The 144,179-nt window shown below is 44.8% G+C and overlaps 1 protein-coding gene across 1 annotated transcript; it reads right to left on the bottom strand.

The window, feature by feature from the left end:
- Nucleotides 1-22,568: 22,568 nt before the first annotated feature.
- On the bottom strand, nt 22,569-142,346 carry DRAXIN (dorsal inhibitory axon guidance protein). Its single transcript, XM_069241248.1, has 7 exons — nt 142,287-142,346; nt 70,097-70,579; nt 46,206-46,393; nt 32,196-32,304; nt 31,916-32,005; nt 30,716-30,805; nt 22,569-23,104 (listed from the first exon to the last, which is right to left on the bottom strand). The coding sequence occupies exons 2-7, from the start codon at nt 70,563-70,565 to the stop codon at nt 22,992-22,994; spliced, it is 1,059 nt and encodes a 352-aa protein (XP_069097349.1). The 5' UTR covers nt 70,566-70,579; nt 142,287-142,346; the 3' UTR covers nt 22,569-22,991.
- Between the last annotated feature and the right edge of the window lie 1,833 nt (nt 142,347-144,179).

Here is a 144,179-nt window from a genome sequence, read left to right as displayed (position 1 = left end):
ACTTACTGGTTGCATCAAAGACAGAAAGTGGCTGCACAGCCGATACCATTGCTCTGTTGAACCATTTGGGAAGGAATGGACATAAGGTGTCTCCTTCCAAATTGCAGTTCTGTCAGAAGAAAGTGAAATACTTGGGTCACCAGATAGAGAAAGGGTCACGGAGAATAATGAAGGAAAGAATAACAAGTGTACTTCAAATGAGTCCACCTAAGACAAGGAGGGAGGTGAGGAAGTTTTTGGGAATGGTGGGCTACTGTCGCCAGTGGATTCCCAACTTCTCGACTCTAGCAAAGCCTTTACTGAAACTGACCCAGAAGGATGCCTTGGATCAAATTGAACTGAAAGGAGATGAGATGGATGCTTTTGTTGAATTGAAAGAATGCATGTGTAGGGCTCCAGCTTTAGGTATGCCTGACTACACAAAGCCTTTCACATTGTTTTGCCACGAACGTGATGCATGTTCTTTGTCTGTCTTGACTCAAGCCCATGGTGGCGTAAACAGACCAGTAGCGTATTTTTCAGCTACTTTGGATCCGGTCGCAGCAGCACTCCCAGGGTGTTTGCGGGCCGTAGCAGCAGTTGGTATCAGCCTCACTCAGAGTGAAGGAATAGTGATGGGACACCCAGTAACAGTCATGGTCCCTCACTCAGTTGAGATACTTTTGACCCGCTCCCGAACGCAGCACATGACTGGAGCAAGACTCACAAGGTATGAAACGATAATTTTGGGCTCACCGAATGTGCAGCTGAAAAGGTGCACTACGTTGAATCCAGCAACCTTGCTCCCTGGAGAAAATGCCGAAATTGAGAACGCTGAAGCCGTCGAGCATGACTGCCTTCAGGTGACTGAATTTTGCACAAAACCTCGACCGGACATCAAGGATACTAAGCTTGATGAAAATGACCAAATTCTTTTTGTTGATGGTTCATGTCTAAGAGATGGGATGGGGATTTTGAAAGCAGGATATGCTGTATGTACTGTAACAGGTGTCTTGGAAGCGGGATGGCTTCAAGGAGTCTATTCTGCACAAGTAGCAGAACTTGTAGCCCTTACCAGAGCATGTCAACTGTCTGCATTGATGAAAGTCACCATTTACACTGATAGTCAGTACGGGTTTGGGATTGTGCATGATTTTGGACAACTATGGTCACAGAGAGGGTTCCTGACTTCTTCAGGATCCCCAGTGAAAAACGGGGAGAGAATAAGGGAATTGTTACATGCCATTCAAATGCCAGCTGAAATTGCAGTGGTAAAGTGCAGTGCTCATACAAAAGGACAGGACTATGTTTCTCTGGGAAATGCATATGCGGATCAAGTCGCGAGATTTTGTGCCTTGAACTGTATATTACTCAGAGATGAATGGAATTCGATAAATGAGCCAGAACTCGAACCAGCTGAAGCATTTGCCTTAAAGGTCGTAGATACAATAGATGAACTAAAAGCACTGCAGAATAACGTCAGGGAGGATGAGAGAGATTCCTGGATTAAATCACAATGTATAAAGAGACCAGACGAGTTATGGGTTTCAAATGAGGGAAAATTTGTTTTGCCAAACAGTCTCTTATCACAGCTTGCGCGGTTCTATCATGGGCAAGCTCACCTAGGGAGAGATGCCATGATAAGATTGTTCAAAACTGATTGGTTTAATCCCAGATTTCGTCAAGCTGCAGAAGCAGTTTGCCATCGATGTGTCACTTGCCTGCAGATGAACCCAGGAAAGGGAACAGTTGTGAACGCGAGCCACATTGACAGGGCCAGTGGCCCATTTAGTCGAATGCAAATGGACTTCATTGAGATGCCTGTGCATGGAGGCTTGAAGTATGTGTTGGTGATTGTGTGCATTTTTAGTCACTGGATTGAGGCATACCCCACACGTAGAAATGACAGCCTTACAGTTGCAAAGCTATTGTTGAGGGAGTTGATACCACGTTTCGGATTCCCGATCTCTTTAGAATCAGATAGGGGAAGTCACTTCAATAACGAGGTGATAAAGTTACTCTGCGAAGCGCTGAACATTGAGCAAAAACTGCATTGTAGCTATCGCCCTGAAGCATCAGGACTGGTGGAGCAGATGAATGGTACACTGAAATCAAGAATGGCGAAAATATGTGCATCGACAAATCTGAAATGGCCTGACGCATTGCCCTTGGTGCTAATGTCAATGAGAAACACCCCTGATAGAAAGACTGGATTGTCTCCGCACGAAATTCTCATGGGCAGGGCTATGAGACTTCCTGCAGTTCCCGCAAACGCGCTTTTGAATATTACAGATGATATGGTATTAGACTACTGCAAAGGTCTGGCTGACGTGGTTCGCTCTTTCTCTCACCAGGTGGAAGCGACCACCTTGCCACCGATCCAAGGTCCAGGACACGCACTGAAAGCAGGTGACTGGGTCGTGGTAAAGAAGCACGTGAGGAAGTCGTGTTTGGAACCCCGTTGGAAAGGCCCTTTCCAAGTGATCCTGACGACAACTACCGCTGTGAAGTGTGCGGGAGTTCCCAACTGGATTCACGCCAGTCACACAAAGAAGGTGTTGTGTCCCACAGATGAGGAAGTTGAAGCTCTGAAACTGCCAGTGCCTGATAAAACAGTGCTGAGTGCTGAGACAGAGCAAAACCGAACTGAAAGCGAACAGGCAGGAACGGAAGAGAGGGAGATATTCTCTGAGGACGAAGAGACCAACTCACTTGGGGAAGACCAAGGAGAAAGTTCAGACAGCGACGAAGCGGCTGAAGGTGACAAAGAGCCTGAAGCAGCTGAGGGTAGCAAAGAGCCTGAAGCAGCTGAAGGTGACGAAGAACCTGAAACAGCTGAAAGTGATAAAGAGCCTGAAGAAAGTAACCGTGACGAAGGGCTCGAAAGAGGTGAAAAAGCAGGAGAGCCTGATCAGAGGAGGGCTTTCCCAGAAGCAGACGATACAGCAAAAGGAAAAGAGAACGTGATTGATTCCCCAGAAGGAGGGAACAAGGCAGAACAAAACGAAAAGGTTCAAGCTTCCACAGAAAAGATCGCAGGTCCATCAAATGGACATGGTGCAAAGAGAAGACTAAGCATATCACCAATAAAACAAAGGACTGAAGAAAGTTTGAACGACGGAGGAAGGCCAAAAGTGAAAGAGAAAAGAAAAGAAGTAACTGTCGGGGCACCATCCCCGAGTGAAGAAAAAGACTTGACAAAAGAGGAAAGTACCAGCGAAGCAGAATCGAAAAGAGAAGCAAAATTGAAAAGGAAAAGGATACCAAACAGGAGATATTCCGGTCCAGAATGGGCATATGCAGTCAATGACGATTGGACTGACGAGTTTGTATCTCTAAGCATCGAGAACGAAGAAGAGGAAGAGATACCAATAGAAAAGAAAAGTTTCATGGACAGTGTTGATTGAAAGGGTGATAAATGACATTGCCTGCTACAATCTAAAGTGATAAAACCAGCTGAGGTATTGCTAAACCGGATGAGACATTTGCTAAACCGATAAAGACTGAGTTATTGCCGAATTGAGACAAATGCTGCTAACCGATCAGTGACTGGCCTTTTGAAGAAGACGGTGTGAACATTGCGCTCGTTCAGCCTTGTAACTGAATTGCTAAGTAGTTTCTTTATAGGTGCTTCTAGCTCTCTGATTCTATACAGATCATGACGCAAAACAGTAGAAAGAAATATTGTAAATATGTGTGTATAGGCCTGGTAATTGCATGTGTACTAATAATAATGGCAATTGTGCTTGGAATACATGGTAAGACTGAGAATGAGAGAATTGATGCTTCTACTCTTGCTCCTGTTACTGTCACTGAACTAACCGCATTGAAAAGATTAGAAATAGATGAGAGACTCTTGCACGATAAGAAAGAGCTTTCGTATAACGTTTTCTATCGCTTGCTAACAGAATATGTTGAGACTATGGACGCGAAGGATTGTTACGTGTGTACACAGATACCGACATCAGTAAAGGAAGGGGTGACTTATCACCACATGCCACTTACATACGGGATTACGTGTAGTATAGTAATGTCTAGGTTTTATGGTCAAACTAACATACAGTATTTTTACTCAAATTATGATGTTACCTTTGCATATGTTCCTATAATAGCGCAGCTAAGCCAGATTGCTAAAGATTGGGATGCTAAAATAATGAGGGAATTTTTCGAGCCAATGCAACCTTTTGAAACGGCTCACGCTCATAGGGAAAACCTTACCTGCTCGCTCTCTGCAGTAGAAATAAGCTTTTTAGATCGCACAGATGATAGAAGGGCACAAATGAATGCAAAATTAGAAAAAGAGCTACATAAGAGGACTTCAGTAGATAATTATGATTTTGCCGCAATAAAGACACAGGGGAGAATAGCTTTAGATGCTTGGCATGTAGGGAAATTTTGGATATATAGAGGTGAATCTTATTATGACAACATTTTTGTAGGAGCAAGTGAGTGTAAACATACGTTTATCTTTAAGGCCAAATGGACATTCATGATGAACGGACTTGACCCTGTCATTCCAGGTGTATATTACATTTGTGGGTATAATGCCTATTATCGTCTTCCAAAGGGATGGTGGGGGAGATGTTATTTGGGTATAGTGTTCCCAAAGGTTTATCAACTGGATGACCTATCGATGATTCAAAAGACATCTGGATCCCATCGTATCCAGAAAAGAGAGACCGCAGCTGCTGTGGTAGGAGATATATTTGGAGCCATGATTCCTTCGTTGGGAGTCGTGCTGAATTCCATCAAAATAAGAAAGTTGTCTACTATAGTGGATAACATGTTGACGAAGTTTTCAGGTGCTATAATCCTGATAGATGCTGAACTTGCAGCGGAAAGAGCTATGACTCTTCAAAACAGGCTTGCTTTAGACATTCTTTTAGCAAAGGATGGCGGTGTTTGCAAAATGCTTGGTGCGCGCCACTGTTGTACTTATATTCCAGACAATAGTGTGAAAATTAAAACTATGCTTGCTAATCTAACAAAAGAAAGTGCAGATTTGAAGGAATTGAAAGAACCAGGAGTGTGGGAGAAGGTTGGAAAAGGACTTGCTTCAGTGGGACATTGGATTGGGGGAATTTGGAATGGAATATTGCTAAAAATAATAGAGGGAATATTAATAGTTATAATTTGCATATTTGGAATTTGGGGAATAAAAAGGGGAATAATAATGATTATGGAAAGAATTAAGAGAAGAAAAGAAGAGAAAATTATGAAAAGAATGGCAGAAGAATACAAAGCGCAAACTAGGGGAATTAAAAGGAAAAGGGAACTGACAGAATTTTAATGGAATAAAATTTGTGGGCATGATTTGGTGTGATGACAAGTAGTCATCAGAGGAGGGATTGATGAAGCTGAAATGACGGTTTTACATTTATTAGCGCGTAAACGTAGTGTGAAATAATCATGTGTGACTTTAACCGAACTAATAAAGATTGTACGGGGCCAAAATGTACACTCAGAGTAGTTTGCCAACATTTATAAGCGTGCTTTATATAACGTGGTGTACTAGAATTGCACTAATCCGACATAATCATAAACGTGTGCTACGATTTGCTTGTTTGAAATGCTTTAGCTTAGCATAACTTTAGCGGAGGCTTTGGCCTAGTTGCCTGGTCTCACGGTTTAGATGCTCGTATTTTTCCACTGTGCTAATAAACGTGTATTTTTGCTTGAAGCTGTACTTTTCCACTGAGATAGTTCACATGCTTATCTTAAGGTTTCGTGCCAGCCTGGCATTTTTCTCTTTACTCCAAGGTCGATCTGCAGGTGCGGACAATGGAGGCTCTGAAAGTGAGCTAATTGGTATAAAATGTTGCAACTTGCGTACCCATCTCCAAGGATAATGTATGCTTAAGTAAAAGCTTGAGAACTGTCGTTTTTGATTGGACAATTTGAATCTAACCTATGAACCCTCCAATGGAAGACCCTACTGGATTTGAACTGTTGTCTATAAAAACCAGGTGCACGAGAAGAAATGAGGCCATTATTGGACATCCCGCCATTTTGTAGACTTCGTAGCTATTATGGCCCACTTTGCTGCGACGCCATTTTGAGAGACTTTGATGCTTTCTCTAGTCGAGAGAACGAGACTTTAAATGATTCTGGCCCTAGAGACTTTAACTTTGAACTGTCCCTTTGCATGAAGTAGTAGTTTCACCCTGCCGCCGTGAGGCAATTGCCCCGTCCACCCCTGCCCCTTTGCCCCGTCCCATGCTGATCGAAACGGTACCCATGCTGACCGAAGAACGGTACCTGTGAGACGAAGACTTCCTTGTATGCTGATCGCAATTGGTAAATATGAAAGTAAATTGTAAAATTGCATTGTGTTTCCTTTAGGTAACCAACTGCTGATTTTTTATAAGAGCCCTAGTTAGGAGTTTTTCTAAATTAATGTTGCTAAATTGTTTTTGCATGAAGTCCCACATGCCGATGCTAATTTGAGGTTAGACGAGGATTCCATATGTCGCACGATGCAATTGGAGATCTTGTTATGCTGACTAAATGTATGCAATTAGTTCGTTACAGATTATCGTATTAGTGATTTGCATTGCTATTATCGAATGCCTTGTTATTCAAATGCTACATAGATTGCACTTGTTTCGCCGCTATGGACAGCTATTAATGTTCATTTACGTTTATCATCTGGTGTTGAGACACATCTATATCGTGCTAGCTTTGTTAATATATGGAAATAAATTCACTAACTTTGAATAAACTGGTGTGGTTATTCCTGACTGAAAGGTCAGGGTTCGCCGAAATGTATTCTGGATTAATTGTCAAGTGTTATGTTGATCAAGGCATTGCTTATGTTCGATATTGATTATTGATTTTAATGAAATTGATTGATTAAGAGTACGGAGAGTCCCACTTAGTCAAAAGATTCATCGGCCTAAAGAGCGTCCGAATACAGGTAAATTATTACTACGGACCGCTCTATCACCCATCTGCTCAGAGCTAATCTCCAGAGACTCCCCTCCCCTCCTCAAGCCTGCCCGCATGCCTGGTATGCCAAGGTGTATCTGCAGGGAGTCCCTGAGCCCTCGGAGAGGGAGATGAACCCATTTACGCTAGCAGCCAAAGTGACAGAGAGAAAAGGCTGCCTTTGCCGATACTGTGTGCAAGCAAGCACAGCACCTGCAAGGGAATCCCCAAGACTCCCCGTTATCAGGGGCCCGAGATACTTCTGGTGTTCTGGATTTCATAAAATCCTCTTTTGCTTCTGCCATGTTTACACAGCAGAGCGTTGCAGACTCTCGAGGATTTGGCAGGGCTCCGAGGTCTCTGCCAAGAACTGATTCTACCAAGTCGCCCTGCACAGCAGTCAGGCTTAAATCACAAAAGCTTTCCAAGAGTATGTTTGGAAACTCCTGAATGGCAGAGGTGTCCTTTTGTTACGTGGAATCCTTTTGTAAATTCCAATAGTGAGCACTGGCGGCTGCTGTGAAGGAAAGCTGGTGGGACAGCACCGGGGGCAGAGCTGGGGGTGGGGGGGCAGAGCTTGGTGGAGTGGAATAAGAAAAAAATAGTACTTGCCTGCCTGAAACCGCCTCGGTGCTCTTCTTCTCCTCTGCTCCTTTCGACTCCCAGCAGCCTATGCACCAATGCACAGGATCCCAGACACCCCATGGCCAATCCAGATGCTGCTCTCATGCCGATAATACTATTATCCAACCATGGATGTCATTAAAGGGTCGCAGTTGCGACCCGCGGCTTGGCCCTTGCGACCCCTGGCAACCCTTGCGCCCCCTGGCCCTAGAGGTAGCAAAATCAGTGCCTGGAACAAAGGGGTAACTCTTTCTAATGGAAGTGGGTTGGCGATCCATTTTCCAGTTTTTCTGTAATTATTTACTGCACAAATAGTGAATTATATCATTCAATTTGTGTAATACAAAATGGAGTCCAATCTGCTGGAATATGACCCTATCTGGCGGCTAAGGTAATAAAAAATGTTTTCAAATGTATGTGGTATGCGTGCTTGTGGGTGAGAGTGTGTTTATATGAGAGAGAGAGAGAGAGAGAGAGAGAGAGAGCATATGAATGTGTGTGTATGTGTAAGCGTGTGAGTCCCAGTAAAGGTAAAATGACATGTGATGTCACTTCCGATACCCCTGGCACTTTGGTGAACTGACGCTCATGTATCCAACATAAGAGCAGTGCCAGGACTGATGTGAGCGGCCTGGTTTGGTGCTCACTAAGGGGCTGGGAGCCTGTGCTTGATCTCCACCCGGCTGTGAAACATAGCTCGGGTTGGAGAGATGTAAGTAAGTAAGTACGCATGTCGGTTTGGCCATCATAAGACAGCAGTCCAAACCGACATGCACACTTACGGTGGCACCACTCCTTCCTGCGGCAGCTGCTGTCCATCAGGATGACCCCGCACTAGACTCAGCTCAGTTAGGAAAAATAAAAATGATAATAACATTGTTTTATTATAATTTTATTTTTCATTTTTTGCACTGCTGAGAGAGAAGTGGGGCAATGCTCTTCCGCCTTAACGTTGGAGCCACCACTGAAAGTGTGACAATCTATGATCATGCAAATTCTGAGTATAGATTTACTAATTTTCCTATGTAACAGGCCCCATAGGATGAAGAGGTTGACATTTTGTAAAATTACAAGGCCATTACCTCTCAATGGGTGTTTTTTTGGGTGTCTGGTGCGGGCATAGTGAGAGGAAAGCATGATCTAAATAAACATTTCAGGTATTTTGAGGGAAGTACTTCTATGATTACAGAAAGGCTGGTGACATGAAATACAACACAGACAACCCTGGTGTAGCACAATTTAGACTCCGCCCTTCATTTATTACAATTATACAATTATATACTCACATATAACATTATACTCACTGTGTGCCTTAAACATATAAACGTGTGTGAAGCATTTAAACATATTAATGAAACATAAACAGTGTAGAGGTTAAAGGTTAATATACTAAAACCTGAATGATTGGTTAAACATGAAATCATGTAACTTTTATTCATGGTTTGCATTTGTTCTGAAAGTTACATTTGTCTTTGCTTAATCATGTAGGTCGAATTCGAAAACTGCTAACTGAACTTAGCCTCAATGTAGGCCTCAACTGAAATGCATCCAAGTAGTAAATTGATTGGTTCTTGGTAGTGTGGGAAAAGAGAAAGATGTTTCTGAATTTTCTGCTGTTTTAACTGGTGTTCAAACTCCTAGATGGATGAGATTCTCTCTAGATTTTGAGGGGTACGGACCTCTCTACTTTCTCTATTCTTGCAAGTCTGAAGCTTTTCCTAGACTTCTTCAGAATTCTATATTATGTTGACATCATCTATTCCCCTAAACAGAACCCTTATTTAGACAATCCTGTAGTCGACCTAAGCTTAGCTGAGCATAGGGGAGGTTCTTTATGCAACACCTATTTGCGTTATCTTGTTCCTTTATTGTTGTGGCTCTAACTATTCTGTATCTCATCTTATTGTGACTGAACCTACTGAAATAGTTCAGCTTACCAGCTGTATTGTTGTATCTTTTGAACTTACCTTTGGTATGCCTATATTCTGGTTTGACTAATAACTTGAAATAAACCCCTCTTTATATTTGGCAAGTCTTGGTCCATATTGTGGAGTTGGATTGGCCTCATAAGTCAGAAATGTACTGTTGATGTTTGCTTCCTCTCAGTGCTTCACGTCAACAAAGAAACGTCCATACAACCAATAGGGAAAAGTCTATGATGACTTTATTAAAAGATTCAGGTTAAGTACCAGTGTGCTCTAACCCCCATACCAGATTGGGAGACCACAGACACAAATACCACCTGCAGGATGCACGCAGTGCAATGCAGCTACAGCCATGGTGGGGTGCTTACACTGTGTAAGTGTATGATGGCTCTCACTCTAGATAACTATCAGCCAAGGGCATATAAACCCTGGTTGGGGATTACACAAGGCTGTTGTGAGCCAACGAGACCTCTCCAAAGGGTTTCCTGGTGGTGCTGAATGTTAGTATGTATGTATATATATGTATATGCATATATATATATATATATATATATATATATATATATATATATATACGTGTATGCATGTGTGTTTGTATGTATCTGTGTGTATATACATACACATGTGTATGTTATTCTATGCTTAACATTTTCATAGGTCATTGCATAGCTCCTAGATAAGTTGTTATATTAGATACTTATGAATCCCTGCTCTCGTTTTAATATCACACTGATCAGATGTTTTATTATCATAAGCATTTCTCTATTAAAAAATGGAGGAAAGATAAATAAATGCTAGAAAAGTACACTTATTAATTAACTTAAATTATTACAAATCTTGAAAGTCTGTGTTTATACAGCACTACTTTTCTTCTCATATTTTTATACCTATTATTATTTTCCTTGAACAAATATTCCCTTACTATGTATTTACATATCTGTTTATTTATTACTCTAGTCCTACTGTACTAAAGAAAAATTAAATGAAAATAAATACAATAACATCTATAAAAAAATCAAATTATAAATAAGTAAATATAATAATAATTAATAAATACATTAAATACAACTAAAAATAATTATTAAAACATATATATATATATATACAAATTTACAATTAAAAATAAATATAAATAATATAAATTTACTCTCTTGTAAGCTTTACTTTGTCTACCCATCACCATATGTCATGTGTCTATCCTCCATCTCCACTCTGACTCATCCCAAACCCATTCTAATACTTTAATCTCCAAAATAACCCTGCCTAAGCTCTTCCCTCCTCTTCCACATGTAGCTCACCCAAACCTCAGTTTACTACCATAATCTCCCAAAACACCCTACTAAATTCTCCCTCATATTTCTCACCTTTGACTCATCCAAAACCTCTCCTGCTACTATGATATCCCTAACCCTTTCCACAGACTCTTCCCTCCTCCATCTCTCCTCTACTCATCCCAAGCCTGATCCTATTACTATAAACTTCCAATTAACACTTCTGGATTCTTCCCTCCTCTATCCCTCTATTACTCTGGTTAATCCAAGTAAAAAACTCACATATCATCTGCTCAAATTAACTTATTAATTAATTAATCTTACATTTGCCATCAAGTCGAGTTGCAAACAAGTAGAAGTTCTTGACATTTGGATCAAACATCATGAAAAACACCTGTTTGTCTTGCTATATACTAAGTCAACTGCCTGGAACACTCTATTACATCATGATAGTTTTCATCCTTGCTGCTAAAAGGAGAGTATTTTATTTAGCCAGTTTCTTTGTTTACGTCGAAATTGTATCGACATGCAAGATTTTTGGGAGAATGCCGAGATCCTCCACATTTATGAAACGGCTTCTCCAATAGGTTAGTGAGTGACTCCTTTAAACATGCAAAATATTATAACAGAGACAGTATGTTTCATAATAAAAATAAATAAAAAAGAGGACAGACGTGTTTGTAGTACACCATTCCAACTTAGACCAGAAGGTAAGACAAACAATTAACTCACAATCGTATATTTTGAACACTAACTTTGAAGGAGCAATACTTGCTAAACTGATGTTGGCTTTCAGAAGAAATCGTAACCTCAGAAATGTTCTGTTGAAAGCATGTTTTTCTAAACAACGTAAGTCCAGTCAAACATCCATTAGAGGGCAGAATCCCATAATTGAGAACCACAAATGTGGTACGTCATGCTTGTGAGGCTGCCATTGTTCCTTAACAAATTGCGATTGGGCAGAAGATCATCCAGCTGACAACCATGATGAACTGCAGGTCTACTAATGTGATTTGTTTCATTATGTGTCCCTGTGGTTTGGGCCACATAAGCAAGACTAGTAGAGAGTTCAGTGTACAGTACAGTGATGACAAGTCGGCTATCCAGAACTATAGAAATACAGACACATTAGTAGAATATTGGATACAAGCAAGCCATACAGAGCAACATTTAATATGGGCTATCCTTGAAATAATTATACCAGCCAAGGGACAAGGCATCAATGAAAAATGCAAAATGAGAGAATTGTATTGGATTTATACATTAGAGACCCATAAAAATGGCCTCAATGAGATGATCCCATGGGAGCATGCATAACGTCCCACACGTTAGAACTCTAGTTCAGAGAGTCTGGCTGAGAGTCCTCTTTGGAATACCCCTGTTTAGGAGGATTTGGTTCCTTTGCTTTCCTTTATTTCTTCTTGTTTTCAGCTTGTCTCGTGATTTGTGGTTAGCATTTTTTACTAAGCCCCTTTTTTGTTTTTGTTTGGCCTTTTGGATATCAGTTTATACTATTTGACTTTGCAGGAAGCCTTCTCAGCAGTGTATGAATTGGACCGCAATTTGTTGTGTTCCCCATTACAGTGGGTTGTTTTGTTGTTCCCTTCATTTTAGTATATTCCTTGTTTTGTGTTTGATGAGATCAGTAGTATAGGTTTGTTATTAAGTTGGGTACCTTTAAATATGGTGCTCACATTTGCACTGGTGCAAAATGGGCTGCCTATTTTAAGGATTGTGTTTGGTTCTCACATTTTTACGTCTTGGTATCTATATTGGCCTTTAACCACACCCAACCCACGCCCATCACTTTCACTTGTTCATGGGCTTGCCTTAAAAAATCTTTTATCATTGGTAAATACTTTACATCTGTCCCTCCTTGGTGCGGTTTTGTTACCGCCTTGGCCATCGACCCTGTTACATGGATAATTGCACGTTTGCTAATACGTTTGACTGCAAGCAAATTTCTTTTTCCTTTTGTGTGTCTCCTTTGTGCTCACCCGTATGGCGGCTGTGGCGCTTTGAATCGGCTCACTTATGTCAACTGTTTTACTTTTCATTTGCAATTTATGTTGTAAAAGAGAAGTAATTTTATGGCAAGACCGGAGGCTCTTATTATGCTTCTCGATCTTGCTTTATTTTAAATAGCAGCAGTCAAGAAAACTACATTTGCCATGAGGCTAAAGGAACAGGCAGCCAATGGGAAAAGAAAACGTATCGGCATGGCCACCAATAATAACACCGAACATACTATAAACACTATACTTGACTGTGACCAGCCCTCTTTCTTGCTGCTCGCAGTCAAGATAAGTGTTCTAAATTCTTTCATTCTAACTGTATGTGTGCGTTTATCTCTATATTTATTAATTGCATTTATTATCTATTGTATGCCGCTTTGCTGGCGCACTGCTGTGTTTCTTCGTCGTTATTCACTTTAACGCTCCCCCTCCCGCATACTTCCCCCCCCTCTCGCCGGCCTTCTGAGGAACGCGCGAACGTTTCAACAGCCGTTTTCTCAGCAAGACGCTTCACCTCGGCTCCGTCTCACCTCAGACGGCCGCGCTTGAAGAAAATACAGCTTCCTCACTCCCCAACCGCGTCACTCCAGCGCCTGCTCTTCTCCTTCGACTCCAAAACTTTTGACCTGCCTCTTCACACCGGTAACGCCCCCGTGGGCGTGTTCTCCCAGTTTCTGTCTCCAATAACTATTCTTTAACCCTTTTCCTCCCAAATTACATCCAATATGACTGATAATTCCAATAATGACGATGATGTATTTAATCAAGACCTTGATAATTTTATTAACGATTCAGTGGCTAAAGCCATTAATAATTCAATGGGGAAAATTACAAAAAACCTTCAATCCTCTATACAGGATATGGTTTCCAAATCCTTACTGGCCCATTCTGCGGGGGAATGCAGAAAACGAAAAATTAAGGATTTGCCTGCCCATAAAGCCCCCATCACAGTCACCCCCGATGGCGCTAGCTTGACTGGTGAAACTTCTTCACCCCAGATTGAGGACAAGTCTCCTCCAAGGCCTCCTTCTAAGGAGGGGAAACCCAAACTAAAATGTTCCGAAAAGACTAAACATGTTTTAGCTGCGCCTCAAAAAATTATTATATCTCATATCTCCGACACAGATGATGACATGGGTGACTTAGACGATCCAGATGACGACACAGATATCTGGGGCTCCCAGTCTCAATCCTCCCCTCCCCCCAAGAAAACAAAATTTGATTTGACCACTAATCCTTTTACAGCCAAACAAATCATGGACCCAGACGGCAATCCCATGTTTAACCCTTCTTTCCTCCACCACCCCAACTCTACCGAATGGTTACCCTCCTCTCACGTTGCCGACTATATTTCCTCTAGACTATGACTTCCTCTAGACAAGCCCACTAGGTCCAAACTAAGATCTGAATATCCCAGACCTTCCCTTTCCTCTAATATTACCTCTACCCCATCTATTGACCAATCCCTTCTTACCTTCTTTTCTAAATTTGGCAAAGACCCCCGTAAAGGCGTCGATAAAGCCTGGTGCAACTGCCAGGAAAAACTTTTATATCTGGTGGGTCCTTTGGCCAGAATCTTCGATATGGTGGACTCAGCCAAAACAGAGAATATAGACATTGATCCTGCGGAACTGTCTTTGTGGATCCAAAGAGCCTTTTGCCTCCTTGGCAATGCCAATTCGGCCATCATTCACGAGAGACGGAAAGGTCTCCTGCTTAAATTAGACCCTAAATTGGCCAATCTAGCTTTCATCGACCCCGGCATAAAGGCAGATGGTCTCCTCTTCGGGAATTCATTCATAAAAGACTTAGGGATGTTTGTCTCCACCTTCGCCTCTATAGACAAGGCACAACAATCAATTAAAAAAGTGTTCCACCAATGGGTATTTGGCAAGGCCGGTACAGGCAGGAGCCGCTTTACCGGCCGTTCCTTCCGATCACAAGGATCTAGAGGCTCCTACAATTCCTACAACTCCAATTATGACTCACAACCCTACAAACCTCAGTTCTATCCCCAACGCGGCAGAGGCTCCCGTGGTCGTGGACAATGCGGCTCCAGGTTCCGTTACCAACAAGGTAAGCCCCAATTATGGCCTTCCTCCTGTAGGCGGCCGTCTTCGCCATTTCATAGAAAAATGGAAAAGCATTACTTCGGATCCATGGATACTCAACACAGTTCAAGGTTACACCATAGAACTTTATTCAGTCCCACATCAACGATCCCTTCCTCCCCCCCTCTTCTTCTCCTCGGAAATGGCGTCCCTAATCTCATCAGAAATCCAGTCACTTCTTCTCAAACAAGCCATTCAGATTTCCCCTCCAGATCCTTCCGGTTTTCTCAGTACCCTCTTTCTAGTCCAAAAGAAAAACAAAAAACCAAGACCAGTCATCAACTTAAGAAATTTCAATCGCTTTGTCATATACAGACATTTCAAAATGGAAACCATTATTCACTTAAGAGATATTCTTCTCCCTCACGATTACATGGTTCGTCTGGACCTTCAAGACGCATACTTATCCGTACCCATACATGTATCTCACAGAAAATTCCTCCAATTCCAATGGCAAGGACAAACATACCATTTCTCCTCCCTTACGTTGGCCTTTCTTCAGCACCCTGGTGCTTCACAAAAATAATGAAACCAGTTACGACTCACCTCAGGTCTCTGGGAGTCAGATTGCTCAATTACCTAGACGATATCCTGCTAATGCACCAGGACTGTTGCTCCCTTCAATACCACCTCCAAATTACCTGTTCTCTCTTATCCCAATTGGGTTTTCTTGTCAACAAAGAAAAATCTGTGTCTATTCCGTCAAAAAGGATAGAATTTCTGGGTTTCATAATCGATTCCTCGACAGCTATCCTGCAACTTCTGCAACAAAAGGTAAGATCCACGAAATCAGAGATCCTGAAACTGCTCCGGAGTTCTCAAATCTCTCTCAGATCCCTAGCCAGAGTTGTGGGTCTCCTCGCCTCCTCAATCCAAGCCATCTTGCCCGGCCCTCTTCATTATCGGGCCCTCCAAAGATTAAAAATCCGACACCTCAGAAGAGGACTTTCCTACTCAGAGACCATCAATCTCGACCAAGAGTCCTGTCTAGAGCTTCAGTGGTGGATAGACCATTTAGATGCCTGGAACGGCAAGACTATCTTTCCGTCAGCCCCAGATCTTGTGTTAGAATCAGATGCAAGTCTGACGGGCTGGGGCGCCCAATGTGGCGCAATCTCGACTGGAGGTTTCTGGTCTTCAGAGGAGTCCAAGTTGCATATCAACTATTTAGATATGCTTGCGGGCTCCTTTGCAATCAAGAGCCTCGCAAAAAACAGAGTCCACTGTACCATCCTCCTCCGTATGGACAATGTGTCAGCTGTCCGCTACATAAACCACTTAGGGGGCACCAGATCAAAACCCCTAGCAGATCTGGCAAAAAGCCTTTGGGAATATTGCCTTCACAATGAAATTTCCCTGTTGGCAGAGTATCTTCCCGGTTCCCTCAACGATGTCGCGGATTGGCACTCTCGCTACCTCAGAGATTCCAGCGATTGTAAACTTCACCCCTCAGTCTTCCAAACTCTCCTTCACAAATGGAGTCCCTTCAGAATAGACCTATTTGCGTCTTGCCTAAATACACAACTCCCTCTGTTTTTCAGTTGGCGCCCGGATCCTTCGGCCCTGGCTTCCGACGCTTTCCTTCAGGACTGGTCATCCACACTCAATTACGCCTTTCCTCCATTCCTAATGATTACCAGAGTTCTCGCCCAAGTCAGGTGCCAAAAAGCTTCTTTAATTCGGACAGCTCCATTTTGGCAAACTCAAGTGTGGTTTCCCCCTCTCCTCGAACTAACTATCGACTTTCCAGTTCTCCTTCCAATTTTTCCTTCCCTTCTCCGGAATCCTATCTGCTCTCCTCATCCTCTCATCCTCAACAGTACTCTCACCCTATCGGCCTGGAAGGTTTCAGGTATCCCCAACCTCCCGTCCCGATTTCAACAGAAGCTTCAGACCTCATTAATAACGCCTGGGCTCCCGGCACTAGAAAGGCATACAACTCCGCTTGGTCTCTTTGGTCAAGCTGGTGTATGGGAACGGATATCGATCCCATTTCAACCGATTTAAATTATATTATAAATTTCCTTGCTGCGCATGCCGGTGCAGGTAAGTCTTACAGGACAATTAACCTTTATAGGTCAGCTATTTCTCTACAACATACCCACATCAACGGAAAACCGATCGGGGAACACCCCTTGATATGCCGCCTTCTTAAGGGAGTTACGTTTTTTTTCCCACCGTTACCCAAATATTCCTAACTATGGGATGTCAATGTTGTCTTAAACTTATTTATTTCCTGGCAGGACAATGCAGACCTTTCTCTAAAAATGCTTTCAGCCAAACTAACAATGTTACTATGTTTAGTCTCTCTTAAACGTTTATCAGATGTCAAAGCACTAGATATTTCATCTCGCCAATTTTCCCCTACAGGTGTTTCGTTTACTATTAACAAACATACCAAAACAAATATACGTTCAGTGTTTCACCCTTATTTCCCCAATCAACCCAAATTATGTGTAGGACAATGTCTCAAAGTCTACGAAAACCGCACAGCCAACCTCAGAACGTCCTCATCCCAACTCCTCATTTCTTTCCGCAAACCCCATAAACCTGTATCATCCGCTACTCTAGCCAGATGGGTACGCTGGATCATGACCTTAGCAGGCATAGACACATCAGTGTTTGGCGCTCACTCTTCCAGGGGTGCCATGGCTTCCAAAGCATTTTGGGTAGGTTCCAGACTCGAGGACATTCTGAGATCGGCTGACTGGTCTAATGATTATGTTTTCAGAACTTTTTATTGTAAACCAATTCATACAGCAACCTCAATAATAATCAACATGCTTTAAAAAAGCATAATAAGAGCCTCCGGTCTTGCCATAAAATGTAGATTTTCCTAGTAACTTATGACGGAAAGTCTTAATTTTATTAAAGACATGGAGGCGAGTATTATCCCACCTCAGATTCTCTAATCTTTGTAGATTCTTCTTCCCTCCCACAGCAACAACAAACCAACCTCAGAACCCTTCCTGATCGCCAGATGATGCCTCCAACATCGTCAAGTTGGATCACCCATCTGCCTAAGGTTCATCACAAGCTGCACTCATCTACCTGGGCTTTCCCGCTCCTCCAGTCATGGACGAACTTTTGCCAAGAACTTTGTTCTCTAATTTTGGCGGTTGCCAAAGTCGTTTCTATTATTCCGCTATTTTCTCACACAGACTAGCCTCCTCGCATCAAGAAAGAGGGCTGGTCGCAGTCAAGTATAGTGTTTATAGTATGTTCGGTGTTATTATGGTGGCCATGCTGATACATTTTCTTTTCCCATTGGCTGCTTGTTCCTTTAGCCTCATGGGAAATGTAGTTTTCTTGACTGCTGCTATTTAAAATAAAGCAAGATTGAGAAGCATAATACTCGCCTCTTTGTCTTTAATAAAATTAAGACTTTCCGTCATAAGTTACTAAGAAAATCTACATTTCATTGAAAAACAAGATTTGTTTATGTCTAGTGTGGCACACGCAATACCTATCATCATAGCTGAAGTGGTGACTTATGGACATATCTCATGTTTGGGGTACTGTTCCTGGGCAAAAGTAGCACAGTTCTCAACATTTAGAAACAACAATACACTTGTGATCAGTAATTGTTCACTGTGCTAGTATGCCCCCCAAATTAAGCTGTCAAAAGATTTTAATTGAGTTAATTTCATGTCACATGGGTGTTTGTAAAGTACATGTTCACAACAAGGGTTGTCTCAGTGATATATCCAAATAACCGATGCATATTGTTACCCAAAGTAGTGTTACTCATTTTATCGACCTTATGAGGATGAAAGGCTGAGCAGTCCTATCAGGATTCGAACTATTGACCAAGGTTTCAAATGGAGCCTTGATGTGATCGATTAGCAGACTAGTTGTGTTTAATGTTCACCTGACCAGTGTTGTATATTTTAACAATCTTTCTGTATTTAAAAATTGAATTGGATTATACTCAGACAACTAAATCTTAGAGCCAGATGGATAGGGCAGAGGAATACAAGTCAGGCCTTGCTGAGCAACGAAGTGGAGAATCTAGTTCAGACGTTCAGGATATCTACATTGAATTTGTTTCAGTCTAATTTGCGAATTGTTCATTTCAGCTTTGATTTTTTTGCACTTGAAGAGAGTTTACTGTTTGATGGGTAAATGTGACTGGGTCGATGAGCATTAACATTAGGTATTTTGGGAGCACAGCCATTATTGGGACAGAGCAAGGTCCCCTGCCTGCCACTGGGGAGTGTGCATCACTACCTCGAGTCCCCGAGAGCGAACTGTATGATATTTTTTAACTCCACCTCTGCACACAAAACAATCATGCATGTGTGCTAGACGTTCCCATGGTATGAAATTAGACCCTGAGTGGTGCTCTTCTTTTATGAGGAAACATCATGTGCATCTTAGCTGCAGAAGACTGACAGTGGTGGCATCAAAGTGATTATAATCAGGGTCGGCTTTAGGGCGGTGCAACCGGTGCAGCCGCACCAGGTGCTGTCTTGGATGGGGGTGCTGACCTCAGGGGGGCGCTGTGTTTAGTAATAAACTTACGAAACTTGGGATTTAAAAGCACCTGCTGAAAAGTTCCTTGTGTTTCCAGCCTTCAAGAAGCAATTAAAATGTCAGGAAAACTCTTGTGATTAATGTTCTTGCTGGAGAGAGAGATCAGTGTTTTGTCTAGCGGCAGTTTTGACTTGATATAAAGTAGATGGAGGTGGTAAAGAACAGAACTAAAATGTATATCAATAGCTGAGTTGATGAGTAAGGCCAGCCTTTACAAGCGCTTTAAAACAAATAAAATGTATGTGAGAGCGGCTATGGAGAGATAAGGGGCACTTTTGCCAGGTATTAGTGAGGGAATCCGAGGAGGTGGCCATGGGGTGCCAAAAATGATTGCTGCACAGGGTACCACCAGTGCTAAAGCTGGCCCTGATTATAGTTGCAGGGCAGTCATTAAGTCGAGCGCACAAGTGTTGTGAAGTGTTGTGATCTATCTGTGGGCTTTTAACCACGCCCACTACACGTCCATCACTATCACTCGTTCATAGGCTTGCCTTTCAAAAAACCTTTGTTATCATTGGTGAATGCTTTTCGTTTGGCCCTCCTTGGGAGAGTTTTGTTACCGCCTTGGTCATCGACCCTTTTACATGGATAATTGCATGTTTGCCGATACCTTTTACTGCACGCAAACTTCTTTTTCCTTTTGTGTCTCTCCTTCGAGCTCATGCTCATGGCCGCCATGGCGTTTTGAATCGGCTTGCTTATGTCAACTAATGTTTTACTTTTAATTTTCAATGTACGTGGCAAGAAATTCCAGGTAGGAATTTACAAAGCTAATAGCTCTAACTCGAGCAAACGCGAGACCCATTGCATTGCAAATGCTCGTTCTTTTAGTCCTTTATGTATCTCCGCGGGATGCCTAGGAAAAAGTCACATGATCGGCGCCGATGTGTTTATAGGTGGAATCCCTTTCAGTTGGTATTCAATTCAGCTTTTCAACTGTGAGGGTGGCAGCGACGGTTTTAACCACCGAAGCGAGACATTTCCGATGTGCTATCAGGTAATTGTAATGCGGCCTGGTCCACATTAGGTTGGGTTCCATCCAGGAACGGGCGTCTTTCGTACATGAAGTATTGCTTTCCCCTTGGATACCTATGTTTGCTTTTCATATGGGCTTGTCTTGTTGAGAACAGGATAAGTGGTATTCACTAGATTGGTTTGGCCAGAACAGCCCTGCCCTATATATGTATTTTTCATGTGCATTTCATCGTTCAGCTTTTACATTATATTCCGCCCTAAATGAGCCCATATGCTATATAGGCGTCCTTTGTGATCCTAATGCGATTAGTCAAAAGGTGTTCTTTCTCTTTGTTGTCGACGATTTTCATCCCTTTGGTAGTTTGCCAGGATTTGTCACGTATATATTCACTCAGTACAGTTCAGGGTTTGAGATATCTCCTTTTCGTTTTTGACTATTTTTATCGGTTGTAAAATTAATTTCATTGGTACCCTTTTGACACGTTCTGAGAGTGGGTAAGTTTGAACTAAATTGGTTTATTGGTAGGTTTCTCAATTCTGTCTTTTGTGGATTTTCTTTATTCTAGTAGTTCCCAATCAACCTCAAGCCCACCTGTGATTAGGGCTTTTGGGCAACACGTGTCTATTTTAATCCGCCAGCTGATCTTGTCTGATGGTTGTTCTGCCTTTTGGGATTTACGGATTCACTTCTTTGAGTGCATTAAGGATAAGAGGTATGTTTGTCATTTGCCCTTTGTCTATTGTTATGTTCTAGTGTTATTTTCGCCCTTGTGGCTTTGTCTCCATCGGGGAATGTACTTTCTTTTGTTTTTGTTATTTGTAGATGTATGACATCGGAATTATTAGTGGATTTGGTCCTTTAGAGTATCCGCAAGACTGGTTATGCCTAGATGCCAGGTAAGTATCATAGTGTATGCCTACATGGTGAAGCATATAAACACAACCGTTCATTATCTTTACACAATTTGGTGTGCACGTGCATGGTCACTTCCTTTGGTGGTTCGAGGTTGGCTTGTGGTCCAGGCAGACACAAGTGGAACAAGTCATAAACTTTAGTTACCAAGTACACTTATGAGTCTGCATTTCTTTGTTATTTTAGATGTGTTCCTGTTTGGAGCCCTCTGTGTATTTTTGGTTAAATTCCCTTTATTCTTTTTGTTAGGCCTAATACAGATTGAGTTCCTCCCCTGAGATTTTCATTAAATTTGGTTGCACTCCAAAGAAGGTGGCCCGTAGTCCTGCGGCTTCACCGAAACGTGCGTCACCGCTGTATTTGTGGCCTCAAACATTACAGAAAATCGCAATTTAACATGTAACATCTTGATGCTTATCAATCTATGTTCTAAAACTTTTCACGTATTAATATTTGAACTTGTAAAACAACAAACATTGGAAACTCTACATCTTTATTTATGTTTTGGAGAAACCACATAATGTGTGTTGTAATGTAAATTACATGTTCATGCCAACAATAGTATTAGTACACGCTTATTGTGACTTTTTGGAACCTTTATATATATATTTTTTTAATGCATGATTCTGTTTAGTATGCATGATATGTGTGGATGCAGCATGCCTGTGATAGGATTTAGTGTTGAGTGATTTCAGGTAGGGCGGTGAGAGATAGACTTCAATTATTATAGTTTTTTTATTCATCTGCGTATGAGTAGAATAAAACAAGGTTCTTTGTGCAAAGTGATATATGATTTGATTTTGCCTAGATTATGAAAGATTAATACATCTTTTTGTGCCATTTTGTAGTTTATTGTTTACTGTATCCTTGAGGCTCCAACAGAGGATAAAATATGTGAATGTAGAGGTATTACCATATAGATAATTGAGTGTGCAGGATTTTGTCTGTCTGCCTGATGGGTTTCCCCTGGTCTGCCACTCCCATGTACTTTCAGGAGACCTCTGTTTTTTCTTGGTCAGACTTATAAAGTGGCCACGGGGGACACTAAGTTGGGGTGAGAAAGACAAAAAGGGGAATACTATAGAATCTACGATGGCTCCTCTATAGTCTGGTACCAGTTTTTCGTCCCTAAATACTCTGTGACTGGTGACAGAAAGCAATGAACCCAGCTCCAGAATGTTTTGGAATCAGTGCGTGCACAGTATTAGCTATTGCAGCTTTCACCACTGGAGTAACCTATATACATTGCAATGTGGCCACTCAAAGTAGACCTCCTGAAATACAACCACAAACAAGTTCTACATCCCTTTATTAGCATTCAATTGCTTGATGTACACCTAACATCCTCTTGCCTGGTCCCTTTTTACTAATATTGTACATATTTTTTTTACATTGAAACAAATTTCACATTTCGAGGAAATTCAACACCCATCCATAAAAATAGATTCTACATTTTCCAGAGAGTAAGCCAAAGACTGTAGGATAAAGGTGGTCGTCCTCATGTTCTGCGTTGCTGGACAATATTTCTCTGTTCTGTGTCCTCCTGTGGTGATGGGGGGGCCTTGTCCAGGTTACACTGGAGGATGCCACAGAATCTTTTGGCTACCACTGGTTCCCTCCCAGCCTATTAACCTGATAAACTTGGGGTACTGCTTTTCTGTGGACAAAGGGCACAAAGGCAGCTGGAAAAGAAGTCTCTAAAAATGCCCAGCGTTCTAGACACTAATAAACGATCCCCGGTCACTGTCGATAGAATCTGGCTCAACACATCGCCCTTTTCTCCGCGTCACTCTTCGGTTCCGGTGAAATTTGGCATAACAGCGAAGCCCTAAGAACAAAAGAAACATTAGGTAGAATAAGAGGGACACGCCCTTAGGAATTGGTACCAATCCCTCTAAATACAACTATTTATATTTCAAGACTTTTGTTTGAGTAATGTTAAAGGTTTCCATCATAAGCACCGTCAGCATTGCTCTTAAGTGGTAATCACCATTCAGGCCCTCTAGCTCACCATACTTTGCTTCCTGATCCCCCAAGCACTGCCTGTGCCATTTAGGATTAGAGCTACCAAAAGATGTATTCTAGTTGTGGAGGGGATGAGTTTGAATTCAGGAGACTTAAGGGAACATTTTCGAGTTTAGTAGTGCAGAGCAGTGCAGCAAGGAGCCCTGTGTCACAGGGAAAGGGCAGGAATGAGCTGTATTAATCCATCATGGCACAATCCTATCTGCGCTGGTGCCACTTTGGCAGACCAGCGCCGACACAGGTGCCCTTGCGCAACGGTGCAAGGGTGCCTGTGTTGTGAACAGGATTGTTTTTGTGCAGGAAGGCAGTCCTTGGTGGCTTTTTCATCTTTCTATGCAGAAAGCAGCACACATAGAAAGAGGAAAAACAAGGAGAAATAAACATATTTCGCCTTGTTTTCATTGGAACTAGGCCAAATTTTAATTACCAGTTTAGGACTCGCCTGTAATTGAACAACTCCAATTCACTTGTTCATTTAGACAATGTTTTAGATGGTGCACTCCACCCTGTAAGGGACATGTAGAATTCAAGAGAGCTATACAGATGCCACAAGACAGGCACTGAAAAGTTCTACTACTCATGGCTTTTAATGGGCTTTTCAGCCCACATTACTTAGGATTATGTTGCTTGTGGTTCTGCATTGGTAATGAAAAATGTAGTACCACAAGTACAAAAAAGCAAGTTGATGCAACTTAAAAAGCCAAAAGTGTCCATATATCTGACATAGACAAGTTTAGGTTTAAGGGAATTCAGTCATCACTAAGGAATGTGTGTCTATGCAACCTTCATAAACTGGAAGGACGAGCACACATAATAATAACTGAGAAAAGTTATTTAGGCTTATATGTCTTCTATGGCTAGATCCGCCTACTACTTCCAACTTCACAACAAATTCACTCTTAAATTGGCTTGAATTGAAACTTCAGGCTTCTCGTGACAATTGTTTAGTATGTGGATATCATACACAGTTATCAGTACATTGACACTTACTGTGAAACGACCTTTTGGTGATCTATAATTTCAGAACTTTGGGCCGGATTCATATAGAACGTAGTAAATATAAACTTGCAGAAATGCACCATGCACACGTGCGGATTTACTACTTTCTGGGAGTCACAAACATTCACAATAATCTATACAGATTACTGGGAAGGCTTTGTGAGATTCCCATTGGTATCTTATTCTCTCTGTGTGAAGATCTCCATGGATGAGAACTTCACACAGACGAATTGGACTCCTGTGCAACTACAATCTTATTCTCAGCTGAGGAAATATTCTTGCCAGTGGAGAAACCGCTTCCTCTTCACTCTTACAAAATCTGGGGGGCGAACGATTCTCTCCACCAGCCTGGAAAAGGGTTTGCTTCCTGGATGGAGTAAAAATCTTACGATTTCCATCAAGGAACAGGCAATGAGAGGAGTTTGTGAATGTCAACAAATGTAAAAGTTTGTGGCCATTCACAAATCCCGAGATGAACCATGCCCGGAAACGCACGTTTTCACCCCAGTTAAGTGAGATTTATGAGGGCAAAGAACTCTTCACTTGCATGTGCAGGTAAATTGTTTTTCACCTTCCAGCAATCCTGCGGGCGTAAAACAGCTCAACTAATTTGTAAACTTGCATTTACAACCAAATCTACCTATGTGGATCGGGTCCATAGGATGGTTTTGAATGTTCTGGACTCACACTGACACATATGTAGACAAGCTTGGCTTGTGATAAATTAAAATTTATGTAAATGAGTCCTTCGGAAAATACCTCAAACTCTCCTGTTCTCACCAACAACCTGCAATCTGGAGCCCATACCCCACACTCTCAAGGCTCCTTATTGTCTTGGGGTGGTTTCGTGCTGTATTAAAATAGATTACAGTATGCTGTGCAACGTTAGAGTGCACTCTGGAGCTCTAAGGTCAAAGGTTCAAGGTATGTCTTAGATAGACATCAAAAGTCAAATGTAGCCTTCTATATCATGGTAAGCAGGGGCACACTAAACGCATGTCAGATGTATGTGTTTGTGCAGTGAATGTACTTCATTGAATGTATCACATGCACATATGTATGTATGCAAATCTTGTGTACTATGTGTAGCCGTCTTTAAAAATCTTCTATTATAATTGAATTTCCTGCTGAGTTTTTAAAGTAATGTATTTTGCTTTTACACAATAACAGCCAAAAGTAAAACAAAATATTACATAGAAAAGTAGCACTGCAACCAAAAACATCCACACCTTGGATCTTGCAACCCTCAAAGCACAGCCCTATATCCAGCACCCTATGTTTACTGTACCCCATAACCACTAAGAGGTGCTTGCACTTTCTCAACAAGCACTGGCAATGTCTTAAGGTCTGGCTTATAAACGGCAAGTGCCTCTTCGGTCACTGATGACTTTAAGCACTTACTAAGCCATCATACATGCAGAATGTCACTCATCTCTGCACTCATACATCTATTTATCCACTGGTGACTCATTCTAGCATTCACCCACTTACTCATTTACAGTAAAATAGATGCGCAAACTGAACAAGCATATGCAAAATAAACTAAAAGAATAAAAGTAAAGCCAATGGCCTTTTTGGACTGTGTGGAAAGCTGCAGAACCCTCTAAAAAAGGAACTGAAGATGGAAAGAAATTAAAAGGACAAAATGGAAAACTAAATGACTAGCCCATCATCCCATGCGTTAGAGGGCACATATTTTCAGGCGAATGTGCAAATTTAATCTGGTAAATTACAGGGCTATAGAGCCAATGACAGAAATAGGCTAATCCACTGACTCGTAGTAGATTGTTCTGGGGAAAAGCAGATCATGAATAACGTTCACAGTGCAAATCTTCAACCCCAATGCTTGTCAAAATTACCTACAACAAAATCCTTGCCTACTACAGTAACCTGTGAGTCCAGGTAAAAAAATACTTTCTTACATGTTTAAAACAGTGCATTAATAATCTACCCTTAAAGTCCTGTTGCCTTTAACAAATGCAGGTCACAATAGGTAGGTCAGGCTGCTTCATTTGTTGTAATGTTTCATGATAAACAGGCCAAGGCTGTGACATCTGACATAACTTTTGTCATCGAACCAATCAAGCCCACTGCATTTACCACTAACTCGTCAACATAAACAACTGAGTCCTCCTGCGTTGTAGATACAATGGCAACCACCAGGCATACATCCATAAAAACACACATATATACAAAATTACAGTTAACCAAACAATATCTAAGCCCTCTGAATAGAATATGACAATAATTATCACAATGCAGATCTTCAACTCCAAGTGTTTGTCAGAGGAAATAAACAACACCAAAATCCTTGCCCATTACAGAAATATGTGAGATTCCATGTAACAACATATTTTTCGAGATGATTTAACACAGTGTAATAACAATCCACCCTGAAAGGCCAATAACGTTAACAAACGCTTTTCACTGTAAATAAGTCAGACCTACTGCCTCTTCCCTAACATTTCAATTTAAACTGATCAGATCTATGACATTTAACATATTTTTGCCAGTGAATGAATCAGGCATAGACGTTGTATCACTGGTCTGTCATCGTAACCAGTTTAAGCAATACTAAATCCTACATATGCTTTACCTCAAGACAACCCACAGGTATGCACTCAAAATACATGTACACAAAATTACAGTTGGCAAAACAATATTCAACCACTCAAAGGAGGAATAACAACGATCATCAAAGTGCAAATCTTCTACCCACACAGTTTGTGAGAGAAGGAAACAATAAGGGGAAAACAAGACCAAAACCCTTGCCTACTACAGTAATCAGTAAAAACCCAAGTAATACAACACATGTCTACAGGCTTTACCACAGTATGATAACACCCCACCCTTAAAAGCCTATTGGCTTCAACTTATGATTCCACAAAAATTAAGTCAGGCCACTGCATTTGTCATAAATGTTTATATCAAAAATAGGACTCCAGTTTTGATCATAGGCTTGTCACCAAAACAATATAGAACCCTTCTTAATATAGCACAACAAGGATTCTCAAAGTACACGTCTTACACAATGAGGGTTTGTCACATGGTTTTACCAACATGGAAACCCATGCCTACTATGGTAATTTGAGCCACTCCGAGCGTTAACACAGTGTAAAGACCAGCCTCACATGCCTATTGTCTTTTACATATGTTTTACACAATAACTAAATCAGACCTATTGCATTTATGGTGATGTTTCATAATAAAAAGATCAGGTTTATTACCTTGATCATTGGATTGTCACCATAACCAACTCAGCTCTCCTGTGTTGAAAATATGCTTTCCCACAGTGCGACACATGCACTACTCTTTTTCAGCAGAAGCACAGACGTTCAGCCCAATCACAATCTGTACTCTAAGAAGTCAACATTTGGGTGGAGCCAAACTCTCTATTTCAGTAATGCTTTTTAAGGCTGTTTGTTGATCCCATAAAGTCTTGCAACAGCTAAGCTGTCAACACAGACCTAATAAAAGTATGACAGTTCTGCAGAGATGCTGGCTGTGCCTACTCCAAGGATGATGACAGTGTTATTGAGAAGTGCAGCTGTTGCCACACTAAAGTATAAAAGCTTCTACTCAGGTAAGCTAGTAAAGTGGAGCCAAGGGGGAAGCAGTCCAGCTGAGGTGCAAAAGCCTCCTTTCCCTTATGTAAGCCTGTGAACACTGCGCCCGTCACTTTGAGGGGGTGGTGAGGCACGTGGGGTACTGGCTGTTCTGTAGGAAAGGGGTGTTGGTTCTTGCTTTAGGCCCTACCTAGCTATGTAGGGCTAGCATGCGTTGCAAACAGCAACATGTAAGTGGGACCCTACTAGACCACACACCCTTTGGTTAGTTTTTACTTTGCACCATTTTTCATTACAGTCATCTACAAACTGGGATAAGGGGATATGCAGTAATTTTCAAACAATAAGACACTTTTTGTCACTTATGGCTACAAAGATTGGAACCCAGGTCTGCAGTTTCCAAGTTTAAAATGAGTGCATTAAAAAAAATAAAGATTAAAAGCTGCTTCTCATATTGCGAGTTAGGATGCAGGGATTTCAGTGAATCAAATGCTGTCCATACTTGAGTTCCATTGTCCAATAGAGAAATGTGCCTTCCAGCACTCATCAAAAGTCTGTACTTTCATTGCTTCAACCCTCTTACTTTAACTGGTCATATTTCATTGCCACTACATCAAATGCCCTCATTGAGACACACTATAGCTTGGACTAAATTATCTGATCTTCGAGCATTAAGCTAAGTGTAACTTTGTAACATGGTTAAAAAAAGTTAATTTATTATTTAATTACATTTGGGTAGGTTTGTTTCACTAATTTAGTACGGAGGTTGGTTCAAAGTCGGCAATGGGGTCAGGCTAAGGTTAATTTTAATTTAGAATTACATGTCATTTAATATAGGGTAAATATACATTTAGTTTAATTGAAATTAATGTAATTTAATTTAGAGTAACATTAGGGTTAGCATTAAGGTTGCATAAGATTGCTCATGTTTTAACTCAATTAAATTTACTTTGATTTACTTTCTTTTCTACCTACTGTTAGTTGATTTGTTTCTTTGATATAGGGTTGGGGCTTCCACTGGGGTTAGACCAAGGCTAATTAACCTCTTTTTAAATTAAATTAATGTATTGATAGGTTGGAGTTATGTTTAGTAGTTAGATTAGGGATCTGTGTTGAAGTGATTTTAGGTGGAAGTGATGGATCGACTGAAATGACATTACCATATTGGGAACAGCGGGCTGAACTAATCGTCGGGTAAAATGATGGTGAAGTAGTGATGGTTTGGGGAAATAATGGTTAGTTAAGGCAAAGACGGAGAACTAGCATTTTGTTTTTTTAAATTAAAAATTACATAAATGCACAACACATTTCCCAATAAGAGGTCTGAATGTCAGGTCCATCATGATAAAAGCAGCAGCAGGAAAGCACGAGTTGAAAAATGGAGGGCTCTTGGCACATTCTTTCCATCTCCTTAAAAATATAAAATTACAAAGGGTTCTCTTGTACTTGTGTTTTACTCTCCCACTCCATATCCTCACAAACAAACATAATAGCTCCAGGCTGCACAGAAGACCCCGGCTGTCCTCCTCCCCATCAGAGAAAAGACATTTGGCAATTGTGGGCCTGTGATTCTTCAAGTAGCTGATCGCAAACTAATAGAAAACTTCTCTCATAGCAGAACGAGAGAAAGGGTTGGTTCTGAAATCTGAAGAGTTGCTCTGCTGCAGCTCAATGACTTTAAACTGCTCTGTTTTCCAGTGGCCTGTGGTGCGTGGTAGGGCGAGTATGAGAAGGGAACATTGAAAAGGAGCATTTAAAAGATTCCACTCGACATGTGCCTGTGTCTCGAGTGCTTCTGATCCCAGCCTGAGGACAGTCATTGTGGGCGGTGGCGTTTCCCTGGACTGTGATTGAAGCATGGACTGAACCTTTACTGTGTCGGCTCTAGAGGAACCACAAGCAGCTTAAATCCAGTGAAAACCTGTGTTTTCCGCTAACCACCGAAAAATCTGATTTTCACCAGGTGGAGTCTTTACTGGTGTCTGTTCAAACCAAAAACCAGACAGCCTAATTATTGTTACTGTCACCTCTTTCCCTTTAAAGAACCTGCACTACAATCCCCAAAAACTCTTTGGTTGTTTAATATGAAAACCTAAATGTCATGATGCACTAGAAGGATTATTACGACCTAAAATATTATCTCTTAGACTGAGTTATTGGAAGAAACCTTTAGTATCTCATTCTCGCTCTTGCCTCCACTTATTAGGGTGCCCTTTTAGATCTTTATTGCATTTCTGCTCCTAACTACCTTCTGAGCACCTTTCCTGTCACCCCCCCCCCCCCCAACACATCCAACCTACAGGAAGCCCCTGACTCCAGCCCTTCCCTCGGCCCAACCAGTAAGTTCAAAGAGGAGCACCCGGCATCTTATGCACTTTCAGTCAGTCCTATCTTTAATGGTTGTTTTGTTTAACTGAAAGGCTCTTCATTTCTCTAGCCGGCCATGACCCACTGAAGTCTTTTGGAAATAATACACATAACTGGTGTTGAAATGAGGCCTGGTTGAAATTTTAATTATGCTGGAGCAATCGGAGTAATTTGGGACAAAAATTCTACTACCACAGAAGCATAGGACAACAAACTAAGAGAGTGCAAGCAGCTGTTGCCTTCTACTGTTTGTGGTCTGTTGCATTTAATACTATTTTCTTAGCAGAAACTGTAACTTCAGGTCCATTTTAGACGAGAGGGTGCACTTTGCACTAAAATACTAGCACTAAATGCTGGATGACGCTCCTCGCGTATTTCCGCGTAATTCTGCATCATTTTCTGTTAATTATTTGAAATGTTGGTTGAAATGTGTGGAAATGACCTTAAAACTGAAGGCTGCTTGTTGTGGGGGGTTCACTCACCTTCGACGCACATACAATCATCATAGCACTTGTTGTTCAGCCCACGGTTGTGTGGTTTGCAGATGTGTTCCCGCAAGTCACAGCAAAACCCTTTGAAGACAACAAAGAACATTGCACTAGTATTCAAGGAAGAACAGACACAGGACTTTAGAGAAGTAATACACCAAGGTCTTCAGGCCAGATGATCAATAGGTACTGCAGTAGGAGGAAACGCAATTTGAGACATTGTCAATCAAAAAAAGATGATGTATGTTGCAGTCACTGCAGACTTTTATTGGCCTGACAAAATTAGTACAGTAAGGGGATACCACATTAGCTTTCAAGCCCACGTGAGCCCCCTCTTTAGAAGGAACAGGCAATCGGAGCAGTGATTATCTCCAGGCATGAGTGTAATATACATTGACAAAGGCTTTTCGAAGAACGTGTGAGTGCCACTAAGCCTGAGGCCTTGCAAACCAAGGTGAGTCTTCCACTGAAAAACCCAGGAACACAAGCTCACTGAGCATCCAAGTGTTGAAATGGTCTTCGCACGAGTAACGAATGGAGAGTACTTTTCCAGTAAAATAATCTGACTCACCAGATTACTTGAAATGTGTAACTGGTCAATGCATATTTATTTGAAATTGTTTTGCCTGGTTTCTTTTTGTTGGACGGCATGTTAGATTTCTGTATTTACTAATAAATGCTGATATGCAGATTTTGATATAACCATTTCAACACACACACATGCATACACACACAAGTAATCTAATTTATATCAGAAAGCACTGCTACTGATGGCCAAACTCAAACAACCAGAAAACAGACTTTAGTCTCTAAATGAATCCTCAAAAACAAGGGCACCAGTTATCCAAAGTCCATGAGCAGTGCAAGGCTCTACCAGTTCTTCACAAAGTGCAATACAAATCTACAATACCATATCATAACCATACCATACCATAACATGTTTTGTGGGACTCAATCATAGAATTGCCTTGAACGGCTTCAGAAACGTACAGTGGGATACTGAGAAGTGCACAGTATACCTTTAGGGCTGGGCAATGTCTGTGATGAGCTGCGGTGGGGCCCAAATACGCAGAAGATTAGCAGCAGAATTTTATAAGGGAGCCCAGTATAGTGCTCCTGATTTTTTTTGGTACTAAAACGTCAACAACACAAATAAGCTTTTGAAAAACATTTCCTAAAAATGTATCTGCTTACCTGGTAGGCAGTCAAGGTGATGGTCACATGGCTCATCCTCAGTCACTGATGTTGCGTTCCCGCCTTCAAGGTTTTTCAAGTTGTTTTTTTCTAGGGGAAATAGGTCACAGTAAAGTTACAGTTTTGTCAATGGATGGCTGACGGATAAACAGATGGCATAGAGAAAAATGACGCAGAAGCTGAGATGGAAAGGATGTTCCATGTCACATAGGCAATAAGGTGTAGTAGCCCGCTTGCCAAGTTACCAGTAATGGCGAATTTAGGGATCTTTCAAAATTACCTTTCCTCTTTGCTGAGGGCCAAACATCAGGCTTCATGTCTTCATAATCGGTCCAATCGAATAACATCATATCCAAAGTGGGCATCACTTCACCGTGCCTTGTGCGAACCTATGTGGAATAAATAGGAGTGTCAGAGGGGCATGGGAGTGTATGTGAGCTCACGTGGGGCAAACACCTTTCTAACAGCATCCTTCTGGTGCGCTGTGTCACTATTTTTCATTTTGCATAATATAGATATATTAATATGCACAACAAATACAAATATATAAAGTGTGATGTTCAAGTTAAGTTGGCCATAATTATGCAGGCCTCAGTTTAAATGTCTTGCTGTGTTCTTCTGCTTCTTCTCATTTCGGGAACCAAGCTGCAGTAGTTTCAGTTAACTAGAATGTTGCAAATGTTTTGGTTTCTGAGCGAATCGTTTAGCTGTATGTGTTCCATAGAGAGTGATTACTGAATTCCCACACCTGTATCTGGGACATGCTGATCGTAAAGTATCATCCTGCTATGAGATATCTTCTGCAGGCTGCGAAGGAGATGTGTGATGTCTACAAATAAGGCTAAAAGGGGTTTATCGTAAAATGTTTAATCTTGATTGGTCTCCTCTCCATGGGGCTAGTGAGGAGTATAGCATCTTGTAGAGAATTGTATGAATTAATTGTTCATTGCTGAGTTAGTTATATGCAGATACCTCTTGCTACTCTCTTAAGGCTAGATGCCTTATTTGTTCCAGCTCAAAGAGCTTGACTTCTAAGCAAATCCATTCTCACTTAGCTGATTGAATCTTCATTTGTTGCTGCCTTTTAGAGACTGTACCTGCTGACACCCCCTTGTTGACAGATTTCACACATTTTTCTGATTTCTCATAGCCTAGCACAGTGCTTCCCAAACTTTTAAGCACCACAACCCACTCTTTAGTACAACAAATGTTTGTGACCTAACTAGATTTAATGTAACTAAAGAATCACGTGGTAGCGCATTGTCATTTACAGACAGCACTTTATCCATTGAAATCCTCAGACTATTTTCAGACATATAGGGCCTCATTCTGACCTTGCCGCCAAAGTACCGCCGTCAGAACACCGCTGCGCGGTCAAAAGACCGCCGCGGTAATTCTGAGTTTCCCGCTGGGCTGGCGGGCGACCGCCAGGAGGCCGCCCGCCAGCCCAGCGGGAAACCCCCTTCCATGAGGATGCCGGCTCCAAATGGAGTCGGCGGAGTGGAAGGGGTGTGACGGGTGCAGTTGCACCCGTCGCGATTTTCAGTGTCTGCTTGGCAGACACTGAAAATCTTGGTGGGGCCCTGTTAGGGGGCCCCGCGACACCCGTTACCGCCAGCCAGGTTCTGGCGGTCAAAACCGCCAGAGCCAGGCTGGCGGTAAGGGGGTCGGAATCCCCATGGCGGCGCTGCCTGCAGCGCCACCATGGAGGATTCCCCAGGGCAGCGGGAAACCGGCGGGACACCGCCGGTTTTCCGTTACCGCTGAGGTCAGAATGCCCATGGATGCACCGCCAGCCTGTTGGCGGTGCATCCGCGGTCGTTGGCCTGGCGGTAGTCTACCATCAGGGTCAGAATGACCCCCACAGTTTTGATGACAAAACTATGTTTCACACAAATGATAACGTGTGTAAATTGAGTTTCAGTGAATATTCATTTGTGCATTACCAAGTAAAGTGTCTTGATTTGTCCTGATCTTATCAAAATCTTTGTTCTAATCTGCTAATAAAACTTAATGGTTTGCAAATCTACGGGGGGCATGGCTAAAATATCCAAGATGGCGGACAAGCATCCTCCACCCGCTCCCACAATCCAGCGCTTATCCCCAGGGCCCGGTGCCCATCACCTACTGAACTTGTTGGGGAACGAGGCGGCGAACTGAGGAGCGCCTGCGGAGACTGCACACGGGAGCACCATCCTAGACTCCTGTCCTGTGCCCCACAGTACTGGACCGCATGGTGTGCTGTGGCCTAGATGCCGGGGCCATGTTGAAGCCACAAGCGGCTGGGGGGACAGCCTGCTCATGAAGGAGGAACAGCCCTCCTATGAATTCAACCACAACCTATGGTTCCTGCGGGGCCTGTCGGGTGGAGCGCAGGGCTCTGGTATCGGGTGCCAGGGCAGGGGGAGAGCCACCCCGGGACTTGCTGTTGGCTTGGGGGCCACCAAACCCTAGGATGATGTGGGCCCAATAGGGCCCACGAAGGATCGTGTTTTCCCCCCCATAGGTGGCCAGAGGGAGGAGGGCGGCCGCTCAAACCTAGACAAGGTGGCAGCACCTGACACATAGCTGTATTTGGCAAGGGTCACTTGACCCCACTTTAGGATATCTCCTAGTGCTGTGGGACCAGACCCTCACCCCCTATTCTTTCATTACCCAACAATACCGAAGCTGAGCCGCCCAGGTGGACTGTCGAAGTGGCATGGCTTCCACATGAGTGACCCCTAACCATCATTTTACACCGCATAGCCGACGGACTGGACACCTAGAGCTGTTCCAGGCAGGAACTGGAGCACTGAGCCATGGAGGGACTGGAGAAGAGAGGCCCTGGCCAACAACTACAGGTTTTCCACTGGTTGCCGACGCTGTCCCATACAAAACATTCATGAGGGATGCCATGGTATGGCATCTGTGGGGACCTCCCTGCTCCCCGGGGCTGCACGTGCCATTGGTTGCATTCTGTCCAAGAAGCACCCACAAGTGGGCCCAATGCAGGCAATCTTTAAGCCCCTGAACCCACGGTGCCACACCTGAAGATCTCTATGACTCACTGGGCTGCACGTGCAGCGACCGCAGCTTGCAAGCAGGTTCCCGACCAGAGGACACTTCTATGCATTCACTAGAAGACATCCCTGATGAGGTGAAGATGATGGGACCTCTCCACTCTGAAACGACAACCAAGGCGGTGCACCTCCAAGGGCTGAGCCGCTACCATAATGAGAGGGTACCCCTGCGACACCTCCATCGGGGCTCACCATGATAGAAGACAAACTGGACACAGTCCTAGCAGCAGCAGAGAGATCTCGGGTGTCCCTGGCGAACAAAATAGACACAATATCCATAAATCTTATACGGCTGGGGGATGACCATCGCAACCTGCTCGACTGGGTCGCACAACTGAGCAGGACCTGACAGCACTCCAGCTGCAAACCCTAGAGATGCAGGCCCAAATACACGAGCTGTAAAACAGATATTCACCTTGATGGACAGAGCTGTGTGTGTGAAGGGCCGCTCGCGCACGCACAATATGCAGATCGTGGGGGTTCATGCAGGAGTGGAGGGACAGGACACAGAGGCCTAACTTGGACATTGTTCTGCAGTTTTATCCCTGCATCTGCCCTCTTTGTTGTTCCCGATTGAACGGGCACACCTTAGAAAGCAATGTGTAAAGTATTTGTACAGCACTCACAGCAACACCGTGAAAGACACCACAAAAGACTCAACACCAGCTATAGAAAAATAAAAGTTATTTATCTAATTAAATTAAGACCAAATCGACAAAAATCAAATAAATGAATCAGGTGCAAAAGTTATTTAAATTAGACCGCCCAAGCGTTGAAGTGTACGTCCATTAAGTAAATGGACACTACCCTCGCGAGGACAGAGGGGAGTGGGAAATTTTAGTAGTGGCAAAATTCTTACGGTGATGAGGGAAAGGGTTTCCTCTCCTCTAAGGCACTGTTCTTGTGAGCGTCGAGTCTTTAATTAAATGGTGCGGGGTTATGTTTTTCGGTGCGGCCGCGTTCCCTTGAGGAACATGTTTAATGGCGGATCCCATGGGCGTTTTCTTCAGGCTGAGTGTGGCAGATGAAATTGCAGTAGTGAAGTAAGTGGTAAATGTCGGGGCTGTCCTGAGTCACAGAAGAGGCCACGGAGCAAAGTGTATGTCGCTCCCACTCAAGGGAATACGGTGTGATCCCCACCGAGGCCGTCCTGAATATCCTAGTGCAGGAGACGCAGCCTTGCAGCCCGAGGAAGACACTTTCTTGCAGTCATTCAGGTAAGCCAGGCCCCGCCGGTGTTCCTCCGGGTGTGCTTGTTGAGGCGGGAGACACGGTGCTGACTCCAGGGGTGTGATACTGCTCCACAGCCTCTGCTACTCTATCGCTGGTGCTCCTTTCAGCTCCTAAAACCGGCACAGGCAGGAGCGCGGATATGGCCTCAGGGAGGTAGGGATGCCCAACGCGGCAGGCGGGCGGCAATTCAGTGTTTGTGGGCTGGTGCCTGCCCCCAGGGAAATTACGGTGCACTGAGTCTATGGCAGAGTTCTATGACCCAAGGGGGAAAACGCTCCAGCAGCGACCAACACACCAGAAAGCATCTGATGAACAAGCGGGCCTCCGAGGTCCTGGAGACCTCGCACAGAACCAAAGACAAGCCAGCAAGCCCTTGGAGACTCCTAGGGGTATGAGGCTGGCAAAGTCCAGTACTTCCTTTGCAGGACAGAAGCAGCAGGCTGCAGGCCAACACACCGTGCAGCAGCAAGGTGGCAGTCCCTTCTACAATCCAGCACACAGCAGCAGTAGGCCAACACAGCAATGCAGAGCAGAGTGGCAGTCCCTCCTCCCAGCCCATCAGCCTTCTTCCTGGCAGGTTGTCCTCCCCAGTAGAGTTTTCATTCTGTGAGGTTTGGGGTCCAGCATTTACACTTTGGTGCCCAGCTTCTGGAAGGCTGGGCAAACGTCCAGATCTTCATTTAAAGTGCCCAAGATCCCATCCCCGTCCACCCTGGCTCTAGATACTACACAGGGGGTATACAGCCCTTTGTGTGGGGAGAGGCAAAGCCCTATTCAGAGCCTCTATCCACCCTAGCCCAGGAAGGCCCATCAGCCTGGTGATGGGCCATCACTATGCTAACGCTACACCCAAGCTTCCTGAAGTGAAGAGTCCCACGAAAGCGCTGGAGTGAAACAGTCTTTAATATTTAGAAAGACAAGCTTTAAGTATTAAGAGTAGTATTACAAAGGGCACAGAGGGAAGAGAAGACGTTCACCTCAGTCCGTTGGTATCATGTGGAATGCCGAGACATCTGCAAGCTGTGTCAGAGGATTCCACATGACACAGCGGCATTCTATACCACATCACAACACTTCCTTTGTGTGTGACTGTCTAGTGGGAATGCACAGATACTAGAATTAATCTACCCCAGTTGTATATTCAGACACAGGCAGAGGTTAAAGAAAGAAAATGGCAACTTTCTAAAAGTGGCATTTTCAGACTTACAATTTAAAATCCAACTTCACTTTAAGTTTTGATTTTAAATTATGAGTCCAGGGACACCAAACTCCACATTTCTATCTCTTCCCATTTGCAAGTTATACTTAAAAGATGTTTTAAGACAAAACACAATGCTAATCTGTGGGAGAGATAGGCCTTGCAGTAGTGAAAAATAAATGTAGCAGTTTTTCACTATCTTTGAAACTTAAAAGTACATGTCCAACTTTTTAAATACACTGCATCCTGCCCTTGGGGCTGACTACGGCACTGGATAGATCCTTCCCGCCCCTCATCAGCACCACCTCCACCTCAAACACACAGGCACTCACCCCTAGGCTACAGCAGTTGCACCTAGTTGATGTTTGGTGCCATTGCAACAGACCCACAAGAGCCTACTCATTTTATTTGCATGCTCATGACCGGCGCATATATATAAACCGTCTCATTACCACAGCGGACATACTAACCAAAATCACATGTATAGATTATTTGGGCAGGACACACTCCAACCATAATCCACAAAACATGAGCTTATGCTGGGGCTACTACGCTGCCTCCCCATCCCAAGTAACAATAAGGAGTCACTGCCTGGGGAACTCCCTAAACACAATACGACAATTGGACAAGGAGGTCACAGAAATAGAACAGAAGCTGCTTCATATCGAGGGGCAGGCACAGCTGTCTTCGCCTGGGAAGGAACACCTTGGCCAGACATGTGGCATGCTTGCAGACCTTTTAGAACAATTGTGCTGTCTTAATTATGCAGCCCTCACTGCTACAACGCACTCTGACTCAGACAAGGCCAGAGCCGTGCTCCCCTTTCTGATACAACAAGAACAGTTGGGCCATACCATACTCGCTATATGTCTGGAGTCAGACACCCGTATACACACACAAAGGCACATTCATGAGGCAGTTATGCATTATCACACCTCCCACTACAAACTGACATCAGTGGCCACACCAGCAGACCTCAACTCTTTCTGGCCCCGGTGGTACTTCCCAGCGTCACATCAGAACAAAGGGAATAACTTAATGGGGAAATTACAATTCATGAGATCAAAGAGGCCATCCTCACCCAGTAAATTCCCTGGCCCAGACGGACTGCCACCTGAGTTTTAGAAAATGTATGCTCTACAGCTAGCCCCTTAATTAAAGAAACTATACGATGAAGCACTGACCAATGCACACTGTGCACCTACACTATGGAAACCCTACTTGTACCACTACCCAAGCCAGGCAGGGACCTGGAGGAATTAGCCTTGTACAGACCACTGGCCCTACTAAATACTGATTATAAAATATTGAATGACCAACTAACTCTGACCGTGCTACAGCTGGTGCACCCTGACCTGAATGGGTATGTGCCAGCCAGAAGCATCTCCCTAAATTTATGATGATTGTTTCAAGTCATTGAATACACCCCCATTCACATGGCCCCGGTCCAGTTGCCTTGTGATTGACCTACAAAAGGCTTTTGACTCCCTGGAATGGCCTTACCTGATTGAGGGACTCTCCCGCTACGGTCTGGGTTCCTGTTTTATCCGGTTATTTAAACTCTTATACACAAACCCACAGGCAGGATCAAGACTGAAAGTTTCATATCTGATCCAATACCTGTTCGTAGGTCACACACCAGGGCTTCCTGTTGTACCCACTACTGTTCTCCCTAGCAATGGAACCATTAGCAGATGTCCTCTGGGAACATAGCTGCTACTAGGGGATTCCCCTGGCAACGGGCCACACGTGGTGTCATTTTATGCAGATGACATAAACTACATCCCAGATACCATAGCACATGCATTGGATAGGTTTACAATGGTTCTGTCCTGAAGGCCAACTGGGACAAATCATGTCTCTTCCGAGTTATCCCTGCCACACCACACCCTGCCCTACAGATCAATGGAATAATCTTTATGTGGCAACCTGCTATGTTCCATTATTTGGACATATACCATACCCCTGCCGACCTTATGGATGGCAACCTGTCCCGTGCTGTGACCTCCTTTTGAGAGCAGATGTTGTTCTGGTGCTCTCTGCCACTCTCTGTAGCTGGCCACATACCCCTCACTAAAATGGTGGCACTGCCATGAGTCGCATATTACTTTGCCAATCTGCCCCTCTGTATCACCAAACCCTTCGTCCAATCCCTTGAAGAACTCATCAGGGATTTCTTCTGGCATGCCACACGGCATAGGGTAGTGTTCACCAAACGTTACTTCTCATCTGATCAGGGTGGGCTAGGTGTAGTGAATCCTAGTTCGTTTTAATGGGATAACAGGAGTTAGCTTAGCCCCTGGCTTGTAGACTCGTGCCCCCGTCACCTAGTGACTTTTAACCTACGTAGCTTGCTCTGTCTTAGCTCATTTAATTATTTATTTCTTCTAAGATGGCTGCCTTGTTTATAGTTAGGCCACTTGTTATGGGTAACATTATCAGTGTCACCGCGCCAAGGCGTCAAGATCAAGCACCAAAGACAAACAAACAGTAAGTGTTCACACTTAGGGATTTTCCCTCTCTATACGTTCGAGGGAATGTTGATATTAATTGCCGTCCCAAGCATGTCTGTTATCTATTGTTTAGGAACACACCTACATCAGGGGACCTTGTAGATCTGTATAAATAGATCACACTTTAGACAGATAATCAGAGGGATTCCGACCAGAGGGCATCGCCACCATCGCTGATACCGATGCTGCAGTCGTCTTGACGCTGACCCAGTCTTCGTGTCCCTGCGGAGTCTGAGATAGAGACCTCATTCCAAGGTAACGAGGGTTGGAGGCTCCTCTCATGGACATGGCATTGGCAGATTAGGTTTAACAAACCCAGCTCTCCTTTAGGTAGGAGGTTAGGCCTTTCACATTAGGGTATTAGGGCATATTACATCTCATATATCTTTTCTACGTATTGCAAGATGGTGGGGGTCTTTGTAATAATGACTCTCTTCTTCACAATTCTGTTTCTTCCATTTTTCATTATCCTAATCATTGCAGCCCATGCAACGTATCGCAAATTGCAGTTATGGTAAATAAAAACTATTGTAACTCTACTGCATCTGTGTCATGGCCTGTGTTTGTATGAGACATGATATATCTGTGAGAAAAGGGTAATCTCCGTTTAACCACGACACTCCCTGAGATATCTTATTCTCGAGTCCATGCGTAACGGCTGCCATAAATCACCTTTTACTATTGTGTTTCTGGTGAGGTGCTGCTAGTGAGCTGGTAAGGTTGGGACAACAGTTGCGACTTGTTGTAGGAAAGATGTAGTCACTCACAAACAAAAATACTGTTATCCCTAAACCAGCAGTCTTGCTCAGAGCAAGAGTCCAAACTACGACATAGGCATACCGTACTTCTAGCATTACTACCTGGCCTCCAAGCTGCAGTGGGTGGCCAGGTGGCAGGTGGGTCATCCGCTGGAGGACACAGCTGCTGCTCACACCCATGTGACCATGCCCCAACTACTGCACCTCTTCCACCCACACACCAGGATCCCGCAGCCTCACTCACTCATATTACGAGTGGCACACTGCTGCTTTGAGAGAAGACTATTTATCACCAGAACAACCCCAACTTATGCTCCGGCTATGCCGCTCCTTGGCATGCTGCACAGTGCAGTGGTATCCATCACTGCCGGAGTTGAGCCGGTGGTACCAACTGGGGATACATACACTGGGAGACCTCTATAGCAATGGGGCACTCCTCTCCATGAAGGAACTCATCACTGACTCTGGCATCCACCAGGGCAGTTCCTACTATACACTTCTATCATGCGGTCGCTGAGAGCACAATGGGTCAGCATCCAACAAGAACCCAGTATGCACCACACAATACAATACATTCACGTTATGGGGGGCCGCCACCTGATGAGGTGGCTAGCCAGCTCCTTGCTCTACCACGCTGCTTCACCCCTAACCAAGCTGCGACAACTCTGGGAGACAGACCTCTGTAGATGCTTTACTGACCCAAGAATGGCAGCGTATTGTGGAGTACCCTGCTCTGGTCTCCTGTAACACCCGTTTCAGGCGAATGCAATATTAGATGTTGCATAGAGCATTCCTCACCCACCGAAAGATTAACTGCTATTTCCATCACACCAACGCAGCCTGCCTCTGCTGTCACACATTCAGTGCTGACCTATTGCAAATGTTTTGGCTCTGCCTGTCCGTCTCCCACTATTGGCTAGATATTACAACTCATTTGGCAGGATGCACAGGATATAACACCTTACATACCTGGGAGGTGTGCCTGCTGGGCCCGTTTACCACACCAAGACGTCCAAAACAACGACACGATTCATAGATCTAGCACTCCTTTTGGCTAAGGCCCAAATCACACAAGAGGAAATCTCCAACCCCTCCCACAGTCACGAGTTGGGCCCTCTTTAAGGAGGCCTGGGCACAAGCCGAAAGAAAGGCAGTACTCCTTGAAGACACCAAAGGCCTGCGTAAATACCCAATAGCCATGCTTAGGATGGGGTCTTGTCAGAGTAACACACTAAAATACATGAAACAGACAACGCCCCCAGTGAGGACCCTGCGACAGCTCACCACAGATGATGATCTGGGGACATAACACACAGCAATCAACACAGCACATCCCTCCTACCATACACAACTTGCTACACCGATCGCTGAGTTCTCTGGTTAACTGTCACGTGAAGGCAGGTGCGGGCTAACTTTGAAGAAAGTTGTATTCGTTTTTACTGTTCTTAACATTGAAAGGTTATGTATCTGTGCTAAACATCCCCTCCTGGATACACCAAAACATAGTCATGCTCGCCTGAAAGAAATCTACAGTATCCCTTCTTTATTGAGTACTAAGGTATCCAGGCACTCTACTATTCATCTGCTCTCCCTTGTTATACCCTAGAGAGAGCCATCTTTTGGTGCTATAGATAACCTACTTGTTGACCAACAATCTGGATTCTGCCATGGCAAAGGCACGGAGACAGCACTGGTAGCCATCAGGGATGACCTAACCTGAAAAGGATGGCTGCACTGCTGCCTTTTGGCCTGTCCACAGCTTTTACTGCATCAAAACATGCAGATAAAGACCAGAAGAGCTCACAATATGCAGAATACAATTAAATGGATCTCCACTTATCTCAAAGATAGACAAAGCATGCTATCTATGCCTACCTTCTCCTCTGCCCCTCAGTCCTTACACTGCAAAGTACCACAGTCTCAATCATCACCCAACTTCTGTTTAACTTCTGGCTTGCACCTTACTAGATCCAATCATATCATTCACTTTCAACTGCAGCACCTACACAGATGACACACCTTTCATCCTGAAGCTGGCAAACCCTGAGGATATAAATGAAACTAGATGGCACAAACACCACCTCCCCATAGATTAATGAATGCTAATCATCCATCTTCAGTTAAATTTGTAAAAACTGGGATCCTGAACTGTGGACAATGGAAACCCCAAGGAATGGAGTACCTATCAGCAACATCGAATGGTATAAGAAATCTTAAAGTGACCTGGATTCAAACCTAACTTTAACTGTGAATGTTAATTAAATAACCAAAAATAACTTCGACCCATTGCATCACCAGAAACTACAGACCATCATGTCACCAGCCTATACCTTGGCATCCTGTGTTACATAACACAAAAATTACAAAGGATCCAATACACAGTTGCATGATCATTATTTCATATCCATTTTAGGAAGAAAATTACTCTAGTACTTCAGACATTACACTGTCAGGAAGCCAGGCTTTCAAAACACTCTATATAGTCCAAAAAGTACTCCACGGAAAAGGCCCACAAAACATACATAAATGTTCCACCAAAACAAGACCCTGTCCATCAGATTATCACTTCCTATTAAAAAAACTCCATTAGAGGATCATAGTCCTTAGTAAAAGTGGCAAAATGCTGCAATACTTTACCAGCAAAATTATGGAACACTAGATCACCTCAAATTCAGGGAGCATGCAAAACTGAATATTTTTAAGGTAAATACTCAAACCATTGAGATTCCAGTGATCAACACCAAATAACAACAGTGGTCACCATAAAAGACTTGGGGCAGATTTATGAAAAGTGGCAATGCACATGATGCAGCGTCACTTTTCTTGTGCCCTTTAGCGCCCCCCTAACACCACCATGTGGGCACCATATTTAAAATACGGCGCACCATGGCAGTAGTCAGGGGTACTTGAGTCATAATTTTTTAAACAAGTCCGTCGCTTTGCAGGATTAGCGTAAAAAATGTTGCCACTAATCCTGTAAAGCACCCAGAGGACCACTGAAAACGATGGGAGCCTCCCTTTAGGCGTTAAAAATGACCGAAGGAATCTCTTAGATTTCTTTGCGCCATTTTCTCGCACCCCCCACTGCCGGAATGCCCCCCCTTGCATACATTATGCCTGGCGCAGGCATAATGTGGCGCAAGGGGTTACAAAGTGGCCCAATGCCACTTTGTAAATATTGTGTGGTGTTTGTGGCCTTCCAACGCCACATTAGCATAAAAAAAACGATGCTAATGTGGCGTTGGAATGACGTTAGGCCTTCTTAAATCTGGGCCTCTGTCTATTGAGTGCCAAAAGAGACCAAACTCTTGGTTAACAACATGTAGTTCCTCTTCTTGCTGAATACCACAAAATGCAGGTTGGTCATCACTCACGCTCAATTGAATAATGAGATAGACTCTGCAGTGCCACATTAGAACCTCTTGGCCAAGTTTAATTCATAGCAGAAACCAAAACACACAAATTACAAAGGAATCAAAGCTCCTGAAGGGTACAGAGCCGAATGTACTTATTACAGGCTATGGCACTGGTGGCCCTAATAAATACACCTCACAGGAGTCCACAACTATCAGGCCACTCACTGCAACACAACATTCAATGCCACAGCTTGAATAAGCAGTATATTAATCAAGAGAGCTGCAACATACAGCTGGCTCCCAGTGTGCTCTATGGTGGTCCTTTCTTGCAGGTCCCAGCTGCAACATTAGCCCCAGCCACCTGTAGTCACAAGTGGTATGACTGTAATGCAGCCCATCTCGGCAGATCTCTACACCGGTCTTCTGTCTTCTTTTTCCCCTCATCATTTTTGACAAGGGCCTCGTTCTCCTTCCCTCACAGACTTACAAGTCCCTTCCGAGTCACTCATGCATTTGATGTAATCAGCATGGAAATACATTTGACTATGCAATGTGTCATTTTAAACAGTATTCTGGGCTCACAAAGTAAACAACTACAACTAACTTACTAGCTCTGCCCTATACTTTTTAGTGTCTATCTCTTACACCTCTGCCAACCTCCACACTGCTATCTAGGCATTGGGCATCAATACAAGATAACAACACTTCTCTACTCGATGCATGGCACCAACAAGCTTCCCACATAGGTTTACAAAACCAAATGCATTATCCTGCACTGCGTCCTCCATCCATGCTTCCTGTAGTTCATCTACATTTCTTCCATCTTACAGATTAGTTTTAGTACACAAAACAGGCCACTCTCCCTCCTTGTTCCCTAGTGTTCACTCTCCCACAGGGCCCTCTGAAATCCAGCCTCCTTGGCCGATCCCTGCAGACCACACTCCCCGGTATCTACAGATCACATTCCCTTCTTGCAACCTACACCCCCTTCTGCATATTTTTCCTACATATTGTGGCATTTTGTTTTTCTTGTTTTCTCTCTGATTCTCCAATAATCAGTTGGGGGGGGAGGGTCTAGACGGGGCATGGTTCTTAAAGGTTAACACCTTTGATCACCCATTTTCAGATCGGGCTTTGCGGTTGGTCGGATATTTGCATATCCGATTTGCTCTGTTCTTCTTAGTGTTTTGTGCCTTTTGTGCAACATTTTCTATCTTAATGACCAAATGGGGACAGGAAAGGCCAGACCCAAAATGCCCCATTGGATAGGAGACTTCTAGGGCCACTCCGCTGGAGCAAGTGAGTGGTTATATTTATAAGCACCATTGCTAAATGAATTGCCCCTATGTTTTACTGAGCCTCATCCCGTCCTGAGAGGAATAGACGACTAGGAGAACGCTGATGGAGGAAACTGGAGAGAATCCTTCCGAGAATGTCAGAGGGAGGGTGGTGGTCAAGCACGGGAGATGTACCCCTAGAATGTTAGTCAAAAGGCTGAGGTTCCGGGATAACAGGTCCAACCCTGGCAGTATGTGGCTTAAAGGAGAGGCCACTTCAGCATAACTGTTGAGACCTTCACGGCCGAACTCTGTAAAACAACTTCTTCAGCTCCCCTGGAAATAGAGTAATGAACTGGTCAAGTCTATGATAGTTTATTTATCAGAAAATGAACAGTTCAATAGTGAGCTAAAAGAAAAGTCCAGCTCACCCTTCAAAGAGCTCTAATTAAAGTTACTAAGAATCTCACTATGGTGGTCAGTTATTATATGGACTTTGGTGGTATTATTTGAACTCTATAAAAAAAAATACTGCGCATCATTTTCAAAGGTCTGCTTTGTTTTTACTGATTAATATTCAGACCACAGAACCCATCTGAATCCAAAACTTGCCCTATTTTGAAGCGGTTCTGCCTCGTAATGTTTCAGGGTGCAATCCCGTATCCATGGTATTGAGAAGCCTTGTCACACATACCCTTCGAAAGAAGGTGATATGAAGGTTCTATGAAGTCCACACTAAAGTCTGTGGCATAACTTGCAGAGATATAATATGTAGTATTTGGGACTTATATAGAATAATGCAATGGTATTTTTGGGGTCTCAGAAGTCAGCCCTCAATGATCATCACAGAGCCAGATGGCCATCCTCAGTATCAGTCATGGCTATGCTCTTACCCGTTGACGAGGAGATGTGGCTGGTGTGGGTGATGCTTCGGTGGGTGCTGCAGTCCATACAGTGCTGGGAAGCAATGTGCTGGGGGCTGCGCTTGTAGGGGTCTCCTCCGGTTGCAAGTTCTCTGTTGGCTCTGGAAATGGATGGGGTTCCATGAACAGAGAGCTGGGCTCGCGGTCATGTGCTGTCCCTGTGGAGTCACAAAACGACCTTGCATTAATTAAAATAACCCATTATATCATCCTCAAATTTAAGGTGAGAGTATGAGGACTCCCATACAGTGTGCGATACTGCTGACCTCAATCACAGCACTAGTCCATTTAACTGACCACAAATACAGATGCAGAAAACAACTTTTACTGCCCTTTCAACTGTCATAGATTCAGGTGCTGTACACACAATTTCATTCATTCTTACAGTGCATATTGAGAGTCAGTTCGTCTATAAGATAATTATTTGATCAGTATCAGTGTACCTGCGACACGGGATGAGTTATTTATGCTCTAAACAATCGGTATTCTTATTGTATTGATCTGAGGTCCAAAAATTGGGGCTTCTGGTCTGCCCAGGTTATCAATGATTATTGCCCACATACTCTGTTAATAGAAATGTAAGTCTGGAGGAGGGCTTCTATTGGCCTCGCATATCATCTTCCATGGTAACTTGTATGCGGATGAACTGTGGAGGTCAAGCAAACATAAAACATCTACAATTGACCAAGAACAATTTTTGCTAAGAATCTGTATCTTACAATTGATGCCCGTACATATCCATGTATGAGTTGAGAGCAATATCTACCTATTCCTAAGATGTTTACTGAAGTGTGATCTGGTCTACATCTTCCTTGGTTGCCCCTCACTTGTAGGAATCTGTTAATTCTAGGGTTAAATTTGAAGAAACTGAGATAATTCTCAGGAACATGATAGTTAAAAGATGTCTGCAACACAATGTTATAAGCATAAAGAAGCCCCGTTTAGATTGACTTATGCAGCCCATCACTGTAGGCGGTATATCAAATTTAGTTTAGATATAAAGACATTTAGAGGCTATATAACAAAATGGATTAAAGAGGCAAATGGCCTTTGCTTATGTGATGGAAGTCAACTTGAGGAGGACTTGTATTTTTCTGCCTGTACGTTGATCAAGAAACCTACGCCCTCCTGGCTGAAACTTTAAAGAGAAAGGCCTTTTTACTTTTTAAATAGACTAAAGGGAAAAGACTAAAGAGAAAATATAAATATCTTGAGGGTGGCTTAAGTGGATGGAAGGGTTGCCAGCCCCATGTCGACTGACCAGCCCTACTAAAGATTTCCTGCACAGTTGGTGGCAAATTTTGGTAAAAGTGTTTTTACTCAATTCACACAAACACTTTGTTGCAAATTTGTCAATGGAACTATGGTGGACCAGTCAAATTTTGTTTACATTTTTCAAACAACCGATTCCAAAGTGTAAGTGTGGGGGTTGTTTCTGAAAAACACAAAATCAAGTGCCCTTGCACGTTGGGAGTTTTCTCTTAGCACATAGGAGACATTAATCATTTTTTGTTTCCCTGGACTAGCATATGGGGAATGGCACTATCAGGCAGGACAAAACAGCTTCAGAAGCCCCACCCTAAATTCGAAGGCCATCTGACACAGACATTGTGACATAGGCACAAGGTGTTTGTGGCCGCGTGTTATGAGCACCTTTTAGAAACGTGTTAAATAGATTGACTAACATTTTTAAAAGTCCAAAAGTTACAAAGATGTTGGCGTAATTCAAGAACATATCTTGCTATGATACCAAAGCATTATCACTTTAAACAAATGGCTTCAGGAGATGTAATCGGAAACAGCCATTTTGAAATCTATCAAACAAGCTTATCTCCATTTTTTTTTTTTAATGTTGTACTTTTGATTTATTAACAAGCTCATATGCCCTTTATTATGTGGATTTATAAGAGGTAAATTAGCTTTTACTAGATCATTTCACACATTTGTGTGTGGTGATATCTATTTTTTTTATTGTTTTTTATTTGCGCTAACGGAGTAACAAGGCTGTTTCAGACCACAGACAAAAGCAAATCATGCTTATGCATTGCCACAAACAGTTGCTTTGCAGTGAAAGAGAAACAAGTTGGTAGAGATGGCTTTGCATGACTGTTTTGCATATGATGAGGTATATTTAATACAGTACATATTTTTCATGCATGTATCTAAGAAAGTTGATGCCTGTGCTCTCTGCTTTGGAAAATAGACAATTTTCTCTGAAAGTGAGCGTTATGCTAGGGTTGTGACTTTTCTTCCTGTGGGAAAGTGATATAGTCACACATTGTCTACGATAATTCGACCCTCAGCTATAGCTACTTCAGGGGCTGTTTCTGTTTTATGGGTTAATGGGCAGACAGTTCTGATCCTGACTGGTTAGTGCTGTACAAAATAAATAAAAAAAGGAGTTTATGGTGCTGGGGTTTGGGACAGGAAATCCTTTTCACATCTTTTCCATAAAAGTTCAGGCCCATGGGCCTTCCACAGCACCTAGCCTCATTGTAGATTCTCCGATGGTCAATGTTTTAAGTGGGATGGAAAAGTTGGGGTGAGGCGAAAATCTCTGAAAGGGGCATGGCCAAAAAATGCAACTGGGAATCGTTTCCAGAGGTGTGGCCAGTGTAATTAAGGGCACGGTTTAAAACATGTGAACTAAAATGCTCTGTTTACCACATGATGCCACCTGACCTGTATTTTGGTGTTCCTGTGTGAGATTTCTGTTATTGCATCCAGACATATCACATAACAACGAAAATGCACATAAAACAAGCTAGATCTTTTGGCTTTGACAATGCTTCTTATCAGTAGTTCGTAAATGATTAAATAATGAACTTGTTGGGCATCATTAGAATTGAAAAGGTTTCATTTCCAGTAAGATAGTGAATTAAGCATTATTAAGGTCTGTAGAAAGAGTAGTACTTTTTGTAGTGTCTCATTCACTCCTGTCCTCCGCTTCACACCACTTTATTATGCAGTCTCTCACTTTTAAACACTTACGCCCACTTCTCTCACCTCATCTTTCAGAAGTTCCTCATTACATATCACACGCTTCATCTCATGCCTTTTCATCATTGTCTTTTCACTCTGCTATTTTGTGTGTACTTCCTTGCATCACCTCTACTTCAACATGTGCACTATTTCTATATATCCTTCTCTCTCACACAAACATCACCCTAAATTCAGTATTTCTATTCTTCTGCGATGTACATAACTCAAAAGATGTGTATACCCACTTCACACACATTTTCACATAAAATTGTAATTATTGTCACAAATGTTGCGATGCACACATCTGTCACATGAAAAACCTACAGACACACAGCATCTGGAATAAAAAAATACTTTTAGGAAATCAAATAAAATGTGAAATGTTAGAATAGACTGCTTCACTGACAAGGATTACCTTAAGAGTTTGAAATCTGTGTTTTTACTGTAAAGTTAAGGACATGAATGAAGGGTCCAGTAGGGACATACTTCAAAGTCTGTTCCTTCCGGGTCGGAATCCTGGCAGGATTTGCCTCATTTAAAGCCCTGCATATGACCAAGGACGGACCCTACCAACAATTTGGTGAACCTGGCTCCCATGTACAGCATTACTATGGCAGCTGATCTGGTATGACAGTGGTTCTGACAGCGAAGCCAGCCGACAGCCTATCATAAGAAAGAAAATGCCTTCACCACCTCTTAATGATGCAAGGAAAAGAGAGATGGGTAGACTGAGAATATGCCCATTTTTAGAAGATGCCACGTTATCACTCACCTCCAAATAAGCCCCTTATATATTTTTAAGTCGAGCATAGCAGTGCTCAATCGCTGTCTTTCCGAAGTGTTATCTTTTTGGGCTGTTCACCATGCCCACCTCACGCCCATCACTATCACTCGTTCATGGGCTTGCCCTTCAAAAATCCTTTGTTATCATTGGTAAATGTTTTGAGTGTGTCCCTACATGGGGCGGTTTGGTCATCGCCTTGGACATCAAACCTGTTACATGGCTAATTGTACTTTTGCCGATACGGTTGACTGGGAGAGAACTTCTTTTTCCTTTTGTGTGTCTCCTTCACGCTTATGCCTTGTTGCTTTGAATCGGCTCCCTTAGGTGAAACTGTTTTACTTTTCATTTTCAATTTATGTGGCAAGAAAAGTCCGGTTCGGAGATTACAATGCTAATAGCTTTAACTCGAGCAAATGCGAGACCCATTGCATTGCAAATCCTTGTTTATATTTATATTTTAGGTTGCAGAGCGCTTATGAACACAGACAATTGCAACATGTATGTTTTGGATTTTGCATCATATCGCAGTATATTTAACTTCACCTTGACAAATGGGCCCACATATATTGTGTTTTATAGATTGATTTCCAAATTAAACACATTTATGATGAAGATGACGAGTAAACATCATTATTCCTAAATCAACAGAGCTTGTTTCATATTTGTGAAAGGCTGAGTCGGTCCTGCCAGGTTATGTGTGTACACTCAGAAGTCTGCAGCTGGTGCTCCACCGTCTGAGCTATAATTACAGTATGTTTAGATCATTTAAGCCCAGTTCCACTTATGGCCTTCCCATCTGCAATGATGAGCTGCTAGACACAAGTTGCTAATGGTGATCTCATCCACATGTTATACTAGACCCCTGATGAAGTGGCTTCTGTGATGAGTTATGCACTAGCATAGGTGAGGAGGAAACGACACATAATATTGGATTGGAAGTGTGAGAAAGTAGCCTCTTTCTAGCCTTGTTACCCCCACTTTGGGCCTGTTTATGAGTGTATGTCAGGGTGTTTTCACTGTCTCACTGGTATCCTGCTTGCCAGGGCCCAGTGCTCATAGTGAAAACCCTATGTTTTCAGTATGTTTGTTATGTGTCACTGGGACCCTGCTAGTCAGGACCCCAGTGCTCATAAGTTTGTGACCTATAGGTATGTGTTCCCTGTGTGATGCCTAACTGTCTCACTGAGGCTCTGCTAACCAGAACCTCAGTGGTTATGCTCTCTCATTTCTTTCAAATTGTCACTGACAGGCTAGTGACCAATTTTACCAATTTACATTGGCTTACTGGAACACCCTTATAATTCCCTAGTATATGGTACTGAGGTACCCAGGGTATTGGGGTTCCAGGAGATCCCTATGGGCTGCAGCATTTCTTTTGCCACCCATAGGGAGCTCTGACAAATCTTACACAGGCCTGCCACTGCAGCCTGAGTGAAATAACGTCCACGTTATTTCACAGCCATTTTACACTGCACTTAAGTAACTTATAAGTCACCTATATGTCTAACCTTTACCTAGTAAAGGTTGGGTGCTAAGTTACTTAGTGTGTGGGCACCCTGGCACTAGCCAAGGTGCCCCCACATTGTTCAGGGCCAATTCCCCGGACTTTGTGAGTGCGGGGACACCATTACACGCGTGCACTACATATAGGTCACTACCTATATGTAGCTTCAAAATGGTAACTCCGAATATGGCCATGTAATATGTCTATGATCATGGAATTGCCCCCTCTATACCATCCTGGCATAGTTGGCACAATCCCATGATCCCAGTGGTCTGTAGCACAGACCCTGGTACTGCCATACTGCCTTTCCCGGGGTTTCACTGCAGCTGCTGCTGCTGCCAACCCCTCAGACAGGCATCTGCCCTCCTGGGGTCCATCCAGGCCTGGCCCAGGATGGCAGAACAAAGGACTTCCTCTGAGAGAGGGTGTTACACCCTCTCCCTTTGGAAAATGGTGTGAAGGCAGGGGAGGAGTAGCCTCCCCCAGCCTCTGGGAATGCTTTCTTGGGCACAGATGTGCCCAATTCTGCATAAGCCAGTCTACACCAGTTCAGGGACCCCTTAGCCCTGCTCTGGCGCGAAACTGGACAAAGGAAAGGGGAGTGACCACTCCCCTGACCTGTACCTCCCCTGGGAGGTGCCCAGAGCTCCTCCAGTGTGCTCCAGACCTCTGCCATCTTGGAAACAGAGGTGCTGCTGGCACACTGGACTGCTCTGAGTGGCCAGTGCCACCAGGTGACGTCAGAGACTCCTTGTGATAGGCTCCTTCAGGTGTTGCTAGCCTATCCTCTCTCCTAGGTAGCCAAACCCTCTTTTCTGGCTATTTAGGGTCTCTGTCTCTTGGGATTCCTTAGATAACGAATGCAAGAGCTCATCCGAGTTCCTCTGCATCTCTCTCTTCACCTTCTGCCAAGGAATCGACTGCTGACCGCGCTGGAAGCCTGCAAACCTGCAACATAGTAGCAAAGACGACTACTGCAACTCTGTAACGCTGATCCTGCCGCCTTCTCGACTGTTTTCCTGGTGGTGCATGCTGTGGGGGTAGTCTGCCTCCTCTCTGCACTAGAAGCTCCAAAGAAATCTCCCGTGGGTCGACGAAATCTTCCCCCTGCAACCGCAGGCACCAAAAAGCTGCATTACCGGTCCCTTGGGTCTCCTCTCAGCACGACGAGCGAGGTCCCTCGAATCCAGCAACTCTGTCCAAGTGGCCCCCACAGTCCAGTGACTCTTCAGTCCAAGTTTGGTGGAGGTAAGTCCTTGCCTCACCTCGCTAGACTGCATTGCCGGGAACCGCGACTTTTGCAGCTACTCCGGCCTCCGTGCACTTCCGGCGGAAATCCTTTGTGCACAGTCCAGCCTGGGTCCTCGGCACTCTAACCTGCATTGCACGACTTTCTAAGTTGGTCTCTGGCGACGTGGGACTCCTTTGTGTAACTTCGGGTGAGCACCGTTTCACGCATCCTCGTAGTGCCTGTTTCTGGCACTTCTCTGGGTGCTACCTGCTGCTAAGAGGGCTCCTTATCTTGCTCGACGTCCCTTCTACCTCCTGGTCCAATTTGCGACCTCCTGGTCCCTCCTGGGCCGCAGCAGCGTCCAAAAACGCTAACTGCACGATTTGCAGCTAGCAAGGCTTGTTGGCGTTCTTTCGGCGGGAAAACACTTCTGCACGACTCTACAAGGCGAGAGGGATCCGTCCTCCAAAGGGGAAGTCTCTAGCCCTTTGCGTTCCTGCAGAAACCGCAGCTTCTTCAGTCCAGTCGAAGCTTCTTTGCACCCGCAGCTGGCATTTCCTGGGCATCTGCCCATCTCCGACTTGCTTGTGACTTTTGGACTTGGTCCCCTTGTTCCACAGGTACCCCAGATTGGAAATCCAGCGTTGTTGCATTGTTGGTTTGTGTCTTTCCTGCATTATTCCTCTAACACGACTTCTTTGTCGTTAGGGGAACTTTAGTGCACTTTGCACTCACTTTTCAGGGTCTTGGGGTGGGCTATTTTTCTAACCCTCACTATTTTCTAATAGTCCCAGCGACCCTCTACAAGGTCACATAGGTTTGGGGTCCATTCGTGGTTCGCATTCCACTTTTGGAGTATATGGTTTGTGTTGCCCCTATCCCTATGTGTCCCCATTGCATCCTATTGTAACTATACATTGTTTGCACTGTTTTCTAAGACTATACTGCATATTTTTGCTATTGTGTATATATATCTTGTGTATATTTCCTATCCTCTCACCGAGGGTACACACTGAGATACTTTGGCATATTGTCATAAAAATAAATTACCTTTATTTTTAGTATAACTGTGTATTGTGTTTTCTTATGATATTGTGCATATGACACTAAGTGGTACTGTAGTGGCTTCACACGTCTCCTAGTTCAGCCTAAGCTGCTCTGCTAAGCTACCATTATCTATCAGCCTAAGCTGCTAGACACCCTATACACTAATAAGGGATAACTGGGCCTGGTGCAAGGTGCAAGTACCCCTTGGTACTCACTACAAGCCAGTCCAGCCTCCTACATTGGTTGTGCAGCGGTGGGATAAGTGCTTTGAGACTACTTACCACTCTTGTCATTTTACTTTTCATAAGAGAAAAATATACAAAACAAGTTCAGTGTATATACACATTGCCAAAAAGTTTTGCATTTCCTCTTTTCACTCTTTTCTAAGTGCTGAAAAGTACTTCTAACTTTCTAAAAAGTTCTAAAAAGTTTTTTCTCTGTCTTTCTAAAAGCTCTGACAAACTTTTTTTTCTCTTTTTCTATCACTTTAACTCTCTCTAAAAATGTCTGGCACAGGCCAAAATGTTGACCTGTCTAAGATTGCATATGACCACCTTAGCTGGAAAGGAGCAAGGAGTCTCTGTATAGAGAGAGGTTTGAGTGTAGGGAAGAATCCTTCCTTGGAATTGTTACTTAACATGCTTAGAGAACAAGATAAGGCTAAAAGTGCCCCATCTGTGGAAAAAGTAGCTAATGGTTCCCAATCTGATCCAGGGACTCCCCCAGGAAAAGATTCAGGAAAGAAACTTCTCAGCCTGCCCATTACTAGACAGTCTAGCATAGTTGGTACAGAGGTTGAATCACACCATACTGATGGTGTGCTCTCACATTATACTGTTAGCCAAGCTGATAGGGTGCCCTCTGTAAGGGACAGGTCTCCTTCTGTCCATTCTCACCATACTTCTGTTTCAAGGAATGTCCCTCCCACCCACCCTGATGACAGATTGTTAGAAAGGGAGCTCAATAGATTGAGAGTGGAACAAACCAGACTGAAGCTTAAGAAGCAACAGCTGGATTTGGATAGACAGACCTTAGAAGTAGAGAAGGAGAGACAGAAACTGGGTTTAGAAACCCATGGTGGCAGCAGCAGTATTCCCCATAGTCATCCTGCAAAAGAGCATGATTCCAGGAATCTGCACAAGATAGTTCCCCCTTATAAGGAGGGGGATGACATTAACAAGTGGTTTGCTGCACTTGAGAGGGCCTGTGCTGTACAGGATGTCCCTCAAAGGCAGTTGGCTGCTATCCTATGGCTATCATTTAATGGAAAAGGTAGGGATAGGCTCCTTACTGTGAAAGAAAATGAAGCTAATGATAATAAAGTTCTTAAGAATGCACTCCTGGATGGTTATGGCTTAACCACTGAACAATACAGGATAACGTTCAGAGAGACCAAAAAGGAGTCTTCACAAGACTGGGTGGATTTCATTGACCATTCAGTGAAGGCCTTGGAGGGGTGGCTACATGGCTGTAAAGTTACTGATTATGACAGCCTGTATAACTTGATCCTGAGAGAGCATATTCTTAATAATTGTGTGTCTGATTTGTTGCACCAGTACTTGGTGGACTCTGATCTGACCTCTCCCCAAGAATTGGGAAAGAAGGCAGACAAATGGGTCAGAACAAGGGTGAACAGAAAAGTTCATACAGGGGGTGACAAAGAGAACACTAAGAAGAAAGATGGTGAAAAGTCTCAAGATAAGCATGGGGATAAGGGTAAAACCAAAGATCCCACTTCAAATCTTAAACACTCTTCAGGGGGTGGGGATAAAACAAATTCTTCCTCTTCTTCTCAACCTACACAATTTAAAAAGCCTTGGTGCTTTGTGTGTAAAAATAGAGGCCATAGGCCAGGGGATAAGTCCTGTCCAGGTAAACCCCCTGAGCCTACCACCACTAATACATCAAGCTCTAGTGCCCCTAGCAGTAGTGGTACTAGTGGTGGGACTGCTGGCAACAGTCAAGCAAAGGGTGTAGTTGGGTTCACTTATGGGTCCATCATAGAAACTGGGGTAGTCAGTCCCAAGACAGTTTCTGTCACACCTAGTGGCATTGGCCTTGCCACACTGGCTGCTTGTCCCCTTACAATGGATAAGTACAGGCAGACAGTTTCAATAAATGGTGTTAAGGCCTTGGCCTACAGGGACACAGGTGCCAGTATCACTTTGGTGACTGAAAACCTAGTGCACCCTGATCAACACATCATTGGACAACAGTATAAGATTATTGATGTCCATAACTCCACTAAGTTTCTTCCCTTAGCTATAATTCAGTTTAGTTGGGGTGGAGTTACTGGGCCTAAGCAGGTGGTGGTATCACCTAGCTTACCTGTAGACTGTCTCTTAGGTAATGACCTAGAGGCCTCAGGTTGGGCTGATGTAGAGTTTTATGCCCATGCAGCCATGCTGGGCATCCCAGAGGAATTGTTCCCTCTCATTTCTACAGAAATGAAAAAGCAAAGGAGAGAAGGCCTGAAAACTCAGGATCCCTCTCCATCAACAGGTAAAAAGGGTATCACAGTATCCCCTAACCACCTTACCATTCAGGATACCATTCCTGTGGTGGGAGAAACCTCTCCTGGGGCGGCACCTGTTCCAAGGGAATCATCAGTTGGCAAAACTGTACTCCCTGAGGTAGAAGTACCTCTCTGTGGGATAACTAACATTGGTGAGAAAAAGAGCACCATTTTAGTTAACATGGAGCATCCCTCCAACCCTCCCAGAGTAACTTTAGTGCAGAAAACCTGCACTGCCTCACAACACTTAGGACAGCATCCCTGCCCTAGTGTGGAGCTCATAGGACAGCATCCCTGCCCTGCTCCAACTCAAGAGAAACAGCATCACTGTTCTCTCTTCCAGCCATATGGACAAAGTTTTGCAGCTAGTGCGGGGACACCATTACACGCGTGCACTACATATAGGTCACTACCTATATGTAGCTTCAAAATGGTAACTCCGAATATGGCCATGTAATATGTCTATGATCATGGAATTGCCCCCTCTATACCATCCTGGCATAGTTGGCACAATCCCATGATCCCAGTGGTCTGTAGCACAGACCCTGGTACTGCCATACTGCCTTTCCCGGGGTTTCACTGCAGCTGCTGCTGCTGCCAACCCCTCAGACAGGCATCTGCCCTCCTGGGGTCCAGCCAGGCCTGGCCCAGGATGGCAGAACAAAGGACTTCCTCTGAGAGAGGGGGTTACACCCTCTCCCTTTGGAAAATGGTGTGAAGGCAGGGGAGGAGTAGCCTCCCCCAGCCTCTGGGAATGCTTTCTTGGGCACAGATGTGCCCAATTCTGCATAAGCCAGTCTACACCGGTTCTGGGACCCCTTAGCCCTGCTCTGGCACGAAACTGGACAAAGGAAAGGGGAGTGACCACTCCCCTGACCTGTACCTCCCCTGGGAGGTGCCCAGAGCTCCTCCAGTGTGCTCCAGACCTCTGCCATCTTGGAAACAGAGGTGCTGCTGGCACACTGGACTGCTCTGAGTGGCCAGTGCCACCAGGTGACGTCAGAGACTCCTTGTGATAGGCTCCTTCAGGTGTTGCTAGCCTATCCTCTCTCCTAGGTAGCCAAACCCTCTTTTCTGGCTATTTAGGGTCTCTGTCTCTTGGGATTCCTTAGATAACGAATGCAAGAGCTCATCCGAGTTCCTCTGCATCTCTCTCTTCACCTTCTGCCAAGGAATCGACTGCTGACCGCGCTGGAAGCCTGCAAACCTGCAACATAGTAGCAAAGACGACTACTGCAACTCTGTAACGCTGATCCTGCCATCTTCTCGACTGTTTTCCTGGTGGTGCATGCTGTGGGGGTAGTCTGCCTCCCCTCTGCACTACAAGCTCCGAAGAAATCTCCCGTGGGTCGACGGAATCTTCCCCCTGCAACCGCAGGCACCAAAAAGCTGCATTACCGGTCCCTTGGGTCTCCTCTCAGCACGACGAGCGAGGTCCCTCGAATCCAGCAACTCTGTCCAAGTGGCCCCCACAGTCCAGTGACTCTTCAGTCCAAGTTTGGTGGAGGTAAGTCCTTGCCTCACCTCGCTAGACTGCATTGCTGGGAACCGCGACTTTTGCAGCTACTCCGGCCTCCGTGCACTTCCGGCGGAAATCCTTTGTGCACAGTCCAGCCTGGGTCCACGGCACTCTAACCTGCATTGCACGACTTTCTAAGTTGGTCTCCAGTGACGTGGAACTCCTTTGTGTAACTTCGGGTGAGCACCGTTTCACGCATCCTCGTAGTGCCTGTTTCTGGCACTTCTCTGGGTGCTACCTGCTGCTAAGAGGGCTCCTTGTCTTGCTCGACGTCCCCTCTACCTCCTGGTCCAATTTGCGACCTCCTGGTCCCTCCTGGGCCGCAGCAGCGTCCAAAAACGCTAACCGCACGATTTGCAGCTAGCAAGGCTTGTTGGCGTTCTTTCGGCGGGAAAACACTTCTGCACGACTCTACAAGGCGAGAGGGATCCGTCCTCCAAAGGGGAAGTCTCTAGCCCTTTGCGTTCCTGCAGAAACCGCAGCTTCTTCAGTCCAGTCGAAGCTTCTTTGCACCCGCAGCTGGCATTTCCTGGGTCATCTGCCCATCTCCCACTTGCTTGTGACTTTTGGACTTGGTCCCCTTGTTCCACAGGTACCCCAGATTGGAAATCCAGCGTTGTTGCATTGTTGGTTTGTGTCTTTCCTGCATTATTCCTCTAACACGACTTCTTTGTCCTTAGGGGAACTTTAGTGCACTTTGCACTCACTTTTCAGGGTCTTGGGGTGGGCTATATTTCTAACCCTCACTATTTTCTAATAGTCCCAGCGACCCTCTACAAGGTCACATAGGTTTGGGGTCCATTCGTGGTTCGCATTCCACTTTTGGAGTATATGGTTTGTGTTGCCCCTATCCCTATGTGTCCCCATTGCATCCTATTGTAACTATACATTGTTTGCACTGTTTTCTAAGACTATACTGCATATTTTTGCTATTGTGTATATATATCTTGTGTATATTTCCTATCCTCTCACTGAGGGTACACACTGAGATACTTTGGCATATTGTCATAAAAATAAAGTACCTTTATTTTTAGTATAACTGTGTATTGTGTTTTCTTATAATATTGTGCATATGACACTAAGTGGTACTGTAGTGGCTTCACACGTCTCCTAGTTCAGCCTAAGCTGCTCTGCTAAGCTACCATTATCTATCAGCCTAAGCTGCTAGACACCCTATACACTAATAAGGGATAACTGGGCCTGGTGCAAGGTGCAAGTACCCCTTGGTACTCACTACAAGCCAGTCCAGCCTCCTACAGGCAGCACATATCAGGATTGTCAGTAGTTTTTTGTGGGGCCTGGATCAAAAATGTCTCAGGGTGCCCTTTTTTCTAAGTATAAAAATATTTCCTCTGTCAAAGAAGAGAACAGGATAGCTCCAGCATCTGGAGCCATCTAGCGATAGCCTCCCTTAGCTGCCACATCATTATAAACAGTGTAGACAAGTTTGCTCTATCTATAGATGGGAGGGGAATGAAAAGTGTGGGGCCAAGTGCCTATGCTCCCTCTGCCACCCCTTGTGATGACCCCCAATTATGGGATTTATGACCTCAAATTGGCAATGGAGTAGGTTAAAGAGGTATTCACGCTATAGAAATCACAGAATTCACACCCATTTTAAAAAGAGAGATTTAGCAGTGTAGGAGAGAAAGAAAGGGCAGTTTATGACATTTTGAAAGAATGGAAATAAAACATTTAGGCCCTCATTATGACTTTGGCGGTCAAAACAGTTGCCTACTGAAGTCACGCCGGCCAGAAGACCGCCAGTGATGACGGTGTTGAGACTGCCAAATATGACTCCTGGCAGCTCTCCACCATAAATTGGGCAGACAGCCGCCAGCAGCCATACTGGCGGTTGGCGGTCTAGTGGAGGTTGCTCCGCTGGCACCGCCATGTCATCATCACACCTTATTACAACTTTGTAATCGGCGTGGCAGTGTTGTGGTGATGGGGTGGTGTTGGCAGAGCAGGCCCCATGGAACCCGTTCCCTCCCAGACGACCACCGTGAGCAGGTAAGGTGATCGTCCGACAGGGGAGAGGGTAGGGAGGGTGGAGGGTGTTGAGTGTTGTGTGCATGAATGGGGGTGTGAGTGTGTGTGAATGGAGGGGTGGGTGTTTGTGTGTGTGTGTGTGTGCATGTATCTGTGTGAATATGTGAATGCGTGTCAGCGGGGGGTGGGGGTGTCATGGACACGTGGATGTATGTGCTTGGATGTGTGAGTGTGTGTGGTGTGTGCATGTGTGGATGGGGGTCAGGGGGTATGTACAGGGTTCGGGGTGGGGGAGGGTGGTGTCTACAGGGTTTGGGGGCGGGAGGGGGGCCGTGGCTGTTTCGGGGGGTGGGGGAGTCGCATACTGGTAACAGGAATGTTAATTCCTGTCGCCAGTATCCTTTCCGCCAGGGATTTCCTGGCAGGGTTGCTGCCAGGAAATCCCTGTCGGAAAGGAGACTCCTAATACCGTCGGCGGTATAAGGTGTAACGCCGGGCCGAAGGTGGTACACCTTCGGCCCAGCTGTCCCACCGCCCTGTCGGAAAAGGCAGTGAACTGGCTGCTTTGCAGCCCATTCACCGCTGTGATAATAATTTGGTGGCCCTGCTCCTCCACGCTGTCGATGGTGTTACCGCCACCGCCGGCGTGGCGGAGTAGGACCACCAAACTCATAATGACAACATTAGTGACTTATTCTCAAAGGTATATATACACATGTATATTTACTCATGAATATTTATTACTATATCTAGGTGTAACTCTAAACTTTTTTGCTGGGCGTCATTACAGAGTGCAGATTTACACCTAGGTGTTTACTTACATTTCTGCACCCAGAAAATCAGGGGGTGGAGTTTCCCACAACAAGAATTGAGTGTAAATATACTATATCTATCATTATATATATATATATATATATATATATATATATATATATATATATATATACATATATATATATATATATATATATATATATATATATATAGATATGTATATACTTAGCTATCTATCTATATATATAAGATGACGTGAAATTAAATGTATGCACACAAATTAAAAAATTGGATTAGGTGCTATGTGGTAGTGCAAAATGCATTCTCATGTCATTTTGGATGAAAGGATGCATTTCACTCTAACAAATAGTGCAAAAAACACAAGTACCACAAACAGCAGTCCCTCACAATCTGGTCTTGCACGTTATCTCCATGCATTCAGGCAAATTGTTTGCTGAGTGGCACCTAATTAAATGGTGTGGACTAACACTGTGAATACTGGAAATTTGTATAACAAGCACAATGAGAAATTACTGAAATTATGCAAGACTAAGCTTGATTAACTGTTTTTTTTGCCTGAGCCTGATATATTATGTGAATGTCAAATAATGTAACAATTTATTATATTGTTTTCTATGGGAGAGTGTTGCCGTACCAGTGGTTAGACCATGTGTGGTGCTTGCCTTTTTCCAAGACTGGGCCTGTGTACAGTCACACCTATTTTGAAACCTTTAGCATGGTAGTAAATTTTAGAAGCATATTTTGTGACTAGCTAAGGTTTTAATCTTTTGTGGATGTTTATATAGGCATTTCCCTCCTTATATTTCCCTAAATTACTCTAATTTAGTAGTAGGTGTTCTCCATTTTCTAGCCACGTCCCCTTGTCTTTCCCACATTTACTACACAAATGTTCACCAAAGTGTGAGGAGATCACCACCACCAAGGCAAAGATCTCCGCTTAGAAACGATAGGAGAGGCAGAGGTATCCACACAGAGGTTTGTGAATAGCATTTTATAGTATGTGGGTAGTACTAATTTAGTACTACTTTACATACTACAAAATGCAATTTGTGAAGAGGCCAGTGAGAGAATTAAACAATCTTGCAGCAGCTGCTGGAACTGGTAGATCAGAACTATTATAAGCCCAGTCTGAGAAGATAGCAGGTGATGTCCTTGATACACTTAAGATGGAAAGCTTTCCTTAAAGTATTTAGGAAGAAGTTGACATTTTCATAGAACAACATCAAGCAACACTCCTTTGGAAGCCACCTAATGTTATGTTATCTTATGTTATGTTAATTTGTATAGCGCACGAATCATCCAGAAGGATATCCAGGCGCTTGAGCAGGGGTGTAGGTATGTGGTCCACGCCAAATTATTGAAAGAGCCAGGTCATCAGCTTCTTGCAAAATTTAAGTAGCAAGGAGGAGGCTCTAATGTGTTCTGTGATGTGTTGTGGGAGGTAATTCCATGTTTTGAGTCCTATGTAAGAGAACAACTTATCTCCTCTTCTGCATTTGTGAATATAGGTTGTGTGTGCGAGTGAGAGTGAGGCTGAGTGTAGGTGTCTTGATGGGTTGTGAAACTGTATGTGGCTGCTGAGGTAAGTGGGTCCTGTGTTGCATAGAGCTTTGTAGCTGCGCATGAGGAATTTTAATTGGCTATGTTAGTGATGGGGGGGCAAGTGGAGCTCCCAGAGGTGGGGTGAGATGTGAATGCGGTCAAGGAAGTTGAGTATGAGTCTTGCAGCCGTGTTCTGGGTTGTCTAAAGTCTGTTCAGAAGATGTTTGGAGATACTGACGTACAGTGTGTTTCTGTAGTCCAGTCGGCTTGTGATAAGTGCATGTGTGACAGTATGCCTAGTGTTCTGCGGGACCTACTTGAAGATTTTTCGGAGCATTGTACGAAGTGGAAACATGCATACTGTGTTGACCTGTGCCAATATGTTGAGCTTGTCATCCAGGGTCATCCACAGATTTCTGGCATGGTTGGTTAGTCCGAGTTCTGACAGACACCAGGTGTCATACCACTGGGAGTTGCTGTTTCTAATGACCAGTAATTCAGTCTTGTCGGAGTTCAGTTTCAAGAAGTTGTTCTAATCCATTCCACCACAAGTGTCATGCAGTTGGTGGAACTGATTCTGGTGGTGGGCATCTTTTCCATCGGGAGAGGATGAGTTGGGTGTCCTCTGCATAGGAGATGATGATGCTGCCTTGAGTTCTGATGATGTTGGCAAGTGAAGTCATATAGACGTTGAACAGTATAGGGCTGAGGGAAAACCCTGTGGGACGCCACATACCACTTTTTTGCTTTGGAAGTAAAAGGTGGCAGTCTGAGTTTTTGAGTTCTTCCTGTGAAGAAAGAGAAGATTTGGGTGCTTGTTCTTGGATACTGCACTTCTGGAGTTTTCTGATTAGTGTGTTGTGGGAGGCTGTGTCACCTGGCACAGAGAGGTTAAGTAGGCTATTTCTCCCTTGTCAAAGATGGTCCTGATATCGTTGGTGGCTGCGATGAGTGCAACTTCTGTTCTGTAGTTCTTTCTGAATCCTGATTGGGTGTTGTCTAGCAGGTGATGGAGCTCGAGGTGGCTAGTAAGCTGACAGTTGATGGCCTTTTTTATAACTTCCACTGGGTAGGCAAGCAGGGAAATAGGCTGGTAAATGGCCAGTTGGCTTGGGTCGGCTGAAGGTTTCTTGAGGAGGGTGTTGACTGCGGCATGCTTCCTGGCTTCAGGGAAGGTGGCAGAGGTGGTGGATAAGTTCAAGATATGGGAGAGTGCGGTAATGAGTAGTGATGGAGTTAGGGCAAGGGTCCAGTGGGGTCCCAGAGTGAACGGTCCTCGTGATTGAGGCTGTTTCTTTGCTCCTGAAGGTCTTCCATCCGGTCAGGTGGTTGTCTTGAGAGGTGATGGGCAGGTTGGTGATGAGTTCGCTGGGATATGGTTGGTTTGCAAAATTCCTGTAGATGTTTGTGATTTTGCTGTGAAAGACATTTGATAGGTCATCGCAGACTTCTTAGAAGGTGGTGATGTTTGCAGCAGCTTTGGGTGTGGTGAAATCTTTGATGATCAAGGAGATTTCTTTGCTGCTGTTGGAGCTCTCTTCTTTGCGCTCCGCTAGTGATTTTTTCTTGGTCTTTCGTAGCTTCTGGTGATATTGGATGAGTGCAGTTGTGAAAGTGGTTCTGTTGCTGTCTTCGCAGCTGCTTCTCCATTCTCTTTCTAGCTGTTTGTTGTCTCTTTTGGTGCTGTGAGTTTCCTGGTGCCCTGACAGGTGTATGGGAGTCTACGTTATTCTTGATCCAGTTATTAAATTTGGCGATGTCCACGTTGACATTGTACATAGAGTTGTGTGGGTCTGCATGGAAGGTACTGAGTCATTCAGTTTCTGTTTTTTTTCCAGCTGGGTAGACTGATGTTGGTAGGTGAGTGGGGCTGCGATGTGTTGATCTGGAAACTAATTAGGGAATGGTCAGTCCATTGGGGAGGTGAAGTTGAGTTGAAGTTGACATCACTCAGGGTGGTGAAAATGGGGTCCAGAGTGTGTCTGGCGAGGTGCATGGGTTCTGTGATGATCTGGGTTAGTCTAAGGTTTTTAAGGCTTTCTAGAACAGCTGTGGAGGAAGTCAGTTGAGTCCTCTAGGTAGAAATTCAGGCCTCCAGGGAGTATGAAAGCTTTGGAGCTGATGGTGAGGGAGACAATGAATTATGTGATGAGGTTGGTGAGGGCGGTTTGCAGTCCCAGTGGTCGGTAAGTGAGGTGAAGATGCTGAAGATTTGAAGCTTCAAATGCAGATGATCCATGAATGGAGTGGTGTTCTCTGTTGTTGTTGAGCACATGATGGTGCCTTTGTATATAATCACAAGTCTGAGCCCTGGTGGCAGTCCTGTCATGCAATATTGTAGCCTCCTGGGACTGCTGTTGCAAAGTTGGGCGCCAATGGTGGTTTGAGCCACATATTCATAAGGAAGGGAAGGTCCGGGGCGTCACTGTTTAGCATGTCCCAGATTTTTATCCTGTGTTTTTCGAGTAAGTGGGTGTACGGAGCTATGCATATGAGTTAACTTTGAGGTGAGTTGTGGAGTGCTGGTTTGCTAATGTGAGTGATATTATGTGGCAGATTGTTGTGGAGCCAAGTTTGTCAAGGGAGCACTAACTAGGGTGTTGCTGGAGGTGAAGCAGTCATTGATGCAAAGTAAGGCTCCTGCTGTTGTGTGTGGCGTAGTGCGGTAGCAGAGGGGGAGAGGCATGCCGAAATGAGCGAGCTAAAGAGTGCCTGGAGTACTGATGGGGGAGACAAGGAATCCTGGAGTTGAGCATAGTCGAGGCATGAACGGGCGTGGATGGGCTTGCTTTTAGTGCGCCTTCAGTGCACCATCAGCATAGTTGAGCTAGGGCACCAAATAAGTAGGTCCTGAGAGGTGAGAGGGGTAGGGGTGGTCGGCGGGGGTGTACCGTAGAAGAAGACACAGGAAGAAGAAGCAGGAAAGGAGTGGGGGAGGCAGGAAAAAGGCCTGGGGCGGCATGAGGGGGCGATAGCGCGTGGAGGAGGAAAATGAAGAGTAGAAGAAGTGCAAGCAGAAAAGCGCAAAACAGACAGAAAATCAAGGGGACAGCAGAAAAGCACAGCGTTGTAGGAGCAAAATGCAAAAAACCGGGGTAAAAGAGGTGTGAAGAAAAGGGGCTGAAAAGAGTGAAGGCATAAATGCAGACAATTGGGGTGAGAGGGGAGAAAAGGCTTAAGAGAGCAGCGGCAAAAAGGAAAAAGCAGAAAAACGGGGTTGAAAATTAGAAAATGGCTAAAAAGAGGCGTAAAAACAAAAACAGAATGAAATAGAGGAGAAAAGGCTAAAGAGAGGTAAGGTAAAGAGGAAAAAGCAGAAAACTGAGTGAAAGAGATGAGAAAGTGAGAGAAAAAGTGGGAGCGAGAGAAAGAGAGAGCCAAAGGGAGTGAATTGGGAGCCTTGAGGTGGTGAAATCGGTCTGGAAGGTCCTTAGACTGGTCAGAAGGCCAGTCAATTGGTAAGTGGAGGTGTGGGTCCTTAGCCCTAATGGTTATGACAAATTAAGAAGGGCCTGAAAAACGTCATTCCTAGTTCTGGCCTACAGAAAGATATTACAGTTTGCAACTCTTATATAATGAAAAAATTTATATAAACAAAAAATAATGCATACGCATATCAAAGGAGCTTTGGATCTGCCCTCTGGTTTGTTCAACTTTCATTCTTATTTCGCTGAAGCCAACCACAGCATGGGGTAATTAGCCTGAGCACCTATGCGTAAAAGAAGTACACCATAGCGACTGTGCAGGTGGGTCAATATTTTAGATTAGAAATGTTCTTTAATTCTATTGCATACCCTTCTTAAATCTTCGGCGTTTACACTGTCTTCATGTTACAGTAATTGAAAGCCGATGTAACTTTTTGCAATATTACGAATCAAGTTTCCCTGTGAAATCATTAACCCTAAAAAGAGATTCTGTACCTGCTCTAAGTACATATACTTGGTAGGAAGCACTCCGACCTTTCTATTAAGATGCGTTAGTTAATAATGTTTTTATCTAATTTTTATTGCAAGTGATAGCAACCACATTTAGGCAGAGTATATTTTCTTGTTTTGTTTTTATTTATGTGGCGTATGCTTACAATTAAAGTAAAGAAAATGCAGCCTTCGCAACACATTTCCTAGACCAGACCTGTTGGTGTTGCAAAAGCTTGTTAGATCTGTATCGACAACACGACTGTCTGCTAGACGTAGTGCTTGCAGTGTACAACCATAGGCCTATTCGACGTAGCCTCTTTTAGCCACTGCTTAAGATATTATCATCACATCTTAAATCTACACAGATGTGTACTTCTCTCTCAGCTCATGTTATTGGCTGTTTGATGGATCATTCATTTCCTATGGAATGTTTGCACTGAACTAAATGAGGGGATATTTTCTATACGAAATGTACATTCATCAACCCCTCTCTTTTTCACAATCGATTTTTACTTCATAAACACCTTATATAAAGAAAGCATTTTTTTAAATTGGAGCCAGCACTATCAATACCACCAATATTATTCGCCCACGGTCCACGGAGTGGGTCCCTTGCATGGAGGTGGCTCACTATGTGCAGGACAGACTGCGCAAAGGGTTTGAATGAGAAGTACGCAACCCCCTACGATCAGAATGTCCTCGTCCTTCTCTCCTGGGCAAAGTCGCAGATATGCCAGAATTAGATCAGAACATGGCAACTTTCCTTAAGAGTTTGCAATGGGTCCTAAAAAAAGGAGTAGATTATGCATGGTGTGGATGCCAGGGTAAATTCCTGGTCATACCCATCCCTCTAACTAAAATTCTCGACCTCGCAGTTGAAGCAAAATACTCAGATTCACAGTTGGCCCCAAAGGCGGTCCTCGAATGGGCTCCGAAACGTATGTGTCTCCTTGGCCACGCCAATTGTGCAACGACAATGGAACGGCATAAATCCTTCATATTGTGTATCTCAGGCAACAAATTAATCAAGGACTTAGGCAAGTATGTGGCCACCTTCTGAGCCTAAGACAAGGCCCAAATATTCACGAAAGATGTATTCAACAGTGGCCTTTTTGCGAAGGCTTGGCACTATCGAGGTTGGGCTCCAGACTGTGAATTTATTCAGACTTTAAGAGGGCTTCCACATAGAGGCAGAGGAGCTTCCTACTACTCCTTTTATTTCTATCCCTCACGTCACAGAGGAGGTCATGGACGCTCCCATCAAGGCAGATATCGCGGAGGATCCAGAGCCTCAGAGACCATATTTACAGTTAAAGCTGATTCCTTCTTCTGGGGTAACTTTAGGGGGCAGGATTTGGTATTATCTCCGAACATGGGAGTCTATTACTCAGGACCCTTGGGTGCTTCAGACAGTTCAGGGTTTTCACCTAGAATTCTATCCATCCCCCATCCAGGAGAATCCTTCCAACCCTCTTCCATTTTCCCAAACAAAGAGCAGTTTCATAGACAATGAAATTCTTTTGTTGCTAAGGAAAAGGGCAATTGTGGAGATTTTCTCCAACTTCAAGGATTTATCAGCACGATCTTCTTGGTACAGACGAAAGGTTCTGAACCTCAAATCTTTCAATTCATGGATTGTGTGCAGTTAGTTAAAGATGGAGGGGAATACATCTTCTCCAACACTGTCTACAGTAGAACGATTGGATGGTGAATCTCGACCTCAAACACACCTATCTTTTGGTTCACATCTTTGCCCATCATCTGAGGTTTCTTCAGTTCAACATCTCAACCCTCCAACATCCGATCACAGTAACAGAGAGTATCTTCCAGGACATTCCAGCACCATAGCTGACTGGAACTCTTGGTTTCTACATGATTCCAGTGATTGGAGGCTGCATCCTCTGATGTTTCAGGCATTGAATCTTCATTGGGTACCATGTGCAATAGTCCTGTTTGCATCTCCTCTGAATGCTCATCTTCCGACCTTTTTCAGTTAGACACCAGACCCTCTAGCAGCGAGCTCTGAAGCTTTTCTTTATTCTTGGTTGATGTGGATTCTATATGCGTTTTCCCTATTTTCCATGATCCAGAGAGTACTCTCTCAGATACAACGGCAGACTGCGGAGGTGGTTCTAGTGACCCATTATTGGAAAGCACACTTGCGGTTCTCAATGGCAATGGCGCTGTCTTGAACTTTTCAGTCAGAATTCAGTCCTTTCCAGACCTTCTGTGATATCCGATGGGGCTTCCCCACCAATTGATTATGCAGGGCCTCTTGTCCCTCATGGTGTGGAGAATTTCAGGCGACGTTGGCAAGTGCCAGGAGTTTCAGAGAGTGGAATGTTCTTCCTATCACAATCTTGGGCTCCCTCTACTCATAAATTAAATGAATTAGCTTGGCGACAATGGGTTCATTGGAGCAGTGAACTGGGTATTGATTCTTTGGGGGTTGGAATCACTTTGCTTGTGAAATTTGTGTGGGCTCTGGTGAGCCAGGGTTTGGCATACAGAATACCTCATCATTTCCATTCACCTATTTCTGAAGGTCATCCTCATCTGGATTGCAAGCCAGTTGGTGAGGATTGTCTAGTTTGTAAACACCTTCAGTGAATTGGAATGGTTATTCCTCCTCAACCTAAATATTCTGTGTTGTGGGATGTTGATGTTGTTTTACGAAATGAGGACCTTTCTTGCAAACAATTGTCAGAGAAGCTAACTCTTATCTATGCCTGATATCATGCAAAAAGGTTTCGGATGTAAAAGCTCTGAATTTAACAGTATTTACTCTGACCTGAATTTCCTTTATCATCTCAAAATGCACAAAAACTGCTTCACGCTCTGTCAGCTATCCAGATTTTCCCCATAATCAGAAAGTATGTGTGGTTAAGTGCCTCAAGGTTTCTGAAAGCTGCACTCGGGAACTGCGTATTAGTTCCTCGGGTCAGGTACTCATTTCTTTGCAGAAACCTTTTCACCCCGTATCTTTCGCAACTTTAGCTAGATGGGTCAAATTGTTGCTTGGGAAAACTGGAATTGATGCATCTTTATTTGGAGCACACTCTGTGTGTGGGGCCATGGCATCTAAAGCTTTTTTCATTGGGTCCCATTCGAAAGACATTATAGCTGTGGCGGATTGGTCTTCTGATTCCACTTTTAAGGTGTTCTATCACAAACTGATGTGGCATCGATGGTATTAGATCAACTTTAAACTAGCATAATCCAAAGCCTCCAGTCCTGTCATAGAATACAAAATTTTCTAGCTGATGTGACAAGAATTTTAGATTTTATTAAGGACACTGAGGCGAGGATTATCCCTCCCTTTACGAACTATATGATAATTTAGTTCTTTCCTGTAAGTTCGTACTATTATTGTGAGACTATATATGACATGCTTTGTGCTGATCATGTTGTTTCATTGAAATTACCCTCCCAAGATTGTTATGGTTAATCTGTTATTCGTTGGCATGGTTTCTTAAACCGTTTATTATTTTCATTAGGAACAGTTACTAAATCCATGTGATCAGGTTCAAGGATCTGAAGATTGTTAAGTTGTTCAAGTTTCAAAGGAATCTCTTTAATGTCAGAGTATGAATTTGCTGCACAGTGGACTTGTTGGAGTTCCTGGAAGTTGGTTGGACTCAGGTTGTTGATGCATTATTGATGTTGCAAGGAAAGAGAAGGACAATGGCTACAATTGCATAAATAGTGGGGTAAAGGCCATGTGATTGGTCGAGACATTGGGCTGTTGGGGCTCATGGGTGATGTAGTGTAAAGTTTTCTGTACTGCTATTGGCTGCTGTTTTCGAGTCAGTAAACGAAAGAGAAGCATAACCCTCACCACCATGTCCTTAATAGAATCTAAAACTCTTGACGCATCAGCTAGAAACTTTTGTATCCCAGTGTCTCAACAAAGCCCCCTTTTGGAGGACTGAGTTTCAACTGCAGACTCTCTGAAACGAACCCCACCCCCTCTAAATTAAGCAAGTCTTCAGAACCCACCCCCTCACCTCACCAGTCAGATGCAGGTACTCACCTTCCTGCTGCTTGAGGCGATCCCGGCGGTTTTGCCGTTTCTGCTCCCGGCTCTGTTTCTTCCCTTTGGGCCCAGATCCTGGCGACTGGTTCTCCTTTTCACCATATGGATACTCAAAGCCCAGAAACACTCCCTTGTTCTGCCTCAAGGGGGCGGGACTCTCTTCCTCTCCCCAGGTGCTCCCCATTCTGGGGATCTCCTCACCTGATCCACGTGCTCTGGAGGGTGCGTCTTGGGACCCCCGGCCTCTAGAGGGCCCACGTGGTCTGGTCATTCCATGCTTGCGTAGTCGTCCCCCACGAGCCGGCTGCTCCCACAACTCCTGGTTCTGCTCCTCATAGATTGAGGCATCCAGTATCCTTCTGGGTTTGACTCCAGCCTCGAGGGAAGACACGGGGTGAAAGGTCTGCAGCAAAGGCACGAGGAGCACCGTAACCTGGAAGACAGTGTGGGGTGCGAGCACCAGCATTCTCACCACATAACCTGAGATTTAAAAAATAAAAACACACAAGATGTGACAAGTATACTTAATAACAGCAGAAAGGAACTGTAATTCTGGTAGACCTGAAACACCAGAGCAATCAGACAAGAAGGGGACAGATGTACCAGAGCTTTTTGCACTTCCAAAGCCTCCGGTGTGAGCAACATTACCGGCTTGTAGCGTCCAAGAAAAGAACTACAATTGCAACATACAAAAGAGAGACTTTAATGCACATCGGTTTTGCAACTTGTAATGTCCACAGAGTAGTTCCTTCCGAATCATTAGCGAATGTAAGAAGGTAAGAGGTGCCCACTCCTTGCAACTGACCTGACTGTGTCTGTGGTTTGAAACAAATACCTTTGTGGTCACAAACCATTGATGAAATACAGGCTGCAGAAAGAGGGTGGTATCTCTTGGCAAAGTGTGTGAGGGACAGAATTCACTGTGTGAATTACATGGGGAGGAGCAGTGGTCCAAAGGATCCTGAAAAAGCTGAACTTATGGTCCATGTCACCCTGCTGATCTAGAAATCCAGCTCTTACACCCTGCAAAGACCACCATGAGTACAAAATGCTTGGATAAATATGTGAGTGAGTTCACAAATCCCCCATCCGAAGCCACCAGCATTCCCCGTCACAGGACCTCTGTGACAAACTTGCCACCTTTCTCAACCGCAAGATCCAGGACTTCTACGACAGCTTCCTCCTGGAAAAACATGGCACTGAAACCTGCAATTGACCCACCGAGCCAGCACATCCATTGCCCCGAGCCCCGAAACATTATGAACTGCTCCATCAACACGGACACCTTCCCCGAGGACTGGAAACATGCCGAAACATGCCCTCTCCTGAAGAAACCCTCAGCCGACCCATCAGAACTAAAGAATTTCCTCCCCAGCTCGCTGCCACCCTACCACACCAAGGTACTGGAGAAAGTAATCAATGGAAGCCGTCGCCACCTAGATGAGAGAAAGCTGCTCAAGCTCAACTCCAACAAGACGGAGCTCATCATCTTCGGAAACGCCACCTCAGCACGGCACAAATCCTGGTGGTCCACATCCCTCAGTGCCCCCCCCTTGCACTAACTGAGCACGCCCGCAACCTAGGCATCATCCCCAACTCCTCCCTATGCATGACCCGCCAGGTAAACTCAGTCACCTCTTCCTGCTGACGCACACTCCGCAAACTTCAGAAAATCTTCAGATGGATCACAGCAGAATGTTGCCGGACAGTCCCCCATGCCTTAGTCACAAGCAAGCTCGACTACAGCAACGCCCTCTACCCCCCACCTCGACAAGAAACTTCAAGAAACTACAACTTATCCAGAATGCCGCCTCCAGACTCATCTTCGACCTCCCACGCTGAGAACATATCTCCCAACACCTGAGGACCCTCCACTCGCCCCCGGTCGAGAAAATAATCACCTTCAAGATACTCACCCACACGTACAAGGCCATACACAATGCAGGACCAGCCTACCTAAACCACCGTATCTCCTTCCACACCCTGCCAGATCCCTCCTGTCTGCCCAGCTGGCCCTGGACACCATCCTTCACATTCCGAAAACCACTGCCGGAGGTTGATACTTCACCTAAATCGCAGCAAAGAGCTGGAACAACCTCCCCCTGCACCTCTGACAAAGCTCATCGCTCACCATCTTCAGGAAGAACCTCAAGACGTGGCTCTTCGGATGAGGCCCCCCCACCCCTTTCCCTCACAGTTCCTTGAGACCCTCACGTGTGAGTAGCCGTGCTTTACAAAAACTGATTCATTGATTGATTGAGTGAATGTGTGAATAAATGGGTAAATGTGTGGGTGAATGAACAAATGAGTGAGTGAATGATTTAGTGAACAAATGAGTGTGCGAGACCCTGTTCAGCTTTACTGAGGTAAGCCCTGAGTTTAGAACAAAAGTGCCTGTGAAACATGAATGTCTATGATTTCTGCAGTTCGAAAGAGAACTGTCCTTGTGGAAAATAGTGTCCTTGTCACCAAAGAGCTCGATTGCATTGGAGGCATTGCACTGGAGGCACTGTGGTTTGGAGACTGCAGGGATAAGTTTAGGATGGTGAGTAAATAACTTTTTTCCATTATTTACTGTCAAGCCCTGTGATGTAAACACTTGTAAGCTTTAAGGGACATATTACAGAGCACTCTGTTCTTCATGTTTGATGAATGCTGAGCCACCTGGGGCAAGGATGCATGTTGTAGTTCCAGGGCCGACTTTAGCACTGGTGGTGCCCAGTGCAACAATCTTATTTGGTGCCCTCGGCCCCATGACCACCTCCTCGGATTCTCTCACTGCCGCCTGGCAAAAGTGCCCCTCATCTTTCCTTAGCCCCTCTCTCACATGCACTTCATTTGTTTTAAAGTGCTGGTAAAGGCAGGCTTTACGAATCCACTCAGCTACCACATAAAATACAAATCTGTTCTTTGCAGCAGGCATATTAACCCTCTGTGCTACTTCATGGTGGATCAAAATTGGACTCCACATATCACTTGAGAGCTGGTAGAAAAGAAGCGACCAAGGCTCGCTCTACAACTTCTGCGCTAAAACAGATTCAAACCACCTTAACGCAGTCTAATAAATGCGCATGGGAACAGGTGGGGGACTGCATTGATACCCACAAACAAAACAGTTCTCACTGGTTCCCCCTCTATGATCCACTGTTTGGAGCAACATACTTTATATTCACAGTAAACAAAGCAGACTGAAACCTTCCTGCGATAGAGAATATAACAATTCTCAGGCCGTATTTATTCACAACCATATAAACACGACATAAAAAACATCATCATATGTACAGTATTTCTTTTCATCTTTAAATTTCCATAATTATTTACAATATGCATCTGAAATAGTTTATGTTTTTTAAAAAGGAGTCATGGTTGTCCACCCACCAGGCACCTGTGGCATCGACTGTAAACTGGGGGCCGTGTTCCCCCAAAAACCAATTACGCTTCACAAGGCGAGACTCACCTGCCCCCTCAAGATAGACGGGGCACGGGCCAGCATGAAAACTGTCCCCCAATCCAACCATGCCAGAGCCAACCCTAAGCAAGGGATCCCCCCTGGCACCCAAAGGGAATGATACTGGGCAACCGGGCCATACCTTGGTCCCCTGGCGCAGTCTCACCCCCCCAAATTAAAAATTCCAGGGCCATGTAATGGAGTACCGTGGGGGGAGCTATGGACATTCGCGGTAGCGGTCGTCCCGAGCCCCTTTCCTAAACCCACAGCACCGCCACCCTGGTTTGAGCCAAAAAGCTCATGATACCGTCTTGAGTTCGCCTGCACTAGTATTCTTGATGCCAAGGTTATCCACCTGTTTTGTGCCAAAACATGACTCCTTCCCTCCTAAGGTCTTCCTAATCCTGCTATTCTTTGGGGATGGGTGGGCGGGAAAGAATTCCTCCAGTCCTCTGGAGGAGTGCGTCGATCGTCAGGGGCAGCCCAGGGTCAAGAAAACAACCTGACCCTAGAGGGACTTGAGTCCCCCTTTTAACTAACTCGGGCTGCCCCTTCTACATACCTGGGAGCCCCCACCACACCCCCTTCAGCCAATCGGCTCACCCCTCTTGGTGAGCGCGATTTTCAAATATTTTCGCGGCAGCCACAGTTGGGCTGCCGGCCGAAACCGGTCCGATCCGGCCCTCACCTGTATTGGGGGCGCGCTATGCTGTGGTGCGCGCCCCCTGCCCACAGGTGGGGGACCGCATCGATACCCACAAACAAAACAGTTCTCACTGGTTCCCCCTCTATGATCCACTGTTTGGAGCAACATACTTTATATTCACAGTAAACAAAGCAGACTGAAACCTTCCTGCGATAGAGAATATAACAATTCTCAGGCCGTATTTATTCACAACCATATAAACACGACATAAAAAACATCATCATATGTACAGTATTTCTTTTCATCTTTAAATTTCCATAATTATTTACAATATGCATCTGAAATAGTTTATGTTCTTTAAAAAGGAGTCATGGTTGTCCACCCACCAGGCACCTGTGGCATCGACTGTAAACTGGGGGCCGTGTTCCCCCAAAAACCAATTACGCTTCACAAGGCGAGACTCACCTGCCCCCTCAAGATAGAGGGGGCACGGGCCAGCATGAAAACTGTCCCCCAATCCAACCATGCCAGAGCCAACCCTAAGCAAGGGATCCCCCCCTGGCACCCAATGGGAATGATACTGGGCAACCGGGCCATACCTTGGTCCCCTGGCGCAGTCTCATCCCCCCAAATTAAAAATTCCAGGGCCATGTAATGGAGTACCGTGGGGGGAGCTATGGACATTCGCGGTAGCGGTCATCCCGAGCCCCTTTCCTAAACCCACTGCACCGCCACCCTGGTTTGAGCCAAAAAGCTCATGATACCGTCTTGAGTTCGTCTGCACTAGTATTCTTGATGCCAAGGTTATCCACCTGTTTTGTGCCAAAACATGACTCCTTCCCTCCCACAGGCCTGGTTGGTTTCCCGACCAACCAGGCCTCCCCCCGAGGACAAGAAGCTCAGTTCTGAGAGATACACCGTATTGAAAATGCTATCAGGTTCTCAACAAACACAGTATGACCACCATCCGACAGGTGCACTCCATCTTCATGAAACATTGCCTCCCCTTGAAGGCACCCGTGCCCAACAGTCCTTAGCACTGATGTGTTCAAAAGCCGTTTCATGCGGCTGTTCAGCCGTCTGGCTGATTCATTAAGGGCCTTCGCTGAGCGCCCTGACCTCCAAATCCGCCTAGGAATGATATGGGACCATGCAATGACAGCCCCTGGACACCGCTGTGCTAACCAGGAGATCTCCACCATCAAGTCCTCAAAAACTGATCTCCTCCCGATTGCTGCCAGATCATTGCCTCCCACGTGAAGGATGATGAGCGCTGGCGGCGGCAGCCGCCGTCGCAGAACCTCCTCGATGAGCTGGCGAAGACCATCAAGACGCAGACCCCCTCTCGCTATGCAAAGAAACCGGAGACCTGCATCCTGTGCCCGACTGCGATACAAGTTGAAGAATGGCCGCGCCCGACGCACAAAGGAATGCCCAATAACCTAAACACTGGCGGGAGCCATGTGCCCAATGGTGAACTGAGAGAGCCTGAGAACAGAAAGAAAAACCGTTACACATGAGGTCATTGACTTGTGTCAAAAAGGTGTTCCTAGATCATATGGAGGCGTACATAGCGTTTATAGCAATCTGACTTCCACCTCCCAATCCCTTTCACCGTCTCGGTATTGAGCCCTGCCCCTGCTGCCGATGTTGCCGCCCCTATCCTAAAGGAATGGGCAGTAAATTTGCCATGCATGCCAATTGCCAGTAAGGCTTTCTGCAATACTTGGGAAAACTGATACCTAGTAAGTGGTACCCCAGATGCATGGACTAATAAAGAGGTGGAAGAAACCTGGGGACGAATCTGCAGGTACTTGTTAACTGCACGTACTGGGCAACCACTGAAGTCACCAGCCCTCCCTAGTATTAACTGTTCGCCCCTTCCTGCCTGGTCTGTCTTGGATCGTGGTATAGTAATTACCAAATCCCCCCCTTTCCAGAAAACATGAGTCACCAACATTCCGCCGTGAATGTCCTGTTTAGACCTGGCCACAAGCTCTGAGACTCGAAAGGCTCCGTAAAAGGCAAGCGCGAAAGCTGCTGAGAATAGAGTGGACTCAAAATCAGAGTCACAGATCCCAGTCAGGGCCCCCAAGATCTTTACCAGCTTGTCCACGTCAATGGGGCGCCGCTGGTCTGGGATCGACCCTTCCAACCTTTCCCATCCCTTGAGCGCCTGTCTGATACGAAAAGATCGAGAATGGTCAGTCCCACCCACTAGTTTGGTAAAAAAGGCTACAGCTGAGATGTGATGTCTGGCACTCGCAGCAGATTTTCCCTGCCTTCGCAAAAGCTCAAGAAATCCCAACCAACTACTCAAGGAACCAGGCTGCGCCAAGGGGTCGGCAGATGTGTGATTTATGTATCTATGAAATGCATTCTCATATGCCCTTCTTGTTTTTGGTGCTAGGCTGGCTGCCACTAGATCCGCCAAGGGTGAGTTCCAAGATTCCACAGCTGTCCCGGGAAATATGTGGGCTCCAACTCGCCCCCCGGGTGGAACTGCCGAAAATCCTGTAACTTGAAACGAGACAATGCATCAGCAGCGTTATTAAAAATTCCTGGTACATGTTTTGCCTGAAAAAGAATGTTATTCTGCAGACAGATCAACACTAACTCCTTCAACAGTCTTAACACCCTTCTGCACTTAGCATGTTGAAAGTTAATGCTTTGTACCACTGCCATGTTATCAGACCAAAAAAACACAGATTGATTGCGAAGATGGTCCACCCATATGTGTAGTGCAACCACTATGGGAAATAATTCAAGGAAGGTGATGTTCTTAACTAACCCGGATGACTCCCAAGCGTGAGGCCAGACCTGAGCACACCACCTGGTACCTAAAATGGCCCCAAAACCACTACTACCCGCTGAGTCAGTAAACAAACCGATTTCCTGATTGGACTGCCGAGGGGCTGGCCATACCACTGACCCATTGAAATCCTGGAGGAAAGCCAACCAAATCCTTAAATCCTGCCTTACTTCAGCAGACAACCGCGTCCTATGGTGCTTCTCTTTTAATCCAGACATAGACTGAGCAATAGAGCGTGAGAAAGGGCGCCCCATTGGAATGATCCGCAAGGCAAAATTGAGTTGACCCACCAATATCTGTAACTGATGCAGGGTGACTTTTTTGGCTGCCAAACAGGTTTCTAAGGAAGCTCTGAAAGCCATGACTTTATCCTGGGGCAACCTGCATTCCCCTCTCACTGAATCTATTTCAATGCCCAGAAATACCAAGGATGTGCTGAGCTAAAGGGATGCCGAATTTATCCATCAGAGACTTGAATGCAGTCAAAGGCTTAGCACACCTATCGGACCCGCTTGGTCCAAGGAACAAGAAGTCATCTAGATAATGAATGACATTAGGTGACCCTGAAACCTGTGTAAAAACCCACTCTAAAAACGTGCTAAATTGCTCGAAATAAGCGCAGGAAACAGAACAGCCCATAGGCATGCATTTGTCATAATAGAACTTTCCTCTGAATTGGAAGCCCAGCAGATGATAATCATCAGGGTGAACAGGCAAGAGTCTGAAGGCTGATTCTATATCTGCTTTTGCCATGAGAGACCCTTGACCCAGTTTCCTCAATAAAGTCAAGGCGCCATCAAGAGATGCATACTTGACTGAGCAGAGGGCTGGATCGATTGCGTCATTCACAGAGACTCCGCGAGGAGCGGAAAGATTGTGTATCAAACGAAATTCCCCATGATCCTTCTTGGGAACCAACCCCAGGGGGGAACAGACAAAATCCTTTAATGGGGGGCTGTCAAATGGCCCAGCAATCCTATTTAAACCCAATTCCTTTAATATCTTGCGTTGAGCTACCTCCTGTGCAATGTCTAAAGACTGCTGATTTCTACAAAATCTTGGGCCTTGCACCCCTGCAGCTGGAATCCTAAAACCATTGCGGAAACCTTCATACAACAATTTTGAAGCGTCGCGCCGCGCATATAAATTAAGCCAAGGGTTCATAGCCAAGATAGACACAGGTGAAGGGGCCCCTGAGACCAAGAAAAAATTATCCTCATTTTTGCCCAACCTTTTCTTTGGATTTCTTGAAACATTTGAACTCAGGATGCCCTGCCGCACCGCAAAAGGAGCAATTGTGCTTGAATTTGCACGAACCCTGTGGCCTAGAACATGCTGTTTTGTTGAACGCCCAACACGCCCCTTTTCGATCCCCGTTAGCCGTGGGCCCCCGAAAAAGAGACTGGACATTGGCTTCTGGTTTCTTCAGCATCATACAGCGCAACCATGCATTAACATCAGTCTGATCCCAGCACATAGAAGGGTTTGATGCTTTTTTCAACCTGAACGCTTTGTCATAATCCTTCCAACTGGTTCCTCCAAACTCCTCATGCGCGCCTACTATTTTATTCAAATAATATGCAGTTTGAGGACCTAGCTCAGGGAATTTCTCCAGTAAAATGGACTGATAAATGGTAAAACCTTTTATCCAATTTATAATGGTCTCATCTACCTTAGGTTTCTTCCATTTGTGAGAGCAATCCTTAATGTCCTTACTTTCCTCATCAGTCGGCTTCACTACTGTTAGCTCAAAAATATCCACAAATGTACCCTTGTGAATTTTTACCCTTAACTCACTAGATATATGAGGTCCCAGCTGATCCCTAGGAGAAAGTACTTGATCATGCGTCCCCCCTGGTTGGGTAGCGCCCTCACCTTGTTTCTCTGATGGTGATGTACTGGTAGAGGTGGCCACGACTGCTGGCAGGGCAATGGAGGATGTAGGCTCGTGCGATGTGGTGGCTGTGGCCCTCGGGGGTTCTTGTGTTCCTGTGGTGGCCCCTTGCAGATTTGCGCCAACACCCATTGCTAAGCCCTTTAACGTGGCCAATGCTGACCCCTCACTTGCCAAATCAATCTGTGGGGCATTGCCTAACTTCGCCAGCCAGGGCAGCACTTTTGCCAATCCACTAACCAGGTCCCCTCCCGGTTCACGCTCGCTGACCGAAACTGCTCCACCCAAGGTTGTACCTGCCACTGCTCTCGTGATGACTACCTCTGGTTGCATGTCTGCCTGTCCCATGTTGGGATCCCGTGTCCCCTCAGTGAGTGTCCTCTTGGGAGCTGACTTTTTCCCCCCCAGTTTGGGTGCCACTTTCCTAGCCCTCTTAGGAACCGGGGGGGAATGCTGATTTTGGAGGGACCCCAGCTCGCCTTGGGCGCCCATCCTGATCTGGCACAGAAACCACCTCTAATTCCGGAGTCTCGCCACCCACCGGATTGCCCTCAGCCCTCTTTTGCGCCAGCGACATGAGAGCTGGTTGCATGAGAGCAAGCACCCGGTCCATAGCGTCTAGGCGCCCCATAACTGCCTCTACATCCAATTTTCGCTTTACCTGTTTTGGTGGCATGCCTAAAGATTATCCTGAAACCACCCTTCTGCCACAACACACAAATGATAACAATACTTATGAAAATGGGCGAAGAAAAAATTACGTCTAAATAGGCAAAGTCAAGAAAGGTTCAGAAACAGGCAAAACAAAAATTAGTAAACAATTATAACTATAACTATTTTAGGTAGGCAATAACAAATTACAGCACAGGCTCTGAAATTACTATTAAAACAATACTGCCGTCTACTGGCCTAAAACTATACAAATAAAATTGCACAGTATAAAAAACAGCATGAACGACAAACTTATTCTGATTGTTTCTTGCCCCTGCAGCCCCTGAGGAAAGCACCACCTCTTAAAACAAAAAAGAACCAGCAGAGAACACCCCAGAATATTACCAGGACCCCCACCACTCCTTAACTTGTCTGTGATGCCTCTCCCGGTCCCAGGGCCCCAACACCAGGGCAAAGCAGCAAGAGCCGGTTGAAAAAAGGTCAAGGCAGACCTTTAAATCACCTAGCTGGTGTCTCCAAGCCAGCTGCCGTTGCCCCAGGCCAGAGAGAGGTGAAGACAAGGCCAAGGGCAGCAGAGGTCAAGGCAGCACGAGGGCGTCTTGTGGCACGAAGGAATCCAGGAAAGAATGCAGCAAAATAATTCCTCCAGTCCTCTGGAGGAGTGGTCGATCGTCAGGGGCAGCCCAGGGTCAAGAAAACAACCTGACCCTAGAGGGACTTGAGTCCCCCTTTTAACTAACTCGGGCTGCCCCTGCTACATACCTGGGAGCCCCCACCACACCCCCTTCAGCCAATCGGCTCACCCCTCTGGGTGAGCGCGATTTTCAAATATTTTCGCGGCAGCCACAGTTGGGCTGCCGGCCGAAACCGGTCCGATCCGGCCCTCACCTGTATTGGGGGCGCGCTATGCTGTGGTGCGCGCCCCCTGCCCAGAAGACACTACCTATCCAAGCTCGAAGATCATTTGCATCAGTGGTGGCAGAGAGATCTTAGAGGATCCTCATCCACGCACAACGCCTTCAAGGCTCTATCTGTCACCTAGATCGGCCTGAAACCTCTGTGGAAGAGCGGCCATTTGTGGACACTCAGATTTGAACTCTTTCAGCACAAATGTTCTGTTTGGATAGTAAACAGAGAGTCACAATCCGTAGACAAGATTATTTTGGTAGCATCCAATGAGGGACCGTATGAACTCAGTGAAAAAGAGATTCATTACCTTTGCAAAACTAGGGGCAACTTATTTTGCCCAGTAATTGACCAGCTGTGGATGGCACCACTCAGGGGAAAAGACAGTCCAAGTTCGAAGACCTAACACAACCATGAAAACATTCATGCCCATATTTATACTTTTTTAGCGCTGCATTTACGTCATTTTTCGATGCAAAATCGGCACAAACTTACAAAATACTATTGTATTTTGTAAGTTTGCACTGCTTTTGCGTCAAAAAATGACGCTAATGCGGCGCTAAAAAAGTATAAATGTGGGCCTCAATTTTTTTATCTGATCTATACCCTCTGCCTTGGTAGTGAGGTGATCCAACCATAAATTGACTGGTATTGTCAGTATATTTTGCTTCAAATGCTAAGAGACCTGGCTCACTTTTCCACCACTGAAGCAAATCACTTTCTGGTTCTGTGCTTTCTGCTACCTGCTTCGAGGTCCTCATGAAAGCACCATCAGCCTTGCCTGGGTTAGCTCAAGATGCCATAGTGTGTCCTAAGCAATGCAAATAACATATCAAACACCAGACAAAAACGGATATACGTAGGATTGAGGTTGAATTGGGGGGTTCTCTGAATGCATCGCAGTGTACCCCTTCCCCCTCCTGTCCTTCTTACCCCCTCTCATGTCTCTCGCCCTCTGCCTCTTGCCCTTGAACCATAGGCTGCCCCTTCTCCCTCACACCGTTTCCCATCACTCAGTCTTTTCCTGCCCTTCTCTTTCTTATCCCTTTTCCTTTTCTCCTGACCATTCCTTAAAGAGGTCAGGAAGTCCCCGCTACTCCCTAACCTTAGCAACTGCCCCTCTCCTACTGCCCATCACTTACCCCGCTTGTTCCTGCACTCTCTCCTCTTGCCCTCATTACTCCTCTGTTTTTGGCCCCTCTCATTTTTGCCCCTATTATCTCTCTCTTTAGCGCTCCCTCTCCTCAATCCCTAATTACTCCTCTCTTTTTTGCCCCCTACTCATGCCCCTATTACCCTTGTCCTCCTGCCCTTCTCTTACTCCTCTCTTATAACCCACTCTCTCCTTGCCCTTATCGCCCTTCTCCTTCTGCCCTTCTCTTACCCCTCTCTTTTCTGCCCCTCTCCTCCTGCCCTTATTGCCCCTGCGCCCTACCCTTTCCCCTCTCGTTCCTGCCCCCTCTCCTGCTGCCCTAATTACGCCTCTCCTCCTACCCTTCTCTTACCCCTCTCTTTCCTGCCCCCTCTCCTCCTGCCATTATTAGCCCTCTCCTCCTACCCTTCTCTTACCCCTCTATTTCCTGCCCCCTCTCATCCTGCCACCTCCATGCCTTCCCTTTTCTACCCCTCTCCTCCTGCCCTTATTACCCCTCTCCTCCTACCCTTCTCTTACCCCTCTCTTTTCTGCCCCTCTCCTCCTGCCCTTATTACCCCTCTACCCTACCCTTCCTCCTCTCCTCCTGCCCTTATTACCCCTCTCCTCCTACCCTTCTTTTACCCCTCTCTTTTCTGACCCTCTCCTCCAGCCCTTATTACCCCTCTCCTCCTACCCTTCTCTTTACCCCACTTTTTTCTGCCCCCTCTCCTCCTGCCCTTTTGCCCCTCGCTTTTCCACCTCCTTTCCTCTTGCCATTTTTACCCTTCTCCTCTTGCCCATCTCTCACCACGCTCTTTCCCACCCACTCTCCTCTTGCCCTTATTTACCCTTCTCCTTCTTCCCTTCTCTTACCAATCTCTTTTCTGCCCCCTCTCCTCCTATACTTATTACCCCTCTTCCCCTACCCTTCCCCCTCTCGTTCCTGCCCCCTCTCCTCCTGCCCTTATTACCCCTCTCCTCCTACCCTTCTTTTACACCCTTTTTCTGCCCCCACTCCCCCTTCCCTAATTACCCCCCTCCTCCTACCCTTCTATTACCCCTCTCTTTCCTGCTCCCTCTCCTCCTGCCCACCTCTGTGCCCTCTCTTTTCTGCCCCTCTCCTCCTCCTACCCTTCTCTTACCCCTCTTTTTTCTGCCCCCTCTCCTCCTGCCCTTTTGCCCGTCTCTTTTCCACCTCCTTTCCTCTTGCCCTTTTTACCCTTCTCCTCTTGCCCATCTCTCACTACTCTCTTTCTCACCCATTCTCCTCTTGCCCCTATTATCCTTCTCCTCCTGCCCCTCTCTTACCCCCTCTTTCCTGCCCTCTCTCTTCTTGCCTATATTACACCTCCTATTTCCGCCCTCTACGCTCCTGCCCTTATTGCTCTTATTTTTCCAGTTCTTCTTGCCCATACGGGACAGACAGCCCCACCACCCCTGTCCTTTTCCACCTGCTTCTGCCTCGGGCAGGTGTCAGCAGACAGCCAGATATGAGATGTGAATTTTAAGTTTCGGGCCCGAGAGCAGCTCATTAATCACTTGTGATGTCCCTTTTCATGTCGTACAGTCGCGTCTCTGCTCCCTGCTGACTCGGGCTGGGCACACAGGCATCCCTCTTAGCGCCTGCCAGACTCCCGAGGCGCCTTGTACAACAGCACAGCAGCTGCTGGCGCACAGAAGGAACACACAAACAGCCTAGTGCCGGCTTCCCAGGCACCACACAGACAGCTCTGCTGCTAGGCCAGCATGCCAGGCCAGTAAGCCACACAGGACTGCCGAGCTCGCGCACAAACAGATCTACTAGAAGCCGCACAAGCAGGCCTCTGAGGCCAAGCGCTATATACACAGTCCTCTCGAACCAGGCGCTGCACAGACAGGTCTCCTAGGACAAGCGTTGCGCAGATAGGCCTCTGGACTAGGTAGATAGGTATTCAGACAGGTCTTTCACGCTCGAGCTGTGCAAATAGGTAGTGTTAGGTCCAGGCGCAGCACTAGGAGGCCGATCAAATACAGGTAACCCACATACAGGTATTTCTAGGCCGAGGGCAAACCTGCCAGGACCAGGGGCGTAGTTATCAATAGTGCAGTAGGTGCGGTGGCACCGAGGCTCTAGTCTGTGAGGGGCCATCTGAGCTCCAATTATTGATGGTTTTACCACCCAGCAGGAAGGTTTAAGAGTCAATTTTGTTGCTTCTACTGGGGACTAAGGGCACCCTTGATACATCACTGCCCAGGTCCAACCACCTCACATATCTAATATAACACGGTACCTGCTGAGATAAGCTGCCCTGGGCCAGACACCTAATAGACAGGACGGCCAGGGTCAGAAGCCCATAAACAGAATAGCAATTATCAGTATAGGGACGCCCCAAGCCGCACACCTATGCCTCTCAGATCAAGTGCTGTAGACACTGGCCTCTCAAGCCAGGTGCGGCACAGGTGGGCCAGTCAAACACAGGTACTTCACAGAAAGCCATGTCTAGGCGAGCGCAGACCTGCCAGGTTAAACAGATCACAGACCTGATATGCCAAGGCGCTACACAAGCAGACTGTACAGGCAGTGCAGAGGTTCGTTTGCCAACTTTTCATTTCTTATTCGTGTATTAAACAGGCACCAATGAGGTGCTAAGATACATCAGCAATGTACATATACATGGAGGTAGATGTAGGAAACGTAGATTTTCATAAGCTTTGGTGAAAAGAAAATCTGGATTTTATTAAAGAGACGGAGGCTAATATTATGCATTAATCCCTTTATTGCTAACCACTCAGCAGCATTATGAAGTCACCAGAACTTGGAACAATAAAACATTCTAAAGGTTATAAATCTCCTTAACAACAGTCCTCTTCCTCCTTTTATTGAGGTTGTGAGGTGAAGAGAAGACGAGACCGGGTAAGTGAACAACTATCTCTTTATTCCGCTCTTTCTCTGTGTCCTGTAACGACTCCCCCAACTGACACCCGCCTTCCGAACCTCCCCACTGCGTTCTACATTACGCTCGGAATGTGGAACGCACCATCCAGCTTTAACACGACCCAACATACCCCTCTTCCTTCACAATGACAAAAAGTAAAAAAAATACATATTAGCTTAACTAACATAACTATACATGCAATTGACTAAATGATCTAATGTACAGCGTAATCTTTGAATTTCATGGGGCATGACCTAATTCTCCCTGACACCCCCTTTTCCACACTTTACTCTATGCAGTCCTCATTTGCTTCCATGCCCAATGTTCCGCTGACATAATCCCTCTTAGATTCTGGCACAACGGAAAGGAAAGATTTATTCCATCTCTTTCCATTCTCTAACACAACAACATGATCCAGGACTTTTTTCACCCTGGCAAGAGCAGAAAGCCTTGATAAACCCTTTCGCACAAAACCAGGTTTCTTAATGCTCACCCAATCTCCCTGTTGAACAACAAGACCTTTATCTTGTTGACTCCTTTTTTTATATTTTTCCTGAACAGCAGACCTCACGTCCACCACTTTACCCAACTTATTTACTTCAACATTCTTCTTCACCATCCACTCCTTATTCAATTTTGTGTCAGCTACCCTACCTCTTAATAACGTGAATGGGGATATTCCTGTACCGATAGGGAGTGTTGTGCTGAACCCCCATAGTAAATCTTTGACAGATTCTTTCCAAGGCAGACCATTAACCAATGCCAAATGCAAATTTTCCTTTATCACACAATTAAATCTCTCTACAAAACCGTTGCTATGAGGATGGTACAGGGATGTTAGGGTATGCTTTATACCCAAACTAGCTAGAAAGGCTGCCATCTCCCTGGAGACCAGTTGTGTCCCCTTATCAGTGACTATCTCTTCTGGAAAACTCTCCTTCAAGAACACCTCTTTTAAAAGGTTTTTGACAATACCGGTACTCATGTGATCTACAAACTTTACTTCTGGCCATTTAGTCATCTAATCCACCATTACCAAAGCATGCTTTGGTGCACTTCCAATTACCCCAAAAGGTCCGGAGATGTCAAATGCTAACTTTGACCAAGGTACACTTTTTACCTCAATAGGGTCTACCAGGGATGGCTATGTTACCTGCGACTTGCCACTCAATACACACATGCAACACTCGCGCACATAACACTCAATTGCTCTATCAACTCCTGGCCACCAGAAATCCTCTCTCACCCTACACTTCATGGCATGAATTCCAAGATGCCCTTGGTGTGCTAATTCTAACACTCTCATTCGTAGGCTGACAGGGACTATTAACAGATTTCCTCTCCGCACAATATTCCCAACAATGGACAACTCTTCTTCAACTCTCTTGTAAGGAATTAAATCTTCCTGTAAGTTTTTTACATTAGGCCATCCTCCACAGATGTAACTTTTAACTTCTTGCAATGCTTCATCATCCAAACATGCACTCATCCACTCCTGTTCAGTCAATGCACCTTTTGAAACTTCACCAATGGCATTAACAGCACACACTATCTCCAATTCATCCACTGGTTCCGCTTTATCATCACATTCTGACATGGGTAACCTTCACAAGCAATCAACCACTCGATTCCTTACACCCGGCATATATTCCAATTTATAGTTACATTCTTGGAGTCTATATTGCCATTTCGCAATACGGGGTGTGACCCTGCCCCCACCTTTGGTGCTAAACAAATCTACTAATGGTTTATGATCAGTTCTCAGAACAAATTCTTTCCCCCACAAAAAAATTCTGAAATGTTCAACACCCCACCACATGGCTAAAGCCTCCTTTTCAATCATAGAATATGTGTACTCCGCCCCCCTCAAAGTCCTGGAAGCGAATGCAATAGTTTCCTCCTTAGCATTTTTCCTCTTTTGTATAAGTACAGCAGCAAGACCTACATTGCTTCCGTCAGTTGCAATAATGCATGTATCATTAATGTCAAAAGCTTTGTGGGGATGCGCATCTGCTATGCTCTTCTTTATTAACTCAAATCTTTCGTCGCACTCTTTGTTCCATTGAAACTTGACACTCTACTTTAAAAAACTGTGTAAACATGCATTATGAGCCATGGCTTTTGCACCATGTTTCAAAATTATTAGATGCTGGAATCCCTTGAGTTTTCCCAACCTATCCGCAAAAACGTCAGGTTAGTCACTGATCCAATCCTTGGTTGCTCCTGCACACGTTTGATAAACACTCTCATGTATTGATAACCCCATATCAGGATGATTCGGGTCCAGAATGATACCCAACTCTCCTTGTTTTTCCCAATCCAAAAGATTTGCACCCTCCTTGACCACATTCACTGTTCCTGCTGCATATTTGCAGCCAAACTTTAGGTTTGCTTCAAACTTTCCCACAACCTCAATATGTTTTCTTCCATACGCAAAAATGTTGATGTGAGAATCCTGCATAACCATACTGTCAAAATTCTTGAAATCCATCATATTGATTAATGTGTACGTAGATCCAGAACCAGCTAGGAATTTCACATCCTTTTTGTTAACTGAAACTATACAAGATGGTGGATTCCTCTTCTGTGCTGCTGCCATTGAAGATATTTCTACAATACCATTGTCCTCCTGATGCCTGGACGTGAGCATAAGGATAACATTCTCGTCTTCATCTGAAGTGTCCCAGGTATCGTCAATCATTTTGACAGTCTGCCCAGAGTTTTTCATGCCAACGTTTCCCTTACATACCCTTGCAAAGTGGCCTTTCTTTCCACACTTGTAACATGTTTGGTTCACAGCTGCACAATTCTTCGAATTGCCAACATGCGTCCTACTTCCACACCTGTAGCAAGACATGTCATTATTGATATTCCTGCTTCTGGATGATAAGAGTTCATGCTCATCACAACCACCTATTTTGCTACTCTTCATTGTTGATTTAGATACCTGCTTTGCTTTTATATGTCTATTCTCTGTTGTCTTTGCATTGTCGTTCATCTCCCACATACAGTTCTGAGAGTGTTCTATACTTCTTGCCAACTTTAAAGCTGTTTCCAAATCTGGATCTTCAGTAGCTATCAGTTTTTCCTGGATCTTTTTGTTACTTGTTCTCTCAATCAGTTGATCACGTATAATTTCATCTCTAAACTCTCTGTAGTTACACGTAGTCGCCAGCGAACGTAGTACTGCCACAAAATTGTCGATTGACTGTCCTGGAATCTGTGCATGCTGAAGAAACGTATGTCTTTCAAGGACAATATTTTTCCTTAGATTAAATCTCTTATCCAATGTACTAATTATCGAGGCATACTCATCAACAGTGGATGTCGACTCTACTCCATCATCGCATACTGTTAGGGTACTAACTACCTCTAATGGCAGTGTCTTTAAAATTTTCCTTCCCTCTGTTCCCAAATTGTAGATTAATAGCGCTTTTTTCTTTTTAGCAGTAAACGCATCGCCTCCAAGTATGCATAAAATGTCTCTTTCCATGTCTGCCAATCCACAGGCGGTGTTCCTGCCGCCTGTAAGAACAGTGCAGGTGCTAATATTCTATCCATTTGTTCAAGATTTTAACAAATTATTGTTGTACCCAGCTATCTTGGAATATGTTCTGTAATATATATTTATTATAATATTTTATCATTACTTTTGTGCATCAAATTGTACTCCCACAACTGCTTTCGTTCTTCTGCTTATTCAGTAACTTTTCTTTATTTAAACTGTATACCTTTTGGCATTATGTACTTCCAAGATGGCTGCCACAGTTTCTGCTGAGCAAATGTTTCTATGACTGGTTGGGAAAACACAACAACGAGCCCAACCAGTCAAAATGGCCGCAGACATGAGTGCTGAGCTGTTAGTTGCAGCTACGTAGTCCTACTTCACTGTCGTTCTCACAGCTCCTGAACGATGTTTTCACTCATCCAAACACATTTTTTAAAAATACTCCTTAAGGCGTACCTCTTTGTACGCCACAGCAGCCGTTTCCCCCACCGCCCACTAACTTCAGGACAAGGCTGACCTCGTCTCACACGTCCTGCCCTGCTCTGATGCGCCACGACACCCGGATCCTTCTCCTGCGCGTTGGTTCACGCCCGCTCGTCGCCACTGAAGAGAAGACGAGACCGAGTAAGTGAACAACTATCTCTTTATTCCGCTCTCTCTCTGTGTCCCGTAACGATTCCCCCAACCGACACCTGCCTTCCGAACCTCCCCCCTGCATTCTACATTCCGCTCGGAATGTGGAACGCACCATCCAACTTTAACACGACCCAACATGAGGATCTTGTAAAACAGTATCTGAACCATTGACCTACACAATCTTCATGCTTGACCAGAGCATCTTCTGAAATTAAACATGTCCTGTTGGAAGATAATAAGATCAAATTTAGGGTGGGAGACCTGGGAGGAATAATATTAGCCTCCAGCTCTTTAATAAAATTCAGATTTTCTGTTCACCAAAGCTGATGAAAATCTAAATTATATGTCAAGACTCGAAGGCTAACATTATGCGAGCTTAAAGCTTTGCAATCAAATATTTTGTTAAATTTTTTATTGGTTCAAAATAAAACCGTCTGAAAACAGAATCTGATGACGAAGCAGCACAGTGTAAGATATCTTGCAGGCTGACACCCATCATACAAGCTTTGGAGGCAGCAGCTCCTCTCACTGAACATGCCTTAAACAGTCTTACATCCACACCCGATCTGAACATAAACTCTTTCACCCATCTCGCAAGAGTTGGAGAGGAAACTAAACGATGTCTAAAAGAAATCAAAAGTTGAGGATCACCACTCTATCTTAAATTCACGTTTTATTTTCATATTCTTTCACACATGGAACCACACAAAGCTTCTCCCTCTCATCAAAATATGGGTAAAAAACTGTACTAGAGTGATTTTTTGTTCTTTGTTTTAAATGAAAACATAATACTTCGGGAGTAAAAGCCCTGCTTGAAACTTCCATAGCTGTCACATCAGACACTCTTCTAAAATAAACCAAACAAAGCAACAATGCCAACTGTAGAGACAAATCTTGTGAGATCCTCATTATGATCGAGGCTTTCAATAAATTTCAGCACCAAAGCAACATCCCAGAGAGAATTGTACCTAGTTCAAGGGGGTTTGGATAGCCTAATACTCCTTATCAATCTTTTTCCTATAATTTCCTGTCCAACTGGCAAACAAAATTTTCCTCCTGGATGTTCTGTCTTCGATATTCAGGGTGTACACCAGTGCCACAAACTTTGCTACGTTATGATGCACAGTTTTCCCTTTCTTGCCGCATAATTTAGCAAACATAACTCATAATTTGGGCCTCCGGTGTTGCACAATACCAATGCACCATGCTTCTGTTACATTACATCTGCAGTACACAGCATTCTTATGGCATCATAGTGCTTTCTCGATTTGGGCGCAGTGTTTGCTGATGTTTGTGTAGGGAGTATAGAGAGTATGTTTGTTAGATATTGTCTCTGGTGTTAGACAAGCCCTCCTTATTTAACTAAAATTGTATATATAATATGCTTACTTATGATAGGGGTTTTCAGTCAGCCCTCTTTATCCTGTGACCAGTATTTGAGTAAAATTCATTTTTCTTCAACCAGTAGTGCACTCAGTGTGGCGCAGTTCAACGGGGCAAATCAGCCATTGGCTAAGCCCATTTTGAGTGATGTTGTTCTGCACACTCGCAGAGAGCAGATCCTCACACGCACAGCCAGTAAGTACTGAGGCAAGGTGTGCTTTTTGAGACCAAAAAATATTTTTGCTTTTAGCAAACATTTTTTATATCAGTGAGGGCCAGAGAGTTCCTTCAGCAATAAAGTTTTACAAAAACTATTACAAAACAAAACAGACATTCACAAAGTCAAAGGACCGGTCATCAATGCCAGGCCTATTGGCTTTATCAATGTTTACTTAGACGTCACGATTTTTGTACGTTAGTGCGGGTTCGTGTATTTGGTGTTCCTTGTTTCAGAAGTATCTTAAGCAACACGTTATTGTTACCGAAGTGAATGAAACTCGAGTCGACTTCAGGAGGATGAAAGGGTGAATCAACCCAGGTAGATTTGAATGTGAGGCCTGTAGGTTACACGGATATCTGAGAGGCACAGCCTAGGCTCACTGAGTTATCTTACCAGAATTGGAAAAAGTCCACCTCACCATTTAGGAGTGAATCAGGGCCTCCTTCTGGCGCGCAGGGCGATCAGCGTTTATAATCCATATTCAAACTTCCTTAAACAGCATCTCCTAATAATATTTCATATTACTCTGATCCTCCCCCAGGCGAACTGAATTCTCACTGGGAACTTTTCATTTTGGAACTGCAGCCATAGACATATTTTCCCTTTACTTCCATGACCGGTTTCCTAGCAACCAGTGCTTTATTAGGGGTTATAGGAATATGACAGACGTTCATTATTCATCTTTCTCCGCCAATTTGCCTCACAATTCCCAGTGCCTCTCTGGTTCCAGAATTACTGGCATGTGAGCTCAGGCTGCCTGTCACGCACAAGCAAAGCAATTACACCCAAGAAACCACTAGCCACTCCCTATATCATGTTATCAGCATTTACGTGGCGCCTACTACCTTTAGGATGGCACTAAAGCACTTTTATAACACCATGACTGTCTTACTACAAAATAAATGAACGGCTAGTATTTCACATCTCATGAACTACTTATGATTATATACTCAAACTTTTCTGCAGCACCTCGTAGTAAGTATCACTACAGACGTACTGCACCCTGGCTGGAGTAAGTGTGCTGTCACGTTATGGTATGTGCCTTTATATAGCGCCCACCACCACTGTTATGGCGTCACAGCACACTCGTTATCAGGGTGCCCTTTCTTGCAGATCTGGGAAGGCCAGAAATTGTTTGGACGGTTGTGGTTAGAAGAGATTTAAGTTCATATCCACCATCACTAACAGTTTTATTTTTATTTAATATTAAGTACACCTGGCTAAAATTTATATATTTATTTTAAGAACGTTTCACATTTTAAAAAAATGTAAACGTGTTTTGTGACTATTTTTACATTAACGTTAGTATTAAATGTAAATAAATAGATAAAATATATATGTTAATCCCACAGAATTATATATGTATGTAATTTTTTTATGCTAACATTAGTTCCTATGGGGTATTTTAGTTTCCTTCCTCGAAGTGGAGGAACCATTGCTGCTCGTTGATTTTTTGGTGTTTGGTTGTATGTGGTTAGAAGAGAATTTGTTTAGTGCAAAGATTTCGAAATGGTTTGTCTGAGAGTGAGAATAATGGAAGCGCCATCTTTGACGGCCCTTGGGGGTGTTTTACTTCACTAGTGGATGCACCAAAGAGACTTCGTATGTTTTTCTCTTTCTTGGGGTGAGCTGTCCATTCATTAGCTTGAGGTTTGTGTTTTCTGTCCACGCAGCACATTTCATGCCTGTGTCTCGAGACCTTTTCCTGGGGTCCCTCGACAGTCAGAGGTTGATGGGCTTGAAATTATCAGTTTTCTGTAGTTGTCACTGGTGTCTAAAGGCCACATTACTGTTACACTCCAATCATGCACCACAAAGATCACCACCTGCGTTAGCTATACCCCTCCAACCATGCACTCTGAAGCTTCCTCCAAGGACCCTGATGTCATTTAGAGTGCTTTGTGGCAATATCAGGAGTACGAAAAGCTATATGAATACACCTGCCACCCACAATTTCAGAAGAATGTGCTCCGCCTTAAAAAGGGGATTCTGGGAATCAAAACAGACTCGGGGAAGCCACCTCCTTTTCGACTCAAACTGCCTCCCCGTGGCATTTTGTGATTGCTCCTTTGACATGCTTCTGATAGCTTCCCTTTCCTCCCCCAGACTCCAGCGTGCACTGCCACCTACTAGACTAAACTGTAAGAATTAAACAAGCATTGGCAAAGCCTTTTACTTTGTTATTGTTTGCTTTGTGAGTCACTTCTTTGTGAAATGTTATTGCTGGGGAAGCTGCTGGCCCTTGCTAGTATATATATATATATTTTTAAAGCAAACATATTTCATTTAGTCTAAAAAGCCCGCATTGCAATAGAGCCTTTGACATTAAGGAAAGCACTTTAGGCCTGATTCAAAAGGTAAATATACATGTGTATGTTTACTCACATGTATATTTACTCTAACACCTACATGTAACTCTACACTTTTTCTACTTACCATTTGCAAGTGGAGGTTAGACCTAGGTGTAAATGTACATATCTCCAAATGAGAGGGTGAAGTCTACAACAATGGAAGTTACACACGTTAATCTTCTGCAAATAACTTTACAATAGTAATTGATGTTTCACCTAATTGGCATATATTTCCACCATGGGGTTAGAATGCTCTACCACGGAAAATGAGCTATCCCTATTAGAAAGTATAGGTAAATTATATTAAAATAGATAGATATTAATGTAAAGTAGAAATGTAAATTAATGTTAAATCTTTACTATTAAACTGGAAATGAAAATAACATTATACAGCACATTTACGCCTCACATTCAATATGTATTAAGTAATAAAATAAATTACAGATATTCATTACCTTTATAAATATTATTTTTAATCAAGATTTTTTTAAACATGCTCACTGTGAAAATTTGTATTTAAGATTTAGTGAAAGTGGTCAATGGTTATATATTTAATCAATTCAAAAACTTTTTTACATTTTTAGTTTAAACGTGTAGTGTAATATAACTGTATTTATAATAGGTTTATTATTAAAATAATGTGTGTGTGTGTGTGTGTCTGTGTGTGTGAATACTAAAACGCTAAAACGTAATCCTGCCTCATCAGGTGAATATTACAGAACAGTGGTGCATGGAGGGGTGTAGGAGGCTGGACTGGCTTGTAGTGAGTACCAAGGGGTACTTGCACCTTGCACCAGGCCCAGTTATCCCTTATTAGTGTATAGGGTGTCTATCAGCTTAGGCTGATAGATAATGGTAGTTTAGCAGAGCAGCTTAGGCTGAACTAGGAGACGTGTGAAGCTACCACAGTACCACTTAGTGTCATATGCACAATATCATAAGAAAACACAATACACAGTTATACTAAAAATAAAGGTACTTTATTTTTATGACAATATGCCAAAGTATCTTAGAGTGTACCCTCAGTGAGAGGATAGGAAATATACACAAGATATATATACACAATAGCAAAAATATGCAGTATAGTCTTAGAAAACAGTGCAAACAATGTATAGTTACAATAGGATGCAATGTGGAAACATAGGGATAGGGGCAACACAAACCATATACTCCAGAAGTGGAATGCGAACCACGAATGGACCCCAAACCTATGTGACCTTGTAGAGGGTCGCTGGGACTATTAGAAAATAGTGAGAGTTAGCAAAATAACCCTCCCCAAGACCCTGAAAAGTGAGTGCAAAGTGCACTAAAGTTCCCCTAAGGACAAAATAGTCGTGTTAGAGGGAAAATGCAAGGAAAACACAAATCAGCAATGCAACAACGATGGATTCCTGACTGAGGGTACCTGTGGAACAAGGGGACCAAGTCCAAAAGTCACAAGCAGCTCGGAGATGGGCAGATGCCCAAGAAATGCCAGCGGTTGGTGCAAAGAAGCTCTTACTAGGCTGAAGAACTGTGAATACTGCAGGAACGACAAGGGTTAGAGACTTCCCCTTTGGAGGATGGATCCCCCACGCCTTGGAGAGTCGTGCAGAAGTGTTTTCCCGCCGGATGGACGCCAACAAGCCTTGCTACACGCAAATCGTGCGTTTGGCGTTTTTGGACGCTGCTGGGGCCCAGGAGGGACCAGGAGGTCGCAAATTGGACCTGCAGAGAGAGGGGACGTCGAGCAAGACAAAGAGCCCTCACTGAAGCAGGTAGCACCCGGAGAAGTGCCAGAAACAGGCACTACGAGGATGCGTGAAACGGTGCTCGCCGAAGTTGCACAAAGGAGTCCCACGTCGCCGGAGACCAACTTAGAAAGTCGTGCAATGCAGGTTAGAGTGCCGTGGACCCAGGCTTGGCTGTGCACGAAGGATTTCCGCCGGAAGTGCACAGGGGCCGGAGTAGCTTGCAAAGTCGCGGTTCCCAGCAATGCAGCCCAGCGAGGTGAGGCAAGGACTTACCTCCACCAAACTTGGGCTGAAGAATCACTGGACTGTGGGGGTCACTTGGACGGTGTCGCTGGATTCGAGGGACCTCGCTCGTCGTGCTGAGAGGAGACCCAAGGGACCGGTAATGCAGCTTTTTGGTGCCTGCGGTTGCAGGGGGAAGATTCCGTCGACCCACGGGAGATTTCTTCGGAGCTTCTGGTGCAGAGAGGAGGCAGACTACCCCCACAGCATGCACAAGCAGGAAAACAGTCGAGAAGGCGGCAGGATCAGCGTTACAGAGTTGCAGTAGTCGTCTTTGCTACTATGTTGCAGGTTTGCAGGCTTCCAGCGCGGTCAGCGGTCGATTCCTTATCAGAAGGTGAAGAGGGAGATGCAGAGGAACTCGGCTGAGCTCATGCATTCGTTATCTAAAGTTTCCCCAGAGACAGAGACCCTAAATAGCCAGAAAAGAGGGTTTGGCTACCTAGGAGAGAGGAAAGGCTACTAACACCTGAAGGAGCCTATCAGCAGGAGTCTCTGACGTCACCTGGTGGCACTGGCCACTCAGAGCAGTCCAGTGTGCCAGCAGCACCTCTGTTTCCAAGATGGCAGAGGGCTGGAGCACACTGGAGGAGCTCTGGACACCTCCCAGGGGAGGTGCAGGTCAGGGGAGTGGTCACTCCCCTTTCCTTTGTCCAGTTTCGCGCCAGAGCAGGGCTAAGGGGTCCCTGAACCGGTGTAGACTGGCTTATGCAGAATTGGGCACATCTGTGCCCAACAAAGCATTTCCAGAGGCTGGGGGAGGCTACTCCTCCCCTGCCTTCACACCATTTTCCAGAGGAAGTTCTTTGTTCTGCCATCCTGGGCCAGGCCTGGCTGGACCCCAGGAGGGCAGCTGCCTGTCTGAGGGGTTGGCAGCAGCAGCAGCTGCAGTGGAACCCCAGGAAGGGCAGTCTGGCAGTACCAGGGTCTGTGCTACAGACCACTGGGATCATGGAATTGTACCAACAATGCCAGGATGGCATAGAGGGGGCAATTCCATGATCATAGACATGTTACATGGCCATATTCGGAGTTACCATGGTGAAGCTACATATAGGTAATGACCTATATGTAGTGCACGCGTGTAATGGTGTCCCCGCACTCACAAAGTTCAGTGAATTGGCTCTGAACAATGTGGGGGCACCTTGGCTAGTGCCAGGGTGCCCTCACACTAAGTAACTTTGCACCTAACCTTTACCAGGTAAAGGTTAGACATATAGGTGACTTATAAGTTACTTAAGTGCAGTGTAAAATGGCTGTGAAATAACGTGGACGTTATTTCACTCAGGCTGCAGTGGCAGGCCTGTGTAAGAATTGTCAGAGCTCCCTATGGGTGGCAAAAGAAATGCTGCAGCCCATAGGGATCTCCTGGAACCCCAATACCCTGGGTACCTCAGTACCATATACTAGGGAATTATAAGGGTGTTCCAGTAAGCCAATGTAAATTGGTAAAAATGGTCACTAGCCTGTTAGTGACAATTTGAAAGTAATGAGAGAGCATAACCACTGAGGTTCTGGTTAGCAGAGCCTCAGTGAGACAGTTAGGCACCACACAGGGAACAAATACATGCACACCTATGAGCACTGGGGCCCTGTGTGACAGGGTCCCAGTGACACATACATATAGGCCACAAACCTATGAGCACTGGGGTCCTGACCAGCAGGGTCCCAGTGACACATAACAACCATACTGAAAACATGGTGTTTTCACTATGAGCACTGAGGCCTGGCTATCAGGATCCCAGTGAGACAGTGAAAACAGTGACAAACACCCTGACATACACTCACAAACAGGCCAAAAGTGGGGGTAACAAGGCTAGAAAGAGGCTACCTTCTCACACAACCCCCCCCCAAACGAAGGACAATAAGGCTAACCTTGGCCAGTTGAGACTTTATTGTCTAAGTGGTGATAAGTAGAGAGTAGCTCTGCAATAGACTGGTTACTCCCTTTATCATCCACTATATGGTTACTTCCCTGTGGGGATGTAAACCACCCTGTTTGAAGTTTTTTAGCTAAGCAACAATGTGAAGATGTATTTTCAGAGTTTCTATCAGTAAGTTTTAGTTTAGAGCAGTGTGAATTGTCCACTGAACCTATTTGTAGTGATGGAAATGCCAGACAGGGATGCTGTCTCAGAAAAGCCATAGCTGGGCAAAAACTTTGTCCATCTGGCTGGAAGAGAGAACAGGGATGCTGTTTCTCTTGAGTTGGAGCAGGGCAGGGATGCTGTCCTATGAGCTCCACACTAGGGCAGGGATGCTGTCCTAAGTGTTGTGAGGTAGTGCAGGGTTTCTGCACTAAAGTTTCTCTGGGAGGGTTGGAGGGATGCTCCATGTTAACTAAAATGGTGCTGTTTTTCTCACCAATGTTAGTTATCCCACAGAGAGGTACTTCCACCTCAGGGAGTCCAGCTTTGCCAGCTGATGATTCCCTTGGAACAGGTGCCACCCCAGGAGAGGTTTCTCCCACCACAGGAATAGTATCCTGAATGGTAGGGTGGTTAGGGGATACTGTGATACCCTTTTTACCTGTTGATGGAGAGGGATCCTGAGTTTTCAGGCCTTCTCTCCTTTGCTTTTTCATTTCACTTGAAATGAGAGGGAACAATTCCTCAGGGATGCCCAGCATGGCTGCATGGGCATAAAACTCTACATCAGCCCAACCTGAGGCCTCTAGGTCATTACCTAAGAGACAGTCTACAGGTAAGCTAGGTGATACCACCACCTGCTTAGGGCCAGTAACTCCACCCCAACTAAACTGAATTATAGCTAAGGGAAGAAACTTAGTGGAGTTATGGACATCAATAATCTTATACTGTTGTCCAATGATGTGTTGTTCAGGAGGCACTAGGTTTTCAGTCACCAAAGTGAAACTGGCACCTGTGTCCCTGTAGGCCAAGGCCTCAACACCATTTATTGAAACTGTCTGCCTGTACTTATCCATTGTAAGGGGACAAGCAGCCAGTGTGGCAAGGCCAATGCCACTAGGTGTGACAGAAACTGTCTTGGGACTGATGACATCAGTTTCCACTATGGACCCATAAGTGAACCCAACTACACCCTTTGCTTGACTGTTGCCAGCAGTCCCACCACTAGTACCACTACTGCTAGGGGCACTAGAGCTTGATGTATTAGTGGTGGTAGGCTCAGGGGGTTTACCTGGACAGGACTTATCCCCTGGCCTATGGCCTCTGTTTTTACACACAAAGCACCAAGGCTTTTTAATGTGTGCAGGTTGAGAAGAAGAGGAAGAATTAGTTTTATCCCCACCCTCTGAAGAGTGTTTAAGATTTGAAGTGGGATCTTTGGTTTTACCCTTATCCCCATGCTTATCTTGAGATTTTTCACCATCTTTCTTCTTATTGCCATCTTTGTCACCCCCTGTATGAACTTTTCTGTTCACCCTTGTTCTGACCCATTTGTCTGCCTTCTTTCCCAATTCTTGGGGAGAGGTCAGATCAGAGTCTACCAGGTACTGGTGCAACAAATCAGACACACAATTATTAAGTATATGCTCTCTCAGGATTGTGTTATACAGGCTTTCATAATCAGTAACTTTACTGCCATGTAACCACCCCTCCAAGGCCTTCACTGAATGGTCAATGAAATCAACCCAGTCTTGTGAAGACTCCTTTTTGGTCTCTCTGAACTTTATCCTGTACTGTTCAGTGGTTAAGCCATAACCATCCAGGAGTGCATTCTTAAGAACTGTAAAATTATTGGCATCATTTTCTTTCACAGTAAGGAGTCTATCCCTACCCTTTCCACTAAATGATAGCCATAGGATAGCAGCCCACTGCCTTTGAGGGACATCCTGTACAACACAGGCCCTCTCAAGTGCAGCAAACCACTTGTTAATGTCATCCCCCTCCTTATAAGGGGGAACTATCTTGTGCAGATTCCTGGAATCATGCTCTTTTGCAGGATGACTATGGGGAATACTGCTGCTGCCACCATGGGTATCTAAACCCAACTTCTGTCTTTCCTTCTCTAATTCTAGAGACTGTCTATCCAAATCCAGCTGTTGCTTCTTGAGCTTCAGTCTGGTTTGTTCCACTCTCAATCTATTGAGCTCCCTTTCTAACAATCTGTCATCAGGGTGGGTGGGAGGGACATTTCTAGATACAGAGGTATGATGGGAATGAACAGAAGGAGACCTGTCCCTTACAGAAGGCACCCTAACAGCTTGGCTAACAGTATAATGTGAGAGCACACCATCAGTATGGTGTGATTCAACCTCTGTACCAACTATGCTAGACTGTCTAGTAATGGGCAGGCTGAGAAGTTTCTTTCCTGAACCTTTTCCTGGGGGAGTCCCTGGATCAGATTGAGAACCATTAGCTACTTTTTCTACAGATTGGGCACTTATGGCCTTATCCTGTACTCTAAGCATATTAATTAACAGTTCTAAGGAAGGATTCTTCCCTACACTCAAACCTCTCTCTATGCAGAGACTCCTTGCTCCTTTCCAGCTAAGGTGATCATATGCAAGTTTGGACAGTTCAACATTTTTTCCTGTGCCAGACATTTTTTTAGAGAGAGTTAAAGTGATAGACAAAGAGAAAAAAAAGTTTTCAGAACTTTTTGGAAAGACAGAAAAAACTTTTTAAACTTTTAAGAACTTTTTAGAAAGTTTAGAAGTACTTTTCAGCACTTAGAAAAGAGTGAAAAGAGGAAATGCAAAACTTTTTGGCTATGTGTATATACACTGACCTTGTTTTGTATATTTTTCTCTTATGAAAAGTACAATGACAAGAGTGGTAAGTAGTCTCAAAGCACTTATCCCACCGCTGCACAACCAATGTAGGAGGCTGGACTGGCTTGTAGTGAGTACCAAGGGGTACTTGCACCTTGCACCAGGCCCAGTTATCCCTTATTAGTGTATAGGGTGTCTAGCAGCTTAGGCTGATAGATAATGGTAGCTTAGCAGAGCAGCTTAGGCTGAACTAGGAGACGTGTGAAGCTACCACAGTACCACTTAGTGTCATATGCACAATATCATAAGAAAACACAATACACAGTTATACTAAAAATAAAGGTACTTTATTTTTATGACAATATGCCAAAGTATCTTAGAGTGTACCCTCAGTGAGAGGATAGGAAATATACACAAGATATATATACACAATAGCAAAAATATGCAGTATAGTCTTAGAAAACAGTGCAAACAATGTATAGTTACAATAGGATGCAATGTGGAAACATAGGGATAGGGGCAACACAAACCATATACTCCAGAAGTGGAATGCGAACCACGAATGGACCCCAAACCTATGTGACCTTGTAGAGGGTCGCTGGGACTATTAGAAAATAGTGAGAGTTAGCAAAATAACCCTCCCCAAGACCCTGAAAAGTGAGTGCAAAGTGCACTAAAGTTCCCCTAAGGACAAAATAGTCGTGTTAGAGGGAAAATGCAAGGAAAACACAAATCAGCAATGCAACAACGATGGATTCCTGACTGAGGGTACCTGTGGAACAAGGGGACCAAGTCCAAAAGTCACAAGCAGCTCGGAGATGGGCAGATGCCCAAGAAATGCCAGCGGTTGGTGCAAAGAAGCTCTTACTAGGCTGAAGAACTGTGAATACTGCAGGAACGACAAGGGCTAGAGACTTCCCCTTTGGAGGATGGATCCCCCACGCCTTGGAGAGTCGTGCAGAAGTGTTTTCCCGCCGGATGGACGCCAACAAGCCTTGCTACACGCAAATCGTGCGTTTGGCGTTTTTGGACGCTGCTGGGGCCCAGGAGGGACCAGGAGGTCGCAAATTGGACCTGCAGAGAGAGGGGACGTCGAGCAAGACAAAGAGCCCTCACTGAAGCAGGTAGCACCCGGAGAAGTGCCAGAAACAGGCACTACGAGGATGCGTGAAATGGTGCTCGCCGAAGTTGCACAAAGGAGTCCCACGTCGCCGGAGACCAACTTAGAAAGTCGTGCAATGCAGGTTAGAGTGCCGTGGACCCAGGCTTGGCTGTGCACGAAGGATTTCCGCCGGAAGTGCACAGGGGCCGGAGTAGCTTGCAAAGTCGCGGTTCCCAGCAATGCAGCCCAGCGAGGTGAGGCAAGGACTTACCTCCACCAAACTTGGGCTGAAGAATCACTGGACTGTGGGGGTCACTTGGACGGTGTCGCTGGATTCGAGGGACCTCGCTCGTCGTGCTGAGGGGAGACCCAAGGGACCGGTAATGCAGCTTTTTGGTGCCTGCGGTTGCAGGGGGAAGATTCCGTCGACCCACGGGAGATTTCTTCGGAGCTTCTGGTGCAGAGAGGAGGCAGACTACCCCCACAGCATGCACAAGCAGGAAAACAGTCGAGAAGGCGGCAGGATCAGCGTTACAGAGTTGCAGTAGTCGTCTTTGCTACTATGTTGCAGGTTTGCAGGCTTCCAGCGCGGTCAGCGGTCGATTCCTTATCAGAAGGTGAAGAGGGAGATGCAGAGGAACTCGGCTGAGCTCATGCATTCGTTATCTAAAGTTTCCCCAGAGACAGAGACCCTAAATAGCCAGAAAAGAGGGTTTGGCTACCTAGGAGAGAGGAAAGGCTACTAACACCTGAAGGAGCCTATCAGCAGGAGTCTCTGACGTCACCTGGTGGCACTGGCCACTCAGAGCAGTCCAGTGTGCCAGCAGCACCTCTGTTTCCAAGATGGCAGAGGGCTGGAGCACACTGGAGGAGCTCTGGACACCTCCCAGGGGAGGTGCAGGTCAGGGGAGTGGTCACTCCCCTTTCCTTTGTCCAGTTTCGCGCCAGAGCAGGGCTAAGGGGTCCCTGAACCGGTGTAGACTGGCTTATGCAGAATTGGGCACATCTGTGCCCAACAAAGCATTTCCAGAGGCTGGGGGAGGCTACTCCTCCCCTGCCTTCACACCATTTTCCAGAGGAAGTTCTTTGTTCTGCCATCCTGGGCCAGGCCTGGCTGGACCCCAGGAGGGCAGCTGCCTGTCTGAGGGGTTGGCAGCAGCAGCAGCTGCAGTGGAACCCCAGGAAGGGCAGTCTGGCAGTACCAGGGTCTGTGCTACAGACCACTGGGATCATGGAATTGTACCAACAATGCCAGGATGGCATAGAGGGGGCAATTCCATGATCATAGACATGTTACATGGCCATATTCGGAGTTACCATGGTGAAGCTACATATAGGTAATGACCTATATGTAGTGCACGCGTGTAATGGTGTCCCCGCACTCACAAAGTTCAGTGAATTGGCTCTGAACAATGTGGGGGCACCTTGGCTAGTGCCAGGGTGCCCTCACACTAAGTAACTTTGCACCTAACCTTTACCAGGTAAAGGTTAGACATATAGGTGACTTATAAGTTACTTAAGTGCAGTGTAAAATGGCTGTGAAATAACGTGAACGTTATTTCACTCAGGCTGCAGTGGCAGGCCTGTGTAAGAATTGTCAGAGCTCCCTATGGGTGGCAAAAGAAATGCTGCAGCCCATAGGGATCTCCTGGAACCCCAATACCCTTGGTACCTCAGTACCATATACTAGGGAATTATAAGGGTGTTCCAGTAAGCCAATGTAAATTGGTAAAAATGGTCACTAGCCTGTTAGTGACAATTTGAAAGTAATGAGAGAGCATAACCACTGAGGTTCTGGTTAGCAGAGCCTCAGTGAGACAGTTAGGCACCACACAGGGAACATATACATGCACACCTATGAGCACTGGGGCCCTGTGTGACAGGGTCCCAGTGACACATACATATAGGCCACAAACCTATGAGCACTGGGGTCCTGACCAGCAGGGTCCCAGTGACACATAACAACCATACTGAAAACATGGTGTTTTCACTATGAGCACTGAGGCCTGGCTATCAGGATCCCAGTGAGACAGTGAAAACAGTGACAAACACCCTGACATACACTCACAAACAGGCCAAAAGTGGGGGTAACAAGGCTAGAAAGAGGCTACCTTCTCACAAGGGGTGTCCAGTGAGACTAGATCACAGACCCTGTTATTTTGATTGGAAGGGTTGCATACATTTGGGACTTTTAGAGTATGCTGTGCTGTTCGTGTTTACTGTACATGATAACATGCATAATAACACAATCGCACATATTCACCGTGCACATTTTTACTTTCTGCAGCGGAGAGATGAAACATTTTTTCTGGCAAACAGCTGATGTATGATTAGTTGATCGTTGGGCTCCAAAGCCTCAGTTTAGCTGCTGGACTGCAGGTCTGCCCGCTAAGTCATTTTAAGGATATTACAAGTCACCTCAGAGTGCAGCCCTGCAGCCCTGGAGTTAGTAGGTTTCGGGACTTGTCTACAGTGGGGGTTGGGGGGGGACCTTAATCAATTTATAGTCTGTTTTTATTTTTATTCTAACTGCTCTGTGCAGAGTATTTGCCTTATGTCTTATCCAATCAGATTAAATCATTTTGAGGCCAACTAATGACTTTAAATAGGTATGACAGCATATGCAAGGGAACATGATTTATAGCTTATTCTATGCTGCCTGCTCTTTTGCATTTTGTCATACTAATTTTAGTCTCCCGTAATCTCACTTGCCTCCATTTTCTGTGTTTTGGATGTGACAGCCCCACCTCCTCCAGCTCCAAAGAGTTTCTATGTCCATCTGTTTCACTTCTCTTGTTTGCTACAGCTTCCTCTGCTGTAGATTTTTTGAGCATACATATATTCCATTGAACAGATGGACATCAAAGGTCTCTAGCACCACACACTACCTCCAATCAATACACCCACATACCAACTGGCAGGGCCAGGTGCAAGCCAAATAACCCAGTTAACGCATAAGCATCTTAAGTAACACGCCGATTCACACCCAGCAAACATCTAACACATCGAACTATTGGCAACAAAACAATCAAAACCTAACAGGCTCTCAAACACACTAATGCCTACAAGTTACAATTGATGTAAACCCACAATCAGTGATGAAGTCCTCGAAATCAGGTTGTGAAGGACTCTATTGGCGCTTCGAGGCCATCACAATAGCGCTGGTAGCACCCAGTGCAACAATCTGTTTTGGTTCCCCCATTACCTCCTTCTACATTAATTACCTCACCACTACTCTCCAACAGGGCACCTTATATCTCCATAACCTCTCTCTGACATACATTTAATTTTCTTAATGCGCTACTCATAATTCACTCACACTCAGTTATGTGATCTGCATGGTACACATACTTTGCAGCAAGCACATTAACCCGCCATGCTACCTTCTGATGAACCAAAACTGCCACTAGACAAAATTCAGCTCTCTCACCAATAGGAACGTTAATCACCAGAGTTATCTTAACATTTTTATTGCTGCCCAAAACTGTTGGATCACCAAGGGAGTTCACGTGCTTTTAAGCCAAAAGTTATTTTTGAAACGCAGCGCCCCACCCACCAAAGTCAGCGCCAAGTGCAGCTGCACCGGTCTCACCACCCTGAGGCTGGCCCTGGGTGCTACATAAATGTGTAACATATCTCCTAGTTCCCCACTTCTTTCCTGTAGGTTATAACCATCACTGGTGGCACTTAGATCGCAGTACTGGTACTCAAGCGCACACCTATAGTATTTGTGCCCGTTTTTGCACTAGGGCCTGTTTTGAGGAGGGGTCAGATTGTGTTTACTCACGTTTGCCCTCTTTAATTCTACCAGCGTCTAGTTGGTGGGGAGCGTTAATGCAAATTGAGGAAAAAGTCAAAAAAATATATGTGCATTGAGCAGATATGACACTGATTATTCAGGCACCAAGATGCAATTCCACCTGAGATTATATTGTGTATCGGTTTGCGTTGATGCTGCATGATAAACCATCAGTTATTTGAACTGTGATTGAGCAGGTCTTATGAATGATGGATGAATATAATACAGTTTATAGCAGGTCAGAAACCAAGAATGTGGAACTGTCCAATGTATGCTTGAAAAAAGCCACCCCTCTGCTGCGAAGATAGCAACCTAGGTTTGCAGTTGTCTCTGGTGCATTTAAGCAGCTGCAGTTGGTTTTCGTACACGTGGGTGAATTTTATTTGTCATTCTTTTGATATGATGATGTTGTTCTTGTCTTTGTGTTTATATACTGGATAGTTTCCGTATAATCTAATCATGGGGCCAAAGATCCGCAGGGACAAGTAACTGCCGTGTAGTGTTTAGGTATAAGAATGTAACAGTTTCTGTTTTTTTGTGAGCAATCTTTTTGGTGTACAGTCGTCGGTTTTTGTAAAGGTGTATTTGACAATTGTCTAGGTCTTCCTGTAGAGATGCCATTTCTTTCAGCCTGCTATTTGGCAAGCTTCTAGGCCTGGGGCCTCCCAGTTTGGGGCCATTTTGATCTTTTCTGCAATTTCTCTTGCTCCCTGGGGCAGAGCCATCTGTGCAGGATGTGATGTGGTTGGCTGTTTTGTAGCTTCTCTGTATAATGTGTGTTCCTTTGTTGCGTCCTGTAAGGACGATCTTCTAGGGCCCTTCTGCCTATTTTTTGTCCCCGCTGGTGTTCAGTCTAATTTTCTTTTATCAGCGCACTTTTTGTTCTGCTCTTTTCTCTCTGTTATTTTTTTCACATCTCCTCAATTTTAAGCTTTTGCAGAAAGTTGAAGAGAATGAAGCACTGGCGTTCTTGCATGACAATACATTTTTGTATTTCAGAGTTGTGCATCGTGTCCTCAACGTCTAAATTTCCTTTTCAGTTTGTTTCTTAGTTAGTATGTTTAATATTCTGCACAGTGGGCTGTGATTTAGATTTTAGCATCACATGTTTAGTTATTTGACATATAGGTTGCTGTGGGTTCTTGTGCTTTACTTTATAGCTTGACTCCATCTTTTGGAACAGCATCCTTTGTTAAGTGAACTTTGCATTTTTGGCAGCGTTCTGCCAGCTTTTGCCTATTGCTAAAACACACAAAAAAAATTGGTACTGGCACATAGAAATATACCAAAATACTGGATTTGTGATTAATTCACATTTTTCTCCGTTATTTAAACCGGTTAAAAAAATGAAGCGAATTTCAGCTGGGTGTGTCTGTGGTCTGTGTTCACAGCAACCTTTAAACAATGTCATTTCAGGCATCCTGGTGCGAATTATACTTCCACACTGTATTAGTTGTGAATTTGCACCCTGCTGTCAAACATGGGGAAAATATATGAAATAATGGACAAAAATTGAGTTTGCAAACATTTTGTGTGCATTATTTCTGTACGTTTACAAAACTGGTGGTCAAATCAGAAATGTGCAATTTTTGCATATCTTGATCGGCTATAGTGCAAAAACAAGTGCAAATGTCGTCTGAAAAATTACTCCACTATCACACATGATCACGTACGTGAGTGCACATGCCATTAATATGTTTATGTTTTTGGACACTTGTATGGTATTGTATATGCGAGAACACAAGACTACGACTTTAAAACTTTTTTGATGTCTGTCGATTGGTTAGGAAAAGTATTTTTTCCCACATGGCCGCCGATAAATGTGGTGGACTTCAGCTGGTTTATGTCATTTTGGGGTACACCTGTGTGGCATAAGGTAAGTGGTAGCCTGCATATATTCAGAGTTAGAATGTAACTTATTCTGAATTTCTTGGATGGACAAGAAGTGATGCGTATTAAAACCAGAGGTGCTGGAACATTTATTCAAGTGGAGTTGCTGCCATCAGTGTTACTTCACTGTAGTCATATGAATTATGAAAAATCCAAGCGTTACACAAAGAACAAGTGTGGCAAATGAACCACGCCCATTCAGCAGGAGAGCGGTAAGGGAATAGTGTATAGTGGGGATGCATTTTGGAACAAACTGTCCCAAATATATTACTAAAGTAAGGTGTTGTGGCACACTCTCTTTTAAAGGCAGCACATTTTCAATTGAAATGGACGCTAAATATTCACCAATACTCAGTTGTACTGATAAACCTCCATAGCGCACCAAAGGTACTTGGAAATTGGGTTTCAGAGAATATTTATCTTTTGTGCATCATTAAGTATAATGTCTTGATTTGTTGTGATCCTGTTACAATCTTTGTGTCCATCATAGGTCAGAACTGCAAAAACTGTTCTTCATTTGTATTTTCCTTACTGCTAATATATTTTGAAATGTAGACAGTTCATTTATAGATATTTAAATTTTGTGTTAAAAAAAATTGGCATCCTACAGTCGCTCCTTTCACACGCCCTGTACCACAGCAAGATTGTCACATACTTCAGCCTACAAATGCCTCTTAACTTGCAGTCAGAGAAGGAAAAGTATACACCACTCTCCATGGTAAAAATAAGCAGAAATGTGTGATAATACTTAGCTTGACAAATCACCTCTATCTTTGAACGCACAAGAAATGAGACAATATAAAAATGCATCTTTACTGCTGATTTACCTTCTGAACCTCAGCATGATTATTTTGGTGGGGAGGTAGGCTCGACCAACACTACTTTCAGAGCCTATGATTAAGGCTACAAAATAAAGCGTGGATAAGCTGCCTTTGCGTGTGTTGTCCTAATTAGGTGACATCCCCTTTCAGAAGCACATCACTGCCAAACTTCACAGCTGTCTTTTGTAGGCCAGCAAAGGGACTGGGGGAAAGTTTTTATTACACTAGCGTTATTTAGCATACCTCCCAAATACAGGATTTCAACATTCCCAGTGGTTATTGTGCTAAAAAACAAAAATCCAGAGCCCAGTTTATTGGTCAGGAGTCCAGCGTGGCTTACACAACACACTGTACTGGGTTTGCCTAAGGATGGACTAGAACATGGATACTCAAAATAAGGCCCACGGGCCCCATGTGGCCCCTGTGAAATTTACATGCGGCCCTCTGGGCACAGGAGAACTAGGAAGCTATTTACTCGACTCAGAACTAATAATAAATAAAAAATAAATAGGCAATCACTTATTTCAAGCTTAATTGGGGTTAAAGAAAAGAAGTAACTGGGGAGTCCTGTGCTTAACTTTAGAAACACCTTCATTTTTAAAGACATCTTGCAGCAAAAGGGTAAAAGTATGAGATTCTCTTCAAAATTCAGAAAGTGTAGTTAACATGCAGAACCTTTTCACCTTAGTACAATTTATTATATCAGTGCATTGAGAAGTATTCATTTAAAATATATAGGGGGTCATTCTGACCCTGGCGGCCGGTGACCGCCAGGGTCACCGACCACGGGAGCACCGCCAACAGGCTGGCGGTGCTCCCTCGAGCATTCTGACCGCGGCGGTTCAGCCGCGGTCAGAAACGGAAAGTCGGCGGTCTCCCGCCGACTTTCCGCTGCTCGGGAGAATCCTCCATGGCGGCGGAGCGCGCTCCGCCGCCATGGGGATTCTGACAGCCCCTACCGCCATCCTGTTCCTGGCGGGTCGCCAATGGCATGGGCACTGCAGGGGCCCCCGTAAGAGGGCCCCGCAAAGTATTTCAGTGTCTGCAAAGCAGACACTGAAATACGTGACGGGTGCCACTGCACCTGTCGCACCCCTGCAACTCCGCCGGCTCCATTCGGAGCCGGCATCCTCGTTGCAGGGGCATTTCCGCTGGGCCGGCGGGCGCTCAAACATGAATTTAGAAATATTATTTCTTCCCTCTACCCTTTCAACAAAGCCAATGGTAAGTTAAAGAGGCAAGTCAGTCGTTATGTGCACTTTTTGGGTGGCCTGGGCTCCTATTATAAAGGAACAACATTGTAGTTTATTAAATCAAACACAGGAGCACATTTTGTACAGCGCACCCCATGAAATCATGTATTTCCAGGTCCTCTTATATGTGATAGTGAAGAAAAAATAAGGAAATGAAATTAAACAATTGCCTAGGATCACACAATTTGGAAAAATTGGGAAGCCGGGATTTCTCCGAAGTTTTCTGGTTTCACATTGTTCAATTCAGCCACTAGAAGAATATCCTGTGCTTTGCCCAGTCCTTCCTCACTGCCAATCTCCCCGCCCCCTTGCGGCACTTGGACACATCACAGACCAAACCTTTTGGCCCCTGGGAAAAGGTTTGTGAGTCCCCTTGACTAGACACACTAGCTCACTGTGGGTTTTAAGAATATTAACTGTGACCATGTTGCTCATCTTTAAAAACAGACTGCGCCACCATGTAGTGGATAGTGCTGGTGTTTATAAATAGGTGCCCACACCGGCATAAATTAAGCACTGCTTGTTTCACATATTTGTTTGAGTAGTCACTCTTTTTCATGTCCTATCTTCTCTGAGGGAGTATGGTATGAGTAGAAAATGTCTAATGGGAATTGTGGGAATGATGTGTACGGCAGCTGTGATACGTTCTGTTCAAATGAGTGTTCTACCAGTACCTAGTGTCACTTTTGTACATGAGGTATGCCCGAGTTCACTTTTCGCACAACACCAGCCAAGTGCATTGTTTGTCGCATGCATAATTATACATAACTTGTATGGAAATTACATGCATTAAGAAGGGCAATGTTTTGAAAGTCTGCCCACCCATAAAGCCATATTCAGCTAAGACAAAACTCCCCTTCACCCTCATCGTCCTCAGCAGCTTGTTGTGCCTTGCGAGCACTGAGGTCAGGATGCCAGGCAACAAATAGACCTCTGCATTTTGGACACCATTTTACCAAAGAATAATGCAGTTCTGTGCAAGTCACTTTATCTCTTTGAGTCTCAAAGTTATCCGGTCTAAAAAGACACACAGAATAGCAAATGTCCCCGTCACAATTGGTCTCTGCAATTTGGTCTCAACCCAACAGACTCTTTCCTGCTACCAAATTAGTCAAATAAATGCTAATTTCAGTACAAACCATACACTAGCAAATACAATAAATGACATGCCAAATAACATCCAAAACATTAAAAAACACACAGGCTGCAGAAGTTCCGATGTATTTATAGTTACAGAATCACCCTGTTGCTCTGTGTACAACACTTAGTGGTCGAGATGCCCCTACTACAACAAAATTTGTTCTTTAAAGCGCCCTACCTATTCTTTGAGAGCTTCCTAGAGGTAGACTTGTTACATAAAATTGGAAACAAATACGAAGTCCTCACACCCCCACCCTCTTTGACTCGGAATCACTTTCTACTGGGATTTAAACCCAATTTTAACTTTTTTGTTATTTTCACTCTGTCTTTGTTTTAAAATAATTAAAGCACTACTTCATTGACAGTAGACCGTGGTAGGACAATCCTTGATTAAGCTGGTCTTGCCCTGCTTTGTTATATTGTATCTCTGCGAACCCCTGCAGAGTGTTCGCCTTGCGGTGTGAGCACGCAAGCAAAACTGTTGCAAAGAGGCTTAGAAGTCCCCAAGGAAGCTCAGAGGTCCACAATGAGGCCCAGAAGACTCCAAGATAGCTCCAAAGCCCCCAATGAGATTCGGAAGTCCCCAAGGATGATCAGAAGTCCTGAAGGAGGCTCAGAAGACCACACAGAGGCTCAGAAGTCCCCAGAGTAGCTCAGAAATCCCCAATGAGGCTCATAAGTCCCCATGGAGGCTCAGAAGTCCCCAAGGGTGCTCACTCAGAAACTACCAAGGACCCTCAGAAGTCCACACACAGGCTCGGAAACCCCCATGGGGAGCTCAGAAGTCCTCAAGGAGGCCCAGAAACCCTCAAGGAGGCCCAGAAGTCCTCAAGGAGAATCAGAAGCACACAGAGAGGCTCACAAGTCTTCAACTTTGCTCAGATGTCCAGAGGGAGGCTCAGAAGTCCCTATTTGGTTTGAAAGATACAGCTAGAGAACTAGGTAGCAAGGGAGCTCAAGGGTGTCATTTTAGGATCACCAGTGAATGCATAAAAATGTGCTCAAGTCTATGTCTGGAGCCATATTTCCTATTGCTTATATATATGCATATGCTTCCCTTTCGTGTGCATTAAGAGATGTATGACATGAATGTGTATGTTCATGTGCCTAAATGTCCTGTTCTTGTCTATCTGGTCGACCTATGCACCTCATCTACACTTCCCCTGTCTCTCTACCTGTATGCCCCTTGTCTGTATGTGTCTGCCTTTATCTCCCCATGTCTGTTTGTCTTTATGCCTGAGTGGCGGGGTCTATGTTGGTATATTTGCATTTAAGCAGTTTTATCAAATTATTGGTGCAGCTCATCCCTGGTCCATCAATCCTAGGTGTGGTGCACAGTCCGTGTGATACCTTTGCTCATAGGCCTGATGTCCTATAAAAAATACTTGTGAGTGACCACACTCTGCCCATCCATTGGGCCATGTAAAAACTAGTTATTTGTCTGGAACAGCATTGACCAATCTGTGTAGGGCACAAAAACATTCCTCATTTGAGCCCAGAAAGCATGGAACAACCCTTAACAATAGTACTGAGGGGCATATTAGCATACAATTGCGGAATGATATGACCTTTTTCCAGGAAGAGATGTCACAACCCTTTCATATCCATAATGGGGGTGGGTTTATTTTTTAGTCTCGGGAGTGTTTCAAACTTTGCAATGTTATAACTATTTTATATAGGCCCGAGCAAAATGTCCATTCCGATGGAGTAATGTGGCATAATTTCATTAATTCTGCATTACGCTTGTTCTGCAAAACTTTCAAAATTATGCAACTACACCAGCTTGCATAAATATGTGCCAATCACAGCACAAATCTAGGGCCAGCTCACAGGAATGATAATAACTAAAAAGCAATTGACAGTGGTATCTAGCATTACGATTTCGGACAGTTGGTCTTCATCCAGTGGGCAATTATAGCCATGCAGGCATTGAACTTAGTCTGGGAACTGGGTGTCATGTCCATGATGAAGAGAATGAGTTGTGTGTTGTCGGCAGAACAGATGGTGTTGACATCATGAATGCGGAAGATCCTGGCTAGAAGGATCATAAATGCGTTGAAGAGGTTTGGATTCAGAAAGGAGCCTTGAGGAGCTCCACAGATCAGTTTGTGGGCATCCGAGGTGTATGATGTCCGGCTGACTGACTGAGTCCTTCCAGTAAAGAGCGAGCAGAACCTTTGGAGTGTGTGTCCTTGGTTTCTGATGTTGTGTAGGGGTGGATGAGGATGGAGCAGGAGATGGTGTTAAATGCTGTGGAGAACTCTAGGAGGATGAGGTACTCTTCCATCTAGAGTCATGTGGTTGTTGTCTGTGGAGCAATAATAGAAGTTTCCATGCTGTAGTTGGGTCTGAAACCAGACTGAGTGGTGTGAAGGAGTTGGTGGTCGCTAAGCAATGTGTTTGTTGATGATTTTCTCCACGTCCTTGGCCGGGAATGGTAGCAGGGAGATCAGTCTGTGATTGGTGAGCATTGAAGGGTCAGCAGAGGGTTTCTTCAGCAAAAGGAGAAAAGTTGCATGGTTCTAAGCATTTGAAAAGGTTGCTGACAAGGTGAAGGCATGCACAATGCGTGTGAGCATGGTGTTGATGGGTTGCAGTCCTCTGAAGTAGGCGTGGTGGGGGGAGGGGTCCAATGGAGCCCCTCAGTTGATGGACTTCATGGTGACGGTGGTTTCTTCTGCATTGATGATAGGCCATTGAGTTACTATAGGTTTTTTGGATAAAATGAGTCATTTGACAAGGCCTTTTCGGGTCTGGTTGCATGTTGAAGTTGCTGTAAATGGCGTGATTTTGTGAAAGATTGATGCAAACGTCCTGAGAGGAGGTAATCGAGTTGGAGACAACTGCTGGTGCTGGTGGGGTGAAACCTTTCACAATGATAAAAATGTATTTGCTTTTGTTGTTGCTGGCATCGATGTGGTCTACCAGAGTGGTGCATTTGGTGGTCCAGATCATTTGATGGTAGCATCTTAGGGCAGCTTTTAATATGCTCCTGTCTGCATTGTCCTGGCGCATTCTTCATTTGCTCTCCAGTTGTTTGCAGTGGCATTTCATTAGTCTGAGTTCCGTTGTGTATCAACCAGCCTGGGTCTGGACGCTGGTATATAGCTGTGCTTGAAAGGGGCTAGGGAGTTGACGCAAGAGGTAATATAGTTGTTGGCTTTGGGGAGGCTGTTGCGTTTTTGAGGTGTGTGGATTTTCATAGCTGTATTCCGGTCCTTGTGAGTGATGCTACCAGTTTTGGTGGGCTGGTCTGGTGGTGGAGCGTGTGCGCTGGACCAGGATGAGAATGGTGAACTTGATGAGGGCATGGTTTGTCCAGTGGACTGGTGTGGGATCGTCAACCCAGATATAGTTGAAGGTGGTGAAAATAGGGTTCAGGTTGTGTCTGGCAATATGGGTAGGTCCCTTTACTTATTGGGTGATACCCAGGCTTACACAGTCTTTGATGAGTGCTTTTGAGTTGGGGCTGATGTGGTCTTCCAAATGGAATTTCAGGTCTCCGAGTAGGATGTAATAACTAGTATTGAAAGTGAGTGGTACAACAATGTCAGTGATTGTGTCTGTGAACTTGGAGTGCATTCCCAGTGGTCTGTAGATGAGAATACTGCTTAAGGTGAAGATGGTTGTGATGTGAAGTTTGAACAACAGGTGCTCCATGTTGGAGGATGGCGTGTCCATGGTGCAGCTGATGGTGTTCTTGTGGATGATGGTGATTCCGCCTCTGGGCTTGTGAAGTCCGTCTTGCATGGCAATCTTGTGACTGGGCTGGGGGTGGGACTGTGGCAGCGTCAGCTGCTAATGCAGGGTTCAGCCAGGTTTAGGTGAAGAAAGGTAGGTCAGGGACATTGTCGTGCAGCAGATCCCAGATTACTGTGGCATGTTTGGTGAGTGAGCGGGTGTTGAGGAGCATGCATGCAAGTGCGGAATGTTGTGTGGGTGGTTAAAAGGCTGTGTGAGAGAGTGGGGTTCTGGGTGCTGTTGGTGTGTGTGCAGTGAGTATTTGGTTTGTGTATGTGCATGAAAACTTTCAGGAAGTGCAGACGAATGATCCCTCTGTGTTTCATGGTGTGATGAAGCAGAAACTTGTGAATCTGTGGTCGGGCTTGAGGGCATAGAGGGTTGCAGTATGATAGTGCGGGAGGACCAGGGTTCCTAGCACTGGGCACAGTCCAGGCACAAATGGGATTAGATGCGTTTGCTTTTGGCATGCCAAGGACATGTCCGCTGCACGTCCACATTGTGGCAGCCATTAAGTAGGTCCTGGGAGTGGGGAATAATTATGTCACTTTCTGTCCAGTGAGGTCAACTCCTGTGCAGATGGATGATGGGAATTCCAGTGATGTCACTTCCTGGGTGAACGGGTGATGGAAAGTTTGCTTGTTTGGCTTCCTCTTTCAAAGAAGTTTTGATTATAAACCAGCTATGTCAGTTCCTGTGCAGATGGATGTCGGGCCACCCAGTGATGTCAGTTCCTATTCAGATAGATGATGGAAATGCCCACATGCTGGTTACCTTGAGTACAGCATTTATTTTGTCAGAATGTGTGCATTTACTCTGAAATAAAAGTGACTGTTGCACTCTTTTAGGCTTGTCATGTGTGTTTCCTCCCTTAACAAGGCTTCCTCATTCAAACGTAATGATGCGGTGTCTTGCATGGGGAAAATCCTCCACCATGCAGTTAAAGAACTGGCCCAACAGGTGGTGGTTTTTTTAGAGTCAATGCTAAACCTTGGTGCAAGGGGAGGCTCCAAGCAGACAGCATCTTCCTAGAGTCGCCACCAGCCCAAAACCACAGCACTTAGCCTGCCTTGGGGCAATTGAGGTAGCAGAGATTGCGCTGCTGGTGCAGCCTGGAGTATTTGAGCCTTTGAGATACCGCACATGATCCTCGAAAGACCTTTCAGGGACTCTTACGGAAGCCACACATCAAGCAATGTAGAAGTCTCCGTTTCCTGGGGAACGCTGCAGAGAGCTGAAGAGATTATTGCACTTTAGGCATGGCAGACTCTGTGCTAACTACACATTAAAACTTGCAAGCTCTACTACAAAAATGTAAAATAAGTATTACAATAATAACACGTAAAATTGTTATAACTACTAATATATTTTAAGTAATTTAAAAAGCAATAATAAACACAACCAGATTAAAGTAAATTATATTTGTATACAATAGTATTTTTAACAAGCAATATTATATACTTAGAAAACAATGTTCTTCTCTTCTATATTCTGTTCCTGCATATTTTGACTTGAAGGTATTTTTGACATGATAGTCTTGCAGCTTGATATTTTTGAAACAATATTCTTGTCATTCACCCACCGATCTATATCTGGATCCTTGAAGATGTGACCTCGCGCTCCCTTGAATACTAATTAAGGCTCCGTGAGTTTTCTAGAGGGCGCAGGTGGGTGTGAACAGAGGTCAAAGGGTGAATCCCAGAGGCAGGTGTTTGGTGCTGATTAAAAATGCCAGTCAATTGTGGTCAGAGCGTGGAAGGGACAGAAACAGACCAGGGGTCAGGTGTCTGCAAGGGGGAGGGAGGGGGGAGGTGAAGGCTGCCAGGGGGGAGGAGTAGGGGGGGCCAATGGGATGGAGAAATGATGGTGCAAGAGGGAGATGGGCGTCAAGGACAGGAGTCCAGAGACGGAAGGACGAGATGCGGGGCGTGGCTTCAACATCCGGGGAGGAGGAGGGGTGCTGTGAGGAGGGAGGACTTTCTAAAGAGAATGAGTACATGAAGGGAGACCGATGTGAAGGAGAGTTGACTGTACAGGTGAACCTTGTCACAGAAGGAGGTGCAGGCAGGGTCGTGACAAGGACACAATTGGGCCACATTACAAGCAAACACAAGGGCTCCTCTAGTCCCTGTTCGGTTACGAGAATACCAGCATTGCTGTGATGCTGAGGGTCCCCGCCGCTTCTAGGCCCTTGCTACGGCACCCGCTGCTCTTTTGGCATCCACGCCCCATCATATGGGCAAACCAAAGTTTGTGAATCATGCATAATGTCTATAGAGCACAAAGAATTTTGGAAGGGCTGAGGAAGTGAGGGGCGATGCAGGAGCAGAGAGTGGGAGGCCGCTCAATTGTGCGCGCTAGAGATGGGATCCTTGCGTCTGGCCAAGTGGGGTGCGGGCGGGGATATTGATGGCACACTGAAGGGCTCTCGCTGGGGCCCGGTGGTGATTGTTCACGTGGGTGGAGGTGTGGTCGAGGTGTCTGCGCAGAGCTGTCTCGAGCGAATGGAGTCTATTAACGGGTTTCCTGTTGGCAGCTTGAGGTGTCTCTGCCTCGCTGCTAAATGGTGAATTTGGGGTTGTCTGTGAAGAGCTGGCGGATGGGGTTGACGGGGCTGTGCAGCGTTGTTTCGTGGTTTTGGGGTCTCTATAGAGCTCGTTCGACGATGCGGCTTTGTGTGCCCAGCTTCATCCGCCAGGCCCTTTCTCTGACGAGGCGGCACAAAAAGTCTCCCGCAGGGGGCCACACACCTCGCTCTTATTAAAGTCCCCGCTTCTTTACACCCAGGGGACCCCTGCGGCTTCCCGACTAAAGCTCAGTTTCTAAGCTGCACAGTCAGCTGGAAGCTGGGGATGAGACCAGCGCTTCTGCAGAAAACATAATGAGAGAAGGCGCTGCGAGAGCAAAGAGAGGGCAGTGTCTGAGCATGGGAGCTGTGAGAAGAGGGCAGTGTGAGGGCAGAGGGGTAGTGTGTGAGCCGAGGGGCCTGTGCGCGGGAAGAAGGGCTGCGATAGGAGGGGACCGTGTGTGACCAGAGAGCTTAGTGTGTGAGCACAGGGGGCAGTGTGCGAGCAGAGGGGCAGTGTGCGAGCAGAGGGGGCAGTGAGCAGAGGGGCAGTGTGTGTGCAGAGGGGGCAGTGTGTGAGCAGAGCTGGGAGTGAGCAGAGGGGACAGTGTGTGAGCAGAGGGGACAGTGTGTGAGCAGAGCTGGGAGTGAGCAGAGGGGACAGTGTGTGAGCAGAGGGGACAGTGTGTGAGCAGAGTTGGGAGTGAGCAGAGGGGACAGTGTGTGAGCAGAGTTGGGAGTGAGCAGAGGAGACAGTGTGTGAGCAGAGTTGGGAGTGAGCAGAGGGGAGTGTGTGAGCAGAGCTGGTAGTGAGCAGAGGGGATAGTGTGTGAGCAGAGGGGAATGTGTGAGCAGAGCTGGGAGTGCGCAGAAGGGACAGTGTGTGAGCAGAGTTGGGAATGAGCAGAGGGGACAGTGTGTGAGCAGAGTTGGGAATGAGCAGAGTTGGGAGTGAGCAGAGGGGAGTGTGTGAGCAGAGGGGACAGTGTGTGAGCAGAGCTGGGAGTGAGCAGAGGGGACAGTGTGTGAGCAGAGGGGACAGTGTGTGAGCAGAGTTGGGAGTGAGCAGAGGGGAGTGTGTGAGCAGAGCTGGGAGTGAGCAGAGGGGATAGTGTGTGAGCAGAGGGGAATGTGTGAGCAGAGTTGGGAGTGCACAGAAGGGACAGTGTGTGAGCAGAGTTGGGAATGAGCAGAGGGGACTGTGTGAGCAGAGTTCGGAATGAGCAGAGTTGGGAGTGAGCAGAGGGGAGTGTGTGAGCAGAGGGGACAGTGTGTGAGCAGAGGGGACAGTGTGTGAGCAGAGGGGACCGTTTGTGAGCAGAGTTGGGAGTGAGCAGAGGGGAGTGTGTGAGCAGAGCTGGGAGTGAGCAGAGGGGATAGTGTGTGAGCAGAGGGGACTGTGTGAGCAGAGCTGGGAGTGTGCAGAGGGGACAGTGTGTGAGCAGAACTGGGAGTGAGCAGAGGGGATAGTGTGTGAGCAGAGTTGGGAGTGAGCAGAAGGGATAGTCTGTGAGCAGAGCTGGGAGTGAGCAGAGGGGATAGTGTGTGAGCAGAGTTGGGAGTGAGCAGAAGGGACAGTGTGTGAGCAGAGTTGGGAATGAGCAGAGTTGGGAGTGAGCAGATGAGAATGTGTGAGCAGAGTTGGGAGTGAGCAGAGGGGACTGTGTGAGCAGAGCTGGGAGTGTGCAGAGGGGACAGTGTGTGAGCAGAGCTGGGAGTGATCAGAGGGGATAGTGTGTGAGCAGAGCTGGGAGTGAGCAGAGGGGATAGTGTGTGAGCAGAGCTGGGAGTGAGCAGAGGGGATAGTGTGTGAGCAGAGCTGGGAGTGAGCAGAGGGGATAGTGTGTGAGCAGAGCTGGGAGTGAGCAGAGGGGATAATGAGTGAACAGAGGGGATAGTGTGTGAGCAGAGGGGACTGTGTGAGCAGAGCTGGGAGTGAGCAGAGGTGACAGTGTGTGAGCAGAGCTGGGAGTGAGCAGAGGGGATAGTGTGTGAGCAGAGTTGGGAGTGAGTAGAAGGGACAGTGTGTGAGCAGAGTTGGGAATGAGCAGAGTTGGGAATGAGCAGATGAGAATGTGTGAGCAGAGTTGGGAGTGAGCAGAGGGGACTGTGCAGAGGGGACAGTGTGTGAGCAGAGCTGGGAGTGAGCAGAGGGGATAGTGTATGAGCAGAGCTGGGAGTGAGCAAAGGGGATAGTGTGTGAGCAGAGGGGACTGTGTGAGCAGAGCTGGGAGTGAGCAGAGGGGACAGTGTGTGAGCAGAGCTGTGAGTGAGCAGAGGGGACAGTGTGTGAGCAGAGCTGGGAGTGAGCAGAGGGGATAGTGTATGAGCAGAGCTGGGAGTGAGCAGAGGGGATAGTGTGTGAGCAGAGGGGACTGTGTGAGCAGAGCTGGGAGTGAGCAGAGGGGACAGTGTGTGAGCAGAGCTGTGAGTGAGCAGAGGAGAGTTGGGAATGAGCAGAGTTGGGAGTGAGCAGATGAGAATGTGTGAGCAGAGTTGGGAGTGAGCAGAGGGGACAGCGTGTGAGCAGAGTTGGGAATGAGCAGATTTGGGATAGAGCAGAGGGGGCAGCGTGTGAGCAGAGCTGGGAGTGAGCAGAGGAGAGTGTGTGAGCAGAGTTGGGAGTGAGCAGAGTTGGGAATGAGCAGAGTTGGGAGTGAGCAGATGAGAATGTTTGATCAGAGTTGGGAGTAAACAGAGGGGACAGTGTGTGATCAGAGCTGGGAGTGAGCGGATGGGATAGTGTGTGAGCTGAGCTGAGAGTGTAGTAGGAGAGGTGACAGAAAGTGAGCAGAGCTGGGAGTGAGTGCGAGCGGTGAGTGCAAGGCCAGCCTTTTATTAAACGCGCGAGTGCGAAGACTGCACAGCTTATGAGGAGAGATTACAGCGACTGAGCAGAGGTGGGAGGGGCAGAGCGGACAGAGTGAGCAAACAGGGAAGCCGGCAGAGAGACAGCCTGTGAGGACTGGGGACAGTGTGTTAACAGAGGGAACAGTGTGTGAACAAAGGGCCAGTGAGACGTGGTCATAGTGTGTTAGCAGAGGTGGGAGTGAGCATGACTGAGAGCATACTGAGTGGACAGGGTGTAAGAAGAGGGGCAGTGAGGAGTGGGGCGGCGAGAAGGGGGTGTAGTTCACAAGCAGAGGTGGGAGTGAACACAGGGGTAGGGTGTGGGGAAATGGCTTAGTGTGTGAGCAGACGGGGGGATAATGCATGAGGACAGCAGGGAACAAAGTCACACCCTGTGTGAGCAGATGGACAGTGTGTAGTCAGAGGAGACAGTGTATGAACAGGGGTGCGGGGAGAAGAGGGCTGGTATGTGTCAGGCATGGGACTGAGTGAATGGGACAGTGTGTGAGCCGAAGCACGAGCGTGAAAAGAATTTCCAAAATTAGGAAACACACCCTTTCTTGCTGAAACTGAATAAATTCAACACAAACCCACAAGAAGAATGGGAAAAGAGAAAAAGTGAAATGGCACAAGACTTGTGTAAAAGGGGCAGGATAAATTGAAATTAAATGTGCTCCAAAGCATTTATCTCTTCTCTGAGAAGCAGCAAACCTTTCATTACCCTCTTCATAGGCGAGGCACTGATTATGTACTGAGGATAGTTCATGGTGAATTACGGTCATCTGACCTGAGAGAAAAAATTGATTGCCTCAGAAAGCAATTAGTCCTACACTTAATAACTCTTAGGGACATGCAAGACATCCAAGACATAATTTATTTAATTATTGAAGGAGAATGTGCTTGCCAAACAGGAAAATACATCTTAGCTGTCCTGCAATAACGTATTACCAGTAACATGTCTTTCATGATTCAGAGTCAACAATCAATCATATCTATCCCAGAGGTCACATCTAAGCTCCAGCTTTGGAGGCAATCAGAGTGATGAATACATTAGAAAAAAAACAGTCCCCTGCTGCAGGAAAGTACTTCATGGAAGAAATGTTAAGAAAAGTACTACAAGATCTAACTTCAGCTAAAGAACCAGTTCCCAGTGTTTTCTAAATAGATGCACTGAATTCCCAGACCAATGGCTCCATATACTTCTGAATTGCTTCAAAATGGTATCCCGCCTAAACATCAATGTATAAAATATAGTTTACTATATTTTTTTATCATACTGTTGTATTGCTTTGTTGTATGTTATTTCATTATGTTATTGATAAATATATTTGTATTATTTTAAAATGATATTATGGTAAAAAAAAAAATATATATATATATATATATATATATTTGGGTTTTTGAAAACTGTGGGCTTGGGTGGGAATTCTATATTAATTAATTGTAATTGGGTAATTAGATTTACATTTGTTATTTATTAGTACATATCTTTAATAACGTTTTAAATTGTTTATTATATTTTAATGTTTGTTTGAGTGATATAATGGGGATGTGGGTGGGTATCATCTTTTAGATAATATATTAATTCATGTTCATTGATTCATAAGTTATTTTTTTTTAAATCTATTTATTTATTTATTTACATGTTTTATAAAGTTTTACACTATTTCATACTTTTGGGTTTTGTGGTTTGTTAGGATACTGAGTGGGTAGTGCTTAGCTGAAAAAATATATATCGATGGTAATTGATTAATGTATTAATAATTTTGTATATGCAGAGGTATTTATATATGCATACATATATGTAAAATTATATGCTTATATGTTTGAACACTATTATTTTATGTATTGTTTAATGCATTATGCTGTGTATTGGTTTTGGATGGGTAGTGTTAGTTTTAATGTTTATATTAATTATTCTTACTTCTTTAATATATCCAATTTGTAACATTTGGTATTTTTATGTTTTTTACTTGTTTACTTGGCTTTTTTGGGTGTTTGGTATATTAGTGGAATGTGTGGGTAGATTGTTGTGAATAGTTACATTATAATTTAAAAAATCATTTTTTTTCATCATAATAGATTTTATTACTTTTGTTTTAGGCTTGTGTGTTATGTTGAGGGATGAGGGATACAGTTATTTTTAATTAATATTTAGTTATTACATTACAAAGAGTTCAGTTTTGTTATGTTTGTTAATGTTTAGGAATTGTTTACTTCTTTACGTTTTTAGTACATTTAGGATTGTTAATTTTTCTATTTATATTTATTTTAAAAAGTATATATTTTGGGTGTGTTATACATGAACCCCCAGATGTATGCACCTTCCCCAGTGTTTTTTAGACTTGAGATAGAATAGCTAATCTGTTCTTTCCAAACCCCATATTTTATAGTATTTCCAATATTTGTTAGAGTGGAATTTGATTAAGTAACTCTGCCCCCGCCTCCCCAACTCAGTGTTTCTTTGACTGGTGTTAGAATAGCAAATCTGACCTCCCTACAACGAATTCATATTTCCCAGTTTTTGTAGCTGTGTAGTTGGCACATGTATTTGAATTTTATGTTTATTTTTTAATGGTTTTGGATTGGAGTTAGGGGAGTAAATGTTACCTTATTGGTTTTTAAAGATATTTAAATCATATCTATTTTAGAAATTATATTTATTCTTAAAATATTAGTTCTTTTTATTATTTTTGTATTGTATTTTTAACAATTCTAGCACATTTAAATTTTTCATTCTTGTTACATATTTTTAAATATTATTCATAATGGTTGAATACATGTAACATGTGTTTACATTTTATTAAAATAAATAGTAAAATGTTTATGTTGTGTTTTATTCTTTAATTTATACTACATTGTGTTTTTTATTTAAGAACGTTTTTATTTTTGTACGAGATGTATTGTAATTTATATATCATCACTAATTTGTTCATTCATATATTTGTAACTTATATGTATTTTAAAATGAAATTGAATGCATTCATTTTTATATTTTATGTTATATGTATGTTTAAGTAAAGTAATTTCCAAACAAATTTTGTCATTTTTATTTTAAATTATTATATTGTTATTTACCATTTAGTATAGACTCTTAATATTATAGGGTAGATATTTTGGACCATGTTCCAACAGTATAGTTCCAGACACCTCTAGCTAGGACGTATGCTTTCAAAAGGCGAGGTAAGGCAGCAGCCTTAGAGCACGACCTCCAGTTGGTCCAAAATTACAAGAAGAGGAGAAGAAAGGCAACGTATTGCCCTTGAAACATGTAGCCATCTGTGATGTTTGATAATGAATCAGATCTTTTTGTACTGCCCCCCTTTCACAAATGCATCTTGTTGAAAAGAAGTTCCTTCTATGGATATTTTTACACTATTTGATCTGGTTGCTAGGTCATTCTTATTGGAGAAACGTTGAGACTGTAGAATGGATCAGAATCCATTGAATCCAATCCTAGATCTTTAAGCAAGTTTGGCCCTTAAGTACTATATGTTAAGCAATGTCATAGAGGTATACATGGACCACATTCTGCTATTAATGTGGCCTCGTAGGACTGTCGGAATTTGGCTACCTTCTGGTCTGAAGAACACTGTTCCAGATGGAATGTGATTTCTGGTTGTTTCAAGTGGATCATCAGTAGCATTGTTTTTCTTAATATGCCACTGTCCTATATGTTCGGCTGCATGTATTTTGTAGTAATTCGCTGATCCTGGTGCCAGAGATCTTTACCAACTTGGGTACATGCCTTCTTAGAACATTGGTATGTGCTAATGACAAGGCTCAATGTAGGTGTTAAGCAGGGACACATATTAACCCATGTGCTTTTTCAGTTTATTACCAACAATCTGAGCTTACACTGCAGTCATGACATTATTTATTCACAGGGTCCTGCAAAATGGAAAAAACCATTGAGTCTAATGGCTATATTTAATCTCATGCAGGCGCCCCATCTCCTCTCCTTCGTGATTAGCTTTTACCTCCCTTTACCACATTTGCATAAGCCCTCGCCTACACATGCATCTTTTATTAGTCAGACAAAGAGTACTACTAACAAACAATCTTCTTGCACCTTAGTTCAGAAGTAATCAGTCAATCGCCAATCTTCTTGCACCTTAATTCAGAAGTAATCAGTCAAACGTATTCGAAGGTGAGGATAAATGAAAGGAATATTTTTGAGGTACAGTGAGATAGCTGAGGAATGGCAATGATTAAAAGACCGAAAACAAATGCAAGGTCATATTTTTGGCCTTTTCCTATATTTTGAAGTTTGGAGTTTGAAACAAGAGAGAATGCTTAGGATTACAGCTCGTCCAATCCCCTACATAATCAGAGTGTGGTGAATAGACAACAAACCCCTATGGGGGGGGTCATTCTGAGTTCCTCCCCAGTGGGCTGCTGACAATGGAGGCCGGTTTTGAAAGCCAGAGGGCCACTGTAGGTCCCTTTCCTCAGCTCCCCGAAATTGACTGCTGAAGGCACAGGGGGCTACAATCGAGAGAGAAATAGGGAGACGGTGAGAGAGGAAGGTGCAGAGAATCATCAGATAGGGAGAAGAGAAGGAGAAGAAATGGATGGGTGGAAAGAGCAAATAGAGCGAGGAAGGCAAGAGAGCAGGACTGGTTTGTGCATTTTCGCCAGTGCTGCTTTTAGTTCCCAAATGTGTCTCTCTTACCTCATGAAAAAGTATTACTACTACAGAGCATTGCATTTTCCTGCTACCAATATAAACAAATCATTAAAATGTGCATATAGTCGAAATATTTTCCGTGGTTTGGAGTGTCCCCAACAGAATATTAATGTTTTACCATCCACAAATGTTGCCAGGTTCTTCCTGGCACAATTAGTGTTGGTAAAACTACCAGGTTTGTGCAGGAATTTGGCACAAGTAGTAATCCATATTCAGGCACAAACAGAAGTTATACTTGATCAGAATCAGTGACTGCATTAAGGCTGTGAGAGACATCTCCAGGTGTAGAGCATGTATGCCTCCATTCATGATGACACTTGTTGAGAGGCATGAGATGTTGCCAGTTTTACTAGGGCCCTTTAGTCTGCAAGTATAGCAAGAGCCATAACACTACAAGGACACCTTGAGAGCCACCACACTGCACATATCCTGATGTGCACTATGCTATGCTCTCCAAGTACTTAGACAATTTGTTAGGCAGCAACTCTGTGTTGACCAGCAGTGTGAATATGTACCCCAGGAATGGGACATCCACAGAACCCTCACCAGATAGCACCCTAATTTGCAAGACACCTGGTATCAGAATACTGAGACATCTACAAAGCTTTCATAATATCCCTCTATCCAATTTGCACAGCACCTACAAAGCATCTCACTTCTGAATCGCAGTACATATTGCTATCACAGTATCGACAGATTGACGCAGCTCATGCAATGATCCACGTTTTAACTTGCAGTGTGTGCTGAAATATCAGCACTGATCCTTACATTAGGCTTGTGCAACATGAGCATAACTTCCTGTGAGGAAATTATGCAAAATACCTGAAAAACTATCTAAAATTATGCCAACTAACAGTCGAGCATTTTGCCCTACTTTCTAGTGTGAAATGTGTCCCAGTGTTCATTTATGTAACACATCTTTACACTTGAAAAGTGGAAAATCGTGCATGACGTGATCTACAGGTGATCGCAAACTGTTTGCTCAAGTTATCCATTTGCTTCCGCAGTAGGATATTTACCTTAACGGAAGTTCAGTTGCTCAGTGTGACATCATTTTGGACATTGTGCATAACAGGTGTAATGCAAAATACCGGAAATGACACAAGATACTGATGGAGTAAGCTGCATTTCACTCCCGCCTACCTTACATTCTTATGAAATCTAAAACATAAATAACATGAAATACAGTAATAACAGCAGCTGTTAATACTGTACTTGATTGAAGGCACTTTTCTTTAAACTTGCTACAAGAATACCTTGTGATTCATCTGCATAGAAAAAGTGTTTATATAAATCACAGTATAAAAAGGAGTACATATATTACCTTCGCATGTTATCAAGGCTCACGATCTTCAGTGTCCAAATATACTTTGATTATTGCCTCCCAAACCCCCTGAGTGTATCCACACAGACCCTCATGGAAGACGTCCCCTCACGGGATGATACAGTATGCTTACCCCACCCTTAGTGTACCTCATAAGGGTTATATGAAATTGCAGTTTTTCCTCAAGGGGTAGAACGCGGTACCAATCAAATATACCCTACCTACAGTTGCAAAATTCATTGAAACGAGCATGGCAACTGCTAAATTACTAAGCTCTGGTGTTTTGGTTGAGCTGTGCTGTGTTTGACATTCGTTGTTTTGTGAATGACGTCTGAGCTATTTGATGTACCCTCACCAAATCTCTTGTACTCCTGCTTAATTTAACGTTAGTTCTTTGCTCCCAATTTGAAGGAGCTAGGTGGGGGAGGGGGTGGTAATACTGGTAAACACCTTTTGGGGTGTTTATACAAAACACATAGGTTTATTTTGTGTTCCCTTGTACAGCGCGAAATAATGGATAGATGTGTGCCACGGTTATCGTGGATGCAGATATTTAAAAGAAAACAATTCCCTGCTTTACTTTGGTGTAACAGGGACGTGTGGGTGTATTTGGGGTGTAACACCCCCTAATGAGTATGTTGTCTAGTAAACAGTCGGGTGCAGGGCTTTCAGTCGCATATGGTGAGGAGTCTGCCGCATTTCACCTGAGATTTTTGCATGTACACACAGACAAAAAACATACACACACACACACTCTGTCTCTCCTCTCTGAAGTTTTAAAAAAAGGTTGGTTATTTTACAACATATTTCGGCCACACAATCCACACTGCTCTCCCTTCCCACTGACCCTTAAGCTCCCTGCTTCTCATGCATGAATTTTGCTATGACATGCCAGAGTGATTTTTCTGAAAATCTGAAGCTCTCCACCCCCCAACCTTTCTGACCAAGTTACGCCCCTGGTTGTAAATCTGTTCAGTATTTTTGAAGATGTTAGCAACCAAAAAATTGTCAATAGACTTTTGGAAAGGTTCATTTTTAGGTCTTGCCTACAGACAGCTATGGCTATAGCTGTCTGTTGGCAAACAAGTCAACTACCTTCACATGTAGTGGGTTTAGGGTCAGCCCACTGCTAATCAGCGGTTAGCTTTCTTGTGAATTTAATTTGCGTACTTTACCCCATGACTTCCCTACCTCTTGATATGTTTGGTATGTCACAGGAGAGTAGCTTCTTTACCATCTTTTTGACTGGATAACTTGTATCATTGTACTGCTTGCTATGAGCACTCCTTGTTTTCATGTTTTCTCCCTTGTGCTGCTTCCCATTCACTTATCGCCTGTGTGCTTCTGCCCCTGCACACCCTTAGCCACCTGCACTTTCTATGTTCCTCTCTTACACCACGCTTGACCCTTGCTTCCCTCACACTGCCCTAATCCACACCTTTTTTTGTTAAATAGTCCCTTCTGTTGCTTCCCACTCATCTCTGCTCACCAAAGCTGGTCATTGGTGGTGTTTGCTTGCTACCAGCGCCCCCTACACCCTCTGCTGCACCTAGACCAGCATCCTTTTTCCTTTTTTTTATTAAAAAGTTTGTAACTTTTTAGGAGAGCCGGTATCTGCAATTTGATCTTTTCTGCAAGTTCACTGTCACACACTTTTTTTTATATATAGCTGCAAAATGGCCACCTCGCATTTTAGGACAGTAATTAAAAAAAAAAAAGCCAAAATTGCTGCCATGTTATGATACACATTGGTACCAAGAATAGGCACTGTTTCCGTAGTGTAGCCGAAATGGTATCAGTGCCAAAGTATCCTGGATCTAATACTGGAAGATAAGAATGGGAATAATCTCATGAATGTCTTCAAGTCGAAGAGGCTGGTCTGAAGTACCCATGATTCCTAGGATTTCAGCGACAAATCCTTGTTTACCAAGAAGCACGGACTGGAGAAGGACATGACCCCATAGACATCAGCCGTAGGTCTTTTGGCCCAACTTTTGACACTGGTCAGCTGAAACTACATACTAAAATCTGAAAACTCTTGGTTGATATTTTTAGCAGTAGAGGGTTCTCAATCTTTCCTGTCCTCCTAACTACTTGGTACTAATGGTTCTATATCGAATTTTGTTTTGCTCAGCACAATTCAGATGCCACTTACTCCTACTGTGCCATTCATCACTTTAAGCTAATCAGAGTAACCTGAAAAACACTTCCATCTGCTTAATCGGGTTTTGTTCTGTAGTTAGTTAAAGAGCAAATACTGCTCAACTCCTGGTTAATTGTGTCTCAAACACAATCCATATTTCTCCATCTTCACTTTTTTCACACAGTCTGCTGACCCGCCTAGTTCTCACTGCCCTGAAGTATCTCATATTTGCTCCTCCACTGACAAGTTGCATCTGCCATAACACATTTTACCTAAAGCTCAATATCTGTTAGGGTTTTATACTATATGGTTATTATCCCTGAACAGGAGATAGTTTCCAAAACATTTGACGACTAAAATTTATGAAGTCTTGAAATAAAAAAATATTTGAACATCAAGTGAATAAAAATAACTAGTTCATTTAGAATAACGTGAATCTCCTTTGTTGTTATCTGTTTTAAGTTTATTTTTTTTGCCTTGGATTGATGTACACTAAGGGCCTCATTACGACCCTGGAGGTCTTGAGACCGACAGGGTTGTGGTGGCGGTCTGACGGTCGGACCGCCAGCACCTCCAGTTTCCCTCCACAGGAAAGACCTGGGGATTACGACCCCCCTCTCTGCCAGCTTTTACATTGCGGTAGAATGCACTTGACCATGCCCTTGCCTAGGGGAGGAGTGGAGAGCAAGTAAGGGGATATACAGAATAGTCATTTGAAATCTGGCTCCGGTATTAAGTACCCTTTGGCAAACCTGCCCATTCTTCCCCTCTCCTATTGACCCCGCACCACCCATCGCCCTCCCTTCATCTGATATTAACCGTGAAGGCCATTCAATCTCTTGTCTGTAGTGATTTTGCTAGGGAGAGGGAGGAGGGGCTGTGACGCTTATGCCAGTTCTTTGAAATCATGAAATCTATTGGAGGGCAAGAAACTCCCAACTTAAAGATGGCATATGGTAACCAACGCTGATTGTGGCACACAAAAGCCTAAGCTAATGAGCTAGTTTAGCCTGACTACAATATAAGGGGAGGTCTAATCTATGTTCCAATACTAATTGTACCGAATGAGAGTTAAACTGAGAGCTTGGCTCTAAAACTAGCCTCTTTTTTGCAGTGGTGTTTTTTAGGTCTCATCTACCAGACAGTGCAGGCTGTTTGGTTGTAAAAGACCTGTTGTAGGCTTACCAAGAATTTGCAGTGGGATTACAGCCAGCCCATTGCTTACCTTTGGTTGGCTGTATTGGCCCTCTTGATTCCTTGGTTCTTTTTTGATGGCTTTCCTTGGCCCGTCTTGACCATCATGAGCTTGTTCCTCCCATGAAATGTAGCCTATTTACCATCCATTTAACTAACTAGTATTGGTCCACTGCACATTTTTAATGAAACCATTTTCTTCTTTTTGGCTAAGCACTACATGTTTTTTCCAGCTCTCGCTCCCTCATGTGCTTCTCTCCTGCCAAACGCTGCCACCAAACGTTCTGTGTTGCTCTCTTCCTTGTGTGCTCCTGCACCCCAATGCCCTGTGTTGTGCCAGTTTGTAACCCTTTGTGCTACTTTATGCCTGTGCCAGGCTTGATAAATGCAAAGGGGGCATTTTCACGTAAGGGGCGCCGTAAATTGGTGCAAAGAAATCTAGGCAACTTCTTTGCGTCATTTTTTTAGGCACTTTTAATGCCTGCCGAGAGCAAGCATTAAAAGGAGGCTTCCATTGGCTACAATGGGCCTCTGGGTGCTTTGCAGGATTAGCGTCAAACATTTTTACGCTAATCATGCAAAGCGCTGGACTAACATAAAAAATTCTGACTCTAGTCCCCTAACTTGCCCCATGGTGCGTTGTATTGTAAATACGGAGTACACATGGTGACGTTAGGGGGTGCTAAGGGGCGCAAGAAAAGTGCCACTTTTCTTGAATATGCCCCTTAATTGGAGGGAAAAACGAATGAAAAACAGTGGATATTCCTGGAAAAATAGAATTCTCATGAAAATCTGATGTTTTTCATGGAAAAAACATACCACATCTGGATGTAATCCAAGGTACGATACACACATAAAAAAAGCTTACAATTCCTAAAACTATAAAGAATCATGGACAGCAGATTTATTTATAGACTCTGACCTGCATTAGAAGGAACACCAGAGGACATGGCGCGATGCAAAGAAATAAGAGAAAAATGTTAAGTAAAAACCAAAGGTGTGGGGAGAGGTTATAAAATGTGGAAACGGTATACAGGGCATGGGACAAGGGGTACAGACTACAGGAAGATAGAGAGGATACAAGGGAAGACGAGACAGGAGCAAAGGGTTGCAGTAGTGCAGCGGTGCGTACAACAAAAATCTATGAAAGGGGCAAGGGCATCTAAAGAGAGGCAGATGAGGACAAAAGCATGAGGGGGTTGAACAAAAAAGGGGAATATAAAATGTGTGAAAAGGATAAGTCATCCTAACTATGAGCTGTCCCACAAAAGAAACAGAGCAAAAAGACAAGCAGTTGCAATGCAATGGGACTCGCATTTGCTGGAGTTTGGGCATTTAGCATTGTAAAATGCTAACTGGACTTTTCTTGCCACATAATTTGAAAATGAAAAGTAAAACAGTTGACATAAGCAAGCCGATTCAAAGCACCACGGCCTCCATGAACGTGAAGGAGCGATACAAAAAGAAAAAGAAGTTTGCTCGCATTCAAACATATCTGTAAACATTCAAATATCCATGTAGCAGGGTCGATGGCCCAGTCGGTAATAAAACGACTCCAAGGAGGGACAGACGAAAAGCATTTACCAATAATAACAAAGGATTTTTGAAAGGCAAGATTTTGAACGAGTGATAGTGATGGGCGTGTGGTGGGCGTGGTTAAAAGCCCACAGATATATTACAACAGGCCAGAGAGCTTGCGCAGTCAACCTAAAAAAAAGTGTGACTTACCAACCTTGCCCACACAGTGAATTTTCACCAGGAAGGGAATTCTTCAGATTAGGTTTGTCAGCATTGTGAATACCATTTAAGTTGAAAATTTCAAGGAAATTGTTTAGCTGGAAGGAGGCTGTCAGAACTGAGTTACCTGGTTTGCTTTTCCCTGGATTCACAGGATGTGACCTTCAGTCGTACCTTCCATATAGTGCTCCATCATTCAGTAGCTGCTGGGCACGGCCTCTAGCCGTACACAGGGGTTACTTGTCAGGGCGGACTGGGAGTCCAAAGCATCCCATGCAATTATGTCGGGAAGGGGGTGGGGTGTGTGTGAAGCACCGCTGCTTTTGTTACGGGAGGCCGATATTGCAGCCCAGCTGCAAACCCGGCACCCAGTAACAAAACCAGCCCCCACGGCTGCAAAAGTGCCCCCCACACTTCCCGCGACCCAGGGAAACGCCGGATGCCCGCTGAGGCCAGTCCTGCCCTGGTACTTGTCAAAGGTATTTCCCTTCAATGACATCCCGTGCTCAGCACCCCACCAGTTGCACACACTGGGGACAGGGCATATTTAACCGTACCTAGTTGTCCTGGCCCCAGTACAATGGGTCCAACCTGAGGTCGTGGCCATCAGTTACTGGGCACAACGAATAAGCAAATGCCAGTGGATGCCAGTAAACCAGACCCGGGACCCATCGACAAAGTGAACGGGTGATGGGCCCATATTCACAACGCATGTTTGATAGTAAAATAACTGTCGGTGCGTAGTACCAGACTAACATACTAAGCAGACACTCACAGCCGTCTTTGTTTTAATGTTCGTGTGCTTGGCAAGACTTTTCAGATGAATTTGGGGATGAAAATGCTGTCGCCGACTGACAGCGCAGCATAATGATCCTCCCAGCTGGTGGAGGAGTGGGGTGCTCCCTGGGGGTCTCATTAAGAAACGCGGCATGCCCGGTAATACATCGAAGATGATGCTGAGGAGACGGCAGGGGGTGGTAATCTCATTAAAACTGTCCTAAACTATCCGTCAGTTCCACATCAGACGGAGATTTCTCTCCCATGAAGCCTTTGTTTTAAGAAAAGTCCCCTCTCCGTACTTGAAAGCGTATAAGCTGAAACAAGCTCACGCGCGCACGAGCTGCCACGCCCACCAGCACGTGTCTGATGGCTGGACGCTCACAAATTGAGGGGCGAGGTCACGGCGGTAGAAGATAGCGGGTGGGGGAGATGTGTTTAATTTCACACAACGCAGATGGCTCTAACAGAAGTGACGATGATCGAATACAGGCTACGGTTCTTTTGGGGGGCGGGGGTGGGGGCGTTGTCAGTTTGAAGATGGGCTGAAATATGAACTATATCTGAAGCAGGGCGCACCTCACACCCGGGACAGACGCCAGGGTATATCTGACACCTGGAACAGGAGTATAAATATATATGTCGTTCTAAATCGAGATACGACAGAGCATTTCACACAAGGAAGAATAACAGAGAGCTTTATCTGAAACCAGATCTGATGCCAAAGGGACCGCAGACCCTGGGGTATAAGAATCAGCGTTTCGCATATCGTACGTGAGCAAAGGGCATCACCTAAGGGGGTAGAAGGCATCTCACACCTGAGACAGGAGATATCACATCGCGGATAAATATAGCAAGGCATCATCTTACATGAGATAAGAGCAGGTAGCATCTCACACATGAACTGAGACAAAAGAAAACCGCACATCCGAGAGAAGAGCAGACACCATCTCACACCTAGGCAGTGCTCGAACTGCAAAATTGTACGATGGGAACCTATACATTTAGGGTCATATTTACAAGCAGCTTGCGCCCCTGGTGTGTCACTTTTTTGATGCACTGATGGCGCAGGCTGCAGGCCCATATATGGGCCACGCAAAGCCACTTTTCGTGGCCAGTAAGGCAACTCAGCGCACGTTGCTGCATTGCCTTACCCTGCCTCAACGAGGCATTTCATGGGTGTCGTAGTGGGTGTTCCCACGCAACAACCATGGATTTTCTCGCATACCCAGATTTACAAGGATCTGTAAACCTGGGAATACGTCAAAAGTCTACGCCTCCCCAGGGAAGGCATATGGGAGACGCGATGAGGAGAAATACCTTTATTTCTCCTCACGTTTTCCTTTTTTTATGTGTGCTGCATTATACCGCACACATAGAAAAAGGAAAATACCTTTTGCATTATTTTTGTGCGGGGAGGATTCCCTTCCTGCAGAAAAAACAATCATCCCCGCAATGCAGACACCCTTGCATCATGGTGCAAGGGTGCCTGTGTTGGTGCTAGGCAGCAATTTGTGCACCAGCGCAGCAGACAAGGACAGGAATGTACCATATCATGTAGATACAGTACACTCTTACACTTTTATTTTGATGCAGGGAAGGACACGACAGCACAGCAAGAAGGCTTGGAGCACTGCCCTGCTCAAAAGTTTGGAAATATGGCCCTTAGTTTCAAGGCGTGGCTACTAAAAGAGGATGGAGTCACAAGTGAGTAGTCATGAATAGCTCAGGCTGACAGTGAATTTATACATTTATTTTTTAAAAATTCAACCCCAAGCACTGCGTTACATTTTATATCCTGACTTTATGTTTCTCCGGTCAATGCACCCTTAACTTATAAACCCTACCACTAAATATGTATGACTCCTAGACCTTGAAACCTTCATTGTCTTAAGTAAAATCCTGGACATTGACTAACACACTTGTATGATTTATTGTTAATGCATATTGTGTGTGTGTAATGTAAAGCCCTCTGACACCCTAAATTGGGACGAGTAGAATAAAAGGAATAAATAAAAAGTGAATTCTATTTAAATTGTGAATCGTGTATATACTCATACAGACTAATACAGCTGACATTCTTAGAGTGCATGCATATCTCTTATACACAAAGAATGAACAAAGCCAACTGCTTGCTTCCAAATCGTAGATTCTCTTAAGCACTTGTGAATGGATAATAAGGTGTTTGCTTTTGTTTCCCTCCGTTGCATTGGTATCTAGGTGTTATGCTCCAGATAGCTCCCAGCTATGATTATACCCAAACAAAAGAGGAGCTGATGGCCCTTTAAATTCAGCCTTCGTTTTGGGACCCACTAGAATCTAAAATAAGAAAGGGCCATCTCCAGGTGCACTTTGCTGCTACAAACAGAAACATATGGGACAATGTACGGGAGGTGCTGAAATGTGTCCTGTATTGGAAAATTGCACCGGGACAAATCCAGCATATTTCACTGCGGCCAAATGGATCACTGATCTGGCTCAATAACAGCTGCTGGATGTTGGATTCAGCATGATCCCCTTTATTTTAGCACTGCTCCTAGGAGATGAACAGAGAGCATTGCAAACAAGAGATTAAAGAGAATGTCTCATGCCTGAGATAAGGGGAGAGAGCATCTCAATGCAGGACAGGAACAGAGGGCCTCTCACACTAACAAAATGAGGGGTGAAAATTTCAAACCAGAGCTACGAGAAACCATCTCACATCTGTTATAGGAGAATGCATCTCACACTTGGGGCAAGCACTGCAGAGCGGAGCTCACGCTTGGGATGCAGGAAACAGCACCTAATTCATGAGCAGGCGGCATCTCATATCTATGATAGGAGTAGGCCAAAAAGTATCCCAAACTCAAGCTAGGACAAGAAAGTATTTCACACCGGGCCAATGTAGAATCTATCCCACATCAGGCACAGTGGGGCAAAGCATATTAAAGCAGGAACTTGACCGTCCATGAGAGAGGCGGTGACCATCTCACACTTGGCAGTAGGAAGACAGAACAAGGTGCACACTAATAAAAAAAAGAGCTGAGATCGTCTTACACTAGCAACTTGACCAAAGAGAAATTCACACACGTGATGTAAGCAGAGAGAATCCCACACTTGAGAGAGGATGATAGAGCACCTCACATCTGGGACAGAAGAAGCTGGGAGCATCACACATATGTTGGGTTAGGGACAGAGAAAACCTCATGCCTAATACAGCAGGATAGAACATTGGTATACTATGGACAAGAGCCTGCGCCATTTCACACCTGAGACTCCTGGACAGACAATTACACATCCAACACAGAGGAGTAGAGTATCTCAAACTAAGAACATGAGCATAGAGTATGTTACTCCTGAGGTGTGAACTGAGAGCATTGCTCACAGGAGACAGAAACAAAGATCATCTCACACCTTTAATTATGAGCAGACAACATGTTAGCCTTGAGATACGAACAGAGAGCAAGCGGCTTTTTTTGTAAACAAAAAAATATTTTAGTGTGATGGTATTAATATCAATTCCGATCACCTATTTTCCATAGACATATGTAATATGGCCTGTTTATTATCAGGGCTACTGTAATTTTGTGATTTTGCAGCCATTGTATTTTTTCATAAATATGGTTTTGATGCATTTGACACGTAGGGCCTCATTACGAGTATGGCGGTCTTCAGAGTGCCACTCTTGTGGTGGCGGTCAGGATCACTGCTGTTGTGGCGGTCTGACCGTACATTAAAACCCTGGCAGTCAGACTGCCAGGGAACCACCAGCACCAGTAGGATCTGTGATCTCGGGGGCCTGGTGGTGGAAGAAATCGTAATCCACCAGGGCAGCAACACATGCTGTGCTGACCTGTGGATTACGATCTTGTTCTCCGCCAGCCTTTTCATAGCAGCAACACTGCCATGAAAAGGCTGATGGAGAAAAGGTGCAGGGGGGCCCCCAGCCCAGCACTGTCACAATGTTCACAGGCTGCTGGTGCACCCTGGGGGCTACAGCATTGCCTCCGACTCGATTATGCGCAGGAGGCACTGCTATAGACTGTTTCCAGCTAGGTTGGCAGGACCTAGTGGGAAACTCTTAATAACTCCGGCGAAGTGGTCGCCATGAAGGAGGTGGCCACCCTGTTGGGAGTTTGCAGGATGGCTTTACCGTCCACCAAACTAGAAGTGAGGTCCATATTCTTTCATCTGCTGCATAAGCTGCTGGTTTTAACAAGCACATTTTGTTTCAAGCTCAAATAGAACAAAGGTTACCAAAAATGCGCCAACATATGTTGCTGTGCAGTGGATGGCCCTTCATAAACGTTAACAAGTCAACTTTCCGTTGTTTATTGCTGCATTTGGATGTTAAATCAATATTAATGAGATAAAATCTTTGGTCAAACTGTGTTAAAATTGGTAGAGATGACAACATAATAAAGTAATGCTATCACAAAATTTCTCACATTATGCTGCATAATTTTCCTTTTCTTGAAACATAATGTAGTCAACTCTGCTGCATAATTGGGTCCTGCCTGCCGCATAATTCCAGTAGGCATGCTTATAAGTATCAACGGGCTGGGTTTGTTGTATAGATCAGAGAAAAGGCCCATAAGCATTGATTGTGTCTGAAAAACTTTCAAAATTATATTGGCTGTGGTTATGGCTGATAAATTACCAAAATAGTAATATTCGTCTTATAGGTAATATGTATTGTACGGCATGGCTTTGGTGGGAGCTGTGACATTTTAAACAGCAGAAATACATGAACCAGGTTTGTGATCCAGTGACATTAATGGGGCTCAGGTATGATGAAAGAGACACTGAAAGGAACCTGATTTTTTTAAGGTATGTGAGTTTGAGTCCTGGATTACGTCTGGTAACTTATAGGAACGTATAATGGTCTTAAATTAATTTGGAATAAATGAATCAAAAGTAAGATTATTCTTAAGGTATGTACTTTGACCACATTTGGTTATCTTAGAATTATCATGGATCAGTTTGAGAAAGGGAGTTCTAATTTTGTTTTCATTCTTCTCTAAATAGAGTACAGTACACTGAGATGCAATAAAAGCTGGTGATTTAAAGATATGATCAGCTTGGTATTTCACCTTTTTGATTTATGCAACATATTCGGGGTGTTCACTGGTTTTATGTAATACATGAAACACTGCCTGGGATTTGTAAAAGGCATACATTAACAAAAATAAGAATAAAAAAAATAAGTGATTTCTTTGGTGGTACTTTCAGGTTATAACATACATTCCTTTTCTACTATTTGATTTCTAGTGAATTCCATTGATGAAGGGCTACTACAGTCGGAGATGCATCGGGCACACCTGGAAACGTGAAGTTTCAAAAGGAGTTTGTTGCATTAGTTCTTGCACCACAGATTTTGGTGATTTACCTTCGTTATTGATCCAAATGAAACTAGCACAGTATTTTTGTGCAAGTGAATTGATGTACTCCAGAAACATCGTGTGGAAACAACTACATTCAAACACAATTGAAATGCAAAGAATGGATGACTCATTTCATTTTGTATCAGTGTTTATTTTTGAAAGTTCGGAGTCGGTTAGATAGTGCATAGTGGGACTTCTTCCAATTGTATGAAGCAAACATGATCTAAAACCAACAGTTTTTACTTGTTTAGCTCTAGTAAACCCAGCAATGAAAGAGCGTTTCTGCTTCCCCATGGACCAATAATCAAACTCAAAACACTGCACCACATGTAAAGATTATGGTGGAAAAGACCCAGAATTCCTACAGAAAATCAGACTTTGTGTCAGCTTGGCCTCAATATTGGCTGGACTGTGCGAAAGTCATTACCCAAAGCAGACACATACACAAATGAGCAAGAGGGAAGAAGATTCTGAGTACTGCACTCCTGTGGTCCACATTGAGCCATACACCTGGGCTCCCAATGCAACCTGCCCTTGAAAGGGGGCGTTCGACTCACAAAAAAAGTGCAGGGGCCATGCTCAGTCAGAGGGGTCCCAGACCCTCCCCACATGACTCCTACACAACTCCAGATGGAAAGCCCTTGGTAGCAAACCCACCTTCCCCACTGGTTGACCCTGTAAGGGTTCACCTTCTATTTATTTCTATCGCTGAGGCCACATATTGCCACGGTATAAACAACAAAGAGGTTTGGATGTGAGGCCCTGTGAGTTCTGAGAAACACCTTATGTAGCATGTGAAATAGGTGCCATTATAGTGCAGAGCAGTGTGTTTTAAATAAAGAGGTCTCAATGACTCAGGACTGTGTTTAAAGTTTGACATGCATGGTGCTGAAAGAGTGGAGGCACAAAAGTGAGTGTCTGAGATGAGATGTTTGTGTCCTCCTACAGAAACATCTTGTCCTGATGATGACCCATTTTGAACTAATTTTGTAGGTTGGGTCGAAACAGGGACATGAATTGAATGTGGACTGATTTTAAAGCTGCTAGTGGATTTTCGACACCTGTATTATGGGTGTTGCATAGAAGAACACATGATCCTTTAGCTACATTTGTATATATTGTTTTATAAATAACACTGGTGCACTTTAGTTCACTTTACTCACCTGCAGTGTGCTGTCACTTATGAAGAGCACCTGGATTATGAAAGCAAAAATCGTTTTGAATCTGACAACTTTTGATACGTTTTATTGATCTGTTTAAAATAGTGTGTGAGTTGCAACCCATACCCACGTGGAGGATTTTGTATTATCTGTCCACTGCCAAGGAATTCAAGGGCCACACTTCCCACGCTGGGGCCACCTTTGTTCTTACATAGGAACACAGAAGCGGTTTGTCCTTATGGGCGTCAATTAGGGATCCACTCCCTATGTTTTCTGTCAATTTTATTGCACTAATAGTGAATAATATTGTATTATTTGCTATTCGTTTGATAAAAAAGGAGTACATTTAGTTGGAATATGCCCTTCCATGACAGTTGTAAGTAAAAAATGCTTTTAAATGTTTTTGTGTGCATGCTTATGGGTGAGAGTGCGTTGATGTGTGAGAGAGTGTATGTGAGTGTGAATTTGTGGGTGTATGTATAACTATATGTATGTGACTGGATGTGAAAGGTCGTGTGATGTCACTTCCACAACACCTGGCATTTCGATGAATTGACGTCCATGAGCACGTGACTAGCATTGTGGAACGTTTAGATAAGGTACCATTGTGGTTCACGTATTGTTCCTAGAGAGGAAAGACGCCGGCAGGAATGGCACCGGAAGACCCGCCCTAAATAGGCCAGTCCCACCAGCCAATTCTATGACTGACGAGTCTCAGAGCTTACCCAGTGAACCAGCTGGTTGTGACCCCCTCGTCAGGGAAGCGTTACAACAAATATACAGCAAGAGTGTGGCTTTAAGAGGTGTGCAGGGCAAAATTGTTTTTAAGAAAAAATTTGCTGCTAAAGCTGGTTGGCTGCACTACTCCTGAACACAGCATAACAACAGGAAGATGAAGCTATAACTTACTTAAACCGTGATTAATGACCGATGTGGAGCTCATCTGACACAATCACACTGTTTTGTATAGAGTTCAGAAAAGTAAATTTCGGAACTATATACAAAAATAATCATTGTAACTTAATGGATGTTCGGAACTATATTATTGAATGAGGTTTCCATTATTGTAAGGATTAAGATATGGTTTAATTGATAGAACTGTTTCCTATTGAAAGGTTGAATATTAGAAAATAAAGAACATTTGTTACAGGTGTCACAGCTATAAAAACAAGCTGATGAAAAGGTTCTGGAAAGAGTTTGAAGAACCATTAGGGTTGGAAAACCTTGCCAGTGTTGTTGCACTGTTTATATTACAGGAAGAAAACCAACAAAGGAGAATCGACACCAGAGCCTTGGTGATAACCAAGGGTAAAAGGACAAGGTCTCAATGCGGTAAACTCAGAGGCCGTTCTGGGACCAGATTACATGCATTTTACAGCTGTCTGGGCTGTTTAGCTCTGGAGACCAGTGCTGGAAAGTAGGGGGATTGTACAGGATCCCAGTTCTATAAGTTACTTCTGGGCCAGATGTGGATTCAGGCCGACTCAGGGAAATATGCTGAATATGTTCTTTTGTCATTTTCCTACACTGGGGCACAATTTAGCAGTGCCCGCACGTCGTCTGCATTCCTTTCGGTGCAGCATATTGCAGAACGTGCTTTTCAGTAGGGACATTAACCGTCTATGCTACTTTGAGTCAGAATTGGGATTGGACAAAACACAGAACTGCATTAACCACCAGAGCTGTTTTAGCACTATTATAATCCCCTCGAAATTGCTGGCCAGTGGGTGTTTTAGCCCTAGAGGATATTTTAAAATTAATTCTCTTTGTTACCAAATAAGTAAGGTACAACAGATTTGCTGTCCCATTTATCCTTGTATACCAATGTCTTTGCAGCAGATTTTTAAAAATAAATGTACATGTTGACTGTCGAACTCTGCTTTTTAACCTCCACCCCTCTTGACTCGATTCTCTTTTTTCTGCCACACCTTGACCCCCAATTTATGGGTTTCTGCAGTACGTTTTTTCCAATTCCAGCTCTGCTGGTGACCTATCATACACCGCAAATGTAAATGTTCTATGAGTGTGAATTCGTTCTTGCACTGATCATCCGGTCCAAACATAATCATGCACGCTCGAACAGTGCAAATGCTGGTGCAAAAAAAATCTCTTCTAAAAGGCCAGTCTGTGAGTCCTTCATGGAGGGGTTGAAAAGAGCCGCGCCCTGTGCTCGATGTCTCTACCGAAATGACACACTGCAGGAACTGAGGTAAGGAGGGGCTGTCAATTACAGCCCTTCCCCACCCGTAGAATTTCGTATTTTAGACGCGTGAGCCGGGGACAGGACAAAAGGGTATTATTACCCACACGTATCATATACTGCTGACCGCGCAGCTCCCACAGTGCACTGCACGCGCACGACCGAGTCCTTAAATAATGTATTGAAAAGAGCGGATGGTGACACAGAGAGATTCAATCACACCTGGAGCAGGAACAGAATCTATCCCACACCAAGGGAAGAAACAGTGAGCACGACCTACTTACGTCATAAAAAAAGAGCATCTCTCACTTCCGGGACAGGAACAAAGATCTCACTCTTGGAACATCTCCCACCAAGTGCAGGAATAGAGAGAGAGACCTCACACCGTGGACAAGGACTACGAGCATCTCACACTTCCGAAAGGGGGAAATGCTACATCTAGGACAAAACACTGAGTGTGCAGCGCATGGGGCCTGGGGGTAAACAGAACTAAAGGTTCGGGTAGAAGCAGAGAGCGTGTCACTCCTCTGACAGACGGAGCTTTCCACACCTGAGACAGGAACCAGAGAGGATTTCGCGCTCGTAGTCAGTCACATCTCACACCTAAGAAAGGGGCATCTCAAAGCCAGTTAATGGTGGAACGTACAACTCACGCCCGCCCGGCACGGGAAGCGGGCTCGAGCATTTCGGGAACTTGAGCAGAAAACAAGCCACCCTGGAGACTGAGGAGCAGAGAATAGTGCTAGCCCGAGAGGGGTGAGAACCGCTCAAGCCTGGGGCCGGAGCGAACACGGACTTGTGTCCGCGGCAGGGAGACACACCCACTGCCTCAGATGCCTCCATTCCGCTCACTAGACACACAAGCGTTCACGGTATCAGGCGCACCTCCCTCCTGCCGTAGACGCGTCCTCTGCCTCGGATACCCCCTTCTTCAATCCCTCAGATACACCCTCTGTTGCTGACCCACACACATCCTCAATCAGTCTCTAAATACCCCCACAGTCATGCCCTCAGAGGTCCCTTCAAATATTGTCCCAAATACCTCCTCAACCAATACCCAAGACGCCCACATTCACTGCCTGAAATACCCCCTCGTTCAGTGCCCTCCGCGCTCCCCTCATTCACTGCCTTGGATACCGCCCAGTCACTCCCTCAAGTGCTCCATCAACTATTGCCCCGTGTACCCCTCTTTTAGTACTCCAGATACCCTCATACACCGCCCAGTGTCCCCCTCATTCACTGCCCCGGATGCCCTCACGTTTACTTGCACAGCGAACCCGTCATTCGACCGCCTCATTCACTGCCCCAGATACTCTCTCTTTCACTAGGTTAGATGCCCCTTTATTCACTGCACATATACTCCCTCAGTGACAGCTGCAGATACCCTCCCATTCACTGCCCCAGAACCCCCTCACTGCTTCAGATACCCTCCCATTCACTGCCCCAGAACCCCCTCACTGCTTCAGATACCCTCTCATTCACTGCCCTAGAACCCCCCTCACCGCTTCAGATGCCCTCTCATTCACTGCCTCTGATACCCCACTATTATATGCCCCATGTACTCATCATTCACTGCTTCAGGTACCCTCTCATTCACTGCCCCAGAACCCCCCCTCATTCACTGCTCCATATACCCCTCATTCACTGCATCTCATACCCTGTCATTCTCTGTCCCATATACCCCTCATTCACTGCTTCAGATACTCTGTCATGCCCTCCCTCTCATACCCCTCACTCACTACCTCACTCGCACCCTCATTCATTGCCAGAGGCAGGGCTCACCCACTAGCCCAGACTGCTGCTCCAGATACCCCATCACTCACTGCTTCATGTACTCTCAAACATTGCCCCAGAACCCCCCTCATTCACTGCTCCGGATACCCCAACCTTCACTGCCCCACCTGCGCCTGATTTGCTACCTTAAGCTCCCATAGCATTTAGTTCCCACAGACACCCAACGTTCACTGCCCCAGAGAGCCCCTCACCACCACCCCAGAAACCCTCTAATTTACTGCCCCAGGTACCCGCCCTTTCTCTGCGCCGGGAAGTCTGTCATTTTCTGTCTCAGATTCACCCTCATTCAGTGCCACAGACTACCCCGCCCACCCCCGTCACTCCCATAGATAATCCTCATTCTCTGCCCGAGATCCACCCGCGTTAACACCCCACATACGCCCCATTTACTACCTTGAGGCCCTCTGGTTCACTGCCCTAGAGATCGCATCATTCGCTGCCCTTTTATAACACATCCTGTCATGCACTGTCCTGATATAACCTCATTCACTGCCCCAGACAGCCCATATTTCACCGTCCAGATCCCAACCTTTCACTGCCCCAGACACCCCATCATTCAGTGACCCAGATACCCCTACTTCTCTGCCCCATACTCTCCGCGTATACTGCCTCAAACACCCCTTCACTCTCTGCCTCAAATACACAGCAATTCACTGTCCTGGACACATCCTCATTCACTGTCCTAGATGACGTTTTACGTTCCATACGCTCCATTTACTGCCCCAGAGCCCTCTTAATCACTGCTCCCTGATACCGTGTCATGATACCCGTCTTTCGCAGCCCAGAAAACCCCTCGTGTACTGTCCCAAACACCATATACGTCACTTCCCCACACCCAGTCACTTCATCATCCCGGTACGCTAGTTCGGTGCCCGAAATCTGACACCCCCTCATTTGATAGAGCGATTTCATACATTACCTACCCGATACATCCTGTGATATTCATCCATATAAGTCCTCATTCAGCGGCAAGTCACTCCCTCCCCTGTTCCATGCCCTCTCTCATTCAAATCTGGACCCCCTTCCTTCTCTTCCCAATTCCAACTGTACTCACTGCCCCGGTATCCTGTCCGTTACTGTCCTGATTCCGCTGCCATCTAATTCACCGCCGGTAACCCCTCATTCACTGCCCCACCACTGGTTCATCACCCGCCGCTCTGGCCGCAGTTCCGAAGGAGTAGATGGGAGAGGGGGTAAAACCATGCAGACGAGGGAGGGCAATTATGAAAGGATCTGGGGCAGTGGCATGTGATGAAATGATGGGGCAGTGGTGGGGTACGGAAAAACTGTGGTGATGAGGAAAGTTGGGGGGAGCTATCAGAACAGCCCGTCGCCACATTACCAGAGTGCACACCACACAATATGGGGAGGGGGGGGGAGTAAAGTGCATGAGTCCCCGTCCCTACCTGTCTCTGACGCTCCTCCACTCTCTGAAGCCAGCCTCGGAATAAGAGCCTCGTGCGCGGGGTAGGAGGGGTGGGGAAGCTTCAGAGGGCGCGGTGGGAAGGGGGGCATACTGAAGGGGGAGGAGTTAAGATGAGAGATGGCCTGAGTAGGAGACATCTGAGGGTCTCGGGATGTCTCTGCGTGTGTGGGAGGGCCAGACAGACTAGGGGCTGAGGTACAAAAGAAGGATGGATAGCGATGGGTGGTGAGACGTGTGTGTGTGTGTGTGTGTGTGGGGGGGGGGGGGGGGGGTGTAGGGACGTGAGGGGAGTAAGTTGTCCCCACAGAACACCCTCGTGCTGAGGAGAAGCGCAGCCGTGGGCACTTTTAATAACCCGGTCGGTAGCAAGGCTGTCGGGGTGGAACTGGTACACGGTGGAACTGCTTCACATCATTGTTTATACCCTAGGGGTGGGGGGGGGGGAGGTGAGAGAGCACGCTGAGGCACCTTTAATACCCGGAGGAAGAAGTTAAGGAGCACACAAGTGCGTTAGCAATACCCCATTGTAGGAGGTCAGGGAGCACAGAGTACGTTATTAATATATCAGCGACAGAAATTAGGAGTACGCGGTGCATCATTAATACCCCAGTAGAGCAGGAGACGAGGGAGAACACAGAGCATTATTAATAACGATGAAGAAGAGCTGATGGAACACAGAGTGCCTTGTTAATACCCCAGCGTAAGAGGCGAGGGAGCACAGGGGCAATACCCGCCGGGGGAAAACGACAGAACACACAAGGCAGTATTAATGCCCCACTAAAGAAGGAGGCGAGGGAGCACGCAGGGCTTTATTAATACTAGCTGCGGAGGGGATGACAGAACACCCAAGGCAGTATTGGTACCCCTATAGAGAAGGAGGCGAGGGAGCACGCAGGGCATTATTAATATCTTTGGGCAGGTTGTGGGAGGGTATAGACGTCATTATAAATACCCAAGCATGGGAGGCGAGACTGCATGTGAAGGGGTCGGGGAGCTCACAGCATTATTGTTGTCCCAGCTCAGGAAGTGAGGGTGTATGAGCTACGAAGGTACACCCGGCGTGTATTTTTACTAGGCCCTGGAGGTCAGAGACACACTGGATATTAATACCCTGGTGGAAAAGGGATGGGGCACACAGGGCATTACTAATCTCACAGAGGAGGAGAAGGGGATCACATATTGTTGTCTCTGTTCAGGAGGTGCGGAACCAAACAGTGGATTGCTGCAGTCTGCGGTCCTTAGATGGGGGGGGGGGGGGAGGGGAGTCGCAGGACATTATCAACACCCACCGGGTTTGTTTTTAGTATCACTACTCTTAAAGGGAGGCTTTGGAGGAGAAAGGTAATATTAGACCTACTCCAAGGGTCCAGGGTCGGGATACACATACACAGAATGCCGCACCCTTAAGGGTGCTGAGAGGCACACAGGCCATGACATTACCTCCGTTTCATGGGAGTGTCACCTAGAGCAATACAATTAGACCCTGTGAATGAGTTAGGGGCACACAGTAATGGGACCCCAGCTCTTGGGGTGAAGGGTCTCTCGAGGCCGAAATGATGCTCAGTCTCTCAGTGGTGCTGGAACGATTTTCAGAGTGGGGGTGCTGCCATTAATGTTACAACACTAAGGCCCTCATTCCGACCCTGGCGGTTTGAAACCACCAGGGTGGAGGGCAACGGAAGCACCGCCAACAGGCTGGCGGTGCTTCCAGGGCTATTCTGACCGTCCACCAAAGCTACACTCTACAAGACAGTGAATTTTTCCGCAATCACAGGTGCCATACGACGGCGTGTTTGGTGACCCATGCATGGAGTAGCACGGCGCTGCACGTTTTGAAGCTGTATATCGAGGCGCCTCAAGGTAGCCTGATGTC

The sequence above is a fragment of the Pleurodeles waltl genome, chromosome 6 (assembly GCF_031143425.1).
Source record: "Pleurodeles waltl isolate 20211129_DDA chromosome 6, aPleWal1.hap1.20221129, whole genome shotgun sequence".
Taxonomy (NCBI): domain Eukaryota; kingdom Metazoa; phylum Chordata; class Amphibia; order Caudata; family Salamandridae; genus Pleurodeles; species Pleurodeles waltl.
Note: the sequence above shows the minus strand (reverse complement) of the source record. Positions and strands in the feature narration are given on the sequence as shown.

Excerpts from the sequence above, each read along its gene's own strand:
- DRAXIN (XM_069241248.1), bottom strand. The coding sequence starts at position 70,565 with ATGCTGGTGCTCGCACCCCACACTGTCTTCCAGGTTACGGTGCTCCTC. Across the intron at positions 46,394-70,096 it reads TCGCCTCAAGCAGCAGGAAG|GGACAGCACATGACCGCGAG; the intron begins GTGAGTACCTGC and ends GTGACTCCACAG. Across the intron at positions 32,305-46,205 it reads CCACATCTCCTCGTCAACGG|GTTCGCACAAGGCACGGTGA; the intron begins GTAAGAGCATAG and ends TATTCCACATAG.